We start from the raw sequence: 141,271 nt of genomic DNA, 5'->3' as shown, positions 1-141,271 counted from the left end.
CTCGATCAATAATATTATTAATCATTTATTTCACATCAATCAAATTCGTAATTATTTATCTCACATCAATCAAATCAATAATATAAAAATACGATATTACCCTTAATAAATAATATTATTAATATTCTATTAATATTTTCAACAAGGACAAAATGGTAATATCATATTATCTCAAATTTAATCAAACAAATCAATCAAATCAAACTCTATATTAATTATCATTTTCTATTTATTTTATTATTACAAAGTATTACTTATCCATGTACTATATATTTCATACCATGAATCAAACGGTACCAAAACAAATTATCCTTGAAATCAAATATCCATCATAGGAACTCACAGACTTTGATAAAAAAAAATTTATTCTAATTGAATTACACTACATATAAAAGATCATTAATACAATTATTTTCTGTATTAAAATGTAATATTTATATATATCACACCACACGTAAAAAAATTAGACAAAAATTTGTGTAACACGATCTTACGGATCGTATTTTGTGAGCCAAATCTCTTATTTGGGTCATCCACTGAAAAATTATTACTTTTTATGCTAAATGCTACGTTTGGTTTGGAGTATAAAATAAACTAATGATTAGTACGTAAATGATAAAAGAAATGATTGTGATAGAAATGTAATATATAATGTAAAATTGTATTTTGTTTGGAATGATTTTTAAGTGTGGGATAATTTTGAATTTTTTGATGAAATGACAAAATTGCCCTTTTCTTTTTTTTCCTTCTTTACTCCGACGGCAGCGTCGGTGTGGTGGTCGGCGGAGGCGGTGGTCGGCCGGCCGGTAGGCGGCGGTCGACATGCGACGACGGCAGTATTCCGACGATCTGCCGACAGTAGGCGGCGTCGGCCGACGGTTCGTCGGCGGTCGTCGTCCGGCGGCGGTGGTCGGCCGTCAGTAGGCGGCGGCCGACCGAAGGTGATCGACCGACGGCGGCGGTCGACCTGTGATGGCTGTGGTATTCCGGCGGTCGATCGACAGTAGGCGGCGGGGTCGACCGACGACGGCGGCGGTCGGTCGTGACGGTGAGTTTGGATATAAGAGAAGGGTAAAATTGAAAAAATAGGATGAATTAAGAGTGAGATAAATAATCCTAGGGGGTAAGGAGGTATTATTTTAACCTACCTAATATAACATAATCATTCATATGAGGGATTGAGTTGGTTAAATAAAAATCGTACCAAACGCTTGATTAGGTGGGTTTAAAAATTATAAACCCACCTAACCCCATGAACCAAACGCCCCCTAAGAGTATTATTTTTTATTGTGAATCGGTAGGATTGACCCGTCTCACAAATCTTGAGATCGTTTCATAAAAGACTTACTCAAAAAATTAATACTCACACATATATAATCATATATATAATACAATTATGGTAAGAGTGAAATGCAATTTAGTAGAGGAAAGATGATTAAATAAATAGAGTATTTTATATTTAGACAATATATTTAGAAGAAAATATTTTGTAATTTACTTAATTAATAGCATTAACACTATATAACATTATGATTAATAATAGAGATACATGGCCACATTTTAAAAATAATTAATTGATGGTAATCATTAAACGTACATTTTAAATTTAAAAAAAATAAAATTATATTATTAATATTAATAATAGTGATAATAATAACAATCTTATTACTTCAATTTGTCTCTCTATTTTGTCCATTTTCTTGTAATTTGTATCGTTTCATCCAACATTTTTTCCAGTATATATAATACCTAAAAACATATCTTGAAAAAAGAGAGAGATTATAGAAAATATATTTAAAATTTAGGCTTTGGACTTGGAGCCACAAAAGTACATTATTTCCTAGATTGTGAATTATACCCAAACTTTATTTCAATGAATTATTGAAAGCCAAGTAGCAAATTATCCGACCAAAACACTCAACCCAATCGGCAAATTTGTACGTAGTCCTCCCTCCACCATATGACCGAGTACTTTAAAGTTCATTGAATTTCTCAAGAATCATATCGAGCATTTACAAAGCTCTTTGAGCCCGATCGACTATCTTTTATCGTGTCTGATTAATAATTTTTACCATTTTTGGAGAGAATTTGACTTATTTTTGGAGAGATTTGATCACCGAGTTGAAGGTTGAGTTAGGCACATATTATGAAGTATATAAACAGATTAATTGTCCAATTTTATTAATTAATGATCTTGTTATGTAGCTTATGTAACCATAACAAACTTATGTCTTAGAGCAGATTCAAGTATAATGTACAATAAGAGAGTGTTTGGACGATCTTTTACGGAGTATTTCTTATATTGTAGATGGATGAAAGTGCTTTGATGTGTTTGAGAATGTATGTTTTGTTTCAATTTCTGCAATTTTTAACCAAAAGCTAGAAGCAAGATTGAAATGTTTTTTTTTTTTCCACTGCTGCTTTTTTGTTGAAGATTTAAAATTACAATTTGATATTTGTATCCTTGAAAAAGTTATCATATTCCATATTTGCTTTTAATTTTTATAAATATTTTTAGATTTTTTGTAAGATGCTAAATTTTGTTTATATATAAGTTTTTATGAGTTTCAAATAGAACTCATAAAATTTCAATCATATTTTATTTTACAAACATTTTAATATAGACTCAAAAAAATGCCTCATGGAAGACAAGGTTTCCATACTTGAATATTATTTCATCCGTGACACAATACATATGATATTCTCCTAGCTCCATCGAAACCGAAAAATTATATGATCACGGGATCGACAAATAGAGCAAAAACGTGTGACTTGAGTACTTGGTGTTTCTCGTGTATCACCAATTCATGGAGGTTAGTGACTATTTGTAGTGGCCCAGATAATGGATCTAGTTTCTCGCAATCGTAGAATGATAACGATGCTCTTTCAACATGAATGACAGACTCCTGAGACGACGACAACAAATCTCCAATTTCTTTAGGTTCTTTCGAGCACTCATGATTAAACGTCCTGAAAGGAGACCGAGTTCATCGGCATTGTCCGAAAATATTGAAGTACTATCCATCATGGATCCAAGGATACCGGATTCTTGTTGATTTTCAAATCTTTTAAGAGCTGGTAGAAAAGGCAGTATTATCGATTTGGTATAATGCGATCCATTCCTTCAAGTTAACCATTTCCAACTCTGTCAATGCAACAAATGGACTATTTCCATCGCCACACCATTCAGCAACCCGATCTTCTAATGGAATCCAATCTAACAAGTTCAAGAACCTTCATAGCAGGCAGTTTCTCAAATTTATTATGAAAAAAATATACTTTTTATGTTAAAAACAAAAACATCATTTTTTATTGTATATGCAGATAGTGTGTTTCATAGCAGGCAGTTTCCCAAGTTTATTATGAAAAAAATATACTTTTTATGTTAAAAACAAAAATATCATTTTTTATTGTATATACAGATAGGGTGTTCGTCATACGAATAAAAAAATATGAGAGATTGTCTGTCTCACGAATAAAGATATACGAGACCGTTTATTCTTCTGTTTTTATTAGTGTTAAAAATACTTGATATCATTATCTTTGTCTTCTTCTTTTTCTTTCTTATTTCTTAATAATAATAATGTAATTTTTATATTTTTATGAATTTTATTATTAACTCCGCCACCTAAGGTGAGGATTACCTTAATTTGCGCAATATAATTATAATTTTTCTACAATATTTTACGAGAAAAGCCCATGAGGGGGCCCTTTACGCTGGAAAGCCCCCACTTAACGCCTTTATCTTTCGACACGTGTCAATCCAAAAATATTCCAGTCTCTCTTTTTCTTCGGAGGTGTCACGCAGTCTCCAAAATAATAATAATAAATAAATAAACAAATAGCAGGAAACAGGATACAAATTATCACACCTCTAATCCGAGGCGGTATTGCTCACTTTCTAGTTTGATTGATTATTGTTGGGAATTTAGCAAATTTTCTCCTGTTCCTAGGGTATGTTTGAACTGCGGCGTATTTGATCTTGCGGTAAAGTGCAAGTTTCGCTGTTCATTTTCGCAGTTTTTTGTTTCTTCAATTACTAACAATTGTTTTTTTGTCCGAGTTCCGTTGTTTTGATGCTATCCTTGTGTTGATGATGTCAGGTATTTTGTGTTTTTTTTTGGTTTCCATTATGTGCTTGAACTGATCTCCGTGCCTGTCCGTCGTCCGCTGGCAAACTGCGTTGTGATTTCCTTTGCCTTGGTGGTTGTTTTGATTTACTTTGCTTCGGCTTGTGAGGTTCACAGCAGTTTAAAATTCTTGTAATTGGGATTTATAAGATTCTTTATTTACTGAAAGTTGAATTATCATAATTGGTGTGCTGGGCTAAAATTTGTGTGATACCATTTTTCTTGGGGGCCGTGCAATTATGTGATAGACTTAAGAATTATTTTTACTTGGCCGAAACCAGGATTTGTAGGATTTCTAAACTTGCTTGTTGTGAAGATAATTGCATTATCGAGAGTTAGTAAGTTTGCGACTTGTGTTTCAGCCTAATGTTTCTTTAGTAACTCTGAGCCATTTTCTGTGACCATCCTGTACTTTGGTTTTGTAAGGATCCACCCCAAAGGATAAAAGGAAAAAGAGAGAATAAAATATGTTAATCATATTCATGTTGCTCATCGGTTGTTCGATTTTTTACATTCCACTTTCGCTGTGCCATTATGGTTTTGGAATCTCTTACTCTGTCAGTACAGAGTGACGCTACTAGTGATAAAGTGGTTCAAACTTTGTTAAATCATGAATCGACTCTAATTGTTGGTGTCGTAATAAAGTCTCTCTAATTTATTTCTGAAAGAAAGTTCCTGTTATATTCTTTACTTGATAAATAACCATTTTTTAGGATGACTATGTCAACTATTGTACACTAATTCGTGGAGATACTGTCTTATGTTCTCCGTGATGTATGGAAGCCTGTGATAGTTATTGCTGTAACAAGGTTTTGTTCTAGAGAACTATGGTTCTTTCATTATCTCATTCTTGCTACATTGGGTATGAGTGGGATTCATACATTGGATTTTAAACTGTCATACTTACTTACACAGGTGAATGAAACAGTCAGATCCTGTTTCACATTTATTACTATTGATACTTGTGGCAAATAAATGTTAAGTGCTAAACATGGGCATAATTGTTGGTGATATATTTTAAAGACTTTTTTAATTTTTTATATTATGTGGCTTAGAGGCCGTGTGCGCTTATTCTTGATTATCTAACTCTGGTAGTTCTGATGGTAGACACTTTCCTATTTCAATTCTTACCACAAGTTTTTGTTTTGTTTTTTTTAAATTTCCTGTAGGATTGCATTTATGCATTTTCCTGGTAACACGTGCTCTAATTTAAAGGTGTTTGCACATTCGCGTCCTCAAAGTAAGGAATTTTGCTAGAGTTCGTCAAAGATCAAAGAGTGATCAACATCGAAACACTGTCTTTCTGTTCATCTCCAGAGAGGGTATCTTGGTAATTTCGTCAAGTGGCTGTATCAAAGAGTACAGGGGAATCTATTTGATGTCAATGTACGAGAAATAACATGTTGCAGTTTCCAGCAGGTGGTAGGCATATTGTTAACATTGAAATGTAGGACTACAGTGCTCGTTTACTTAACCTTGCATAAGATTCTAGCATTGCCATATAGATGAGTTTTTTATCATTTACTTGTGAATGGAATGTGGAAACAGTAGATTTAAAGAAATGGATGAATACAGGGATTCTGACACTCTTCTTCCGAGTTGGATTAGCAAAAACTCAGCTGAAATGCCAGAATCTCATCTATTTATTTTATCATGCTTCGTTGCCGGTTTGATCGGAATATTGACTATCTTTTTTGCGGCTTTTCAATGGAGAAGAAATATTAATATAAGTTGGATGAAGGCCATAGCAAGATCAAAGAAAAACCCAAAAGTCAAGAACAAAGTTCCACTGGCCTCGCATACGTGGAGTTCGGAATCTGTGGCTCGAGGAAAAAGTTTGAAACTGCTGCGTATGCTTCAAGTCTGTGCCACCATCTCAGGCTCTTAGCCCTATGGTGGATTCAGATAGCTCCATTCATTGTTGCAGCACATGTGGTGCAGCTGCTCATTTGAGCTGCATCTCAAATGTACTCAAGGACTGCAAATGTGTATCAATGCTTGGTTTTGACCATGTGATGCATCAGTGGGCAGTGCGATGGACCGAGGTGACAGATCAACCTGACGAGTCTTCCTTTTGTAGCTACTGTGAGGAGACATGCAGTGGTTCTTTTCTTGGGGGATCCCCAATCTGGTGTTGCATGTGGTGTCAACGTATATTGCATGTTGACTGCCATGGTAGTATGTTTAATGAAACCGGTGATTTTTGTGACCTTGGTCCTTTCAGAAGACTTATCCTATCACCTCTGTATGTTAAGCAATTGAATCACAGTACTCACGGATTTCTCAGTTCTATCACGCATGGAGCCAATGAAATCGCATCTTCTGTACGTGCTACCATCAGAAGTCAGAGCAAGAAGCATAAACATAGAAATGAGATCTCTCCTGCTGTAGGTGATAATAGTAATATGAATGAGCATTCATCCACAGAAAGCACTGCTGAGACCAGTCAAAAGGTTAATGGTTCTCACGGTCTTGAAGAAAACTGTAATGGCAGTACAAATGCAGAGGGAGCGGATCAGCAACAAAAAGAAGAAGCAAAAAGGGTGGATAAGACTCCCAGTTTTAAGAGAAGTTCATCAATTAATCAGAATGATGAACCTCCTCAGTTAGGGATGAGTCAGAGATATGAACTGATTGATTTACCTCCAGATGTCAGGCCCTTGCTAGTTTTTATAAATAAGAAGAGTGGAGCTCGACGAGGAGATGCTCTAAGGCAAAGGCTAAATATTATTTTAAATCCTGTGCAGGTAAGAAGTGCTATATTAAATGCTTCTGATAACTGCTGAGTGCTGACATAGTCTTGAGCCAGTAATATTAGTTGAGTCAGTATATTCCTGTGGATACGCTGTCTAAACGTAAATTTACATCTCTTTTTTTGCACCAAATGCATGTGAATGTGGATAACAACTGTAAAATATTATTTATCTCAATTAGTATCTATTTTACTCTTGACGATAACAAATATAAAACATGTATTAAATCTTATTTTATCTTTTATGATTGGTAACAAACATCAAATCCTTGTTTAGTGGAATGTAGGTTTATTTTGTGATGTGTCTTGCTTTGTAAAACACTAAAACCTTGACAACAGAATCAATCAGTTTTTAGAAATGAGGTATCTTAGCATCGCTTGTTCCACAGGTGATAAATGTGGGGTTATAGTTGTGCATTTGACTATAAATATTGTTAACCAGGGTGGTTTTTTTTCCTTTGGCCACTAATACAAGATTCATTGACTTTTCCTAAAACAGAATTACACAAAAGCAGAAACTTAATAAAGCTCATGTGTGTTTGTGTAATCTTTGAATAATTATGTTGCATATGTTTGGTTTGTGAGCCAGGAAAAAAATTATATGCATTATTCATGTGCATAGAGGTGTATGATCAACAGAAAATCTGGTATCGAATTAATGTGAATTGTATTTATCTCTACCTACTCTCCAGTTTAAACTGATCCGTCTTTTAAATGTGTTCAACTTAGGTTTTTGAATTAAGCTCAACACAGGGGCCAGAAGCTGGTTTTTATTTGTTTAGAAGGGTGCCCCATTTCCGTGTCCTTGTCTGTGGAGGAGATGGTACTGTTGGCTGGATTTTGAATGCCATAGACAAACAAAATTTTGTTTCTCCTCCATCAATAGCTATTCTTCCTGCTGGAACCGGAAATGATTTGGCTCGAGTGCTTTCCTGGGGTGCTGGCCTGGGTTCAGTTGAGAGGCAAGGAGGCCTGTTCACTCTTTTGCATGACATAGAACATGCTGCAGTTACCATTCTTGATCGATGGAGGGTATTGATCTCAAATCAGCAGGGAAAGGCACTCCAATCCCCAAAGTTTATGAATAACTATCTTGGTAGGTTCAGATATTAATTTTTTGCCACTTTTTGAACAGGGATATGTGTTCCTCCCTGACCCTCAAACATTTTTTGTGACATATTTAACATGTCTTTCATGTAGCATGTATGCTGTTTGTTTTGACTAGCTCTCTGCCTGTTTTCTAACTGCTGAGCAAGGCCGAGGCTTTGTTTTTAATGCCACCAATTCATTGACTATTCTTAAAATCTAAAATACTTTGTGGCTTCTTTCGTGTTTATGTTGTTTGCTTAGAATGAACAGTGTAGTACCTTAGAAAATTTCAGAATGGTACAAGTATGTAAAATGCACATGGGACAAGTATTGCTTCAGTACTTTTGGCAAGAACAAGCCACGTGCACAGACAAGATTATCATCTCCTCTGGTCCTGTTTATTGTACGGAAAAAAATATGTATACCTTTGATGAGGGATCTGGAAATTCATATATAGTATAAAGCTACTTCATTTTTATGATAAGACAAGGTCTCATCAGATAGTTCGATTGAAGTTAAAAGGTACTTGGTGAAACATGCTTTATTTTTTCAATTTTACATTTGTAGGCCTCGTTTTAAATCTGTTAATGTATCGGCGACATGTTCTTTTTGGCATCTGCATGCACTATGAGTGGGGTTCTGTTGGCAGATTTATCTTGATCGGTTTAATATTAACAATAATTCATTTAGTGGACATAGTACTAAGCTCAATAAATTATTTTAGATAATGATGAGCAGTATCATTTGATCATGGCAATTTTTGTTGTAGGTGTTGGATGCGATGCGAAAGTTGCTCTAGAAATCCACAATTTGAGGGAAGAGAACCCAGATAAATTCTATAATCAGGTAACTGAGGTGATCTCTGAAAGTGTTTCTGCATACCGGCACCATCTGAAAATTGGACATTTGTTTTTGCTGAAGTTTTTATGCATATGCTTATGTTGTGTGCAAAGTTTGCTTCTATCTTTTTTTAAAATTTTCTAGAACTGTTTTCTCGTTTTTCTATCTTATGAGGACTATTTATGGTCATGCATAAATGCAGCATCCTTGTATAACACCAAACAATCGGCTTCATTTTTATGTTGATGGGTCTTTTTATTGTTCTTGTTCTCGTGGTTGTTATGGGCTTTAACATTTTGAAAAGCAACAGTTGCTTTTTAGTTTTCAAGAAGGTATGAATAATATCCAGTTAAAGAATCATAGGAGTAGTCTATTCAGTTGCTAAAATGTAACCTGTGTGTCACGGCAATCGCATGACTATTATGCATCTCAACTGGTGCCCGTTGATGCCTCATGTAATTATTTTTGAGAGTTGATGTTAATTTAAATTATTTCTAATGATTCATTTACTCCATAGGGGAATGAAGTCGCCTTTTTGTTTGTTGTGCTGTGGTGCATAAAAATGACATTGTTTCAGTTTATGATCCTGTTCAACTATTTGAATCAAATAATGTAATTCAGAATTCCTGTAAAAGTCTCTTTTTCTTCTAAAAGTTGCTGTGTATGCGAATTTTCTCTCTCTTCTTGTATTTTAACTAAACATGGTCAGTTCATGCAGTGTGAAGTACTTTTATTTCCATGTCTTATGAAACATTTGAATGGTCCATTTTTAAAATATCCGGGAAAACTCCTATTATTATTTATTTTTTAATTTTTTTTCCTTGAACAAGAGAAAAATCTTTTGATCTCTGCAAAGAAGCCTGATAAATATTGATAAATCAATTATTGTTGCAGTTCATGAATAAAGTTCTTTATGCAAGAGAGGGTGCCAAGAGTATCATGGATAGGACATTTGCTGACTTCCCTTGGCAAATAAGGGTGGAGGTTGATGGTGTTGAGGTTGAGGTTCCTGAGGTAGGGGCAATCGACATATTTATAGCGAAGAGTTCTATTATCTCACTGAACCATTTTTCCCTTCAAAGTTCATTCTCGATTTTGTCATTTGTTGCCACTGCAAGGTCGTTTTTTTTTTGATGCAATTCTTGATCTTTGCCCTTTCTTACATACTGATACTATATGAGTGCGAAGAGCTCATTGAATGTGTGATATTCGTTTGATTCATTTTAGGATGCAGAGGGTGTCCTTGTGGCTAATATTGGAAGCTACATGGGTGGTGTTGACTTGTGGCAGAATGAAGAGGAGAGCTACGATAATTTTGATCCTCAGTCTATGCATGACAAAGTGCTTGAGGTTGTAAGCATTTCAGGCACATGGCATCTGGGAGCGTTGCAGGTATATTTGACTTTACCTCTATTAGTCCAGGCAATTATTATACTTGAGAAATTTTCTGTTCAAATGCAATGCTCAGTTTGGTCGGATGAATTTTAGAATCTGATCCCAAGAATGCCTAACATCGGTTGAAACCTTTAGCACACCCACCTTGTTCTAATTTATTAAAATCAGTGTTACAAAAGAGTACAAGGCAAATGATTCCTTTTTCGAGGGTTTTACTGAATGAGCTCTACATGAATCTGAATGTGACATGCACGCACTCGTGAATATTTTATCAGATTAATATGATTTTTATGTGTGTCGACAGGTTGGGCTGTCCAGAGCTCGCAGGCTTGCACAGGGGCAGTCAATTAAGATTCAGCTTTTTGCTGGTTTCCCCGTTCAAGTAGATGGAGAACCATGGTTCCAACAACCTTGTACACTAACTGTCACGCATCATGGACAGGTATCCTGATTTCTCCATCACCCCCTCTGGTTCTTCCCCTCGACACAAACAACTTTTACAGTAAGATGAATAGAGATTAAATGAATGAATCTTATTATTGCCCCAGATTGCAACCTGATAGAGATACCCTCCTGAATGCTGAAACCTTAGATATTGAATAATCACGAGGCAAGCCACTATTACACCCTCATTGACCTATAAAGTTGGGTCTTGCGTTTTTTATTTTCTCCCAGGCCTTCATGCTCAAGAGAGCTGCAGAGGAACCACTCGGTCATGCGGCTGCAATTATTGCTGATGTTCTTGAGAATGCTGAGACGAATCATGTTATTAACGCTTCACAGAAACGGGCACTTCTTCAAGAAATGGCACTGAGGCTGTCCTAAACGGGTTTTCGGCATTGATGTATTCTCGGTTTCTGTCAGTCAATTTTATTTCGTCGGGGAATGGTATCGGCTGTTTCATATGTAATATACACCACAAGGAAATGCTTCCTTTAGTGCGAGGTAATTTTGTTTTCAACATCATTTAGGATCCAATGTAAATATACATAACAATTGTGGTAACTGAGGATCTATTTTTTCTTTTAAAAACAAAAACAAAAACAAAAATTGAGAACCTTAATTGCATACGGGTGCGAACCTTATAGTTCGATGTCAAATTATTATTTTTAACTTTTACGTACGACTAATGTCTTTCTATATAATGAGGGAGTAACTTAGATAATTTTATTCGGATATATAAATGTGCATCTTCAAACCTAAAATTCACCTTAACTGTAAAAGCATGGTGAGTAGTGGTGGGCGTGGGTCAGGTTTTCGGGTTCGGGTACCTGACGACAAACCCGATTTTTATTAAAAATACCCAATACCCAAGAATAAATGCCCACCCCTAATGGTGAGAGGTAATGTGGATGTATCATCAAGAGTATAATAAGTTATCAGATGATTTCAGTTGTCTTTATTCATGAAATGAGTCAATTATGTCTATATTTACAATAAATAATGATATTTTTGATATAAATAATAATATTTTTTCATATTTGACTTAAATAAAATATACGTCTAATAAAATTGATCGTGAGATTGACTCATTAGAGTTTTTGTGTCAAGAGAATATCATAGAATCACGGAACGTAAGGACACGTCTGTCAGATTTTTTTTTCTCAAAATCATGTTTTTTACGTATACATGAACATGAAAAAATATATGCGGAAGCGGATCGAGTGTTACCTCCGGCCATTGAAAATTTTGATTTCTCTGATTTTCTTCTCGGTTGAAGCCTTCTAAGCACTGCACGATCTCTTTAGATGGTGTATATTTCTTATGAGGTGTGTGTGCTTAGGGACCTCAATCGTTGCTATTTATAAGCATCTCATACCATCAACGAGAAAATTTGGGAGCATGAATTTCAAAAGAAGATTCGTGTACGTAACTTAATTTTCTTGGCCGTCGCCAATTTCAATTTGTACACGCTATGTGTCACGTTTTTCTTACAACATCATCTAAAAGATTAATTTTCTCACTTGGGTACGCAAACCATCTAAAAGATTAATTTAAGAATTTCAGATAAAAATCACAACTCAATTAAAAACAAAAGAACAAAAATGGACGGTTTCTTTTTTGTTTTTCACAAATGTAAGATATCAACGAGTCAATATCATAGGCCGTCAATAATTATGGAAAAATAGAAAGCTAAGGACAAACGGACTTCTGTTAGGAGTACGACCACTTCAACTTGCAAGTTTCAATTTCCCCTTATTTTCCGTAGACAAATTAGTCTGCGAAGAATTGTTCTCAATATACGCGTTTTACCACTGAAATCATCTCAATAATAGATAAACCACTCCGAAACCACATTGCTCCATTACCTCGCTAGCTTCTAGACTTACGCCTTACACCAGAATTGGTCTGCTTTTTAGAAGAATACTGTCTCATTGCAGGTACTATTTTTAATTCAATTCTTCAATATTGGAACTGAATATATGTTTTTGTCTACTGGGCCAGCTCCAAGATTTTCCGGGTCACGTCTCTCCATGATTATGGTTCTTCTATCAGAACTGTATTCTAGTGTTCTAATCCTGTGATTTCCCTTTTTATGAAATGTAATTTAGCTATTCGTATTGAGCTATCTTGTCTGCGTTTGCGTTTGCGCGGTAAGGGGAAAGACTAAAGAGGGCCTCTAAGCGAAAGAAAAAAGAGAGATTCACTTGATATTTGTTTTAAGATTTTGTTTCTTCCAGGTATATATATGTTTATTGGTTTTTTTATTGAATAATATAAAATTTTATTATTTACCAAAGTATACTATTGCATATAAAATACAATTTTACAAATTTATTAAGAAAAAATGCTGTTGCTAACTCGAGGAAAATAACAGGGGGTCGGAGTTAGCTTAATCTTTTTTTCCAAAAAACAAGTAATTTCATCATATGAAAATAATTATGAACTTGATTCTATCTTAATCATGTGTTTAAATTCTTGGAAAACTTCGGTTTTGCATCTGCTATCAAATTTCTTGATGCTTTGATATTTTTTTGCAGGGTCACTTTAAAACTTGTTACAGATTCGTGTCCTGATCAGAATTCAAGGTTTTTCCAGTAAGACAAGAACAACCTACTTTGGCCTACATTCTACAGCTGACACAGAATGTTCGGTCTCAAGAAATCTCCATTGCATCGGTTGTCTAAGCACAAATCAGCGGAACCAGGATTTCCTATTAAATCCAGTTCTAATCCTTTTGATTCAGACAATCAGTTGAATGACAGGCAGTGTCTTAAAACCTCTGGACGGACTTCCTCAGAACCCTCTCTTGTTACGTCAAATATGAATTCAAACCCTTTTGATGACGATATTATTAAAGAATCCTCATTTTCACAAAACTTTCTTTCGGCCAGAAACAAGTATAAGAATGATTTTCGTGACTCTGGAGGATTAGAGAACCAGACCGTGCAGGAGTTGGAAAGTTATGCTGTATATAAGGCTGAAGATACGACAAAGACGGTCAACAATTGCCTCAAGATTGCGGAGGACATGAGAGAAGATGCTACTAAAACTCTGGTCATGCTACATCAGCAGGGAGAGCAGATTACAAGAACTCACCTGGCTGCAGCTGACATCGACCATGACCTAAGTAGGGTATGTCTTATCAACTTTTGTAACTGATCCTGGTAGTATAATGACATTTGATACTGCATGTTAGAAGAGAAGGCACAAGATTTGGGACATACAATGACGAGTAATGATTCACCTTATGTGCATCTTTAGGATTGTTTAACATTAAGTTGTTCCTAACAAAAGTAATAAGTATAGAGTTTCACCCACCCATGATTATGCTTTATTTGTTTGCCAGATCTTTTACTCGAGTAAAAATGCTGAAACTTTCTGGTTATAACAGGAACTCAGTTTGATTCTTTCGTCGTTAACAGATTTCCTAGGCACTAAAATCCAAGTTTGTCCTATTTTGTTTTTATCTTAATTACTTAGAGGTTATATCTGGTACGTAAATATCCGTTTACCTTTTTCAGTTATTATAGTAATTTCTTTTGAATTAGTTGAATTTTGGGTTTCTCTTCTTACCAATTTGAATACAGGAAATGGTCTTCTCATTAAGGAAAATTGTGTCGGGATTGCTTGAAATATAACTATTGTTTATTAATTGAAGCCCATTCCGTATGCTGAAGCAACGCTTAGAGGGGGCAGAGTTTGTGTTATTATTTTTAATTTTAGTAGTTGTCTTTCTTTAACGTACTGTCTAATTTCTTCCACCTTCTCTTCTGGCTTCCCTTTTGATTCAGAAGTTATGCCCTAGCTCCCTTGTCATTTGTCCTCTTAATGAAGCACAATGGTGCTTAGATTCAAAATCTTGTATTTCAAATATTTATTTACAAGCAGCATCAATGTTGTTCTCCAAAGGTTGGAGAACTGGGTAACGTATATTGGTTATAGTTCTATGGAATCAATTTAACTTGCATATTTTACCTTTAGTTAAATGAAACAGAAATACAATTTGGCATGCTTTGACAAAAGTGTAGCTGCAACAAGTTGGTCCATTGCCAGGCAAATGTGACCTTCATAGTGTTTTCTTCTTTCTAACTTGAGACAATAACTCAGCATCATCACTGTATGAGTCAACGCTTGTCCTCACTTCTATCATTTATTTGGCTTGCTTGTCTGTTCCTAACTGTGAAAAAAAAAGATATCGAAAGATTCTACATTATTGATGTTTTCGCCATATGTATAATAGAAGATTCAAGCTTTAACCTTTGTTGAGTCTACGAGGCTAAAATTGAACTCAAATCCATTAAGCTTTAACCTTTGTTGAGTCTACGAGGCTAAAGTTGAATTCAAATCCGTTAAATTTAACTGAAGGGAGATAATATATTTTCAACAACAATTGATGCTTTGTTCTGTTTATTAATGTTAGGGTGAGAAGCTTTTGGGGAGTCTTGGGGGGATGTTTCACAAGACATGGAAGCCTAAGAGGACTCGGCCAATAAGAGGACCTGCAATTATTACAGGTCCTTTAGTTATATTTTCTTTGGTGTAAAAAAATTTAATCTTAAGCACATCTTTTGGTATGCATGAGTTGCAGGCGAATAGAAGGGAATTTTAATCTTGCGTTTTGACCAGGCTCCTGGTTTAACACTTCTGGTTATAATGTAGATGATTCAGTACATAGAAAAGGTAACCACTTGGAGCAAAGGGAACGACTGGGGTTGACTTCTGCATCAAAGGAACGATCACATAGACGTACACCACCTCCCGAAACCATGAATGCCTTGCAGAAGATTGAGGTAAATTATGAACATTGCTATAGAATTTATTGACCGACTAATGTGGAAACCTAATTATCTTGTGACATGCTACTTTAAATGCTTGAGATCTGTATTGAGTTCTCTTCATGCTATTAAATGACAGAATCGCCTATAGCAAAGCAGTTGTGGTTTTAAAATTTTGATCTACATTATTAACACTCGTTTGAAACCTTCATATTGTTTTCCAATATCAGTAAAATCATATTAATGCATGTTTTTGTTTCAGGGATAACTAATTTTTAATCTCGTGTGTTCATTTCAGAAAGAAAAAGCAAAACAAAATGATGCTTTTGCTGATATAAGTAATGTCTTAGGGGAGCTAAAGGATATGGCTATTGACATGGGTTTGGAAATTGATAGGTTTGCAATCATGTCTATCCCTCGGAATATGCAACATGTTTCTTGCCATATCATTTGACCTTAAACTTTTGTGAATTCCTAATAACTGATAACTGTTTTTGACTATTCCTGCTCATTTGCGAACTCCAGGCAGATCAGTGCTGCGGTTGATCTTGAGGGTGAAGTGGATGTGCTCAATAGCCGAGTGAAAGATAGCAATCAGCGTGCCCTGTATTTGCTAGCAAGGTAGATGGCTCCGTTTGTTATTGGCTTCAAAATTTCATCCTCAGCTGCTATGGGATGCAGTATTGCTGCTGCACAATGCTTGCAAGAAGAGTTCACGTATTTTTTTAATCTTTGGCTGGTATGCAAAGAATGTGGAGAGGAAGTTCAATTTACTAATTTACTTTGTTTTTACTTAGTTGTTTGAGCTTAGGTTATTTTCTATATATATATATATATATATATATACTTACCCTTTTTACATCACAAATTTAGTTCCATGTCTAGTTTTAAGCTAGCTTAATTTTCTTGTCGTTGATGTAGATACAATAATCATACAATGGAACGATATTTTCCCATATAATTTCGAATTCTTTATTAAAACGATTATGCAAATAATATCCGTTTTATATATAATAAAATCTAGGGATTTCAACACTATACAAAGTTTTAAACCGATTGAAATCAATCCAACACACATTTCATGGCCTACTATGTCTAGTTTCATGATCCAACGGCAATTGATGCCATGTTCCTTAAAAATAAAACCACCTTGCCCATTATTTGGTACCAAAAAACAAAAGCATTTTCATGCAACTTACGCATCCTCAAATACGTTTATTACATTTTGTTACACAAAATGTATGCACAAACAGAAAGGTACACAAAAAGCAGCGAGCTAGTATCACGAACTAAACAGTAGCACAATGCAAAATTAAAGCAAACCGAGGCCTGTATGAAATACAGTGTCCTTAAAACAGATTCGTCCCCTCCGGTGTGTGCTGCGAGGATGAACGTGGACGTCTGTTTCCCAGGATACAACGGAAAACCACTAGTACCTTAGCACGAGATACCACAAAGACGAACTGAGATGTACCTGAACTTTATCAAGAGAGCAGAGCAACGACAGAGGAACAGCAGCCGGTGAAAGCAGCCGCCGCCGAGACAACAAGCAAGCAAAGCTTCGAGAAAAAAATATAAGAATGTAGGAGAGTGTGTCGGGTGTAGTGTATTTGGAGGACTATGTTGCCTCTATATATAGGCACACTCCTGCTCCATATGAACAGCCACTGTTGGTCATCCGAAAGGCCAAAGGTCAGCTGGTCATCCGAAAGGCCAACCCAGCTGGAGCACCAACAGTCACGCAGGCCATATGAAGAGTCGGGCATACGGAAGGTCATTCATAACTGAAATTTCGAAAAAAAATATAGCAAAAGCCAGGTGAACCTTGGTGGGAGATTTTGCCTTGATCGGTCCGACATTCGACGAACCCAGGTCGCGCTCGTACGCTTGCACACAAGTCAAGCCTTTTTCCACTGCAAATCGGGCCCATGATTTGCACCCCCCCTGCGCCTGTGCGTGCGAGAGAGAGCCTCTTGACCAATCTTTCTTACACCTCCACAAAGAGTAAAACAATATAAGCTCACCAATGCCATATTCTTTTTCCTATGTGGGACAATTCCCACTTACCATCCACTAACTTGTCCAATTTCTCATTCAAATGGACCAAGCCCAATACACATAAGTCCAACAATCCCCCACATGAATGGAAATTGAAAGATATTCAACGATTTTCATGATAAAGTTCAACAGTTGAATCTTGCATAGGATAGGTAGGTATTACCCTTTGAACCTTCCCTTGTGAAAGCATAATAATTCACTGGTTGACAGTAGACATGATGTCTTTGAACTGTACAACCGTTTGTGTGAGTTAATATATATTTCACACAAGACTCTTCCTAATACTATTCAGTTCTCATGATTGTGTTCGTTTTTGGCCATGAACACACTCCTAGTTCTGCAAGAGGGTCTAGAATTGAGCCATGCAATTCCTGCGAAGCGGCCCCACTTCTCTCTCACATAGGTGATTCTATATTGCTTCTTATCAGAATCATTAAAAGCCGTAAGCTTATCCTCAACATTCACTGTTTCATAATAGGAATGGATTAGGGATAACCCCCACAGTGATTCTCCAAATTAGTGCGATTAGGTTGTCCCATTGAACCTAGTTCTTGGGATCTCCAGTCAGCGTAGGTTTGGTTTTCCTTCACACCAATTTATTCTATAGGCTTGAGCCCCATTCCCCTTGACATTTTCGCAACTAACTCTCTGTTTAACTCTTTGGTTAGCGGATCCGCTATATTATCCTTTGACTTTACATAGTCAACAGAGATAACTCCGGTTGAGAGTAGTTGTCTAATGGTATTATGTCTACGACGTATATGCCTAGACTTACCATTATACATATTATTTTGTGCCCTGCCAATCGCAGATTGGCTGTCACAATGTATGCATATAGCCGGCACATGTTTTTCTCATCCTGGAACATCTTCTAAAAATTGACGCAGCCATTCAGCCTCTTCACCATACTTGTCAAGAGCTATTAACTCAGATTCCATAATGGATCTAGATATTACAGTTTGTTTAGAAGACTTTCACGCAATTGCTGCACCTCCTAAAGTGAATATAAATCCACTTGTAGATTTTGAATCTTTCATATCAGATATCCAATTCGCATCACTGTATCCTTCAATAACAGCAGGATATCTTGTATAGCGCAGCCCATGATCACGAGTGTACCTTAAGTATCTTAGCAATCTGATAATTGCTTTCCAGTGTTCAACTCCTGGATTACTCGTGAATCTACTCAATTTGCTTACTGCATAGGCTATGTCTGGTCTTGTATAACTCATTAAGTACATCAGACTTCCAATGACTCGAGAGTATTCTAATTGAGACATACTTTCACCTCGATTCTTTGATAGATGCTGACTGGTATCTATCGGGGTTCTAGCTAATGCAGAGTCATTGTTATTGAATTTCTCAAGTATTTTGCCAACATAATGTGACTGACTTAGGATTAGCCCTTATGATGTTCTATGGATTTTAATTCCAAGGATTACATCGGCTAAGCCTAAATCTTTCATGTCAAATCTTGAGTTCAATAACTTCTTGGTGGATTTGATCATCTTATCATTACTACCAATGATAAGTATGTCATCTACGTAAAGACATAAAATGACATATCCCATTTCAGTGTTCTTTATGTATACACATTTGTCACATTCACTGAATTTAAATCCACTTTCCATCATGGCCTTATCAAATTTTTCGTGCCATTGCTTTGGTGCTTGTTTTAAGCCATATAGAGACTTCACCAGTTTACATACCTTATTTTCTTGCCCAGTCGCAGAAAATCCCTCAGGTTGTTCCATGTAAATTTCCTCTTCTAAATCTCTATTTAGAAAAGCAGTCTTTACGTCCATTTGGTGTACTTCAAGATTCCGCAAGGCGGCAATCGCAAGTATCACACGAATAGAGGTTATTCTCGATACAGGAGAATATGTGTCAAAGTAATCAAGCACTTCACGTTGATGGTAACCTTTAATTACCAATCTGGCTTTATACTTATCTATGATTCCATCTGATTTCATTTTCCTTTTGAAAACCCATTTACAGCCTAGTGGTTTGCTTCCCGGAGGAAGATGTACTAATTCCCACGTATGGTTTTGTAAAATGGATTCTATTTCGGAATTGATAGTCCTCTTTCCATAGAGGTCCCTCAGATGAACTAATTGCTTCCTTGAAGCTTTGAGGTTCACTTTCCATCATGAAAGTGATGAAATCCGGACCAAAGGATTTCTCAGTCCTAGCTCTCTTGCTACGTCTAGGTTCAATGTCTTGATCAAGCTCTTGTTCTTCATCAATTGTTTCATATAATCTTTTGGATGAACTTGGTTCTTCCTTAGATTTGCATGGAAACATGTGTTCAAAGAACGAAGCATTTCTTGATTCCATTATCGTATTCTTGGGAATATCAGGTATTTGAGATTCGTGTACAAGAAAACGATAAGCGCTACTGTTTTGAGCATATCCAATGAAAATGCAATCAACAGTTTTTGGTCCTATCTTTACCTTCTTTGGAGTGGGTACTGCTATTTTGGCAAGACACCCCCACACTCGCAGATATTGGTAGGAAGGACTTCTACCTTTCCATAACTCATATGGACTTTTATCTAACTTCTTTCGGGGTACCTTATTTAAAAGGTAATTAGCTGTTAGAACAGCTTCCCCCCACAAGTTCTGTGGTAAACCAGAACTTAATAACAACGCATTCATCATTTCCTTCAATGTGCGATTCTTTCTCTCTGCAATGCCATTTTGCTGAGGAGAATAAGGTGCAGTTCTTTCGTGTTTGATACCATGTTGAGCACAAAACTCAGCAAACGGTGATTCATATTCACCTCCACGATCACTTCTTAACACCTTAATTTTCTTGCTAAGTTGATTCTCAACTTCACTCTTATGTTGGATAAATTTGTCAATAGCTTCATCCTTACTTTTGAGGAGATACACATAACAAAATTTTGTGCTATCGTCAACAAAAGTAATGAAGTATTTATTTCCACCACGAGTTTGTACATCTTTTAAATTCACATACATCACTGTGAATTATATCAAGTGGTTCATTATTTCGTTCAATAGTTCGAAAAGATGATCTTGTTAGTTTTGCCTCAACACAAGTTTCACATTTGTGTACTTTATCAATTTGGAATGCATGAATGCTTTTCATGTTAATTAGTCTACGAATTGTATCGTAATTAACGTGTCCAAGTCTACCATGCCATAAACAAGAAGACTCAAGCAAATAAGCAAAAGTATTAACTTTATTCATCACGGGCTTAATAGCCATTAAATTTAGTTTGAACAAACCATTACAAACATAACCTTTGCCAACAAACATTCCACTCTTAGACAAAACCACCTTATTTGACTCAAACACAATGCGGAAAACCATGCTTGTTAAGAAGCGACCCGGACACCAAGTTCTTGCGGATGTCAGGTACATACAACACATTGTTCAAAGTCAGTTCTTTTCCCGATGTCATCTTTAGGACAACTTTTCCTTGACCCTTGATTTCAGAAGTGGCGGAATTTCCCATGAACAGCTTTTCTCCATTCTCAGATTCTTCAAGAGTTGCAAACATCTCCTTATCCGAGCAAACATGGCGAGTGGCACCCGTGTCGATCCACCACTCCCTTGGATTCGAACCCACCAGATTAACCTCTGATATTACAGCACAGAGATTCATATTCGAAACCTCTTGAGATATGTTCTCTACCACATTCGCCTCTCGGTTTCTCTTCGGCTTCTTACAATCAGATGCCTTGTGACCCATGCCATCACAATTATAGCATTTTCCCGAGAACTTCTTCTTTGAAACGCCTCCTTTGGGTCCCATGTTCAACTTTCTGTTGGAGGAGGAGAATGGTCTCTTTTTCGAGCTTTGACCATGCTCGACAACATTTGCCTTAGCAACAACAGGAGAGAACAATCTTCTTTCCGAACTCTTGTTGTCTTCCTCAATACGAAGTCGAACAATGAGCTCTTCAACATTCATCTTCTTTCGTTTGTGCTTCAAATAATTCTTGAAATCCTTCCAAGCTGGTGGTAGTTTCTCAACAATAGCAGCCACTTGGAATGATTCGCTCAAAGTCATCCCATCACCGTGAATCTCGTGAAGAATCACTTGTAGTTCTTGAACTTGACTAATAACCGGCTTTGAATCCACCATTTTAAAGTCCAGAAAGCGACCGACAAGAAACTTCTTGGCCCCGGCATCCTCGGTTTTGTACTTTCTGTCAAGGGATTCCCACAGCTCTTTAGCCGTTTTCTTTTCGCAAAACACGTTGTAGAGCGAATCTGCCAATCCGTTTAGTACATAGTTTCGGCACAAGAAATCAGAATGATTCCATGTCTCAACCGCACTAACAGATTCAACATCTCCCTCACCCTCGTTGAGTTTAGGAGCATCCTCAGTGAGGAATCTGGCCAGGTTAAGCATCGTCAAGTAAAACAGCATCTTCTGTTGCCACCTTTTGAAGTCCACACCAGTAAACTTCTCGGGTTTTTCACCGTGACTCGCTGGAACAGAAACCGCAGCAGCACGTGGGGTACCATGAGGGACAACTTGAGGAGGGAAAACTTGAACAGTTTCCCTTTGCACGTTAGTTTCAGTAGCCATATCTGAAACAAAGGTCGTAATAAGTAATCTGTTTTAAGATTGTTACACAAAATATATGCACAAACAGAAAGGTACACAAAAAGCAGCGAGCTAGTATCACGAACTAAACAGTAGCACAATGCAAAATTAAAGCAAACCGAGGCATGTATGCTGCGAGTGTGTCGGGTGTAGTGTATTTGGAGGACTATGTTGCCTCTATATATAGGCACACTCCTGCTCCATATGAACAGCCACTGTTGGTCATCCAAAAGGCGCCAAAGGTTAGCTGGTCACCCGAAAGGCCAACCCAGCTGGAGCACCAACAGTCACGCAGGCCATATGAAGAGTCGGGCATACGGAAGGTCATTCATAACTGAAATTTCGAAAAAAAATATAGCAAAAGCCAGGTGAACCTTGGTGGGAGATTTTGCCTTGATCGGTCCGACATTCGACGCACCCAGGTCGCGCTCGTACGCTTGCACACAAGTCAAGCCTTTTTCCACTGCAAATTGGGCCCATGATTTGGGCCCCCCTGCGCCTGTGCGCGCGAGAGAGAGAATCTTGACCAACCTTTCATACACCTCCACAAAGAGTAAAACAACATAAGCTCACCAATGCCATATTCTTTTTCATATGTGGGACAATTCCCACTTACCATCCACTAACTTGTCCAATTTCTCATTCAAATGAACCAAGCCCAATACACATAAGTCCAACACATTTATATACATAACCCTCCGATACATTTTTTTACACAACAATATTATTTTATATGTGCTTCAACTGAATTGGATGAGTAGTAACCAATTCTATTACTTTAAAAATAAAATAGAGTTAGTTCCATTTGATGGTAAAAAGTAAAAACCAATTGTTCCATACCACATAAAAGCATCCTAAAGGGAGAGCCCTTATTAATGAAGAAAAGTACACGGTTCATGGGTCACTTGTTTGAGTTTTAAATACCCTTCAACCCCAACACATGACAACTTTCTTTCTTGTCTTCATGTTTCAACTTCACTTCACACTACAAACTACCCCATCTTTTCCATCACTAGTGGCATGAAGAGCTCACGGTCGACCGCCGTAACCAATAACTGGATTTCTGTCTGCACTATAATTGTCCTGATCATGGTGGCTACAAATTCAAGCGTATCCGCACAAGACGGAGATGCTTCAACGACTACTCATATACACAACTTTCCTGATTATCATCGGCTTCTATTCTCTCGGATCACCCGTCGCCTTTTCATCCAACGTTCAAGTCATCATCAACCGCCGCCGCCGCCGCCGCCGCCTAGTGGAGATGATGAGATTGATGCAAGATATGGTGTTGAGAAACGTTTCGTCCCAAGCGGGCCGAATCCGCTGCACAATTGAGTAGCACACAAGAATGTTCCACGGTGGCTATGAATCCTCCAACACTTCATGCAAATGAGTACACATTTTGTATGGTGAAGCTTAATTAGAAACTTGTTTCTCACTACCTAGTTCATTTTCATCATGTGTTATGAGCACTTGAATTAACTTGGTATGTAGAAAAAACAAAGTTAAGACAGCATTTCTCTGGTTCAAGCTGTTGTATCAGTATTTAATTCAATGCAGGCTCTTCTTGGGGCAGGAGCTCAAAGTATGGAGTTGCAGAAAAAGCCTGTAATTTATTTAGTTTACTTTTTGTCTGTAGATCTATGCATGTAAACTAACATGTTGAGCTTGCATGTTTTATTTATTTATATATAAATTAATTAGTTTAATATAAGTTATTGAACGGTAGAATGAAATGATGCAACATTACTTGGTAATATGTTTTCTGTTCCAGCACTTTCGTTGCCTGAAAAAATTAATACATTCGAGCTTTTAATACAAATGGGATTGGAAAGTATGAGTAATAAATTACTAGTACCTGTCACTGTATATTTGGACAGATGAGAGGTTTATGTAGTATTTGTAGCAACATTTCACTGACTACGTAATAATGAATCAATCAAAAAAAGAGTACATAATATTGCTGCAAATGTATTGGGATATGAGAAAATGCCAACACCACTGGCTTTGGCTTCTGTATGGTTAAAGTCAATACTTGTGTTTGCAGGATACATTAAGGCACATATATTCGTGTGCATCGTCAAATTCGTTGGCCCACCTTCGAATTCAACACTTCGCAGACTGGCAGCATGAACACTATCCAAGACCAAAATGTTGGATGGGATTTAGGTTGGGCCGTGCTTATTAAGAGGCGAATGAGTCCAATGACTCAGGTCCATCTCTTTTTTAGGACCCAAAAATTTTTAAAAAAATTATTATATATAATACTAGTTACTAGATAGCCCAAAACCAAGTATTTATTAAATGGAACTTACTTAGTATGTTCTCGATTTATTCCTCAATCTTTCCCAATATTCATCTGCAGACAAGTCCTAATCGACTCCAGTCGTTGCGTCGTCTCTAGGTTTGATTGAAAGACTCGTGAGGAGCTGTAAGTCTGTTTTCTCGTATTCGCTTTGTTCGGGCTTCTAATTTTTTATTGTAGTTTTTTACTTTCTTCGGGGCTTTATGTGGTATCTATAATCTACGCTTTTGACTGAAATTTTGGTGGATGCAATGCTTATCCGGCTTTCAATGTGTAGTGTATTTTCTGTTTTAATTCAAAGTATTTTTTCTCGAAATTTTGGTCACGAGTCTTTCTCGGACTCTGTTGTCTCTGTTTGCTCATGTTTTCTGTTTCGCCCCACGTATGACAAGTTCTCTTTCTCCTTACGAGCTATTTGTCTGCCTCTGTAATTACTTTCCTGGTAGTTTCCATCTGTATATGAAAAAGGTTAAACTGCTTCATATTTACCTTCTAACAAAGGATCCCTGATATTAATGGGGATGATCTATTTTCGGAGTTGACATTCTTGAGGTGCTCATTACCAAGAGAAGCAAAATCGGCCATTGATGTGAATTACTTGAAAAGAATGGAAGTGTGTTTCCCAAATGCTCATATTGCTTATAAAATCTTGTTGATTGTCCCGGTCACAGTAGCAAGTGCAGAGCGAAATTTCTCAAAGTTAAAGCTCATCAAAACTTTTCTCCGATCAACTATGTCACAAGAAAGATTGAATGGATTGACTATGTTATCGATTGACAAAAAAATTACTGAACGACTTGATTATACAGACTTGATTAGTATTTTTAGCTCTAAAACTGTTAGGCGGATTGTTTTTTAGTGATCATTTTGGACATGTTTGATATTTTTATTCATTTAGTTTTGTATATTGTCTTTGACGTATTGATTTAATTTAAAAAATTGCTATGAAACTAAAAAAAATATGAACACATATTATGATTCAGAGGTCTGTTTTTAAAAGTTAGACTCAGGCCCAAATATTGTTAGGATCGACCCTGGATTTAGGCGTATCCAAGAATTCAATCCGAGTACTAATATTATACATACGTACAATATAATTTCTTGAATTTTTAAAATATAAAATAAAATTGTCCTTTAGTAAGTGTGTGCATGTATCAGATTGGTTAATGCAGTTGCAACTGGTTTCAAATATCCATTTCAAATTAATGTGAAACATTGGTATAACAATCATCATCTTTCAAAATGATTGTGGCGCTATCATTGATCCTCCAAAATCGGGAATATAGAGGTAACTCCAATAAAATCAAGAGATGACTCCCACGTTTGTAGCTTTTTTATCCTTAATTCAAAAGAAGTCTCTATCAATAACCGTCTCTGATACTATTTTGTCATACTCTAAGCTTACGCCCTCCTTAGTATGGTTATACATAAGAGTACAAGTGAATCAAGTTACTTATGAGTAGCTCGAAAACAACTCGGTCAAAACTGGACTCGAGCTTGATTTGATGAGCTCGAGACCAGTTCGAATAGCTCTTCTTTTTTCTGTTTTTGCAAGGTAATCAGTGTTAAATATGAAAAGTCGGACTGTTGACAAAAAGCAGGAGCCAAATTGCGCTAACCAACTTGGTTCTCAGCAAACCGTGAACGGAAATTTCATGCTAGTCCTTGCGGTGCCTACATTCTTAAACGGATGACAGTACAAAAATTCTGCAAAACCAGCCCAACGTGGAATAAACATCCATAAAATCATTATTCTGTTAAATTTCAAATCTTGCAAGTACCCTCCTAAACAGAACATAAATTGAGTATTAAAACATATCATGTCTAATACACACAGAGAATTGAATTAAACCAAGAGGGGTCGAGACAGAATTCGATCTTCACTTGGCAAAGACAACTACCTTTCTTCTTGTTCTTAATGTCTTTCTTCCACCAGGTCCTGCAATTGAATGCCAATTTGAATTAGAAAATACGAGGTCAAAGTTACAAAAGGAACGGAACTCACAATTGTTCTATTATTTTTTAAACATACTTGCATGCAACCTTTTGCTCATTGTCGATGATGACAAAAAAAAAAAAAACCTTTTGCTCATCAAATTTTATTCTGTGTTCAGACTTCAGCATCAAAGCATCATGTAAATTAACTAGTAATTTTGCAAAACTTTCTTGCGCAAGATGCCATTACACAGACTCCAAGCTTTAATGCAGATTTTTGGACATCAGATTTTATACCATGTTCAGCATCTCACAGGTTAGGTAAAAATTTAGCAAAACTTTATTGCACATGATGCCATTGTCGTAACACAGACTTCGTGCTTGAGTGCAGATGGATGTTGGTATTTATGTTCGTGTGATAAGCAGATCTACATATTCATATCCATATAATCAAATCAATTCAATTAAAGAATGTATGGAGCAAGTTAATTGAGGATCGACCATCGTAAAAGAAAATCTTGTTATTACATCCAATCCTATTACACTAAGCAACACAGCAAGCCGATTTTATTGGGTATTTATCAAGATATTGACAGGCTAAATGAAAGTTGACTTCCTCGCAAAACATTTCTCCGAGATATTGTTAAAAGCCCTCCCCTGTCTGAATATGCCTTTCATAAGGTTGCATACGTGTTAGACTTGGATATTAACTGCCAAAACAACCAAATAGATTGGCCCAACCCATTTCATGTTCTCAAGGTAGCAACTCAACCACTATTTTTGCAACCATTCCATCAACAAACTTTACCCTATCAACTCATGGAGTTTGCAAGATTACAACCCTATTAACTACCCGTATAAGGATACGACATATAACATTTACATAGCAAAAGGAAAGTATGTGAAGGACATATCGACAACTAAACTTCCTTCAAAGTTACCTACAACCATATTACCATAAAAACCACCAGTACTCAAGCTCCAGTTAACATCATTATTTCCAAAAGCAGACATTAATAATTTTACCACTGAAAGCTAGGTAATATGATTTCGACGCCTCCTGATTAAGTAAGGGAACAAAATCCCCTCAGCTGAAGAACAACTCTCAAGTTGATCCAGAGCAGCTACAAGACTCGACTAAATTACCATATTGCACATGTAGTTAGTACACTGCAGTTTAGCAGCATTCTTGAATTCGCATTTGGGTAGCATAGTTAAATTGTTTATCTTCTTTTCATATTCTAGTTGCAACAAAGCAAATTTAAGCATCAGAGGGATCTCACAAGTTCAGACAAAGTTCCAATAGATTATTCGTGTAAAGGATTAATCAGCTATTGAATTCACAGTGGAAAGCCTCACGACGAAGAAAAAAAAAATCAATCTCCTAAACTGCAAACGATAATCTCTTCTCCAAGAACATTCAACACCTAATCTAATGCTGCAAAATCTTTCTATTGTAACAGAAATAAAACGCAAATCCATGAAAAATGACCTAATTAGATTAACAAATTCAATATCCAAGACCAAACAAACTTGCAACACCAGCAACTATTTTAAAAAAAAATCAAAACTCCATAACATTCAACCAGGCAAAAGTCTGTTCATATTGAAATCTTTAAAACACTAAAAAGTATAAAAACCAACCTCATTGGCCGAAAGCCCATTACACAAACTATTCACGAGTGTTTGGTTTCCATTACGCTCTTGACGGTAGGCGCATAGAGAGAATAAACAAGGGCCTGCCTTTTTGCGATGGCGAGCTGCGACTTTCCATCGGCGAAGGCGGCCCCGGCGGCGGAGTGATCATTAAGACGGTGGTTGTGGCGAAAGGCGTCGATGGTGCGACGTTTCGCGTACTCCCTAATGTTGTAATCCGTGAATCCATGCGCCGTGCGAAGGAGCGAGCGGAAGAGTGAGAGAACTTCGGCGCGCGTTGGCGCTGACCCCATCTCTTTCTTTTTTTCCTCCCCGCTTTCGTGGGTTGCAGAGGCTGGAGAATTGCGTATAAGTTCGGTTATTCTGGCTAGGAATATATTTTAAAGAAAATTTCAATGAATCTCGATTTATCACCCCATAATTTTAAAACAAAAATTTATATAAAATAATCTCACCACTCATATTTTATGAGATGAATTTCTTATTTGAGTCATCTATGAAAAAATATTATTTTTTATTGTGAATATCAGTAAAAATATTTGTAAGACCGTCTCAAAAAAGACCTAATCTAAATTTATTAATGATACATGTACTTTTATAAAAAAATAAAAAATTAATCCATATTTTTTTAATGTTTAATTTTACAAAAATTATTTTGAGATTCGGAACATTATGTGTGAAACGCAATAACTTGTGATAAAAAAATATCGCGTTTACATTAATATGAGCTTCATGTTTGCTGCTTTTAGACAAAATGGTGGTAATGGGGAGATACTAGTGCTAGGTTTTATATGCCACAAGTCTATCCAGTCCAAACTCCAAAACCCTTCTTCGGAAAATTAAGTGCAAGTATATAGAATTTGAGTTCCATGTTTTCCAATAATAATAAATGAGAACAATACTAGTGCTAGGTTTTATATGCCACAAGTTTATACAATCCAAACTCCAAAACTTTTTTCCGGGTAAATTAGTGTGAGAACATAGAATTTGAGTTCCATGTTTTCCAATAATAATAAATGAGAACAAAATATTGGCCAACTTGGAAAAGAATTTAGAGTTCGTGTGGTGTGTGAATGTCTTCAATGAGGGCGAACTACTAAGTATGCTGAAGTTTCTTCAATGAGAAAGAACCGGTATTCTGTAGTTCCCCCCAGTAAAGAGGACGAGCTTATGAACTTCAAATAAATTTTTTGTCCAAGCACAGTTCCAAGAAAAGCTTGTTCCTGAGATGAAACAGGTACTCTTCGCTTTGCTAGTCGAGAGCCACCAAGTAAAAATCATCTAGTTCTTAATGTAGCATGACCAGTTTCTCCCAAATGTTGATGTAATTTATTCCTGTTAAAGATAAGTCAGCATTTCAAATGGGAACAACCGTGAGACTGGCTCATGTTGTAGAGGAGAAAATGAATGGAAAATTACCTTGTCTCGAATTCCTCTCCACACTTTTCACATGCAGTGCCTGAAGCTTTAGTTGCGGCCTATGGAAAATAGAAATTAATTGCTGCTAGGCACAGAACTAGTTGAGACTGGAAAAGTATTGCATGAAAGTCTCTATATGGAATCTTCGAAAACATAATTACATTTCATTTAATAGAAAACCATACTTCCTTGCTCCAAAAAAAACCACGCTGTCAGTAGAAAGAATACACAATTTCGTTTATCCACTCAGTAAATTAAGAAAATACTGTGATATAGCATAAGGCTTGATGAGACCATCTGGTTAGAAGTAAGGGATCTTAGTCCAGTTTATAACCCTTGTTTCCAAAGTAAATAGCCATTCTACAATAACAGCTTTAGCTTTACTACTGAGAAAACCCATAATCAACATATTGTGGAGGCAGCAAAGAAGGTTTTTGGAAGGTATTAGTACCTTTTGTTTCCTTCCGCGGGAGGCAACCTTCAACTTTGATACATTCTCTTTCTTTATTGTAGATTTCTTGTTCGCAGCTTGCTGTTGATGCTTTTGACCCCTTTCCCTCGTGTCATCTCCACCACTCATGGTCTCAGATTCCGGTAAAGTGTTCGATACTGACTCCCCAACTAGGGAAGTATCATCAGGCCCATCCTGTTCCTGGACCTGGAAATTTTTCTCTGACGCAACAGCTGTGCTAGTTTCTACTTCATCTCGACTTCTATCCTTCCGTCTCCTCCTGCCTCCCCCGCTCCTCCGAGAACCTTTCGTATCATTATATTCCATGAACTCCAATACATCACTGTGAACCTCTGGTACAATTCTACTAACTGAACACTTCAGCTTATTGGAAACCCTGTTTCTAGTCTTACATCCAGACACCATGGTTTGAAGGAAACTTGCTTCATTGTCATCTGACTCCATCTGAGCACTTCCTCCTTTCTGCCCCCTGCCATTGTCCATATCATTGAATGATTCTGCCTCACTAAGTTCAGCATTGTCATTACATGTCTCCTCTTCTGGAATACCAACATTAACCTTAAACTGCTCTTCTAAATCATTTAGCCCTTCATCTGCTGACAAATAGCCAGTACCATCTGCATCAACATCCCCATTTTCCTCCTCAGCTTTTCCATTCCCTCGTGCTGCTTTATATTCTCTATCTTCCGCACTAAATGCTTCTCTCAATTCAGCTAGCTTCTCCTTGTGCTTCTTAGACTGCTCATGGTTTTTCCACTGCTTATCAGTCTTGAATTTCTTTCCACAAGCTACACAATACAACTCGTTGCTCTTCTCATCCACATCATCAGCCTCTTCGTCATCCAACTCCTCGATCTTTGCCCACTCAGGCTCATTATAATTCCTTGCTCTTTCGGCTTTTTGTCTATCTAATTCTTTCTTCCTTTGTTTCTCCTCTTCTCTCTTCCTCTCCATCTCCTCATTCCTCTTCACCTGCATATCAATCACTCTTTTATCCCTCTTCTTCACAAACTCTGCCAATCCCCTAACCGTCTCATTAAACTCCCGCCGTGCCTTTTTCCTCAACTTTTTATTCTCCTCCTCCATTAGCCTCCTCGACTTCCTGTTTGGACCCGCCATCACATCATACTGATCCACCCAACAGAAATCCATCGATGTAACAAATCCTAGCCAATAATTATAAAAGGCTGTTACCTGCGTATGAAAGGTAAAACTTTAATAGTGAATCTTACAAAAGATATTAAATAGACATGACATATAATGAAAATATGGGAGTACGAATATTTAGCTGCAAAATGTAGAATCCATGATCAAGAAAAATTGAATACATACTCCCTCAAAATAGAAACAGAACTTGATTGCTAGAAGTACATTGTCATGTAATTAGACAGCATCCAAAAAAAATCCAATTAATTTTTCCAGTTAAATTTGTAACTTACTGAAAATCAACAAAGTTTATGAGAATAAAATATTTTAACTTCACAATTTTCATCCCATCCAATTACAAACATGAACATAAGGATATTGAATTGCCATATAAATAACATCGTAAAAAAGATGGAAATTTTCTGCAGACCAAGGATAGTAAAAACTAAAAATTGGCATCTTTAACAATTTTTCACCACACCTGCAGACCTGCTATAGTCTACCATATAATCTCTAGGCATTTATCAATTGTCATGTTACATAAACTGCCTTTGCCAAAATCAGGTTCGAGAAATAGCAGACCACTTTCCTCGACATTGTGACCTCTAAAACCCAACCCAAGAGTCTTCTAATTAAAATTATACGAATTAGTAAGTCTTTAAAGCGATTGAAATGAAAACATACAAGACAAGAGTTTATAGGGCCATTAAAATGATATATTTGTAATATAGATATAGCAGCACACATGTTTTTCCAAGTCATCCAAAAAAATTTATTGCCACAAATCTTTGGAATCATCGAGTAACTCAAAGATTCAATAGAACACGAACTTCCATTTAATTCGACATGATACTTAATCCAGAAATTCCATGGTCATGTCTAAAAAAAAACTTGCGGCAACAGGTATCAATTTAAAAAAGAAGCAGGGCAGAAAAAAATCATGCCTGTGCATAAGGACTCTCCAAATTGCCCAAAACAGGAGCTTCCTTGGGAAAATCCAAGCCCAATTTCTTCGCAAAACCCAATTCACTCCCATATATTCTCTCGAACAAATCTCCATACACCTTATAAAAACCCTTCCCCGAATGCGTGTAGCCAGAATATACCGAATTCGAGAAGAAAGGAAACAAGTCGGGGACTAAATTGGACGCCCCGTTGGACGAGGAACTGGTGGAGAAGAGGATTTGTGTACGGTGGGAATCGTACCAAACGCGCTCCCGAGCGTCGGAGAGGACCTCGTAGGCATTGACAAGTTCCTGGAAGGCGGCGGTGGCGTCGGCTTCGGAGACGCCACTCTGGACCAGCTTATCTGGGTGACGCTGGAGAGCGAGTCGCTTATAAGCCGACCGAATTTCGTCGGCAGTGCAGTCGCGGCTCAATCCAAGGACTTCGTACAGGCATCGTTTTTCCGTCGATGCCATGTCTGTAAACGTCTAGGGCTCTTATTTCTGATCCAAAAAGCCTACCGCAAGATTTTTGAGGAATACTGACAGTTTTACGCTTGTAGGTAACTTTGTTCGACCGAAATAATCCTTTAAGCCAAGGTCCAATGAAGTTATGAATTTAAATAAATAAAGAAAAATCACAGGTACCATTAGGGTGATCACGATACGATTTTACGATTTTTTAAAAAAAATTCAAATTTAATTATCACCATTAGGGTGATCACGATACGATTTTACGGTTTTTTAAAAAAAATTCAAATTTAATTATCATATGCAGTTAGTTAGTATTTTGAAAAATTAATTATGATTTAACATTAAAAATTTGTCTTACGATTTTGAATGATTTCAAACGATTGCGATCGATTTACTGCTTTTTAATTCAAAAATTAGCATTTATTTTAATTTATTTGAAAACAACAATAATATAATGTTTTCAAATATAAAATATAGTTCAAATTATATAAAGATCAAAATAGATAAAACAATAATCAAGATTCAAAACTAAGTTAACAATTTAACAACACAACACATTAACAACAAAAATAACATTTACACTATTTGATCTTTTTTTTAGTTTCAAATTTCAAACAAAATATTGTAGCAAAAAAAATAAATATTTTAATAAAAGACTAATATGAAGAATAGTTAAGAAAAAATAAGTTTTATTTTTAAGAATAATAATTTTGAAGAGATTTGTGATATAATGAATGATGACTTCTTTTATTTAAATATGTTGTTTATATATTATTATAATTTTATACCCAATATTATGGCAAGCGGTCTAGGCGATACGGTTTGATGCGGTTCTTGGCAAAAAAAATATGCGGTTCGATTTATGATTAATATTTTTAATCGCGATTTTTATAAAATATTATGAAAAACGGTGTAATGCAATTCGGTCCGGACGGTTAATAAAAAAATTTTGAGCAACCTTGTTAAGCATTCGATTTGACGCAAAGATAAGATAATGGGCACTTCGAAATTATTTTATTTTTTTAATTTAATGTTTTTTACAACACCTTTTTTTAAGATGTCAGGTCAAACAGAATATCATGATATAATCTTCTTCTTTTTATACTTTTAAAAGAAATTAATTTTAAAAAAATTAAAATGATTAATAGTTTTTCAGTTACAGCTTTTGTTTACAAAGTAAAAATTTTGAGGAAAAAAAATAAAAAAAAAAACTAATTCAAACATTTTTACTTAATTAATACTTTCTTTGCAAGTGCCAGGTGAAGAAGAGCAAAGATTGAAACCTAAAAGAAAGACACACATCTCCATTATCATATCAATGGCTGCTCCTTGTTTACAACTTACAAGTACTTCTACTTGTAGTACGACATTAGTTTCTTCTTCAAATCACAGATAAATTTATCAAAATTTTTGTTCGAAGATCCATTGATTTCAACGGCATTATGCAACTTTTCCTTCACGCTAGTAATCTCGTTCCTCAAGTCCTCTGCAACGCTTCCATTGATGAAGCTACCTATCTTTTCTGCAACTGCTTCCCTATGAACTGAGATTAATCCATCACAAAGATTAGTCCCGATTTTCCAGTCATCAACTACTAGTTTCCTGTTAGTTGGTTGATCGAATGTTATGGGATAGCAAATCATGGGAACCCCACACCAAATGCTCTCGAGTATCGAATTCCAACCACAATGCGTAAAAAACCCACCAACCGCAGGATGCGAAAGCACCAAGATTTGGTCACACCATGGAATAATCAACCCTTTGTCTTTGCTGAAGGCGTCCTCGAATCCATGGGGTAAGATTTTATGATCGTCTCGAAAAACCCATATGAAATTCACTTCACTGAGGATGATTCCATATGCTATTTCTTCGATAACGTGCTTACTGATTTGGACAAGGCTGCCGAAGGAGACGTAAACGACTGAGCCTGGACGCTTCGTTTCGAGCCACTGGTTGCAGTCTGCTTCGGCCCATAAACTCTTGGGCACGGTCGTGATGATTGGAGTGGCATTTTTTATGAAACTGATCGGTCCAACTGCATAATTTGGCTGGTTTTGGTGATTCAGAGAAGACAGCGTATCAGATTCTAGCTCTTGCACTGTGTTGTGTAAGACAAAATCTGCCTTCTTCACTTCCTTAAATGCTGACACCATTCCTTGGTGGACCAACGTCGTCGATTCAGATTCCTTTAAGTACGGCATTAAGTCCTTTGTACTTATAGAATCAACTCCGGGCACGTAGCTTATCAGCTCCTCCGCATCATCTGCCAGCAGAAAACGCGAAAAACAGTAAACCGGTCGCAATTTATATGTGAAAAAAAAAAGTTTCGAACCCCAAATCACCAAACATTAGTTCAGGTAGATCACCTTTTGCTGGATAGTGACCATTTTCTTGAAGAAGATCTAGGTGATACCCTAAAGAGAAAACGAGGGCCGGCTCTGTCCAGAACGAAACGTTTACGATGTTATACTTGCTGGCGATTTTCGCAGTCCAAGAAAACGTTGTATCAGTTACCAAGAAATGGACCGAGTGTGGATCAGACATTATCATCTTCCCCACAAACTCATCCGCGATACACGGGAAATTGTAAAACATGGACTCCCAGAACTCCTCTAGGTGGAGCGTTCGATCGAATTCGAGGGGAAATCCATCACTGATTGTCGTGTAACATATATCGAGACCGGCTTCTCGTGCTTTTGAGAAGAAATTGAGCTGATCTTTGTAGACTTTTGATAATGTGTGGTGAATATACTCGGTGTGGACAAAAGTTATAGCAAAGCCAGCTGAAGCAATCTTGAGGGCAAGATTCACAAATGGTGTAATGTGGCCTTGATAAGGGACTGAAATCATGATAGCATGACGCTTGGAGTGCATATTTGAAGCCATTTTTTGTGCCAGTTAATGAGATATATACATATATATACACATATATACAGTCATGGAGATGGATGTATTATCTAATTTTTTGTTAACCAGTTTCAAAGTTTTATGGGCCATAATTAGATCACTTTCACATAGTTTATTGGAGATCTTTTTAAGCATCTAAAACGTTGTGGTACTTCAAATAAAGTGAGATCGAGTTGATAAAACGAAAGCGTCCACTTTGCAGAAAAAGAGCAGAACTTTATGTAAAGAAGAGATTTTGATCGGGAGGGTGTCGGGCATCTTTGATACGCTGACTGACAGATCCCACTACTCTACATTTTTTTTAAAAAAAATGTGTGAAACTTTTAAAAAAATTTAAATTTTACTACTCAAATATTTTCATGTAGTCAAATAGATTAAGAATATTTAGGTAACGAAGAATAATTTATTCGGGTTGCAAATTTGTCGTTCGTATGAATCTTTATAAAAATTTAATGAATCGTCGTCTGCATCACAGATAAAATGTAAAGTTTAGTATATTACTTGACGAAAACTTCATGCTCAAATAAAAAAGAAATAAAGCGAGAGAGCTTAATTGTACAAAATGGGAACTTGCCTTGCGATTTAGATGAAGTGTCCTACTGGCCTCTTTATTGGCTTTTAAAGAGCTCGTGAGCTTGAATTTAGGTGGACCTCTTAATAAAGGATACAATTAATAACAAATTAAACACTAGACCTATTGAATAATCACCTAAACTTTTCGGAAAACGGGTCAAATATTTATTATATTAATATTTTATTTAACTCTAAAATTATTATTTTTTAAAATAAATATGAACAGTGTTGACCTGACTCAAAAATAAAATACATGATATCGTCTCACAAAAAAAACTAATCTTAAATAATTATATTTGATTAAAAGTTGTTACCCATCAAATTTTATATCAATCTCAATTATTGGTTTATAATTTAGTCCTTCACACACAGTTTCAAGTCATGCTCCCCAATAATTTTGTATAATATTATATTATTTTTAGGAAAATAATATAAACAACATACAAGTTTTAAAATAAATAAAATATTACATTTAAATTTTAATTTTTTTTATAATTATTCACTTTAATTATTGTTTTAATTTTTCATATTTAATTTAGAGAGCAAAAATATTTATACTTCTAATTTTTTCAAAATTTTTACAGTCTATAAATTTTTAAATATATCAAATTCTTACAAAATAATGTTATTGATCAAAATATAGAATTTTTTATTCTATTCTTGAGCTATTAATTTTTTTTTTGGGAAGTGTGGTATTTCAGAATAATATATTAGATATGAATAAAAAGATGAAAATCAACCAATTCTAATAATTCATAAAATAAACATTGTGTATTTTTTCAGAATTAAAAAAATAGGAAAATTACAAAATAAAACTCTCCTGCTCCGTCGTCGTCTTGTGAGCTTGGGCCCCTTGGATTTGCCCTCGTCTTCGTATCACATGACATGCCTCGCCAGAACCTACCAAGAATGTTGATCCTTTACGTAATTAATTTTAGGCATTCTTTGGGCCAATCCTTTTCATTTTGCTCGTTTTCAGGCATCAATCGCTGCTCCACACTTGCCTATTATGCTATCGCTTATTTGGTTTGGTGAGTTAGGCGGGAAAATGCGCGCGCCCGTTCCTTGATGGGTTTTGCAGTTCACATGTGGCTTAAGTTAGATTGATTAAAGATCGTGAAAAACAAAGAAAAAAGCTCAAGCCTTTCTGGGAAAACGTTGTTTTCGTTTTTGATGAGTTTCGCAGTCTATGGATGTCTGGCATATGGCTTCCAATTGCATTTTCTTCATGCATTCATCACGAATATGATAATCGGCTCTAATTGATTGACGAGAGGTTAACGGCGGATATGCTGGTGTGGTAATATTATTCTTTCTTGATTTTGATGACGGAATTTGGATACCTTTTGTACGAATCTAAATTGTGCTCATATCTTTAAGTTGAATCCTGAGCTTTTCTATTGATTTGGATTTGTAGCGGGAAGCGGCTATGCTGATCGTTTTTATGTGATTTTACCTGAAGAATTGGAGATAAATTTTGATGATTCTTGATTTTAATACATACATTTCTTTCGAACCTCGACAAAAGCATTTACGGGCATTGGTTGACTGGTTTGGTGACTTGATCTTTGATTTGTTGGCATTACACTTTTGGGTGATGCTAAACTGTGAAAGAACTTGTTTTCTAGAACTGGATTGAAACTAAGAGGAAAAAACAAGTGAACATGGATGTTTGGTTTGTTGCTGCCGCCGCTGGTGCCGGTTATTTAGCTCAGCATCTGAAGAATATTAATAGCGGTAAACACAAAATTTTGTCTTCTAAACATCTTAATGTTGTCAAACAAGAGGTACCGACAGTTATACCAAAGATTCAGGATAATAAGTGTCAATGGTACAGACTGTTATCAAGTGAAAATTTTGGTGAATGCGATTGTACAGAAAAAGGATCGTCTTGTCAAGACGCTTGTGGTGCAGAAGTGGTTTCAACTGATGAATTTCAAGGTGAAACTCTGGCAGAGGATACAAGATCTTTGGCTTTAGTTTTAAGCAACATCGAAGGGAATTCTGAAAGCAGTGTACTTGTTGACGACATTACCGATGATTCATTGCCTCAACCTTCTACAAGAGAAATGGGGTTTTCTTATGATTTTAGAAGAAATAGAAGTAGCATTAGAAGTAGACAAATCAACAGGCAATTCATAAAACCCAGTACATCTCTTGAAAGTTGTCTTATGGCTCAGTTATTTCGGGAACGTGCTGATATTGAAGAAAATGTGAGTTCTGTCAATCTATCACAGAAACCAACGATGTGGCCATTTCAGGTGACTGATGAAAACTCATTAATCTGCAGAGAACCCCGTGCATCTTGCAATGCAGCTTGGAGATATAAGTTGCTCAAGGAAACACATTCAGAAGAGAATAATGATGTGCTAGGTATTCCAAGATTGCCGAATCCTGTACCCATGAAGTTACAAGAGAGCACTAAAGCAAGAACTGGAAAGAAACACACTCTAAGGGGGAACAACTCTAGCACAATGATCAATGGAAATCACAGGATTTCACAATGTGGTAATATCTTATTCACATTATTCATTTTGCCTCTAGGCATATGAGCTATCTATGCCATTCAAGATTTTAATATTTAAAGTTTTAAATGCTTTCTTATTTACTTAATGCTTGTAATGTCTCGCAATGAGAGGATGTAATGACCCATCATTTTTCATGGTTGCATTTTTTTCTTTTGCAGTCCCTCTTTCAAATCCATTTTAAATCTATGTTTTCATATGGAGAGTAAAAAAAAATACTGCTGCATGTTGTGTACTGTGTAAAACTAGGTAATGTGCCATTCACTGTCAGGTGAATGTCATGGATTTTTCATCAGCGGAAACAAAAGCTTTAATATATACCTTCATGTTCTCCGTAAATTAAAAATATTTTATTTCAAGAGAAGACATAAGTTATCAATCAAACATGAACTTGTGCAGAAAGTACCTTTACAAGATTTCATTAGAAATGATCACATTATCAATTTTTTTTCTTCTCATAATCTGTTGTTATAAATTCTTTTGTCGTTGAATGTAGTATAAATAGGATAGTCTCAAAATAAGAATTCAGATATGATGTTGATAGTTTATATTTGATTTTATCAGGATCATCTGACGGGGCCCTATTTTTCTATCTTGGGTTGACAATGGGAATGGTCTCCTCTTTTTTGGAAAATAAAAGGGAAATGGAAAAATTGAATAAGCTGTTGAAGCATAAGGAGAACCTGGTTCAAGATTTGCAAGAGGAACTTAAGATGAAGGATTCAATGATTGTGAAAGAGCTAGTCGTGGAGGATTATGAATCTCAAGACAATTCCTGTGATCAAATGGCCGAGGAGGAATCGTTGAGTAAAATCGAAGCAGAGCTTGAAGCTGAACTGGAGAGGCTGGAATCGAACATGAACTCAACTAGATTTGAAGTGAAACTGTCCAATGTAACGGAGGTAAGGTTGTATGTCCATGCTTGCATCTTTCTTTTTTAGATGTCAATATTTGTTAGATGTGGGATTCTCGGATAATTACATTCCATTATCATTACAATATGAAAACATTAAGCTAAAAAATTATCATAAATTGGTCTTGTTCAAGTACCTCGTTGGGTATTCACCTTTCATGTTTTATGTATTGCTGTATGCTGCTGTAGATTTTCGATAGACAGTTAATAGAGATTCCAATATTTTCAGAAGGTTCATTTTTCAATGAGAAGATGCATATTATCATCATCTATTTTAAACTTTATGCTTCAGGAGGATAGGGAGGTCAAATTCTTCAGTTGAATTGCATGGCATCATAACATATTCAATCATTATATTTGTCCTTGAAGAGTTTGTTGTTTATGTGTAGTAGTGAAAAATTAAAATAAGCCTTTTTTGAGACTGTTGACTTCATTTGTTTTGGAGTTGCATTGAACTTACAGTGCAATGATCTTTATTCCTTCCCAATGTTGAATTTTGTGATGTTAAAAATGAAATATCAACCCAAGTATTATGGTGAGTTCCTGTATCAATAGATATTTTGTGTACTTCGAAATTCAAAATCATTATTTATCCAGGGACAGAGGAACCCACCTATATGTTAGTACTACCGCTGGCTATGTTTGTGTCAGGGGATAGTTTGCCTTGCGCTATGCGACTATTCATGTGACACGGTGATCAAAACATGTAATCTGGATAATCGCCACCAAGAGTTGTAGTTGTTAATTAAAAGCCTGACACTTGATCCTTTTAACTTAACACATTATTCATTTCTTTGTTGTACTTGAACTTCCCAGAAGATGGCCATGGTAGAACCCAACTTGCTGGTTCCCATGTATGACATTTGTTGCCTCCACCGAATCAATTGACAGCAAACATGGCATATAAAATCAGCATTTCAAGTATATTTCTTTGGTGTTTAGATCGTATGTCTTTGACATGCACTAGTTGGCTACGTTGCAGCTTGATCCAGATTTTGTATCAGATGTTGCCCAGTGGGAGTTGAAAGCTGACTTGTTTGATGCAAAGAAAGCCACTCGACCATATACAAATAGGGAGGGAATCTCCCCTCCCTCGGCCCAGTATCCAATCTCCCCCAGAGAACTAAGCTTGAGGCTACATGAAGTCATCCAATCAAGACTAGAAGAACGTGTGGTTGAACTCGAGGCAGCACTCACAAACAGCCAGACGAAGAGTATAACCGGGACTTCTCCCGGTCATGATGTCCCTGCTCGTGAGGATGAGCGAAAATCTGTTGTGTTAAATTTGTCGGGGGAAACTTTTGCTGCACACACCAAAGCATATGAGGAGTTGATGAAGGTATCTGAGTCCGATGAAGAAGATTTTCCTTTTCCGTGTGAGAAGAGAAACGGCCATCAAGATATATGGAAGAAAGATGTGGATATGGTTCAAGATAGCACCTCGAACATCGACTTGGAATGTTCTAATGGATACATGGAAACAAGATTAAATCTTGGAATTGTGAAAAATCTTGATGTTATGAATGATGTATGTGATAGTAGAGATGAGAGTGAAGACGGTGAGGAGGAGATGGAGAGGTTGTTGATAAGACAAATTGTAGAGAAAGCAAGGCAGGGCTCTCCTGTAGTTTTGAAAGCTCAGGCATTATTGTCAACTGACCAAAATAAATTTTGATGTACCAATCAGAGGGAAAATTATTAGAAAAAATGATTTTTGCAGTAATTAAATAAGTAGATCTTTTAATTTCATATTACTATACAACCAACTTTAATATTTTTTCGATTGTGACAAATGATTTATTGCATTAATATTTTTACATATAATCTTACTTCAGTTTCTGAAATTATAATTATGTAATAAAATAAAATATACCAAAATAGCAGATAAAATTATTTTAATCTTATTATTATTATTATTTTCCAGATAGTTTCTTTTATTTATTTTATTTTATTCTTGAAAATTGACATTTCCAAATTTATGTTAAATTTGGAACTATAAAGGAGCATAACACTTACTCGCTAGTATAATTTAAATATATTTTATTTTATTTTAATTTTGTACTATATTTATATTTTATATTTTCATATGTATGATGAGACAGTATATTTGGATCAGTTCTTTTAATAAGCCCGAGGATTTAAAAGGCCCAGTTTCTTTAAACGGCTTTTAAAGCCCAAAACACAAGGCTTTCCGTTGCTATAAATTGGGCATCTTCTAGTTTAGCTAGGGTTTACTAAGTCCGTCGGCCGATAATCAAATTTATGTTCTTTGCCTTTAGCCATGGTAATCTATCTTCCTTTAGCTTAAATTCTTATCGAAATACATCTATGATATGGTGTTTATTCTTGAAATTCATGTATTTTCCGACGAGTGCGGTTCAGTTTACTGTTTTGGTGAATTTATATTAGTTCGCGGACTGATAGATTACACCATAAAAGATCACATTTTTTTTATTTTTAGCTAGCTTTCTCTTCACTGGAATTCATGCTCCCCATATTTATTCAGCTACGAGATCTTTTTATTATCACGTGGCATATTGTTGTTGAGGTAATTGGATTTTCCTTTTAAGGTATTTTTTCGTGTGATAAGAGCTGATATTGAGTTAGTTTTCCTTAGTTTGTCCAAATTTGATTAAAATATTAACTGGCTTTTGGTTGAAGAAATTTGTTATTTTCACGATTTAACCTCGAGTACGGGATTTTTGCACAATGGGTTAGAAACATCAATTGGACTGATTTTCTCAGGCTTTTGATTGTTGTTGGCAATGGTTTTCAATTCAATAGCATCTTTATTTTTTTTATATTTTACTTGATTTAAGGCTATCTTCCTTGGCATGCTTGATATCATTAATTGACTCGGATTGAAGTTATTTACTGATTATCTGTACCCAAATTGCACTTATTATGTATTTGATTGTCTGTCCTTGTATCACTCGTATTTGTATTTCCAGCTTTTTCTCTTCATGGATACGCTTTTGCTTTTTTGTAGTTAGGGAGTTTCGAAGTCATAACTGTCGCTTGTGTAGTTTTTTTCACGTTTCAAAGTGATTGCTGTACATAGTTCAGTAAATCCATGCATAGTTTATTATGTTTTTTTATTATCGTGGAGTTGAGTCTGATTTTGAATTTTCAGGTGAACGTACCCAAGACAAAGAAGACTTTCTGCAAATCAAAGGAGTGCAAAAAGCACACCTTGCATAAGGTTACCCAGTACAAGAAGGGAAAAGATAGCTTAGCTGTTCAGGGGAAGCGCCGTTATGATCGAAAGCAGTCAGGTTATGGTGGCCAGACCAAGCCTGTCTTCCACAAGAAGGTATCGATGTTTAATTGTACTTAAACTAGTGGAAAATATGCTGTGCTGCTAGATGATCTAGTCAATATGTAACATCCTTACGATCAAATTCTTGTATTCTGGGTGAATGTAGCTCTAGTTTTCTTTCTTGATCAGGCAAAAACAACCAAGAAGATTGTGTTGAGGTTGCAATGTCAAGGTTGCAAACATGTTTCTCAGCACCCTATCAAAGTTAGTTTTTTGTTGCTACATTTTTCGTTTCTTTGCTTGCATCCAGCCTTTTTAATTTTTTAGTACAATTTGGAGGTGGGTTTTGACTAGCCATATGGAATAAATTCATGCCACTACACCACACCACCACATGAAATGTTGCCAACTTTTTTATTCCGTGGAAACCTTATTTTTTGTTCAACATTTTCAGAGGTGCAAGCACTTTGAGATTGGTGGAGACAAGAAAGGGAAAGGAACTTCCCTTTTCTAACTACACACACAGCCAGCAAATTGTGGTGCTTTCGTTTTGGCTCTGTTTAGTAAACGTTCATTGGACTTTTGTTGTTTGCTCCGTTTTAGACTTTTAGATGGAGAGGACCCCATTATAAATCACTCGAGACATTTATGTGTTTTGTCATTTATATTTTTGTTTTCGAGGCCATCCAAAGTATTCTCTGTTCCTTTTGCTGTTTCCTTTCCTCATGCCGATTATTATGGAAATAATATTTTCGAATTTAGTAAATAGTTCAAGAATTTAAGCGCAAATAATCCTATTGTCATATTATACAATAACTAATGACACAATATTCTAAATTCTAAGATTTTAAAATATCTTCTCGTAATTCAAAAATTAAAGCACGAACAACTTCTGCCGTTGCATTATATAAATAATAAAGAACATTTAAAAAAAATCACTAAACAGACATCATGTTCCAATAATAATTTTTCAAAAATAAATAAATTTCAAAAAATCCTATAAAAAAGACTTTGTTACGAAAAATATCCTTCCATCAACGTTTTGCTAAATGTGGCAATAATTTTTTGAAATTGGAAAAACCTTTTATATCTAACATAAAGCAATAATCAGCATTCACTCTACATTCTCGCGAGGTAGTGTGTATATATATATATATGGGACGAATTTTGTAGCTTTCACTCTTTCCAGATCCTCTGTTTTGTCCAAACGAATTTACTCAAATCTTTATGCATTTCATTCCAATTACATAGAGTTCAGTTTGGGTTGGCAGTTATGTGCTTCAGTCATTGTGAGACCTTTTTCTCGCTTTCATCTTTGCAATTCAAATTGCTCCGATTTTCTGTTTCTAATTGAATCAGCATTCACCTTTCAAGCGAAACGTAATTAGTTTATGTTTGAATTTATGGTGTGAAAATTTAAATAGTAAAAAGAGACCACCATACCCGACCAAGATAACCAGATATCCAGTTGTGTCAAAATTTGAAAGCTAAATTCGATATTCAGTTGTATAACTTGTATCAAAGAAGGGTTTCAGATGATCAATATCACATAATCTTTCAAATAGACTAAAAGCTGTAAAATTTTCAAGTTCACATAAATCCACTAGTCCAAAAAGAAAGGTAGAAACGTCAATCGAAGGAAAGCTCAAAGGCGACTAATTCAATGAATGAAAAATGAGGTGCCAACTTAAAAGCGTCCGAAACGTCCCCTCCTATTACGAGCCCATGCTATGGCCGCGACCGTAGCCCCACCTAAATGGGCAGATCCAGAGATTTGGCGATCCCCCTGAAAATGTTGGAGATGGCATGAACTACTCATTTCTAACAAGTAATATTAAAATAACTCAAATGACGAGTGAGATTTTGCGACTGAAATAAAAAGAACATATAGCTAGGTTAACTAGTTGAAGGAGAGTTGGAATAATCTAGAACTTTCAAACTGTGGTCATCAGTAGTTATGAGCTTTATTGAAAGAACATAGAATGCATAGTCGAAACACCATCAAGCATTTCCATAAAAGATTCGATGGAACATACCTCTAATATTCTCAACATATCGTTGCCGATGAGGAAGATTCCCTATAAAGAGTGAAGGGAATCAAACAATTTGCTTTATACGGCTATTACTATTACTTGTGCAGAAAATAGACATGCGAAACTTACAAGTAAAACAGCTGGAACAGGTATTATGAAATCAATATATAATGTCTTTGTCGGATAGAGAAAAATATCAAGCAGCATTATCGCGTTTACTGCACCACTAGCGCCCTAAAAGCATTGGCAGAACCATCAGAACACACACACACAAAAGAGAATATATGACGCTGTCAAGTCGTGAAAAACTAGCTGAAAATAGAAAAAAAGTTGGAAGTTCAAGAATTTCTAAGGGAAAGAATAAAAAAATAGCTCCTTTCTGGTGGATGTCATCCTTGAATTATAATACGAATACCGAATAAAAGTCTCTCCTTCAACTATAAATAGCCGATGGTAATGCATTTGGCATATGAAATGAATACTGTAATGGGAAGGTTCATAGATGGCCCCTCAAACTTCTTTCTGGAGCTCTTCCAAGCTTTAAATGGGAAGGTTCATAAATCTCCCAACCCATGTCATCATAAACGGTGCTGCATTTGATGAACTTTTAGGAGGCAACACATGCCCTCCTTGAATGGGTAAAGTGCTATATTGACAAGTCTTTGGGGGGGATAACTTCACTAAGCAATGTGTTTTTGGAAAAGGATCTTTGCCCATGAGGGAAATATCACATACTTGAATGAGATTTGCTATTTTCCTTTGGTTAATAATCAAAAGAACCAAATCTAGTTAAAAACAATAGTTAAAAGGCAGGGCCAAGCTGAAGTTAGCAAGCTAGAATTTCATTGATAAGTGCTCTGTGTTCACCTGAGATCGTTCTTCACTGACAACATATATGGTCAACGTTACTACATAATTAGATACATTTTAAACTAAAAGGGGGTAGGAAAAAACCAAGAAATTTGACTTGGTGATGCTTACCATTCCTGGAACTTTTGAAGGGTCTATACCTGGCATTTGGCTTCTCTGCACAAATACCATGTTCTTAGCATGATTCAACAGTTGATACAGTGTATTCCACAATAATCAACGAAATGCCAAAAAGCTAGTAAAGAATGGACATACGTTGGTTTTATGATCACATTGGGCAGATATTTAGAAAGTAAGAAGAAAAGTTACAACTACACAAACAAAATGTGTAACACAACCATGGCATTGCAGTTTAAAATAGAAAGGACATGAGGAAAATACAAGCAAAGCATTAGACTGCCATTATTCGTTCCGATAACGAGACAAGAGAAAGAAACGGAAGAAACAACCTTTGACATTAATCTGCAGTTACGAAAGGATTGAATTTTAAAAATGCAGCTTTGAGGGATTCTTCATTTTCCAAGTGGGTCAGAATATTTCACCTGGTATAACGGAGCTACAAAGGCATGATATACCAAATAAAAGACAGAGCCAGCAAGTGCTCCAGAGAGATACAACTTCATCAAATATTCAGGTCCAAAAGTTCTTCCAATCTGGGCAAAATGGAAAAATTACAACAGTTCTTTACACAATCACATATTAACAGGTGCTAATATAATAAACCTGACTATGTAATCATGCATATATAAATAAATGGATCCTAACTACTTCTTTATCGAAATGTTCCGCCAAATTCTGTATGCCAAATGTACAGACATCAGAGGGATATATAAGTAAAGAGTTGAAAGAAACGTAAAGAGACCAGATGATCTTACACTCAATCCAAAGAAGTAGAGGCCAACCATATTAGAAATGAGATGCCACATGTCGCTATGACTGAATGCTGAGGTTACCAATGTGTGCAATCGGCCACTTGCAAAATTATCAACTGATATCTGAACAAAAAAACAAGGAAGGTACTAATATATTTGTCTCAAGTGCTACATGACTTTCTGTAAAATTCATGTTTATAAAGGCTCACCATGAAATTCTTCAACATAAATTGAGGGCTTGCAATTCTCCATAACATAAAAACAGCGACGTTTGTTATGATCAAGCCTATCACAACTCCATCAGTTGTGAGCCTTCTAAAAACTGATTTCCTAAAAAAATGAATAGTAGCACAATTTTCTTACATTAATATTTCTCTCACTTTAAAAGCGTGATTTCTCCATTAATGAAGTGAGCTCAGATGTTTTTCATAGCGAAACTTCATGGATTACCATGAATAATTCACTTCAAAGCTTAAAAAATAAAGTAATGAAAAAAAGTTTTTGGGAGAAGATGCTCCAGGGATTTGTTTAAAAGAAAACCTTTGGTTGAATACTAAAAAGAAAGAGGAAGAAACGGCATAGATTTTTGGTCAGAAAGCAAAAATGGTGTTTTGGTAACTCTGCAATCTTCTTTCGATCAGACAGATTTGTGCTTCAGGACATCATTAGATACACATGCCTACTCTCAAATCCAATATTAACATTCGATGTCATGCGAGGTGAATCAGATCAACTATAAATCGAATCAAGCCCCGGAATTCTGTCTTTTACGTTGATATCTCAAATTTACTAGAACCTAAGGTTCAATAATCAGATATACCACATCCATATACTCATTCACAGAAAACAAATTATTATTTTCAAAATCCAAGACATTCATGTATCCAAAAATTCGGAATATTTATTATGTGATCATGGGATGAACATGGGACAGCGAATGGAGTATGCTATTCTACAACAAGTTTTGGGTAAACCACGTCAATAACCATTGAAGAGAAGTTCTCCATGTCCCCACTGGGAATATAATATTTTATAAAAATGGCCTCACAAAGGCAACTGTAGAAGATCCCATCCATAGAATTAAAGATCACATAGGTTGGTAATGAACCGATTTCAAAAATTAGCAGTGGAAGAAGGGAGTCTATGTTAACCCATTCACTAATAGCATTCAATAAATAGACCACATTCTGTGAAATATTCTTTTCGAGTCAAATAAATTTGTGGATTCCTTGAAACGAATCTGTTCAATCCAACTCACAATAAAAAAAACGATCTAATTTTGCTAGGAAGGAAGGTGGAAAGAAGATTTAGAGCTTATGATTAGTTTTACAAAGGTAATCACTCAGTTGCTAACTTCTTGGGAGTTGGGCTTGTCAACACCACAAATTAGTGAACCACCAACAAAAATCACGAATTCATTTCTTTTCTTCAAATATTGACCATGAACAATATGTATATACCACCACATATTCATTTTCCATTTATGCTCACATTATTGGGAACTCTGGAAACATGTTAAGACATCGAGACGGGAAACAGCATCTCAGCACATTTGCTTTTGTAATAATCGATCAAAAAGATAAAGAAAGGAAAGAATATATGCCAAGTTGAAGTAAAGATAGTGCAAGGAATATTACCAGCCGCGGTACTGGGAATCAAAGGAATGAAAATATCTTCTCGGTTGAATCCAAACCGTACCATTTACAAGACCTTTGCTTTGCCCCTTCAAAATGGTGCTTGAGAAAATCCTCCTAGAAAGAACTGAGCTTGATAAAAACCCATTTCGAATCCCCCCAGTTACTCCATGGAGATCGGGTAATTTCCATGAATGAGACCGAGAAAATGACTGCTGGTACAATGATGGGTAAGTGTTGCTTTTCAATGTGTATGAAATGAAGGGATTTTGGGAAATTGAGTCGCTGCTGGCATTTCTGGAGATTTTAGAAAGAAGCTTGTGACAGAGTTGGCTCTGCATTTTTCGCTTAGTTGATTGAGACTATATGACTTTCAAATTTCTTGATCATATATATTGTACACCGGGATGCGTTTCTTGTTGGGTAGGGAAAATGACACTCGTCTTCACTTTAAGCTGCTTCTTTTCTCTTTTTTCGTTTTTCGTTTTTCGTTTTTCTGATTTGTTTGTAGAATTTTAGCTGCAGCCTTCGGGAGATCGGATGTAACCCGGCGGCTGCAGCCTGCAAGAGATGCAAAACGCTTTCCCAATCTTGTCTTCCCCCTTTCAATTGGCATTTTCTCTTCAATGTATATATGCTATGATAATCTGATTTAATAATAATAATTAATAAATATTTTTAAAAAAATCGATTTTGTTAGTTAATTTCGATTTTTAAATAAATTCTAAGCAAAATAGAACTTTGCGACTGTAAAATAGAAATATTACAGCATTTGAATCACCTCAATTATTAGAAAATCAGTTTTTTTTTTATTTACTTAAAAAATATAAATTGATATCAACATATAATCTATTAGTTAATGATAATTAAAAGTCAACAAAGTTGAATTCTTAAATATAATTGCCCATATCATTAAATTTGTAGACGATGTTATTGATCTTTATCCGTGAGACGTGTCAACTATTTTCATATTTATAATAATAAGTAATTTTTTTTTTGACATAAAAATTAATATTTTTTCGTGAGTGACTCAAATAGAAGATATTTTTACAAAATTGACTCATGATAACGTCTCACAAAATTTTTTGTTTTAAATTTGTTATTCTATTTTTCTTTATGATACAAATATAAAATACATTTAAACTTGATTATGAACATGTGCTAAAAAAGTCATAATAAATATATAAACTTGAAATTTTTAGACTGGAGTTTGAGTTATCTCAGTTTATTTGAAATATTATTTTTGTATGAAAATGAGTTACTAGGATTTTTTCAATTAGATAAATAATTAAAAAATATTTATACTTACGATTTTTTTGTATAAATAATCATTTTAATTATTTTGTTGAAATTTTCGGGCTTAGAGACTAGATAGAAAACCTAGTCACAGTGCCCCGATTTATTAAATCTTTTCTTTACTTAGAAATAGCTATGTTGAAATAAAAAAAAAAAAAACTAGAATATAAATATAAAACATTAAAACTCGAAATAATATATATATATATGTATGTATATAAAATATTAGCCAAAATTTTAATAACGCGTGAAATCTATTAGCCAAAATTCTGTAATTCTAAATTCGCATATTATCTTCTTCTTCTTTTTATTATTATTACTTTTCAAACAAAATATTATTTATTGGCTTCTTGTTATCGTAATTTCGTCTACAAAATCACTTTCTTTTCCAAAGTGTTAGCATGAGATTTAGTATCATCAATCTCACTCTCCTCTCTCCCGTATACACTTTTCGGTTTCAAAATTCAATCTTGAAAACTCTCAGCATACCAGTGAAGCGCGAAACTGAGAGAAAATGGAGTCGAACTCTGGGACTGAGAGTAGTTTGAACGGAAGAAACACCGATGACCCTCCAATACGACGGCGCGTGGGGATTCTCTACGATGATAGAATGTGCAAACACGACAACCCAGATGATGATTACCATCCGGAAAACCCGAATCGCATTCGTGTCATTTGGGACAAGCTCAAATCCTCTGGAATTTGTCAAAGGTGATTTTTGTAACCCGTTTGTTTTAGATTTTTTTTTTTTTTTTGCATGTTTCTGGGTGATCAAGTTTGGCATATGAAACTGTGAGATGGTTTGTACGAATTTGAGACCTATGTTTGGATTTTTTTATTTTTTTTTGGGTGGTTGACGGCTGATTCGAAATGGGATTGAAAGAGTGATTTATGACATTTTCTGGAAATTGATTCTTGAGTATTTCTCCAAAGGAGAGTGTTTTTTGTGCTGTGAATTAGATGCTTCTTTGTGATGCAACAGATATTCTGTTGTTTGAAACATAATGTTCATTGCTGTTTTTTTTTTCTTTCGATCTTTGTTTCTGCTTAGTGAATATGTGTCTGCTAAAATCAAATTAGTTCGTGTCATATGTTTTTCTCCTCATTTAGCCTTTCTCGTTCTTCTAAATTCTCACCCCACCCACTCCCTTTTCACCTTTTCTGTAGGCAGTCTGAAATTCAAAAAATTGAAAGCAAAATGAGCCAAAAAGAAGAATGCTTTAACTTTATTATTATTTTGCTGCTCTAAATTTGGTCATCTACTTTATTAAAGATGTAAAATTGCTATCTTTTGGAAGAATTTGTTTATTGATTTTTAGTGAAGCTATGTTTGGCCTCGACATTGAAGTCAATATTTCTGTTTTCAATAAAGAACGGTTGTATCAATGCTTGCTGCTTCCAGATGTGTAGTTTTGGAAGCAAAGGAAGTTGACGATAACTCTTTAGCTTTGGTTCACGCCAAAAGTCACATTGAGTTCATCAAAAATGTTAGTTCTAAATACTCAGGCTCAAGGAGAAAAAGAATGGCTGCAAAATTTAACTCCATTTATTTCAATGATGGATCATCGGAGGCTGCTTGCCTTGCTGCCGGTTCTGTTATAGAGGTATGCATCTTGGGATTGATCTTAGAAGAAATAATCCAAGATTCTTTTATTGTGTAGCTCATACATTGTTCAAATGTGGCAAGAGAATGTAACTAACATATGTGAGAAAGGACAAATCAGTTATCAGTAGATTTGGACCTTCGATTATGTTACAATCTATGATGTTTGAAATTTTATAATGCATCAAATCCGGGTTTTGCACTCAAGTTCCTGTAAACTATCTGAAGCTGAATCTTTTAACTTCTTTATCAACTTGGGTTCAGTTGTTTGATTTTTTCTTTCCTTTTTTTTCTCCCTGTAATGCCGTTCCGCTGTTTCTAGGAAGCTAACTTTGGGATTAGATGCAAGTTTTGTCTTTGTAAATATGAAGTGAGTTTGGGTGGACATCTTGTCCTCTAAATTTCCAAATTTACACCTTTATTTTCATTAATGAATATCATTTGTCATAAAAAAATATATAAATACCTAAGTGGGTTATGCAATTTCATTATATATAGATACTTGTCAGTTATTGCTTTGTCGAGATGTGCATCTCTGGTTACATGAAAACTTTCTGTACCTTTTATGCTCCGTAGGTCGCAGAGAAAGTTGCTAGAGGGGAATTGGATTCTGGATTTGCTATTGTTAGGCCTCCTGGACATCATGCAGAAAAAACTGAACCAATGGGATTTTGTCTTTACAACAATGTCGCTGTTGCTACAAGTTATCTGTTGAATGACAAAGTGAGACCTGGTTTAGATTTTAATGGTTTATTCTTTATTTGTGGACTTTTTGAGAACTTAATGCTTCCTATACTTTTTATCAGTTAGATTCAACTCATTTGAGTCATTCATTAAATACTGTAGCCGGAGTTCGGTATCAGCAAAATTTTGATTGTTGATTGGGACGTACACCATGGAAATGGAACTCAAAAGATGTTCTACAATGATCCTCGAGTGCTTTTCTTCTCTGTACATAGGTTTGTATGCTAAAATTTTCAAAATCAATTTCTGTAATTGTTATCAAAAGCATAGATGTGGAAATGACATACCATATACTGCGCTGATACTTACTATTTCATTATCATCTAATTAGTTATATTTCACAAAAAATTACAGTTATTGACTTGTCCTATCAAGAGCCCTAATCTAAATTGTTGATCTTCACTCTTGGCAATACATTGATATGCATTTTCTTATTCGACCAATATAATCGGCCAATCAGAGATGGATATTTATTATTGCTTAATGTTGTTTCTCGTAATGGTGATATTATTTGAATTTCTGTCTCAATTAGGCATGAGTTCGGAAGTTTCTATCCAGCAAATGATGATGGGTCGTATATCATGATTGGAGAAGGACCAGGTTCTGGATACAACATTAATGTTCCATGGGAGAATGGGGGGTGTGGAGATGCCGACTATCTTGCTGTTTGGGATCATATATTGATTCCTGTTGCCAAGGAGTTCAATCCCGAAATGATAATTATCTCAGCTGGTTTTGATGCAGGTTAACTGAAAAATTGACTCATTCATTTGATGATCTCTTGTAACACTTCTTACTCCTCTTTTCCGCGCTGCTTTCATGTTTTGAAACATTATGCTGAATAAATTGATATTATCAGATTTATCAGCTTGAATGTATATTTGATTTTACAACATAAACGAAGTATACAATGTTCTTGGAATTTTGCATTTGAATTTGAACAAAAGGGGCTTGGGATGTGATTATTGTTACTTTTTACTTTTTATAAGTCAAAATTCTTTTTATTTTAGATAATTGAAGTTCATATTTCTCGCTAACTTAGTAAAAGTGTACGGCACAAATGTGACATTCAAACTTACGCATGGATAAAGGTACTTTTTAAACTCTGTGGTGGGATGTGGGAAAATTAGTCTTCAGTAGTTTTTCACCGTGAGGTATGACAATTTAACATTATCTCTATTGCACATAGAAAACTTCAAGGACCAAAAATTTTCTCTCCCTTTATGGTTTTTAAGTGAATATGGTGACTCATACTGATGTATTTGAAATATGAAGCTACACTTGGTCTAAGCTCGAGTTCTGTTAAGCTCTGGTTAAATGTGTATATGGATAGATTACATTGGTTCTTGCTCGCATTCCTTTATTCATGCAGCTCATGCCACCTGACCAGAGTTGGATTCTTTTCTTGCTCACTTTTTACATCAGAGTTCCTTGATATGATGTGGGATCTTTTATAAATATTGGCAGTTTCATGATTTTGTGCTTGTAATGGTGATTGTACAGCCATAGGTGATCCTCTTGGGGGCTGCCGAGTTAGTCCGTATGGATACTCGATCATGCTTGACAAGGTTAGCACTTGAAGAGTTGTCATCTGAATTAATCAATAAATAGTTCTTTCACACTCTTTCTGTTTAGTCTACTTTCTGAATATTACCACCACTGGATATGAGGTCCGTTGTTTTCTTTTTCTCAGTTTCCCCTGAATGTCGTTTCATATAATTGTAACCTAATATTAAAATGATTAGTTATTTACTTTAAAAGGATTTTTTAGTATTTTTTGAGATGCCTTCTGTAGTTGATGGAGTTTGCGGGAGGGAAAATAGTCATGGCACTTGAAGGAGGATATAATCTGAATTCATTGGCAAATTCAGCCCAAGCTTGTGTCGAAGTATTGCTACAACACAAGCCTATAACTGGGTCCGTGGAGGCTTATCCACTTGAGTCTACTTGGCGTGTGATACAGGCAGTAAGTGTTTGTTGAGATTTTTTTCAAAAAGTAGTTATTGGTTATGAATGTTTTATTTTTAAAACTTTTGATGCTATATCATTATTGTTTTTTTTTTCTTTTTAAGCCCAGGCTTCATGATTTTTTAAAGGTGAAGCTCAACAAATTTCATTTTATCTCAGGTACGCCAGGAATTAAGTGAATATTGGCCTATCCTTGCTGCAAATTTGACTGATACGGTGATAAGCAGGAGAACATCTTTTATTGAGGTAAGACTTTCTTTACCTTCAATGTTGATGATTTCTTTTAAACATTTTGCTGTTGCAGCATCTTAGTCAACTGATGCATTAAGCAAAAATTTCTCTATGTGTTAGCCTATATTAACTTGTTTAATTTTTCTCCCTTTTTTGTCATTATCATTGACATTCTTCAATCATGAACCATAAACTTTTACTTTGATCCTCCACTATCATCATTATAGAGTCGTCTTCTAATGTACTAAATTTTGCAGATCTCAAGCTCTGATTCTGACGTTGAGCATGAGAAGAGTCCGCGCACTGCTACGGCAGAACTTAATTTTGTGAAGGATGTTGTACAACCTTTTTTGAACCTTAAAGTAAATGAAGATGGTCAAGGTAGTAATATGTAAATATCTTTTCCATGTCAAAAAGGTTGCTTATGTAGATGAAATTTACTGTATGTAGATGAAGAAGCTGTTACTATGCCTTCTTGGAGATCAGAACTTTCGAAAATAAATGTTTGGTATGCTGCGTACGGATCAAACATGAATGTGTCAAGGTTTCGCTGCTATATCGAGGGTGGACAGGTAGAGTGCCGCTCCACTTGTTTTGAGCAGTCCCTTTCTTTAGAACTAAAAATGTTTTGCTTGTGTTAGACTCATCATTGTATCTTTAATGGAGCTTCTCATAGGTTGACTTCGTTTTTCATAGTTTGTTTCACATTTTGTGCTTAATTTCCAGACAGAAGGAATGCGAAAACAGTGTGTCGGTGCAATTGACAAAAGCCCGTTCAAAGAGATTATGTGGAAAACTTTCCCTCATCGATTATTCTTTGGCCATGATTATACTGCTACATGGGGTCCCGGAGGTGTTGCTTTTCTTCATCCGAGAAGTAATTTTCAGGAGAAAACTTACACATGTCTGTACAAAATAACGTATGTATTTCCACTTACATGTTAAACCATCTTATATTGATATCGTCAAACCTTCCAAGAGATTTTTACAACTTGCTAGTCCTTATCACTTACAATCTTCAACTGCAATCTGCAAACGCATGTGATAGAGTGCATTTAAGTACTTGATGCTGCAGCTTAATGATGTTTTGCATTCCAGCTTTAAGAGACTGAAATTAAATTCTAATGAGCAAATCATTCGCGGTTTTTGGCTTTTTTGCAGGCTTGAACAGTTTAATGATGTGTTATACCAGGAAAATATTTCCAGCTACGACATGGGTCGGCCCTTATTTGATTTTACTGCTTTGCAAACTATAGAAAACGAGAAGTGCATTTCGGTGGAGTTTGTTAAGGTATGTGGTTTAGTGCCTGTAGGTTACCTAGGTAACTAGGTCAAAATTTATACATACATTCATTACAAACTATTTTCTTAGACTTTTATATGCATGCCGTCCACTAACATATTTGCTTACACCATCAATCTTTCATTCTCTTCGACTCAGAGAGGCTGGTACCATAATGTCCTCTACTTGGGAAAGGAGAACGACGTTCCAATTCTGACAATGACGTTAGTATTTGTACCTTTAATATCTTTTCTGAATCTTTATATTTTATATGTTATCACTAACTTGAACTATTGCAGTTCATTTCTTACATCTATCATATGGTTCTGAATTCAGGTGCACGCTTTCAGATGTTGATAATTTCATATCCGGTGTGTTTCCCATCAATCCACCCAGCAAAGAGTACACAACTACGTGGGTAAAAGGAATGGTAGAAGGAAATCAACTCACAGAAGAGGAAGCCCTGGCATACATAAAGGAAGCATCCACCAGAGCATTGTGATTTCATTTAGTGCCTTACCGGTTAAATTTTTATTCTTGCCTATTTTGTTAGTTTTTGTCAATATTTGAAGTGCCATCATATATAGGATGGACATTGATTTTGGCCAAAATGCATTTTTTCCCTGAATTAGGCCATTTTCTGTCACTGCTGCTTTGACAGTAACATTTTGGATTGTGTAACTTATCCTGTATATTGATGTTGGATTTGAAGTTATGGTAGCATGGCGTATTGGAATGGAAGGTTTCTGTCTCAAAATGAATGCTGTGCCCAATTAAATTTACATTTACTGCTCTACGTTTTACTACTTACAAAGCATTTGTGAATGGATTTCCTTGCTTCTTTATCCCTTTGATCCAAATACAGCATTGGACTCTATTATGGAAAGTGCGGCTAAAAATTCATTCCTAAATAACATGAAACATAAAAGAACTATTACAATCAATAAAGAAACCAGAGACTGATTGATGGTTGCGACTGTTCCTCCTCTTTCGTAAAATTTGCTAGTTGAGATCTAAATGGATATTTTCTTCAAGAACTTGATAATGTATATTTAATTACATAAAGAATCTGGCAAATAATCCCTATACAGTGTCTTTATATATGTGTGGTGAAAAAAAATGAATTGCACATCTGCTATCCTAAACTTACATCTGGCAACTGTCTACAAGAAATCTTGAATAACATAGCTGAGACTTCCTTCATACTAGGCCTTGAATGAGGACTCTCGGCAGTGCACCGTAGCCCAATTTTGAGCAATTCACTCATCTCTTCTACTCCTTCTTCAAGCCCTGATATCAACTTAAATACGTTTTTTTCTTCTCCCACAACCCTGTTAGCCCATTCAATCAAACTCTCTTCGCCACCATCAATGGCCTGTCTTCCAGTTGCTAGCTCCATTACCAGAACTCCATAGCTATAAACGTCACCTTTTGTCGTTGCTTGCCATGTCTGCCCATATTCAGGTGCAACATATCCTACAGTTCCTGCCACCATTGTGCTCACATGAGTACCTCCAGCATCCACCACTCGTGCTAGCCCAAAATCCGTGACACAAGCCTTTCCTTTCTTATCAAGAAGCACATTACTAGCTTTAACATCTCTATGAAGTACGCTAGGGTAACACTCGTGGTGTAGAAAGACTAATGCTCGTGCTACATCAAGTGCTACATCGATACGACACTTCCAGTTGAGACTTACGCGATCTGCTATGAGATTTTCGAGACTTCCCCCTTCCATGTACTCGTAGACAAGTAATTTCTCCATCCCATTTAGGCACCAACCGTATAGTGTGACAAGATTTGGATGTGGCCACCCGAATCCGTTTCCACTCAACAGCTCCATTTCAGCTCTAAATTCTTTTTCACCTCCCAGACCATCAGTTCTTAGTTTCTTTATTGCTACTTCCCTGCCATCAGGTAATTTTCCTCGATAAACGACTCCAGATCCCCCTCTACCAATGATTCTGTCATTTGAAAAGCTTTGAGTAGCCTTCACGATGTCATAATGTGTGAATGCCCTTTTATCCAGCTGGATAACTTTTACCATGTTTGATTGTGAAGATGAACTTGAGCTCGCGAATTCAGTTTGATCATTTGAATCACGAGACAGATATTTTGATTTGTTAATTGAGCTTCTCACAAGGCTGCAAACCATAAGTGATGCACAAACTAAAAAAGTAAGAGTAAGAGCAAAAGCCGTCAAAAATGAACTTTGACCTCTATTCTTCTCATCTCTTACCTTCGCGCTTTCTAATGTTTGATTAGTGGCATTTTCAATGAATGACGGGAGACGTAAAAGAGGATCACCACGAAACGACCATTTATCAAAAGTTGCAAGTTGACCTGTATATGGTATGAAACCAGCTATATGTGGATTGTAGGATAAGTTAAACCGGTTCAAATCACTCAAATTGCTGAAGCTAGCAGGAAATTCACCCGAGAAATTGTTATACGAAAAATCCAGGTCCTGTAAACACTTGATGTTGCCAATCTGCCAGGGAATTTCTCCAGAGAAGGCATTTCTTGAAACATTGAGGACTACTAGAGGCAAGTGTTCAATCTCCGAAGGAAGTTTTCCACTGAATTGATTGAATCCAAAATTCAGCACACTGAAATTGATCATATTTCCAATCTCAGCTGGGATTTCACCAGATAACTGATTGCCACTGAGCTGGATATAACCCGATATCTGAATAGCCCGAATCTTGGAACCTGGCAAGCAGATTGAAAATAGGCCATACCCTTTTAACAGCTTATCCCAAAGGTCTCTACAACTTTTTCTTGTAAGAAGTTTGTATACGAAGCTAAAAGGAGGATAATCTGCGGGAATCCACCTCTTCATAGCGATGCATTCACCCGAGCCAGCAGCGATCTGATCATCATTTTGCCTATTGAACAGAAAAGTAGGTGTCACATTCATGCCAATTCTTGTCAACTGAGGTGGGATCCGGCCTGAAAGTTGGTTATCTGCAAGATTTAGCCATAACAAGCTGCCACAGTTACCTATTTCTTGCGGGATTTCGCCGGTTAAAGAATTGTTGGCAAGCATCAGCCACAGAAGGGAGTTTAAATTTCCTAAACTCGGAGGGATTGAGCCATTTAACTTGTTGTAGGAAAGATCAAGAGCTTGAAGTCCTGTAAGATTTCCATACTCGAATGGTATATTTCCAGTGAACTGATTATGTGCAAGAATCAAGAACTTTAAACTTGCCATTTGAGAAATTCCAACTGGCAATGACCCTGAGAAATTGTTGAAACTCAAGTCCAATCTAGCAATTTGGGACAGATTAAGAATCCCAGAAGAGTATATTCCTCCGGTGTATGAATTATAATGCAACAGGAGAAATTTCACTTGAGTCAATTTCCCAAATATCTTTTGTATATCTCGTCCAAATCTGTTTCTGCCTAAATCAAGAAACTCCAAGTTTCTTAGGTCGATTAAAGTTTCCGGTATATCTCTTGAAAAGTCGTTATTACCCAAGTAAAGTGCTTTCAGATTGTGCAATGACCCTATTTCTTTCGGAATTTGCCCATTAAACTTGTTCCCCCATAAAGTTAACACCTCCAAATTCTTGCAGTTTGAAATTTCTGCAGGAAATTCTCCATAAAACCCATTTTCAGAGAAATCCAAGACTCGAAGGCTGCAATTCTTGGTGAAAAAGAAAGCGGGAATTCGGCCTGAAAATCTGTTTTTTGCCAGTGAAAACTCTTCAATACGATCAAATCCAGGCGGTATATCTCCCTCCAAATTATTTATACTCAAGTCAAGAAACTTCAAATTCTGACACTTTACAAATATTGCCTTCACGTCGCCTGTGATATTATTACTAGAAACATTTGCAACTATCAAATTTTCGCAATTTCTTGGTACAGTTACCATAATATCAACCTCAATTCTATTAATGGACAGATCAAGAACCTCCAAATTACTAAGTCCGGTCAAGTTTAGCTCCCCACCAATGATGTTATGTGACAAATTCAAAAACCTGAGATTCTCACACTGGCCTAAATCTTCGGGTATGGCCCCGCCTATTGTGTTTCCTGATAAATCGAGATACATTAGTTTGGTTAAAGCAGAGAAGTTATTAAAGACTTCTCCATTAATACGGCTTTGGAAAAGGTCGATGCCAACCACACGATTCATGGTTTCATTGCAAGAAATTCCTGGCCAAATGCAAGGTGATGAATCTTTTGGATTCCATTTCCTGTATTTCCCTTGATTTGCAATGACTGGATTTTCTTGCTCCAGAAATGATCTGAGCTGTAACAGAACTTGCTTATCTGTCTCTAGTGAATCTCCAAGAACGAGTTTTCCTGTGATTTTCAGACAGAACAAAAAAGTTTTAGCCCAAATGATATCCTTGGAAAACCCACAAAAATTAAAAGAAGGAAAAAATAGTTTTCATGCAGAATCAGCACTGGAAATTACAAAAACTCATCGCCAAATGTTGCCGAACGCGTAAGTACCATATAAATGCAACTTTTAACACCTTCAATTGCTCATCCTAAATTCTCTGCGAAAATTATCTACGGTTGAATCCCAGAAAGAAGTTTAATATTCAAAAAAAGTGACAAGTACCTCCAATGAGAATCAACAAACACAGAGAAGCCAAATGAAACAGAAAATGAACGTTTTCTTCTTCCGACATCATAAATTAAACTCGGTCTGGTTCTTTCTCCAACTGGGATTCTTCAGCAACGTTACTGGGATTTCATGCACGAGGCAATATAATTAACCAAGAAAAAACTTAAAATTATGAAAAACAAGGGGTTTCAGGCCAGTCGAATCTATGTATGATATCGTGTGGAAAAGTAACGTAGACCAGTTGCATGCACACGAGTTATTTTGTTTTCTTGGCAGCACTTTTTGATTGGAATCAAAGTCTACGAAAAAATATAATTGAATGGAGTCGCAAGTTTAGACAAATATGGACTGATGTGTTGTACAATGTTGATTATCCTTATTTTTGTGCTAGACGACAAATAGTGCTTTTGATTTCGCAGCCTCGGGGAAATACCAAAACATGGCGGCCGCCCAGGTAGACCAGGTTTCCGTGTTCTTCTAGGCTAACTTTGAAATAAAACATTTCCTAGAAAAAGGGAAACAATTAAGAAATTCGGAGAAATTTTGTGTACTTTTTTTTTTTTTTTGTCATACTTTTTTTTTTTTTTGTCATACAAATATGTGGTGGGATCATTTTAATTTTTTATATATATTCATATAACTATCGATTTTGGTCCCATAAATATCATCCAACAGTTGATTTTGGTGCTGGTAGTCTAATTACTATTATACTTTTCTCGATTTAATACACCTTGATATAACTCTACAATCATGAATATCCGTCTTTGTAGTATGAAACAACGCTCTAAAAAAACTCACATCCGTATTTGAAGTCGTGCACTTGATTAATGGAAAACCTATTTCAAAATTATTTAATTTTTTAAAAGAGTTTTCTTTTTAATATTTCGGAAATATTTGGTCACTTTTTTTAAGATTTCAAAACATTACTGAGACTTTGAGAAAAAATATATATAAATTTTTTTCAAGTGGATTTTATAAAACACCATTTTGGTGCAACTTTTTCCCACCCAATGAAGGCTGCCATATTTTGCCAAAATAACGCAGCCCCTCCTCAGCGCCAATTTGACGCGGAGGTTTGCGTTTTTTTTTTATATTTGTATTAAAAATTATAAATACTATTTAAATAATAGCATGATATTTATTTTATTATTTTATTAATTAAATATTTAATCATATAAATTTAAAAATAATAATTAGTGTTTTTTAAAATATTTATTTATTTATGTTAATTATTATTAATTAAGGAATAATTTAATTTAATGATTTATAATTAATAATTTTAATATATAATTTATATTAATATTATATATAATTTAAATTATATTATATAATTAAATTATAAACTTAAATATTATTATTTAAATTTATTAATAATAAAACCTTAGTCATAATTAAAAATATATTAAATGAAATATAATAATTAATATATGTAAAATAAAATAAATATTTCGAGAATATTCTTTTTGTTGTAAAATTTGTAGTAAATGAGTTGGAGATGAATGTTATATTTGGTGCATAAATCGCACTATTTTAGCTTAAAAATTGTACTAAAATAAATTTTGTGGTTGGAGATGGTCTCGATACGTTTGTTTAGAACAATAGCATGCAAGTTGGGCTTTGTCAATATGAGCTTGGAGACCAAGAGTTTCTTAAAATATCTATTGGGTTGAAATATATGTCAAATTTAATTAATGCTGGAATTGGAATTTGTACTCAAATTTGAGCGTGTGTTAAGTACTATATAAATTATGTTTTTTGATTTTTTTATTTAAAAACTTTAACTAAATTAAATATTCAAAATTAGTGGGTGAATTACTCTATCTCAATAAAATTATAATGTGTGTGGTCGAATGGCATTAACACAATGACAAAAACTTGTGTGAGACGATCTCATGGGTCGTATTTTGTGAGACAGATCTCTTATTTGGGTCATCCATGAAAAAAAAATTACTTCTTATGTTAGAGTATTACTTTTTATTTTGAATATTGATAGGGTTGATCCGTCTCACAGATAAAGACTCGTGAGATCGTCTCACAAGATACCTAATCTAACACAAGGGAAAACTAGCATGGTCATATATTTACTTTTCGTCATTTTTAATTGTGCAATTAATGAGAAGACTACATCATGTTAAATTACATAAATGAAGGACTAAATCAAGAAAATTAAAAAAAAAAAAAACTAGGGTCTGAATCGAAAAAATGTGATAATATCGGGATTAAATATGGAATTACCCTTATATATCACAATAATCTTTGACATAAATAAAATATTTTTTTGGGTACAAACAGTAATAATAAATTTATTTTTCTGACCAAAAAATTATAGCAACTTTTTAAATTTTGCATAATATGAGTAAAAATCATTAAAAACATGTGTAAACAAGAGTATAGCAAATTCATGGACCAAAATTAAATGCAAAAGTCATTAAATTCCACAAAAATAATAAATACAAATGAAAATAATTTAATTTTTTAACTTAATTAATGGACTAAAGACATAATGATAAAGACGGACCACATTGCATGAAATCTAACTTGCACATTAAAAACGAGACTGACTAAAACTCTTGTGACAACACATTTGATGTAACATAACAAAATAAAATATTAGATCAATTCTATTAATGAAGATATCGTCAAACATGAGTTTCTATTGGGTGCAATAATTGTCTCTGCTTGGTATAGCAATCGAATCGTGGTGCTTGTGCTGCTGTGCTGTTTAAAAGATTTGAGTTGCACTATTACTACTAGCTATAACTTTTGGTAAAGCGGCAAGCGCTCGGTCCTACAATTGGTATCAGAGACAAGGTCACGGGTTCGATTCTCATTGATTGCAAGGAGTGCAATTATTGGGAGGGAGATTGTTGGGTGCAATAATTGTCCCTGCTTGGTAAAGCAATCGAATCGTGGTTCTTGTGCTGTTGTGCGGTTTAAAAGATTTGAGTTGCACCATTACTACTAGCTATAACTTTTGGTAAAACGGCAAGTGCTCGGTCCTACAGTTTCTATGTTGTTTTTATAATTTTGATGTTTGAATTTGAGCTTATGTCGTGAATTATGGACCTCATGTTTAAATTCGATACTATCTTCAGTTTTTATTCTTATTTTTATTTTTTAATTATTAATAAATAAAAAAATAGCTTAATTGAAACTCGTAATTGATTTAAATAAACAGCATGAAAATATATTTAGAAACTATTAACATTAATACGACTTTTGGAATACGAAATTATAGTTTAAGAAAAAACTTTAAATTTTTTTTTAAAAAAAGCTTATCTCCAATAATTAATATATCAATATCCTCACACTATTCGGTTGCAACTTGCACACACGTAATGAATGCAATGGATGTGGAGTGAGTAGACCACACTCCAAATGGTGATGAATAGGGATGTAAATGAACCAAATCGTTTGTGAGCTATTCGAAACTCGATTCGATAAAAGCTAGTTTGAGCTCGTTTAACTGAGGCTCGTTAAGATAAACAAACCAAATTCAAGCTTTACAGTATTCGGCTCGTTAGCTCGTGAACATGTTCGTTGGTAAGTTCATGAGTAATATTTTAGATGAAAAAATAATATTTTTGATATTTGATTTATTGATTTTGCATATTATTTATGAAATATATAGAAAAATCTATTAAATTTATTTATTATAATAAATTTACAAATTTTAATAAGAATAATATATTTTTTTAAAAAATATAATTTACTTTTTAATTAATTTAATGAAAATTTAAATGTAAAATTCATATTTATTAAGCTTGTTTAAGCTCGATAAAGGCTTGAATAAGCTCGTGAGCCATGCATATATTCGTTAAATAAAGCTCGAGTTCGGCTCGATTATAAACGAACCAAGCTCAAACATTCAAGATGTTAGAGTAGATGCCCGTCGAGCCAAGTGTTGGTCGAGTGTTCACAATGAAACTCTATGTATAAACGATCTTTATTTTAATAATATTTGAAATTATTATTTTGGCACTTCTTTATCTGTATACCCATGCTAGTTGCATATATAAAGTCCTTGAATATATAAATAGTAGAAAGAATATGAGATGCTCATATGATGAGTATCATGAAACACATATTTGGAATACTGTATATTCTAAACAGTTCTTAGTCGATTCAGCCGCCGCTAAGAAGGATATAGGCCGCTCGAGTTAGAGACTAGTATTTGCGATGTGAGTACCATGTTTCATTGGTAGGGGACATTGTGATGTCCGAGCATGCAGATAGATGCTCCTGGTAGAATGCACTGAACAACCCTCCATAAAGGACTTTCCAAGTGGTTCTCACTTATCGAGTGGAAACGTCCTAGTTTATGGTTGTACACCATCAGTCCTTATGATCCGGGACAACATTGAGACTCTATGTGCTAGAATTACACTTTGACTTGTTTACCGACTCTCATGGGGTCATCAGGTGGCAAGGTTGGGTGTTCTGTCGAAACATATAGGAGTCGATGCATTGTAGTCGGGGATTCACCGCTTACCTTCGGGTATGGATATCCTATGTGTTCTCATGTGTACGTAGGTTGAAATCTCTGATCAGAGTATGGTGGTAATTATGAAAGGGGTTTCATAGATTACACCATCGATGCAACTACGACATGACACATAGTATCGATTCATTGACAACTCTCGATAAACCAATGGTTGTCGAATCGGTCGGGATATATGAGTTGAAGGGACCGTACTGTACGCTAACCATAATTGAATGGTTCTTGCAGGCACTATCATTTGATACCTAGGGAATCATGTAAGCGATGCTGCTAGGCGTTTAACATGATTCGTTGGGTACTATCAGACTTGAGTTCTGACGTTCTTATTATCAAAGAGTTGATAATTAAGAATGGAGCAACTGGGTATGCTCATATAAGGACATGTTTAGTCCGAATCACATGGAGATGTGAACCTACGGGTAGTTGTATCAATGAACCATTGAGGGCCACATAAGTACTAGCTTTCTAGATCCCGTTGAGAAGTAAAATTGTTCAATGTGTTGAACGGCTTGTAAATGAGTTTATAAGCATAAATAAAATAGAAGTATGACTTCTATGAGAGAAATGTGACTTTTAATTTGTGGAAGTGTTCCTAGATTAAAAGTTGGCCAAATAAATAATGTATTTGAAAATTGTGATTTTCATAAACATTATTATGGACTAAATTAAATTAATTCAAGTGTTGAATTAATTAAACATTAGTGGACCTAGTAGAGTCCAAATAATTAAATTAATTCAAGTGTTGGATTAGTTAAACAATATTGGGCCTTGTAGAGCCCAATTAGAAATAATTATTCAACTAGTGATTTGAGTGAATTCAAGTAATGTTTATTAGTCTCAAATATGTTTGAGATAATTAAAATAAGTCCATGGATTTTTAATTGTTAAAAATCAAATAAGACTTGCATGCATGGGAGGTGAAAAGTTGGGAGACAAATTTTGCAACATCCAAGGCATGACATGCCTTTGGAATTCACACCTTTTTCCCACAACCAAGACTAGTCTTCTCTCCTCCTATTTTTGAAGGGGCATGGCCGAAACTTGCATAGAGGATTCTCCAAGTTTTTCTCTCATTTTTCTTCTTCAATAGTTGAGGAAAGAAAACACTTCTCAAAGAAAAATGCTCTAATTTTTCTAGTGCAAAATTAGAGTGGTTCTAGCTTGTTGGTGGTGAGCTTAATATTTGAGCAAGGTGGGCTCAAAGAGAAGCTTGAAGATTGTCTTGCCATTCAAGAGCTAAGGTGTTTACACCTTAGTTGGAGCCATCATCAATCTTTTAAGATTGATAGGTACATTTCTATAAACACCCTATGTATGACATTTTTGGTGTTTTGTATTTGCTACACATCTAGTATGAGGTGTTCGAATTTTTCATCTTGAAAAACAAATTTTGAAACTTCCGTTGCGCATTCGGGCACCTAAAATCGATCCATTTCACAAGAGTTCGGCTCGGCTCGACTCGATTACATCCCTAGTGATGAAACATGAAAATTGATCTTCCATTAACTATATTTTTATCTCGGGGCTTTAAATCACTATTTTTCAAGAAAATTCGACATTTTTTTTTTACATATGACAATATAATCATCCAAAATTGGGTGCAAATTGTCGGCAAAGTCATCCAGTCAAATAAGTTGACGCATATTTAAAACGATTGTTAGAATGGGGGAAAAGAATTTTGAAACGGAAGGATGCGTTCAGACGAAGAATTGCATCTATAAATATATGCATTTATTCATAATTCAAGTATCTCTTTTTCGAGTTTAATCTTATAAGCATTAGAGTGCTTAGTTCTATAATATTTGTGAGATGTTTTGTTCTCCTGTATTAAAAGAGTGTGTTCTATTTGAAAATACAGTGAGTGAGTTGTACATCATAAAATATTATAGTGTAAATCTTTTCATCTTGTCCGTGATTTTTACCATAATAATTTTTAGATGTTTTCCACGTAAATCTCAGTGTCTAATTTATTCTTTATTTTCATATTTATTATCTCAAATTACCGTACGTGAGACCAACACAAAACAAGAAACAAATAGATATTGATTAATTATTTAAGCTATATTGATATCATATTCTCAAAATATTTTTTTAACGTCGACTCTAATTATTTTTCCACTATTCTTCGACTGATCAATTTATGTCAAGATTAATTTAATCGATCGTTAACATAAATTTGAAACAGTTTCAAATGTCAAACTGACCCTAACATTATGCATATAAGATTATCTATATTAAATTTGCTAAGTCTGTGGTCATTACGTATCTTCAATGTCAAATAGAATTGAGACAAAGACATGATTAATGTAATTATTACATGCAACTTTCGAATGATAACCAAGTACGTGCACTTTTAGAAAGTGGATAACAATATAAAGCAAGAGGTCACTCCCTCTTGGTTAGTTCGATCTTGGGTGTGGGGCAGTGTCCACACCCCATATGAATGGTGAGATTCCACCTCATGGGAAAAAAAAATTTAAAAAAAAAAAATTGGGTCAGAAAAAATTCCGGTCTTTGGATGGAATAATCCCTCTATCTTCTCCGTTCGAGTTCGTAAGATTTGTTCAATATGATTTATTTAATTAATTTATTACGTTGATTTCGTAAATGTAACCCAAAATACACCCAAAAAAACAAAAAAAAAGAGGACTGCAAATTCTAATTTTTTTTGTTTTTATAAAAAAGATCCCCACCAACGTCCAATCGCACTTTTAAACAGCACAAAACAAACCAAAAAAGAAGCAAAAAAAAATAATAACAAAGAAGAAATAGACAAAATCTGGGTCACACTTACAACTTCTCCGGATCGGGTCTGTCTCTCCGTCGACCCTATGCGACCCCGGTTTCTCTTCTGTCTTCTTCTGTAACTGCTTGCAGCTAACGACCACATACATGGCTGCTGAATTTCGTTTCTTCTTGTCCTAATACGATTATCCTCAATCTCAATCCAAAGTAGCAATCATCTCCTTTAATTTCGCCTCGATTGCCCAAAAAAAGAGTTACCTTTTAACTACTGCCATTGCCACTTCTTTCTGTTTCTTGGTTCTTTGGTTTTCTGTTGATTCTGCCAGAATGTGCTAGATTTATTGTTCAATTTTTGTGATGTGAAAAACCCCTGATGGATTTGAGGATTTTTGCTTGGCATTTGGTTGTATCACTGTTTATTTATTGAATTCACAATCGCATTGTGGCAGTAATCGTTGAATTGTGGAGATATTTAGTTAAGAAGGTCAGATTTAAGGAGAAAGTTTGGAGATTGGATTGGAAATCAGGGTTTTGGACCCGATTAGGGGGTAAACAGCGCCATTAGATGGCGCTGTTTAGACGATTATTCTATAAGAAGCCCCCTGATCGGCTTCTCGAGATCTCCGAGAGGGTCTACGGTATGTTTGACTTACTTATCCTACTCATTTACGGCTTCAGTATGTTTAGCATTGTCAAATATATGGAATTAGTAAGGCCATAGAGTTGATGAGCTCGTTGGAGCTTCTTGATTGATTATTGCCATGTTTTGGGTTATTTTTTTACTCTCAACTGCGATACATTTGCCCACCCTTGCTCGCCTTCTTGCTGGTCTTTGACTAGGTTAGCTACGTGATAACATTGTCCGTGTTTGATGCCACTAAATTGGAAACTTCTGTAGTTTTCTTGGATGGCATTTGAAAATGCCAAAGTAGTTGCTTGATATGCATGCAGTGGTGGAGGAAGAGTGGGGGAAAGCACTATGGTTGCCACCGCTCTATTTTTTTTTTGTCAACCATATATTTTTCACCCCCTCTTATCTTAAAATTTTATACTTCAAATTTCGCGTCCCTTCTGTTTATGTTCTGGTTCAGCTGCTGAGTACTAAACTGCTGCATAATGTTGATTTGGCAATTTTATCTTAAATTCAAGTTCATCGCTGATGTATAGTGCAAAATCTCCAAAGGTAGTACGATTCCTTGTTGTGCAACAGGTCTTTGTGTTAATTTAGTGTCTTGAAAGCGTCAAAGCGGTTGATAAAATCTCTTGCCGTGCTTAATAATGAGGAATGCTTGTTAAGTCATGGCGCTTAATCGTCTTCACTAAAAATATCATTATGTTAAAGAATCAGTCGGATTCGTTGAGTGTGACAGATTCTACCGGGTGGATCTTATGTTAAATTGCTACATCTATTCAATTCTCTGATCCCTCCTAATATTTTCTGAAGTTAATTGATTTATGTTGGAACAATGTGATGTTTGAGTTTCATTGAACTTATTGTGTATTGCAGAGGAATTAATTTTAGTGAGCTACCAAGGGTTTTGGATTATTCAATATGTTGATACAATCTTTATTTGTTTCATAATGCAGTGTTTGATTGTTGCTTCTCCACTGATGTTCTGGATGAAGATGAGTACAGAGCATATATGAACGGGATTGTATCCCAGCTACAGGACAACTACCCTGATGCTGCTTTCATGGTTTTCAATTTCAAAGAGGGAGAACGGAGGAGCCAAATATCTGATGTATTATCTCAGTACGATATGACTGTCATGGATTATCCTCGGCAGTACGAGGGTTGTCCACTTTTACCACTAGAGATGATCCACCATTTCTTGCGGTCAAGTGAGAGTTGGTTATCACTTGAAGGCCAACAAAATGTGCTTTTGATGCACTGTGAATGGGGAGGGTGGCCTGTCCTTGCATTTATGCTTGCTGGCCTGCTTCTGTATAGAAAACAGTACATGGGTGAACAGAAGACACTTGAAATGGTATATAAGCAAGCGCCTAGGGAACTTCTTCATCTTATGTCCTCTTCAAATTCACAGCCATCTCAACTCAGATTTCTACAGTACATTTCCAGAAGAAATTTAGATTGGCCTCCTCCAGATACTCCTTTGGCTTTGGATTGTATAATACTTAGAGTCCTTCCTCTGTATAATGGTGGGAAAGGATGTCGACCAGTAGTCCGTATTTATGGTCAGGATCCTTCTTCGAAAACATCCAGTAGAAGTTCAAAACTTTTGTTTTCAACTTCCAAAAGGAAAAAGCATATTCGTCTCTATCGAATGGTATATAATGAATAAAATTTACATTGATTACAGTGATTTTATTGGATCTTTTCAGCACTTCTTATTACTGAATGCAGGAAGAATGCGAACTGGTGAAAATGGATATTCATTGCCGTGTTCAAGGAGACGTTGTTGTTGAGTGCATCCATTTGGGCAATGATCAAGTAACGGAGGAAATGATTTTTAGAGTTATGTTTCACACAGCATTCATAAGGTCAAATGTTTTGATGCTGACTCGTGATGAAATCGATGTTCTTTGGGATTCCAGGGATCAATTTTCTAAGGATTTTAGAGTCGAGGTAAGGTTTTGTGTTATAATGCATTGTTTCTTAAATCCTGGAGTTTAAGAACTGAATGCATTTTTCTCTCTGCCAGGTACTCTTTTCAGATGCAGATTCTGTTCCACCTATTGTTGCCGCAGAGTCTGCAAGTGAAGATGGAAATGAAACAGAAAGTGCTTCGCCAGATGAATTTTTTGAGGCAGAAGAGATCTTCAGTAATGTAGTCGATGGGCATGATGTGAAGGGCGAGTCTAATAATCAGACAGTTCAGCCTAGTGCTCAGAATGGTAGGAGTCATCATGAGGTTGCTGCTCGCAAGGATAATTTGGACCATCATGCATTTCAAGACTGTGCTTCCAATGAAGGTAGTTATAGACCAGACCACAAGTTTGATTCTAGTGTTAAATCTTCAAAAGGAAACACTTTGCACGACTGCCATGCTCAATCAAAGTCTAGGACTGTTATAGCTGATAATGTTTTCCTATCAACGAAGAGCATGGAAAAGCAAGGTTCACTACAGAAGTTTGCTTCTGATAGCATTAAGGATATGTCTGATAAGGGGCTCTCAGCCATACCCAAGAAGCAGCCATGTTCCTCATTAAAACCTTCTGCAGATTCAGTTGGTACCAGTAAAAAGTCTAAGCAGCAAGAGTCACAGGGCTCTATGACAAGACAGGCCAAGCCAACTGCAGTATCCAGGTGGATACCTTCGAATAAGGGTTCTTACACTAATTCAATGCATGTATATTATCCGTATTTAAGGCACAACAGTGTGCCACCTGATTTAGCTGCTGGCAAGGATTCCCCTCCTTGTGGAAAAGCTAAGCTACAGGCTGTGACCGCATCTTCTGAAACTTCGGTAACCGGTGATAGAACTGAATCAGGCCGGGGAAGGTACCGTAGTCCAACCTCATCAGATTTGTCACCATCTCGAAAAGCTTCTTTCCGAACTTTGCCTTCATCACCCCTGGTGAAACACGAGGCACTAGAACTTAGTCTAGCTTTTCAACCACCTTCATCTCTTATTCCCCCACCTCCTCCCTCTTCTTCTTGTTTGGTTTATAAATCTTCTTTGCCTCCTATGACAATTGCACAAGAAGTAGAAAACCCATCCTCATCAACTCTAGTCCTGCCATCCAATCATGTATCTTTTACTCCATCTCCTCACCCTTCTCTATTTTCATTTAAAAGCACCATAAGTTTTTCTTCTTCGGAATCTCCTTCATCGCCCTCACTTCCGCACCCACTTCCACCTTCAACAATTTCCACTACTACAAGCTTAAGAAAAACTATCAACTGCAATCTTTCCCTGCCTCCTCCTCCACCACCATCACCACCCTACAATTCCACCATACAGAATGTTCCTCGGCCGCCACCGCCACCGCCACTTACTCGCGGACCACCTAAACAAATCTCTCACAGTACGGGAATACCTTACTCTGTTCCCCCTCCCCATTTACTTTCTATGCAGGGTAATCCTCCTCCAGCTCCACCACCCCCCAGCCAAGGCTCTCCATTTTCTTCACGTGTCACTCCATCCACACCACCTATATCCATCTTGCCTTGTGCTCCACCACCACCACCACCACCACCTGCTCCTCCTGGCGGTTCACTGCGTCAACCATCTAGTGCACTACCTCCTTTGCTGCCTCCAACGCATGGAATGCCACCTCCACCGCCACCTCCTATACGTGGAGCTCCATTTCCGCCTACTCCTCCCGTACCTGGAGCTCCGCCACCGCCTCCTCCTTTGCATGGTTCCCCGTCACCGCCTCCCCCTACACCTCCTATGACTGGTGGAGCTCCACCATCTCCGCCCGTTCCAGGAGCACCAGCGGCACCACCTCTTCCTGGATGTCATGTTCCTGGGCCACCAATACCTCCAGGGCCTCCTAGATATCCAGGCAGTGCACCTCCTCCACCTCCACTATTTAGTGCCAAAGGACCTGCAACAGATGGAAGTGGAATATCCGCGGGGAGAGAACGTCCTCTCGGATTGTCAACTGTCACAACACCTCGAAGATCCACCTTAAAGCCACTTCATTGGAGTAAGGTAACGAGGGTGCTACAAGGAAGCTTATGGGAAGAATTCCAGCGGCATGGGGAGCCTCAAGTGTATTCCTCTTTCTCTACTGATACACTTTTGTGGGTTAGAATTGCCAAAGTGCATGTATTTCTTCATCATTTGCTTTGTTCCGTTCTTATAGTTTCCAGTATCTATTTTGCATTTTTGCGCCCCCACCCCCACCCCAAATGGCAAGGAGTTAAGCTCATGTAAAATCAGCATTACTCAGACATAAACACAAGTCTATTTACCGGGTTTTGAGTCTTTAATTTTTTTTTTAACCTTCATTGCTTATTCTGTGTTTTACATTCTTTATTCTCTTAAATTACTAATGCATTGCTTTCTATTCCTAGTACATCAGAATTCGATGTGTCTGAACTTGAGACTCTTTTCTCCACCACTGTCCCAAAGTCAGATAATGCAGGAGGCCAATCTGGAGGACGTCGAAAATCTGTTGGATCTAAGCTTGACAAAGTCCATCTGGTAAAGTTGTTTGAATATATTATCTCTTTTGCTGAATTTGTTTGAGGGTGATTCATTGAATAAATTTAATTCTTTGGATCTCAAGAATAGGCCAAAATGCATTTTTTCTAAATTCCTGAAATCATCTGGTAGATGATAAGTAAAATGGCATTAATAAATCGAGGTCATCTTAAAATGTTAATTTCTTTCAAGTTTGGCATCATGGACTTGGGAAACCAAATACTTGTTGTGATCTAATAACCATGAGTGTTTATGAATGTCAGGAATTCAGAATCTGCCATTGAGGGTACCTCTCGAGGAGACCTTTTATTGACAGATGATACATTTCCATAATTTTTTTCTTTCTAAGCTAGAACCATTTGAGTGAATGTGCCATTTTTAGTATCATCTGCAGGCCCAACTTTGATCGGAAATGGGCTATCCTCTAGCGACCAAAGAAATCGAACAACTTCTACTGCATTCTAGTAGCAAATATAGAAATTGAATTTGAGCGTTAAGCTCTAGAATATTCAAATCACCTTATAGATCACAACAATAGTTGTTTGAGTAACGAGCATCATTTTTTTTAAAAAGCAAGAACCTTTTTAACTTTAATGGACTTACAATTGTTGAAGAATGCATCATACAGCACAAAATATGAAAGTCATAGATGTTTCTGTCACGATGACACCGCTTTGGCGCTTATCCTTGTACTTTGTCTGATATTGTTCGATGACACCGCATAGTATTACAACTTCAGAATGACGACTATGTGTGCTTTCAAAGAATGGTAGGGTTGTATATTTTTTATGCTAATTTATATGTTTAGAGGGTTTTCTTTTTATGTGAATCTGTACAGAGTTCATTTTTTCCCCTTTTTTGGGCTGTCTCTCTATTAGCTGGGGTGGTCCACGTGTTATGCAGGGGACTCAATTTGTGCTTTTATGAAGTTTTCCCGTCTTTAGTTAATTCTAAATAATCTCCTTGGTAGATTGACCTAAGGAGGGCAAACAACACTGAAATTATGCTCACGAAGGTGAAAATGCCACTTCCTGACATGATGGTAAGTGTAAGTTGGTGCATCTCTGCTATGTTTTACTCTCCTGATCTGAAATGGAGATTTTAAATCCTTCAATGGTGTAACGTATGCTTGACCTAGCTTATCTTACAATTTTTTCTGTTTGCCTTTTGTTCCTACTGATTTTAAGAGATCTCCATTTAAACATTTATTAATGCCAACATTATTGTGTTGTTTCCACTATTAAATTTTCTACTTTAGTCACCTCATCGTGGCAATTTTGATTCACAATAGTCTATTGAATTTTGTTGTTTCCAATTTTAAGAGATCTCCATTTGAAACAATTATTAATCCTAACAAATGGCTACAGATGCTGCATGACAAATTATATAGTGTTTTATTAAGTAATTGTTTTTATCGCTATGGAGTAAAGTACTTAAATTATGTTATAGTGTATAAATTCATAGAATTTGATCATGAATGGAATATATTGAATCAAATGTAAGTTCAAATCATCTAACACTTAATTTATGTTTTAGAGAATGATAAATTAAGAGAAAAAAACAATCACAAATCACTCCAATTCGAGTAAAACATGATTTTGATGTTTGTTGGGCTGGTTTTCGGCTGGATTATAAAACCTTAAAAGTTGAGTTGGTCTAAAAATTAGTAAAACCCGTCCAACCTTCACTACTTAGTACTCCGACACCTAATCAAGACAAGTTGCAGTTTTTCGGCTCTTTTAGTAATTTCCTTAGAGTTTGTAAGCACAAAATTTCATGACCATGTCTTTTGACACAGACAAAAGAATAAAAGCTGATTGAAAATTAGTGAAATGAAAACTATGATGGAATTGAAAATTGAAAGAACTCCTGCCAGTAAGACCTCTGCTGCTTCTGCAACTGTGAAAACGTTTTCCACCTTCTTTTCCTGTAAAAGAGAGGTTGGTCTTTTTTACAGGCTGCAGCTCTTGCGATGGATGAATCAATTTTAGATGCCGATCAAGTGGAAAATCTCATAAAGTTCTGTCCAACAAAGGAAGAGATGGAGCTTCTCAAGGTAAAGCTTTCTTTGCTCATGCATTAAGCAATTCATGTCCTCTTTACTTGCCATTAATTTGGTTTTATAATTTTTAGGGATATACAGGTGACATGGAGAACTTGGGGAAGTGTGAACAGGTCAGTGAACTGGATCCAAAAGAACAACCTTTACCAATAATATGTATGTTCTTGCAATGTTAATATAGGTTTCCTCATTACACACTTAAAAGTTTAATATTGATTAAATATTTGCATTTCTGATATAGGTGTCATCTAATCTCCTTGTTTATTACTGGAACTATAAACGTTACCTCTTTTAATAAGAGACATTTTTGTTTGGCAGATGCGGCGCTTGTAAATTTTGTTTATGTTTCTTGTTTCCATTTCCTATTTTCTAAAGAAATGAGTTATTTTCTTGAGTTGTGAATTCTAAAGTTCGTGCATAGTTGGATGTTCTTAATTCCTTTTCCATGTTTTAGTTTTTCTTGGAGCTGATGAAGGTACCACGAGTTGAATCTAAATTAAGGGTCTTTCTATTCAAGATTCAATTTAATTCTCAGGTGAGATTGATATATAATTTTTTTTTAAAAAATAATTACTAATCTGACTCAAGTTGCCTAAGTTGACTGCTTGTCTCAGGTTTCAGATTTCAAAAAAAGTTTGAACATTGTAAACTCTGCTTGTGAAGAGGTTTGTTAGAAATTATAATGGTCTTCCTTTGGCATTTATTATCTGCTGAACTAATCTTACTTTCTTCTCATACTTTAGGTTCGGATGTCTATTAAACTGAAAGAAATTCTTAAGAAAATTTTATATCTCGGAAATACACTGAATCAAGGAACTGCCAGAGGTAAGGATCTATTTATCCTAAGGTGTGAAATAATAATTTAACAACATCATTAGTGGACGGTTTAATTTGCCCATTACTTGTATTCAATTCATCACTCTTATTGTCATTCAGATGGTCAATTTCTTTGTTAGAAATAAGGATATATCCGTGGAGTGCATGTTGACAAATGAACAACCAGAGTACCTTTATCCTCATGCACCCTCTCTTCATGTATGCCCTAGTGCGCTAGAAAGTACTCTTTTACTTTTCTTACAACCATGAATAGACCTTCACAAGTACGAATGCATACATATTATATGATACATCACGTATCCTGCACTTGCATCTTTTGGGTTCATCTTTACCAATCGTATTGTCGTCTAACATGCCCTGCCTCTCCCATTGCAAAGCCCTCTGTAATGTTGACATCTTCTTGTTCACCTTTTAGTATAGTTCTTTTGGGTGCAATTTCTTATTAAATATAAAGATGGAGTTTGACTTTGTTTGCAGCTGAAAGCAGTGGCAAGTGTAACACTGTTTCTAATAAAAAATTTCCTCATCCAGGATCTGCTATAGGATTCAAATTGGACAGCCTTTTGAAACTCGCTGACACACGTGCAACAAACAACAAGATGACACTCATGCATTATCTTTGTAAGGTACCGGATCACAATATTTTTGTCCTTTTTGTTTTAACTTTCGGCAACTGATCTTCCAAATAGATTTTATTTCATTCAGATTTTTATAGCAGACTGTTATTTTTCTTGGAACTGCGAACAGAGTTCGAAACAATAATGAAATGTTAAATTTTTGGCTTATACTGAATGAATCAACATACTTTCCTCAAAAAAGTTAATATGATTTTTGGTATTGGATGCTTTGAAATCCAGCATGTCAGTATCGTTATTGTTGCCAGATCTCAGATAAGTGTCGTCAGTTAAATGGTCGGGGTGATAGAAAAAGATGATGATACCTGATGACATAGTATCTATATCTTTATTCACGGAGTGGCATATCATAGTTCCTTGAGCAAGTGAAGGATAATACTTTTCGTCTATCTACTGTTACGTTTATTTCATCAGGAGTTAATAATCTTGTATGAATACCTCTATACATAACTAAGGCAGGTTCATGGTGAATATCCGGCCACTGTGACCTGGAAATCCCCGTATAAGGATATGAATTTGGAGAACCCTCACATGCATGATTTAATTTTTCTTCTCCAAAATTTTAACTTTTGCTTTTGCAATTATCTCTTTGTACCCTCTCTGTACAGGTGGTATTTTTGACGATCTCGAGTTTTTCCAACACCGATATGCATATAGTATCGTGTCGTACTTGAAAGCACCCATTATTAGGAAGCTAATCATTGTTATTCATTTTGTTGTTGTTTTGTGCTGCGATAGATCTTATATTTGTACCTTATCCTAAAGGATCGGCTTTAAGTTTTTTCCTTTTTCTTTGGTTATAGATGAGCTAATGGGACATATTCAGGATGAAGTACATTGATGTATGTTGTTTGCAGATGATATTGTCCAGATAGACGAAACTAAAGAAGGTGTAAATAAAAAATTAGATAGATGACGTGAAGCTCTTGAGAGTAAATATTTTAGAATTAGTCACTAAAAAACGGAATATTTGGCTTGTAAATTTGGTCATGAATCTAGACGAATGGGTAGCCTGATTAAGATTGAAGGTCGAAAAGTCTCAGGAGAAGTCTCAGAGTGCGAAACTTTTCGATATTTAGGATCTGTTATCCAAAATAGTTACATTATAAAGGATATAGACCATTGAATTAAAGCAGAGTGGATGAAATGGAGCATGACATCAGTAGTCTTATGCAATAGAAGGATGCATGCGATATTGAAAGAAAAATGTTATAAACCTATTGTTCGACTAGCTATGCTTTATGGCTCGAAGTGTTGGGCCACTACAAGGCTACATATGCATAAGATTGCGGTAGCAGAGATGCATGTGTTAAGATGAATGTGTGGCAAAATGCACAAAGATAAAATTAGGAATGAAATGATTATAAGCTATTTAGGTGTAACCTCGTTGGAGGATAAGATTAGGGAAAGACGTCTAACATGGTTTGGTCATGTGAAGAGGAGACTAAACACGGTCTCAATCCGACATATATTAGATGGCAGGTTAATGGAAGGAATTGAAGGAAGGGTAGACTTGTTGAAAACTTGGATAAAAATGTTAAAAATGATATCTTTGATATTGGTTTAAGATATGATATGTAGGAAAATCGCTTAGTTTGGAGAACTATATCGATGTATTCGACTATGTATCTAGCGAGAACGTGTTATGTTGATGATCCTAAAGCAGAGGACAAATCATTACATGCATTATCCTTTTATTTGTTTCACCTCATATTGTGTGCACACGCAATATGAAGACACATATTTTTCTACCTGGATCATTTTCATCTCCGTCAGCATTTATTTTTGTAAAAACTGAACGCACGCATATGAAGACACATATTTTTCTACCTGGATCATTTTCATCTCCGTCAGCATTTATTTTTGTAAAAACAATGTTCACATGAAAGGCAATCATGGCAATGCATAGATGTTTGAAAAAAAAAAGAGGAATTCACTTAAAATTTTATCAGCTTTGGTTCTTAACTTTAACGGACTTAATCTTTAGGATACCACATTTTCTATTTGTTGTGAACTGCATCTATGACTGTTAACTATAAAATGTGGCTATATAGCACTTCAGTGCTTGTGAGAACTCTTTTCTTATTTACCTACCTGAGATGGACGAGATAAGAGGCAATGCACCAGTCCTCACGTTAAATGCTTGGATGATGCTTAGAAGAGGAATTCTATAGTTACTCTGCTGGTATGTGGTTGATTCCGTCTTGCTTTTGTTTCTCAGGTGCTTGCCTCTAAGTCTCCTTCTCTTTTAGACTTCCATGAAGATCTTGTCAGCATGGAAGCTGCCTCAAAGGTTTGTATTTTTAGGGCGAATTACTAAAATCTCCCAACCTGGAGATTTTTTATATCTAAATCTCATTCAATTGATCACATCATAAATCACCATGGCCAGAATTCGGTAAGTTTTTCTAAATTTCTTGAATTTCTTTGAGTAAAATTACTTAATTAGCTTCCCAAAAAAATGAAATCTTAATTATTATTTTTTTTGTACAAGAAAATTGCATTTAATAAATGAAAGATTTTTTCTTTTGGAAACATGGACTTACTAAAAATGTTTATATGCAGTATTTTCTTTTTCAAAATAAGTCCATCCTTAAAATAAATTAGATATCATAATTTTGAACTGAATATTACATTTTTAGATATTGGATTTTTATATGAAAAGAAACTAGTTGGGCGATCTTTTGGGGATGAAAATTTTTCATCAGTTTTTTGGAAATAAGTTAAATTATAAATTTTTCCTTTTGTTTCAATTCTTTGGCTTTTTTGGCAGATTCAATTGAAATCTTTGGCAGAAGAAATGCAAGCAATTATCAAGGGTTTAGAAAAGGTGAAGCAAGAATTGCTTGCTTCAGAGAATGATGGTCATGTATCTGAAAATTTTTACAAGGTAAGTATGGTATTGCACTTGTCATTTCATAAGTGCTGGTGCATCGCAGTATGCTAGTGTACGGGAACATGAGATGCATATGTATGATCCATTGCATTTTATTTTCAGATAAATAGCTTTTTTTTTCAGTCACATAATCCTTCAAAACGTTATGGGTGTGGTGGAAGTTATCAAAAAAAACAAAATGAGTCTAACAAAAAAAAATTGATTGAAAGTGAGGTAATATTGTAATTATAGAAGGAGAGAGAGAGATTAAAAAAATGTAATTTTTGTCAGGCCAAAAGTCGTTATAACTTATAATGTTAGCCTCACTTATTTAATAGCAATGTATGAAGAGCATCAGGCGCATGCATCAATAGCATTGATACTAATCGAAAAGTTGCATTCTGAAATCAAACTTAGAGTGAATTCAGGAGTTCCTCTTGAATTTTTTCACATCATTTTCAATTAAAAATATTGCTGAGAGTCTAACATAACATATTGTTTCATTTTGAGTGTTCCGGGAAAGAGTTTTGGGAACTATTTTTGGTGAAAATTTTGGGAAAATACAATATATGTTTCATTTTGTTTCTACGTATAGAAATTGGGTAGAAATAATTGGATAATTTTTTGTCTTAATATGTTAATTCGTATTAGAAATGGTTGGATAAATTATTTTATCATCTTTGACATTCAGTTGATATCTTATGAAGTTCCTTGTATGCAGACATTGAAGGATTTTGTCTATATAGCGGAGATAGAAGTATCCTCAGTAACAAACCTGTATTCTGTTGCGGTAAACTTCCTGCATTAAAATGAATCTATATGAGAAAAATCATGATAGCATCAGATTGTTCCTGGTAATGAAATCGTTCATCACTCTTTTTGGGCAGGGAAGAAATGCCGATGCACTGGCTTTGTATTTTGGCGAAGATCCTGCCCGTTGTCCATTTGAGCAAGGTGATATTACTGCATATTTTATTTTGGCTTGTTTGCAGATTGCTAAGTCAGTGTTTGACCATATATGCAGTTCCAGCGACTCTATTAAATTTTGTGAGGTTGTTTCGAAAAGCTCACGAAGAAAACTGTAAACAGGATGAACTGGAAAAGAAAAAAGCCCAAAAGGAGGCTGAAATGGAGAACCCAAAGGGAATAAATTTGACACCAAAAGGCACGAAGCACTAAAACTTGCTTTAATATTTTTGAAGTGTTTCCCCCTCAACCATCAGCACTGAGTACATGTTGGGTACAGTCTTTTGACCCACAGATACTGCTGCATGGATCGGCCATGTGCCTTAAATGCCAAATACTGTGGCATGGATCGCCTATGAGCCTTCACTTCCAAATTATTTCGTTTCATGGGACCCAGAAAAATGGAGTGAGAGGGTGCTCTCAAGGCATGGCAGACTGAAATTCTGTATCGGTGACTTTAAAGTATCTCACGCAGTACAGCTATGTAAGTTGGCACAGGATTTGGTAATCTTCTCAATCTTAAATCTCTGATAAGTAACTACTGTTCCTGGGGCTGGGATCTTTTAAAAAATGAGTCATCAGTGGTATGTATGGTCCCATACAATCTGTATTGAGAGAAACTATTAATATGGGCTTCCTTGAAAGCAGAGTCGTTATCTCCATGTATATCCCCCATTAGTCTGATCTGTTTGTGAGGATTGGACTGGAGTTGAAGAGTAGATTCCAAAAATGTACCAACATACGTGTACAATTGTAACCAATCTTGTTGAATCATAGAAGTTATGTTACTGTACTTAGTGGTCAAGATAAGATTGTTGTAAACCTGTAAATAAGTTAAGATTAGATATAGGATAGAAAATAGGCTCTGTATAGTTGAGATTGGGCTATCTCTATATTTGGAATATGGGGCTCCGGTTTTGTAATGGCATGAATTCTCATTTATTCATCATTTAGTTGAAGTGGTAAACATCTTTCATTTGAGAACGAGAAATTAGTTCGATCACACGAAAAAAAGAAGAGAACTCCCGAGGTTGTAATTAACAAAAAAATTGCTGCACCTCATTTGTTAAGCGAGCTGGTCATGATCAACATAAATATATAAATATTGAAATTAACTTACACAGGTCCACCCAATAAGCATTTCTTCTGTTCACTATTTTATTAAATTATTTATTTCCAAATAAAATCGTCGTCTTTCTACAGATTACGAGGGATAATACACACAAATATATTTCTCATTTCGAAATAAGGACCAATTTGATTTAGAGTTTCAATGATTACCACAACCACGAAGGATGATAACTAGATAAATATGTTTCTCGACAAATCCCAAATTAAAAACAACTAAACTTTTGAAAATCACCAAACAAGCTTAAAATGATACTATCACAAACTTGATGATGCTCAAGAAACGGCTCAATACATTTCAAACGCTTAGAAACTCCTGATAAACTAAAAATTTCTTTATATTGTCACTACAAATCTCAATTCTATCAGGGAAAAACTAGAAACATATTTCAAAGCTAGAATTTTCCATCCTAATAACAAAATTAAATCCCAAATCCTACTATAGGATGCAATGAAGCATGTGAAAGCTTATAAACCGTCAAAAAAATGACAGAAAAGGCATTAAATCATTATATAAAAGTTCACATAAGAGTATTTGTTAAGATTTACTGATTGGTTAAAAAGGGTTGAATAAACAATCAAACTAATTTGTACAAAATTTGGTTGGGATAACAACTTTGAATTTAGTAATTCTCGTCAGGTCAATGGCAATTGGCAAATCGGATAAATTTTGTGCGGAATGAAACTAAACAGACAGATTGAACACTAAAAAATGATTAAGTAAGAAAAACAGTTGAGTTATCAAGAGTAGGCTGAATGAAATGTAAATAACACAAAAATGTTTATGGATGTTCGAAGATTTGAGTAACTCATACGTCATCCTTTCTTCTTTGTGGAAAGAATGTTCACTAGAAGACTTTGGATATTACAACTTTTGTAACAATCCGATTCAGTAAAACTTTATCACTACCTAACTGAAACTCCTAGTTTAGCTTAATTACTTAAACAACACTGAGCAGTACTCTAACAATCAGCTTATAAATATCTCAAAATGAAAAATATTAAGCACAAAATCGATCTTCAATTATCTAATATAATGCGTAAAATTGCTAAAGAAATCTTGAGAGCAGTTAGCTATTGAAAACTTGAATATTTGAATTTATGTGAAAAATATTAAGCACAAAATCGATCTTCAATTATCTAATATAATGCTTAAGATTGCTAAAGAAGTCTTGAGAGCAGTTGAGCTATTAAAAACTTGAATATTTGAATTTATGTAATGATTCTTGATTGCCGAACTTATTCACAAGTTCCTCTGTTTATAGAATTTGATCCAACGACAATAAAATCAAATATTATATATGTTTTAAATATGATAACCGTTGATCCCGTCTTTTTCACACCATTGTCCCTTCTGACAATTCGTAAACAATGAGTAGTGCTTGCGAATTTTTAACCATTCAGATATTGCTGACACGAGAGACTTTATTCAATAGTTAAATCACCAAAACTTTAATTAATCAACACTATTTACTGTTCACTATATACTGAATCTGGTTTCATCTGTTATTTACAATGAGAATTGTGAGATAAATGATCGTATGTATGTAATTCTACTTATTCTTCAAATTTTGGAATGGGAAGATCCACTTGTATAATATATGAAAAAAAATATGACTAGCCTGAAAATGAACAAAGGCGTGTTGATGAATTGTCAAAGAACGACAAATAACACATGAATTCATTAGATGTCTTCTACTGCAACCGACATCCTTGCTCTTCTGCCTTCATAAACAGAAGTCCTCGCCTAATTCTCTGCACCAAGATTCGAAAAATTAGGAAAGCTGCCCAGCACATGCTCCAACAAATATACACACATATTACTTTTTGCATGGCTTAGTTCCAAAGAAAGAGATGGTGGCTGGTGCACTTTCCAGTGCCTCACCATGGTACAAATGAACAGAATCAAACCAAATACTAATATTTTCATCTTCAAACTCAAACTTGATTTTTTTTGTACCAGCTTCAAAATATTTTAACCTAAAAAAGCAATTATGTCAAGATTAAATGAATCATTGAATCCCAACCCAACTGTTATGATTAAAACTTAATTACCAAGCTTTTTTCAACAAATGCTTGGATTATAATTCGAGCTCTGGAGCTCATTTAATCTTCTGTAGACCAAAATAATACAAACTCGAAATTAGGCGTGAAACACTTTTAAACATGTTTGAGCAAACATGCTTGAGCCTAGCATGAGCATTACACTTTAGGATACATATAAAAAAAATATTCGAGTACACACTCAAAAAGTTTGAAAGCTGACTCGAGTCATTTGCAATTATTTTGCACATTTGAGATGCAAATCTCTTGTAATGTTTGATCACGAATGTGAGGGAACAACAGTACTGCAAATTTCCTAGCTATTTTACTTTAAAACCACCCAGTTATGACAAGATGTCCACACAGTACAAATTGTGGAAGATAAGTCATCAACAATTTCCAGATCCACTTGCAGGCAACCTGCCACAAGCAAAAGAGGATGCTACTATCAAAGATACCGAAAACACTAAGGAGCATTACCTCCTTTGTATCTTTCATACGAAGGAGCTCCAATCTTTCTGAAGGTCTCCGGTTTGTTAAAGTCGCCAGCTACATTCATGGAATGCATCAGCAACAAGCTACAAATGTCAAATCATGATGAAAAAGAAAACACACTAATACGTATCAATACCCAAAAACTAAAGCGCTCAGGATCATGTGTTGAGGGCATTAATCCTTCAGCTTTAAAAAGCTCTGCAAGCCTTATTCTATCTGTATGTAAGTAAACACTTCATTAAGAAATCTGCAAGAATTGGGAAAAGTATCCTTTTAGAAATGAGAGAGCAATGGCTGATAATGACCTCCCTGAGCCGCATCTTGTGCATCCTTCATCCACTGGCGTGCAAACACTGCTGCATTTTGTGTCAGCTCCAAATACTGTAAGAATTGAAAATGAGTCAAACAAACCAAAACAATATCCAAGGTAAGGCTTTTTAAGGGTACTTCATATATGATATGCAAGCAAAGCTTTAATCATAATTTCTAAACACAAGATACAATGATATCGAAAAAGAGTAAGATCGTTGGATCAGAAGAACAATGAGACATTGGATAGTCAATTAATAATTTATGGGATACTGATGCCATTTTTCCCTCGTACTCTCTGCGCTTTTCTGAATAACTTATACATGGAAAGAAACTCCAATATTTAGTGATACTAAGAATGATCACGTGCGATGCACGTAGGTGACTAATAATAAAAAATAAAGATTTAGATAATTTTTAAAATCATTTGAATAACATCTTGTTTATAAGTATTTATTAATCTAAATATATCAAAACGCAATAAATAAAAATACATGATGATGATAAATCGAAAATATTCATTTATTTATATAACATTTTTCAATTCGTGTGATTATAACATAATGATAGCTCTATCAAATTATTAAAGATATATTTCATCTAAATATTATTTACAATGGAAAACAATAAAAATAAAATTAATAGAATAATAAATATTACTAAAATCAAAATCACAATATTTTTAAATGAAGTGCATATAGAGATTGTCAAATAAAATTCTCTTAATTAACTAAATTATCATAATGATGTTAAAATAAAACCCCTAAACTTGTTATTAAGTTAAATATCAATTTTGTTTTTGCTAACTTTTAACTCCTTGTGAATTTTGTTTAACTTCCTCCTTTTTTAAAATATATATTATACATAGTTAATTTATATCATAATAGATCATTTGAAAATTAATATTGATGATTGATAATTTCATGTTAAATAAAAATTTAAAATAATATAAATCAAATAAATATGTGTAGTAAAACACATATACGTAACATTCAGTTTAAAAATATCACATATAAAAAATTTAATTTCTAACAAATGATAATAAATTAGCACTATAATTCATATTTATTATAAAGATTATCTTAATTAAAAAATTATAAGGATTATCTCATAAATTTAATACAAAAATATAAAGTAATTTTTCATTCTTTTTAATTTCTTTTTCTATGAATAAAGTTGAAATAACTCAAAATAATCAAATTATATTGCAAATAAAATATTAGAAAATTTTGCAAAAGAGCATATAGAATCTGCATGCTCTCAATATCCATTTTAATTGGAAAAAAACCATAAGAAAAATGACATTTTCTCGCATAGTTTTTATAACACTTGTGGAAAAGTGTAAGCTTGAGATATATATTGAGACATTAATTAATATCACAATTTATTAAATTAAAAATATAAAAAAGTATCATACTAATGTATTTGTAATATTTTTCGTCAATTCAACTAAAATAATGAGATAAAGTTATTTTCATTTTCCATCTCAACTCTTAAATCAGAAAATTAGAAATTCACCAAAATAAATAAATGAAACATTAATTAAGTAATGGTGTGTAAAAATGTAACTAAGAAAATTCACAAATCAAACTCATATATTTATAGATATATAGATCTGCTAACTTTTAACCCCTTGCGGATTTTGTTTAACTTTCTCTGGTTTTTTTAGAATACATATTATAGATAGTTAATTTTATATCAGAATGGATCATTTGTAAATTAATATTGATGATTAATATTTCATGGTAAATACATTTTTTAAATAATATCAATCAAATAAATATGTGTAGTAAAACACATATATAAATAAAATAATAGGTAATACAAAGTTAAAAAATATCATATTTAAAAAATTAATTTCTAATGAATGAAAATAAATTATCGCTATAATTCATATTTATTAAAAAAATTATCTTTGTTAAAAAATTATAAGGATTTCTAATAAATTTAATATAAAAGTAGAAATGGTAACTAAGTAAATTCACAATTCAAACTCACATATGTATAGATAGTATAGATAAATAAATAAATAAATAAAACATTAATGAAGTAATGGTGAGTGAAAGGATAACTAAGTAAAACATAATGGTGAGTGAAAGGGTAACCAAGTAAATTCACAATTCAAACTCACATATTTATAGATAGCATAGATTAATCTAGTACAGCAAGACATTCACCGAACTCCCCGACTTCAGAACTTCATGGTATTTTTCACTACGGAAAAGCCAGAAAGACATGTTCACTGAACATCATAATGTCTTATTTAAAATGTAGCACTTACAGAATCTCTCTCCGCTGTCCCCTCCGGCGGCATAGTATCCTGCACCCATTCAACCTCAGAAACACGGTACCTTCATGTACAAAGACAAATTGAGGTAACAAATCAGCGTCATTGCTCCTGAGCATATCCGCAATTCAGGCACCAGACAGAAAACAAAAGCTTACCCATCTTGATCCCAACATCTTACAATCCGGCATCTCCTACGACTTTCGACCTGCACCCAATAGTTACTTAGACTAAAAGGAAAAAAGAGATGAGGCAATGATTTTTCCCACATACTTTATCCTTGAACCCAACACATATTCAAGGAACATTTACTGTTTTTCCTAGATCAACATAAATATCAACAGAAACAAATTAAATCTTCACGGGGCCAGAGATCTTTCTAATGCAAAACTAAATTTCAAAGTAGCTTATGGGATTGGCTTAAAAATTAAATTCAGGGATTTTAATCTTCACATTGGCTTACAAGTCAAAGCTCCAGTCGACGATGGCTAAATAATATGGTGGAAAATCAATAATGGTCCATGTTCTGATTGAACTAAAACACCTTAGTTACAAGTGTTCAAAGACTCGTATTGTTTGAAGATTGACAAAGTCCATAATAAAACAACAATCAAATCCAAATGATGACAAAGTAGAGCCCCAAGCACGCGAAACGAAAAGTAGCTAAGCTCAAAATTACGATAAGATTTATTATTAATTCGCTTCGTAAGTTGAAACCATAGTAAACAAGCAACACAACAAATTTATACGCTTAAAAAGAAAATAATTTACCTCTAAAAAGAAACGCCCGTCTGGGAGTGGCTCACAGCTGCATTAAGAAGGAAACATGATCATCATCTATGTGCCTGAAGTCAGTAAAACCAATCCATAAAGTATATATTGTGTTCCATAAAGCACCCATCAAAGTAGCAGCATTCAACATACACCAATCACTTACTCTGTAATCTCCACCTCACACGCATAATCAGCTATCAAACCTGTAGTTGAGTCTGTAATGACCTACATAAACAAACGATTTGCCACAAATAGGAGCAAGGAAATTACAACCAAGAATCACTCCGTCAAATAGAACAATAGACGATTTTACTGTAATTAATTACCATTCCCATCCTGCGACTTCCTTCCATTATCCTCCTCACCTTTTTCAAAGCAATTAGGTTCAAAGTTCAAATCAGCCCGTCATGGTAAACAACATAAAAATAATGACTAAACCGAGTCCATAATACAATAAGTAGATCAAATGTCTAACCTAAAAAGATCCAACCAGGAACTTATCAGCAAATTTTTTTATGGGATCTTAGATCACACTCACTCTGTGAACAGGGGACAAATGTGATTATATTGCCCTTTATGTCCAATACCTTTAGTAGCCAGAGAGAGGGATGTTCACAGGGTAGAGTGGTTATGAGGTCAAACAAATATTCTCTCTAAAATTGACAGAATCAAAATCTTTCGGATTCAGCAGTAGAAAATTAAAGTTCTAATCCAGGTAGTGGCATGCCAACAAAAGCTAAATAAATATATTCAAGTTCCAACTTCCATTTTGCAGTCAAGTTCCATCACATGTCAACTCATTTGTCTATTAGCATTTGATGATTGCATAAGTTATGCCCATAGGAATTGTCACGAAAGAAAAAGATAATAATAAAGCACACACATAAACGTACCATTGACCGCAAAGGTCATCTAGCACTTCAAATATGAGGTATTTTCTTATCTTTTTGAGAATTTTTTCCAGTGAGAAACTTTGAAACAGTTGTGCCTCATCCATTGCTGCCTTGTGTACAAAATAATAATAATAGAGCTATTTCTATACGAAACAGTTACGACTGCCATATTTTGTTTACTATTTTTGTACCAATTATTTAGATATGATTATCATCTACCTTCTACATTGATTAATAAAATACACAAGTAAATTAATCATGTCAGTAAAATTTAGGTCTCAGAGTGGCTTGCATTGGGGGACTATGAGCATGTGACATACAAAATTCAATGAGCACATTACAATTAAAAAGAAGAAATATTATATAATGTCTGTAGCACCACAATTTTGATAAGGTCAAGCTTATGAAAAATTTGTACATGTAAAATCTCCAAGACTTGAACTCACGCTCTAGATTTTCCACTATCTTCAACCTGTTTAAGGAATCAATTTACCACAGAAAATAAACTACCCTGATCAACTTACCATAAGTCTGTAACGAGGTTCAAATATGTTAAGTTGAAACTTTTGGCACGGTAGGATAACGTCCATGACAAAAAGAGGCAGTAAATCAACACCAGGGTTTGTCAGACTGTCATGTTCCAACTTCCTTTCAGCATATTCTTCGGGAAAGTTCTTTTGAATGACGCTGTTCAATGTGACACTGAAAAATAGCCAGTTAACTGATGAATTATTTTTTCCATGTGCATTGAAATCTATTATTTGCTACAGTGATAATCTCAGTATAAGATTAACATTTTCCATGACTCATCTTCGCAAGAAACATCTAAAAGCATATAAAACGGCTGTAAACAAGGAAGGCCACCTACAAACCTTAACATGTAAATGGAAATCACCAAATGAAAGTCTAGCTCATGAAACTTATCAATTTTTTTAATAAAAATACAGCGAGAAAATTCTTGGTTGTTTTGAGAAGAGAAATGTATCACTAACAGTAATCATATGAAGAGTATGTCTATTTGCCAGAGTGGATAAAATTGTCACCATGCAAAGATATGAGAATAAACCTGACTGCACATGTTCTGGGACTTATAAACAAAACTGTGCGGCAGAGTGGGCATCGGTTGCCTGAAATTTTTAACCAAAGATCGAGTAAAATGGGGATTATTGACAAATAAATTTAAATTAGAGAGCAGAAAACAAGGAAGACATAATCAGTAAATCTACCTCTGTCCATGGATTGAAACAGGCAAGAACGACAAAAAGAGTGTCCACACGGAGTTGTAACAGGTTCATACAGTAACTTCAAGCAAACAGTGCAGTCATAATCGTCAGTACGCTGTGGTTTTACATGGCTTCTCCTCAATAATGTATTGGCTGTTGATCTCTCCAAATTCAGAAGAGGATTGCTACATGATGAAATATTTGATTCATTGCAATTTTTTTTGTTTGGAACCAAATATTCAAAATGTTCAACCAGAAATTTAATTCTGATTCAATTTTTAAGAAAAATAGTACCTATGAGGATCAATTTGAAGGCCAGAATATATAACATCCTGAGCTAGCTCATACCTTTCCAACTGGCCGCAACATCACATATACAAAGATGGAATACCACGAAAAGAAGTTAACTACAATCAAATAAAGATAGACATGATGCAATGTAGAAAATTAATAAACGAGACCGGTTGAGTATAATTCATAAAGAAATGACTAAAGAAATCCTCCAGGAATATTATGTTCAGTCATTTCAATCCAACATAGTGCACAAAGTGGCACGCTCACCAGGATGAGTGCATTTGCCTTGAGAATGTAGGATGTCACTAAATTAAGTTGCAGACTCATCATCTTATCAGCATCCTTGAGGGCAAGCTGAAACCAAGCACATGATAATTTGAGATCCAAAATTTAGAAAACATTCAGGCAGGACATGTGGGAATAAGATTAAATTATGGGAATACCCCAGCATGAGTTGTTGGGTCCAACCCACTTAATGGTCTATATTCAGAAGCAGATGGAGGCCTGTGTTTAAGGAAATAACAAATCCTGTAAGGAACCAAAGGTTAGAAAACCATGCGGCAGGAAACAATCCTTATTAACTAGCAGTGAAGTTCAGTTAACAGGAATAACAATGTTTAGGTGATATTTACCGAAGATATGCAGCACATCGGTTCCCAAGAATAACCGGATCATCAGGTTTAATGTTGTTAGCTCTCGAGTAAAACTCAATAGCCTGATAAAAACACAATCAATTAGCAAACACTGAAAAAAATGTGCAGTGCAAGGATTTTTCTCATTTAAAAGAATGTCAAACCAAATGCTCGCCAGGAATCTCATTTTGAAGTCTGACGAAGTTAGCAGTATTTAACAAGGTATACAAGTACTTCTATAAGCATATATCACACGCATCAACCCGGATTTGTTTTTCTTTCATTCAAAATATAAAACATAGTAAATCCGAGCATTATTGGTTATGCATTGTCATGAATAGTTCAACGTTGCCGTGTTATATCAATTGCATTGGCATTTGGGATTGTAAGCTAATCATCAGCTCTGTCGTGGCTCACCAAATGCACTACAAGCATGAACACCACAGGCATATACATCTAATGACGTATTATAACAAATACAATTCGACAAAATGAATTAAATGCAAGCTCCACGGGCATACATATCAAATAAATTTATACTTTTGATAAACTATTTGCACATAGCTCGTCTCGTACAGCTTCACTAGAAAAGCCAAAAAGGACTCAAGAATGATGATTCAAATTTGAATAATAAACTATGAGACATGCACATTGCACACTACCATCAAATAAATAGCTAGTTTCATTTGTTATTCAGTCACAAGAGGATGCAATATCAATGCTGGTTAGCACAAACACGCCCATGAATATAATCAATATACACTCCCATAACAGAAATAGCCATCCATAAGGTTGAAATGTGTTTCGCAGCCGTATTTTTCCAGGAAAAAAGTAATTTTGACTTCCTCCAAATTCAGTGAAGTTGGGAACACATCTTAACCATAGCTGACAAAATATGGAAACAAAAACTAGTACTACTCCCTGAAATAGATATTTAGATTTGAACAAAAACATACGACACCAGCCTAACAAACCACCGTTCACTCTAACACAAATACTAATTGATTTCAGTGACGTCACACCACCTCTATCTTGGATGAACACATGTACTCCACACCGACCTCTCCAAAAATGGGAAAAAACCGAAGGGCCCAGAGAAACTAACCTGATCCAATATATTCTCTCGAAAAGCCTTGTTCCCAGCGTGCATGAGATCATTGAGATGACTGTACCTCTCCCATGACATTGATGGTCCTTCTCCTTCATTCACCTGCACAAACACCTGACCCCACCATAAATTACTGTAAAGTCAATACATTCACACAAGCAAAAGGATATAACACTCACCCATGGAAAATCCCGGACATCATCTATCCCTTCCAAACTGAAACCGGAAGCAGAAGATGAGCCGCCACCGCCACCGCCTCCACTGCTCGACATTCCAACAAAAAAAACGACACGAAAGGGGCCCAAAAAAAAAAAAGAAATAATAGGAAAAGAAATTTCAGGCAATATAATGAAGTAAGAGTGCGGTTGGACTATCCATTCATCGAGGCTGAAAGTGGATAGCTACAATAATAATAAAAAATGAGCCTTTGGGACGAATGGGAAGAGAAGAAACGGCGTCGTTAAGCCATGGGCGAGAGGTAGCAGCATCGTGTTTGTTCCTGCATCCTTCGTCACATACTTGGACTCTATTCGGCTACGTGTTCCTCTCTCCTCTCCACCCCCTCCTTACTTCTTCCACTTTCTCTCTCCACATGTATAAATACATACATTATGCATACACACACACATACATATATATATGTATGTATGTATGTACGTATATACGTACGTATGTTATGATATTTCTTTTTTTGGCATTTTCGAAGAGCTTTCGTTCTCAACGAACAAAAGGCCACATTTTTTATTCTATTGAACCCAGAGACCACATTTTCTCGAAAAACTTGCCGATGATTTACTCTTTTTCAATAAGAATAAATATTATTAAATTCAAAAACTGCTGATTTATTTAAGTATTACTAGCTTGAGTTTAGTTTTGTGGGATAAATTTATTGTTTTTTTTTTTTGGCGAAAACTTGTGCAAGACTGTCTTACGGGTCATATTTTGTGAGACGAATCTCTTATTCAGATGATCCATGAAAAAATATTACTTTTTTATGAAACTTTTTATTGTGAATATCGGTAGGGTTGACACATCTCACAGATGATTCGTGAGACCGCCTCACAAAAGACTTACTTTTTTCCTGTTCTTTTAATCGTTTTTAGTATTTTATTCAAGTGGTTTGAATTATGTAAATTGAACAAAACCAATAAAATTTTAATGTTTTGTGTTATTTTATAAATAATATTTGTCTAAATTTTTTGTTTTCATTCGTAATATTGTTATTGATGAGAGTTGGGATATATAAATCAAGTGTGCGTGAGCTAGTTTACGATTGTTTGCATAACAACCAACAAGCCGACCAAATTAGTCGATGAAATCCTCGTCCGTCACCACTAAGGAACACACAACACAAACAACCACCTCCTTAACAAAACATCTTCTTGCTAATCGATACTATTAGACAAGTAGTTTTATTTCTTATTCGTGTTAGAATTTAAATGTGGCGGCACATATTCCACGATGTAGTATGATTATGGTTGATTCGTGAGATAAAATGACGAAAAATATAAAGATGATAAATCGATATATATATAAATAACACATTGAATTTTATAGAACTTAAGTAGCCAAATTATTCGTCTGTCCTCTACGGGGTTCATCAATTATATTATATTTATATAGTATAAAATATATGATCAATGGAAGATGTTTAGTTTAATTTAGTGCCTCAGGCATCTTTCCCGTATATTATTTCTATGCCAAAATTGTGGAATATAATAGCCGCATTAGAAAATGTCAAATGTTCCCTTTAAGATTATTAATTTTTAATAGCCAATTTGAAATATTAAAATTCGTTTTATTCACAAAAATCGAAAATGTCAGATGTTCCTTTTAAGATTATTTTTTTGACATGGAATTGAAATTTTTAAAAAATTATATATACATATACGTATATATGTATATGAGAATTATTAGCCGGTTCAATATGTAGCTGCCGATTGAAATGTTTGTAATAATAAGTAGTTGGATTCCATGAAAGAACAATTGCCGATTGAATAGATATTGCACATTAAAATTTAAGGCAATATTCTTCAAGGGACTTGATATTTTATTTAGTCGGCAAAAAATTGATGCAGAATTCGAAAAATTAATTTAATGATATGCTGGCTAGCTCGTGGAAAATAAGATAATCTGCTTGAGTCATTAATTAAATAAATCCCCCGAATGCAGCCAAATTTTAACAACGAAAAATAGATAAGATACGTGTAATCAGGCCACAATTCAATGTCAATTCAAGATTTTTTTAAAAAAAAAATGGAAAATGCATCAAGATTTATACGACAGCCACCGAACCCGATTTTTATATCCCACGGCTTGAGTGTTTGATTTTTCTATCCTACTTGAGTGTTTCTCCTCCAATGAAATTTCAACCCTCTGATCATCATCATATAATGTCAATTTATATTACATAATCCAACGACTAACTCCACCAAACAAAGAGCATTGTTATCAAGAGTGAATGATAGTAATAAAATTAGAGCAATAGCATCCATCTGCATAACCAAACTTTTCCTCATTAGATGTAATCTATTAGTGGCAGCAGTCTGGTCATAATTTCAGTCTACAGAGCACTTCAACAAAGATTCTCACTCAAAGATGTCCCCCTCGTTTTATTACTCTTACCAAAATATGACAACACTTTCAGTTTTACCTTCAGATTCTCTTAGACAAGTACCTGAAAGAATGTATCACATGAGTAAAATTTAGGGAGAGATTCCATCTTATGATAGCATCAAGTCAATCCCATTTGAAAATACTGAAGCATTTATCATGACATCCAACAGAAGAACATTATCGACATCGGATACATGGAGTAGCATATTATCGGCCTGTGTTACTAAGAAATTTGATAGGCAAGAAGTCCTTGTGTGGACCAGTTATCTATCATGACAGTACGAAGATAACATAAAATATAAAATCTTCATGACTTGAAGTTTATTAGGGGAATACTGAAGTAACATCAACGGGTGAAAGCCCCACACTGGCAGTTTGATCTTCCTCACCAGACTCTTCCTCTTCTTCTTGATCATCTTCTGTTGAAGGAGGTTGCCCATTAAGATCCACGTTAACTCCGTTCACTTTTCTCACAAACTGGCCCCTTACACGAGGTCTTCGTTCTGCAAGTTTTTTTCGATTGACATACCTGATCTTCTTGTCAAAACATCTCTCCTTGCGTTTCTGCCTGAATTTCATCAATGCTGCCCGCCTACGATCAACTTTATGCAAGTTTCCTTCATTGGAGACATTATTTTCATGTGCTGGCCATCGTGGCGTGGGAATTTGACCAGGTTGTAAGCACATAAATGGATAATAAGGATAAGATGACATCCCTGAGATGAGAGGAGCGCATTGAGGAATATGATTGTAGTGGGACAGTATGGCTGAATTAGCATGGTTAGGAACATCTGCTAGATTTTTGAGACAACTAGATGCTGGTGGCATCGTAGCTTGATTCATCGCTCCGGAAATGTAGAAAGGATAGGCAGCAGTATGTTCTTGACAACCAGGGACATCATTGGAATTGTCATTCTCCGAATGTATGTCTGCCTGAGCAAACTCTTCCCGTGAGTTCGATAGGGAAGCATCAAGTGACATAACAGGATCTCCATCTCCTCGTGAACAGTTCTCCAGGGTATTTCTGTCATCGTGTCCTTGGATGTCATTAATAACTTCATCGCCCAATATCGTAAGATTCTGTACAATCTTCACATGCTCAGAAGAAATCTCATTGGCTGAAGAAGACACCTGGATGTTTCCATTGGGCGTGCTTGATCTGACATAGGTGAAAAAGGCTGAAGACTCACCCATCTTAAATCAATTTTCTTTGGAAATAACGCTTCTTGTCCTGGAAAAAAATTCAAAAGCATACTCAAGTGTGCGCCATGTGGGAGAAAATAAAATTGAATAAACTTGTTTCCAAGATTTGCTATTGAATTTTTATAATGTCAGCATGAATATCTAATTTCATTGTTTGCGCGTGTTCAGCAAAAAAATTCCACACATTTCTTCATAGGCGTCTGTAGATGTTAATATAAATAGAATATTGTTAACTAAGTTCTGATGCATGGTTTCAGATTCTGCTTTCAGTGCCACCAGAAACCTAATGCAAATTGTTAAGCACGTTTGACACTTTTAACATGCTATTGCAAACGGTGTTAACTTTAAAATTGTCAGCATTTGTATAAATCAGGTAAATCATCCACCTCTTCTTCTGTCACATATTCCTGGGACATCTGGCTGACACTCCACAGGAGCCATGGTTACAGTTTCCGTAGGAGCAATACCAGTGTTGATATTGGTCTGAATATACAGATGAGGCACAACAAATGACAATGAAACAAAGGTTAGTTAAAGATCACCAAATCAGTAGGGAAGGAACTCTCAATTATTCCTGGACATTGTCAACAACAAATAAATGCCACGGACATTTTGTGCTGATGAAATTTGTCTGCCTAAGACCAGTTGAGTTCTAACTTCCAAAAGAAACAGAGTATTTGGCTACATGCTGATATATAGCACTTGAGAGTAGAAATAGTTTCTTGCCTGAGAAGTTAAGCTGGCATAATTTCTCAGGCATTAGAGTTTCAGTTTCCTCTAATATTGGAAAATATATGACACAACATCATTGACTTCTTTCTAACAAAAATCCATCTAACTCTCCAGGAACAAAAAAGAAAGAAATACTAGTATGCAACACTCCTGACTCCTAATTTTATTTTTCGAATTTTCCCATGGCTGCATTTTTATCTCAATATTGATCAATGTTTTCCTTACTGATGCAGTTACTACTACTAATTTCTTTGCATGTCTATGAGTTTGATGTATTATAACATAGTCCTCCTGAAGATACCAACCTTGCCTTCCTGATGGGTTGAAACATGAGTTTCTGGGTTGGTAGTACTCTTTTGAGTCTTGTCATCAGTGTCATCCGAAAATAAAGTAGTACTGTTGGTATTACCATCACTTGGATCTGATGCAACTAGATCCGGATCAAAATTTAAGATATTTTTCTCTGCTAGTCCAAGCTGTTGATGCCAAAACAAGAAGACAAAAAATTAGTTACATGAAGCTTAAGTAGAAATTTATAATACTCATTCGAGATTAAAAATAGAACTCCACTACATAAATTATGCACTATAGATAGAATCTATAAAATGGACCTTGTGAAAGGTTTGCTTGTCTCTGGAAAAGAAAATAATACAGCTTCGCGTACTTGAAAGAAGTGAGACACAAACACCATAGGCTTTCTATCACAAGATGTACACTTAAGTTATATGGTTCTTTGCATATGCACTTCGCACATATGGTACACACATTTTAATCTCACAACTAATAAAATATCAAGAGCTATCCGCGCTACTCAAAGGAACACATCTCAACAATTAAACCAAAAAACTCATATTGCACTGAAACTAAGTGATGACATAAATATAAGGGACATGCCATTCGCCTTCTTCTCCACATATGAGTCCACAAATTCAACAGCTCGTAGATGCGCAATGGCCTCACAAGATAGTCAGCTGCTCCAAATTTTAGGCACTTGACAACAATGGGAACCTCGTCTTGAGTTGACATCACTAGAAAGCCCACAAAGAATGACAATCTTAAGAGAATATTCAAATTTTTAGACAAAAGGAACAAAGTAAACGATAATTATACTTACTGATAATAGGGATACGCCGTAACCCTCTGTCCCTCGTGATGTATTTTAACATTTTGAATCCTTTGGTCATAGGAAGGTCAACTTCAGAAAGAATGATATCTATATCAGTCCCCTCCGCATTCAATGCATCAATTACCTGTCTGGGCGACCTAACAGAAGTGACTGAAAAACAATTACCATAAAGTTTTAGACTTAAAAACACCTCAATATCAGAAATGACGCAGGAAGAAACAAGGAGTTAAAAAGCTTCCCAATAAATTTAAGAGTTGTAGAAGGAAGCAATCAATCATTTGATCTAGCATAGTTGTGTTTCATGCGGAAAGTAAGTACAAGTGCATTTAATAAGAAGAAGAAGAGTTAATGGAGATTCTAGATTCTATAACTATGACCTACTGCGCATGATAGTGGCACTAGATATAAAAGTAAAAATCCACTCAGAACCCATCAAGGCTTTCTTTTTCTTAGTTGTAGCAGCGGTAAATAATTGAAGACTTTCTTTAACTATAAGTACTTATGTCAGAAGCTATGTCAGAAGCTATGACTTCTTGGTTTTACGTTAAATGATGAGTGTAAAACCCCTGAATCTTTTCCCCATTTCAATTGTGATGTTGCATGAATAACTGAAAACTCCTTAGTAAAAAGCACTAAGCATTTAAAATACAAAGAAATATAGAAAAAAAAACTTGTAACTAAAAATGAAAACAATACCTTGATAAGAACAACTACACAAAAGAGCAAGAACCACCCCTGCACTTTTCTCATCATTGTCGCATAGCAAAATCCTCACTTTACTCCTATCAATAAACCCATCCCCGCTCTTCCCTGTGTCGCTATTCTCCATCGATTATCGAGTATGGTTATAAAAGAAAAATCCAGAATTCAATAACAGAAATATTCCATCACCAAGCCACCAAGAAGTTAAACAGGTTAAACGCCAAAAAGATCCCTCCTTTAACTTAGAATCGAGTTCCAATCACAAAAAAAATCCCATTACCCAGATCCTATGCTCACTTAGAAACCAACCCCTCGAGGATAAAAGCTCACCCTATCTGCGGACCCGAGAATGAAAAACCAAGAGGCTTTTTTTCCTAAAACAAACCCTCCCTTGAATCCGTCAATTCCACATGTGATAAGCTCGGTACACAGAAAATACTGTCCCCGAAATCCCACGTCACTGATCCAGCTCAAGCTCGTAAGCACCCATTCGGCTTGGTTTGCATACCACTATCTTCAATACATCCATCATCCAGAAACATCCGGATCAGTTTCAGCCAATTCTTTCTCCCCAGCGGACTGAGAGAGAAGGCTAGTGTGTGTGCGTGTGTGGGTGTTCTAAAGCTTGGGATAAATAACAGCGAAGACACGACGATACTTTAATGGCGCTTTTAAATAATAAACTGCAGTCGATCGAAGCCGTTGAGATCTGTAAATCAACAGTGACATTCGAATGACGTGGATGATAAAAAGGGACCAGAATTGACAAAAAGGTAGATGGAATACGTGGAAGAAGAGATGCAGAGGCGGCCACGCCAGCTGAAAGATCTTAAAAAAGGAAAAGCTTCGACACGATAGATTCATGGATTCTACATGTATTTTTTTATTATGTGCAAACGATTCTACATATACCGGGGGCCCCAATATTCGCCACTTCTGCTCCTGCTTACGTTCTTCGTTTCGTCTTTTTCATCTTCACGTAGAATTGGAAGCCGAGAAGTGGGTGATTTGCTCGAGAAAAACAAATATTTTTGAAAACTGAATCTTTGTTATACTAAAATCTTAATTAACCAAGGAGAAGCATTGTATGGAATTTTGAAAGGTAAAATAAGCAAAATTAATCATCTTTTGAAAGAATTTTAACGTGTAACATATAAGCCGTTGCAAAAAGCTGGGCGACGAGGTTGTAAATGTATAGTGCAGAACAATTTTCAATTTTGTGTCTCGTTGTTGAATAGCTGCAAGACTCTCAAACCCCTCCAACAATTACACGCCTTTGCCGTAAAGAGCGGCCTGGACTCCGATCCCTTTGCGACCGGAAAATTCAAACTCCACTGCTCAGTCAACCTTTCTGCAGCGTTGGACTATGCTCGCCGACCTGAAAATTCTGGTGATCACATATTATTGTCTAATATTTATGCAGTAGCAGGGCAGTGGACAATGGCTGAAGAAAACAAAAACAAAAACTCCTGGTTGGAGTATGATTGAAGTTGAGAAGGTCATGTATACTTTTGTTGCAGGTGCCAAGCAGGATGATGTAACAACGGTGACTTATAAGAAGCTAGAAGAGCTCATGTTAAGACTAAGAATAGGAGGAGAACATTCCTAATGTTAAAATTTTTACATGCTATTGAAGAGGAGGAAAAGGAAAATGCAGTTATTACTCACAGTGAGAAGTTGGCTATTGCTTTTGGGATGGCAAGATTGAGAGAGGGCGGTGTCTTGAGAATTGTGAACAACTTGAGAGTGTATGCAAAGATTGTCACACCGTGATGAGACTGATTTCTAAAGTATACAAAGTGGAGATTGCATTGAGAAATAGGAATCGGTATCACTCTTTAACGAATGGCGTTTGCTCGTGCAGATGTTATTGGTGAGCGTTTTGGTGTGATCCATGCCCTGTTGAAACTGTTATTGCTTTGTAAACTTATGGAAGGAAAAAGATGCTTAGAAACTGCAGTCCTCATATAACAGAGTGCGAAGATGTCCATATATCAGATTAATCTTGGAGTGACTAACAAAACTGAAATCCTATCCTCATAATATTTTAGACTTCTGGTTTGGGCTGTGCTATTGAGCTTATCACCTTATAAAACTGCTGATTTCTGTTTCCAAGACATGGGAGTGCTGCAGTTGAAGGGAGAATGTGTACCCCCATAGTGTATTATAATGACTAAACAGTGAAGCTAACACATCAGGTTAACCCGGCGTAACTCAGCTGAAGGTTAAACTAGCAAAAACCATGTGCAGATTAGACTAACGGAAGTTGCCTGGTGTTTTTGTCATCTGATGAACAGCTTCAAAAATAATGGGAAAGTCAATAGAGGAGACACTTCAGTTCCCTAAAGACAATGATGGAATCTAACCCTGACAACATAAAAACTTTAGATGAAGCAACCCTCAATAAATTTTTTATAGAACAAAATTATGAAAATCTGTGAAGGCAAACGAATCACACAGGACAAAACCTGTTGCCAGTTAACTCATCAAGGATTTGATTTTTTAAAAACAAGTCGAATGAAGCCTGTCCTTTTACAAGTTTAATATATGAACTAGCAACTCCAGACACCGGCTTTGTTTAAATCAACCCGTAGCAAAACCAAAGAATGACCACATCCATGATAATAACTAGTGGATCCAGTCTTACGTGTGAAGATGATGAGACTTATGTATATAAACCATCAAACATAGCTTTTGCCAAAGTCAAAGAGACGCTCAAGCTAGAGCTCCATATTATAAGACCAGATACAAGACTTGATTTGGACATCTGCCTCGTAAATTTTCAGTACTTTGTTGCATTACTTCCGTTGCAGTTTGTCCATCTTCGTTCTTTAAACATAGGGCAACACAACTTTGTTGAGAAGAACACTTCTCATGCTTGTCTGCTTATATAAGCAACAAGTCCCTGGTTATGTTATTTTATATAATTTCATTATTCAAAAGCAGATCCACCTTCGTCTGTTCACCTTTTAGCCTTCGTTACTACCACTCACGAGCTTCTTGACAAATGCCACCACATCTGTCATAGCCTGCAGAAAATAATTAACAGGCGATGATTGGTAGCAACTGAACATCAAGCTGCATGATCAGCCTATTAACAAACATAGATTTTCAGCTGGTTTTGAAGCATTTTCTCAGACTTGGCTTCTGCAGATAACTGAAATTAGGTTTTCTTGATATCTATCACTCAGTCAGACAGGATAGCGAGCTTTTCCCTGCAACTTTAGGAGATCTCTGTTTAAACATTAAGTTTCTCTGAGAAATAACATCAGCCCATCTTCCTGCTACAGCAAATATATTGGATGAAATTACACAATCTCCAGAATCATGTGAAGTGTTTGGTTCCGTCATGCTACTAACTAAGTTTAATCCGAGATTGATGTTGCCATAAACACTACATGCATTAATCAACATTCGCCAAACAACTGCATTTGGTTCCAAAGCTATTTCTCCAATAAATTTTCGAGCCTCGTCTATTCTTCCAGCTCTAGCAAGCATGTTTATCAAACAACCATAATGCTCAATCTGGGGTTCAATGCCGTAAACATGCTTCATAGTACCATATAAATTTCTCCCATCATGAACCAGACCAGCATGATCACATGCTGATAAAACTCCAATGAAGGTAACAAAATTAGGAGCAATTTTCCGATCACACATATGTTTAAAAGTATCAAGAGATTTTTCACTTTCACCATTTATAGCATAACCAGATATGAGAGACGTCCACGAGATAACATCTTTGTTGATCATATGGTCAAAAACTGCTTTAGCTTGTGTCATGCTCCCACATTTTGCATACATATCAATAAGCGCATTACCTAGACAGGTATTGTCTCTAAGGAGGTCTTTACTCAGCAGAAAAGAATGAATATAAATACCATGATTTAGGTTTCCCAAATCACGGCAGGCCATAATTAATCCTAGGACTGTTACTTCGTCGAGTTCTAGGTTTCTATGCTTGATATGATCAAATAGCTTTAAAGCCTCCATGGCTAGTCCATTTTCAACATATGCATGCATCATAGTGTTCCAAGATTCAATATTTTGCTTTGGTAAATCATCAAAAAGTTCCATCGCACACGCTAGTTTTCTGCATTTTGCATACATGTTGATAAGTGCTGTCCCTACTGAGATATCACACTCGATCCCAACTGCTTTTGCAAGAGCATGCATCATCCTCCCTGAATTAAGATCTTTTTGAGCTGCGCAGGAGGATATCAAGCAACTGAAAGATACCCTGTCAACTCCTATATTTGTATTTCTCAATTCTTTGAATAAGGTAAGCGCCTCCACGGAATGGCCATTATTAGCATACCCCCAAATCATGGTATTCCATGAAATCAAATCTTTTTGTGGCGAGTCTCTAAATACAGTAGCAGCATCAACGATACATCCAAATTTAGCATAAAAATCAATAAGCACGTTGCAGATTTCAACATTACAGTCAAATCCCATCTTGGAACAACAGCAATGTAGAGCCGTTCCATTTTTTCGTCCACCAAATTCAACACAACCGGCTATCAAAATCAAGAAACTAAGATAATTGGGTTTTACGTTAGAACCAAAACATCCCCTTAGAATTTTTACAAACAAGCTTAGACCCAAATCAAGATTTCCTCTTCTAACATGCCCAGATATCATACAATTAACGGCGACAACACTCTTCTCCACAACTGAATCAAATAAAACGGCAGCATAACTCAAAAAATTCACAGAACCTGAGTAAAAACATACAAGACTGTTCAATGTATTCACATTGTAGTCCAGTCCCAGCCTAATAATATGGCCATGTACCGATTTACCTTCAAGAAAGGCCTGAGCTTTGTTACAAGCTTTGATCAGTGAAGCGTAAATGAAAGGGTCAATGTAAATTGGGGTACTTTCAACAGTATTTTCCAGCATTTGCTGAAATAAAGAGAGTGCCTTTAGAGGATTGGTGGCTGATGCATCCCTGATCGTGAGGTTCCATTGGACAGCAGTGTTTTTGGGATCCTGATTATGAAGAATACGGCTGGTAGAGTAGAAAGGAGTTGAAGGGTAGTGAGAACGGAAATTCAGAAGTAATTGAGGAGAGGAGAAGAGATTTGGGGTGGTTTCTTTGAGAAGGGATTGAGAAAATCTTTGAAGTCGAATGGAGGAAGTCATGTGGAAAGCTCTTGGAGTAGAGCACATGTTCACATGAATATGAGTGGGGGTTTTTAATTAGATAAATAATATAAATAAATAAAAATCTAGAGTCTTATTTTCTAATTATTTAAAATCACCCATTTCATTAACAAATCGACTCGATTACATGTCTACAAATTTAAGATTAAAATTCAACTCGAAAATTACTATGTTATATTATATATATGTATAATACATCTTTTTCACTATAATTTAGTTTAATTCGTAGATAACAATCTATATTGTTTTTTGAATAATATATCCATTGAGATTCTAGCACAGAAGTGGGGTTTTCTCATCAAGAGTGGTTTTATTTCATGAATAGAGGTAGATTTAAAAAAATATCGATTACGTATAATCTAACTGATATTACAATGTAAGGGGGTGTTTGGTTGCCAGGATTAGGGGGTATTATTTTTTTTATCATGCCTAGTCAGCTGTTAGGTACGCGTGATTATTTAATCAAATCAATCCCTCCTATGAATGATTATGTTATATTAGGTAGGTTAAAATAATACCTCCTCACCCCCTAGGATTATTTATCCAACTCTTAATACCTCCTATTTTTCCAATTTTACCCCTCTATTATATTCAAACTCACCACCACTTCCCGCCACCGACCGCCGGCGCCGGTGCCGGCCGATTTTTCCGGTTGGCCGTTTCCGGCCGCCGCCCCGTCAGCCGTTTCTGGCCGACCATTTCCGGCCGGCCGGCCGCCGGCCCCCGTCGCCGGCCCCGTCAGCCGTTTCTGGCCGACCATTTCCGGCCGGCCGGCCGCCGGCCCCCGTCAGCCGTTTCCGGCCGGCCGACCGCCGGCCCTCGCCGCCGCCGCGAAGGGGAAGGGCAATTTTGTCTTTTCATCAAAAAATTCAAAATTATCCTACACTTAAAAATCTTACCAAACATAATATTATTTTACACCATATATTACAATCCTACCACAATCATTTTCTTCATCATTTACATACTAATCATTAGTTTATCTTATCCTTCCAACCAAACTTAACCTAAATAACTAAATAAATACAAGATTTGGGACATCACTCTGTTCAGTCTGGACAAAAGATCCTTAGCGCAGTGTCATAGTTTCAGTTGACATTTTCGTTCACAAATTCTAACCAACGAAGCAGAAATATACGACAGTCAAATCAAACTCGGATCTCGTGAAAACTGCCGACCTGTCGGGCTTTTTCAACCTTGTACAGATTATCATTTATTGTCAACTTTAAAATTTACTTATGATAATATATCTGTAAATATACTACAAATTGTATATCGGATCAAATTAGCAACTCCTGCCGACTATATATTCCAGATTCAGTATGCCTGATCATATATAATTTGGTCGAGATGTCAAATATACAACATGCAGCATTGTATCGTATAACTGATGAAACTGACATTAGCCAATTAATAATATTAGAATTATTATATATAAAATAGCAAATTAAAAATAAATATCATAAACTATAGAATCACAGGTCCACCTGTGATCATATCATGAAACATCTGCATTATCCTCAAAAATCCATTTCTTTTAGCCTTTGTTGTATTCGGGTTTGATTTATTATTCATTTTCCTTCCTTTATTGCTGGAGTAGGGTTCTTATAGTAATCGCATCAATGCTTGTGATGTCTACAGAAGCCATAAGCTTAGAAAGTTTTTCGCTTAAACAGTCCACCTCCTTCTCCAGTTTCTTGATGTAATTGCATGTTTTCTTCAGAACTTTTGAGGCTCGCACCTATTATACATATACATACATACATACATATGTATGTATGTATGTATGTATGTATGTATTAATAAATTTATCAAGAAACTTGGAGCAAATGAAAAGAAAAGATAGTACTTACCCTTGTTGTTTTGCATCTTGAGCTTGAATCAGGCAACAGTGCTTGTAATTTCAAGATGAGATCATTAGCCTCATCTGCTGTAAATCTTCTGTTTGGCATTCCAGCTTGTGTGATTATATAAACTCAAGATTCTTATTATTAATAATGTACTGTATAAAAAAAGACTCGAACCTTTTGGTTATTGCTCACTAGGCATGTTCCTTTGATCTGGTTCTTCTGAGACTGACAAATGAGACTCTTAAATAGGAAATCACTTGTAAAGGTTTGTTACAAAACGCCACAAATAGAAAATTAAGACCCCCAAACATTTTAGGCAAAACCTTGCATGAGATGTCTCACGGGTCGTATTTTGTGGAACAGATATCTTATTTGAGTCATCCATGAAAAAGTATTAATTTTTATGCTAAGAGTGTTATTTTTTATTGTGAATATCGATATGGTTGACCCGTGTCACCAATAAATATTCGTGAGACCGTCTCACAGGACACCTACTCAACATTTTAAGTACTGTTTTTCCGACACCTTTAAAATTACTACAAATCTATGATTATCAGACATATAGTTAATGATTAATATATCGAAAAGACTATTTAAAGTCGATGTTTTTCATGTTTTTTTAAGGAAAGTATAAAAAAACGTTTTTCTTTATTTTATTTAAAAAAAACAAAAACAAAAACAGAGGAGTGAATTTGGATCGATTGAAAAATAGCCAACGGTACTCGGATCCGAATTAATTACTGTAGGGACAAATTATGGGCCATATATTTATCTCAGCAAGTTGTACAATTGGCCCACAATTTTTTGCTCTTTTTCCAAAGTAGCCATCAGACAGAATAAGCCCAACTTATATTAAATTTTTTAGGGTTTCTCTTCAACTATTAATTAATTAAATTTTCAAGAATAATAATATTTATGTTCTCCATATTATTTTATAGTGTGCAAATTCCTTGTTATGAAATAACCCTTTTTACCTACAAAGACTTTAATTTTTCTTTTATTATGGAACTTTTCGAACAAATTAAATGTCTAAAATCCGATATTTTTAAATCTTTTAACATCTCACGGGTGTGTATATTATAAAATATTTGTTCAATTATTGAGCGAGTTTATTTAGTAGAATTGAGGAGTTTGGAATTGGCATCTTCCTTACCAGATTATTCTGAACACGTTAACTGTTAAGGTTTCAGATTTTCAATTATATGATTTTATCCTTTTGGTTTCAAAAAATTAATTTTCAATTTGAAATTGATCCATTTCAGGTAACATGTTTTTTTATCATTTATTTGTCGGTTATTTTAGTCGCTGATGACTGATAACATATTTGATACTAAAATCTCAAGTTTGAAATAATATTTTCGATTCGAAAAACTTATCGCAACAAATCGCTCCATCAACTAAAATAAAAATTGGTTTTAGAATCCCATCTAATATATATATATATATATATATATATATATATATATAATGTGAAGAATGTTTAAATGTTAACCAAAGAGCGTGGCAAAGATGCCGACACGAACTCTGTTATAAAAATAATTTGAATATAAATGTTGACATTTGCCTAATCCGTAAGAGAGTAAAATCAATCGAATCGCTTGAAAAGCAATGAGTGATTTTGTTTTTATTTTTTTTTTATTTTTTTTATTTAGCATAATGAATGATTTGATGCTTCAATTTTGTTCACTTGTCTTTTCCATGCTGGAATTGAGAGGTGGGGTAAAATAAGTGCATTTTTTGTTTTTTATTTTTTTTTGGCAATTGATTATGGAAAAAAAAAATTAGGCTTGATAATTAAGAATTGATTTTTATACAAACTAAAATTCGTTGTCTCAAAGTATTCGAAATTGATCCTTTCAACTTCCCAGACCCGTGACTGAAATTTACATAGTAATATTGGAAATTATAGATTATGTTAGGAGTAAAATTAAGATAGAAAATTTAATATTAAAAGTAAAAGTTTCATTTGTATGAACTTGAAATTATGGAAAAAAAAACAACAACTACCGTCAATTCTTTTACTAATATAAACGTTTTGACAAAAATTCTCGTGAGACGATCTCACGGGTTGTATTTTGTGAGATGGATCTCTTATTTGGGTCATTCATGAAAAAGTATTACTTTTTATGCTAAGAGTATTACTTGTTATTGTGAATATCGGTAAAGTTGACCCGTCTCACATATAAAGATTCGTGAAATCGTCTGACAAGAGATCTAATCAAAAACTTTGGATCAAATGAATATTTTTCCATGTGATTTTAAAAGACCATTTAATTGCAATAATGTTGACATGATTGATGCAGATACGAACAAATGTTGTTTTTTAGGAAACTTGTTCCTATGCGTTATATATTGTTCTCGTCAAAATTAATGAATTTATTTCAGCCCTTTGCCCGACAGAAAAAAAAAAATTTAAAAAAACTATTCAAATAAAGTAATTATCGTTCAATATATATATTAGAAACCCCAATTCCAATTTCTAAAAAAATGAAATCCCAATTTCCAATAACTTGGTTTCCGCTAGCAATTTAACTTAAGGCAAAAGTAGGTTAGAAAACATTAAAAAAATTCGATATAACGAAATGCTGAATTTTTTTATATATTTTAAAAATTATAAAATAATGTCAATTTCAGTATTTGTTTGACATCAAAACAATTTCAGTATTTCGATATAAATAACATAATTTTTTTTCTAGTTTCAGTATAGATAATATTATACCGATATCATACCAAAATTCCGGTATACCGGTTTTTGTTATAAGAACGATATGGAATTTATATTATACCGTATATTGGCATACCGAAATTTCTATACGATATCGATATTCATTCTTCAGTACGATATATGATATTATTTGAAAAACTTTATATACCGTACCTAATCAAACCTAGGTAAAAGCCAGATCATCGAATAAATTATCACAACAAAGGATTGCATATGTAATACGGTGAAATATGTTTTGGAAAAATAACTTGCATGTCTTAAAAATGAAAATAAAAACAATTGCTTATAGTAGTCGATCTCTTCCTCGATTCATTTTCAGTCGTTAGCAAAGAGAGTGATAAAAATTTGAACAAAAATTGATTGTGCGACTCTATAGTTGTACGTCTTATATTAGGAGTCAACTTTGCTTTGTTTGCTACATTTTTTTTTTTGGTATTTTCGGTAAGTATTGAATAAACTCTCGAATAATATAACAGTCAGTAAACTACGTTAGTCAAGTATAATCATATTAGGCAAGTTATGTTCAACAAACTCGCTCGATAAAATGTCCAAAGAAATCGAACTCATAATCATTAACCAAACAGTTTACCTACTCCACCAACTTAGACATTCTATTCAATTCAAGTAGTTTACTCTATTCTTGATCAAAAGCATTGTATTTGTTGAAACTTTGGAGAGGGATTTTGCAAGCTCAAACCCCATGCATGCACAATTCTCTGTTCTTACTGAATGAAATCAAATGAACAGCATTAAAAAAATCGAACCTTTATAATGTAATATAGATTAAAAAGTAATCAACTGTCAAATACCAGTCATAACTAAGATTATATGTCGTGAAATTTTGTCCTTGATTAGACAATGATTATACTAATTAACATAATACAACGAGATTCAAATAATTGGGGATGATTGGCTTATTCACCAACCAAGCGACCACTTCCACAAATTTCGGACAAGTGTTGATACAACTCATAAGCAAGAGTTGATAAATAATCGAGGGTCGATATTTATATATATTAAAATTTATGTTTGAAAATGTTCCAAAAAAAATTACTTTTAAAAGTTTGATTATTTTTCCCCTCTTTTATAAATGCATTTTTTGTTTGAGAGTTGAAGAATCTTTGAAGCACATTTAATTTGGCTGATATTTATATTCAAAACACACTTGATTTTAGTCATATTTCATCGAAGTAATAACTCAGTACCAATATTATTAACATTGCGTCTTATAAGCATTCCGACTAGATAAAAGTTTTTTTTTAAGAAAAAAAAAAACCGACTTTTAGGACAAGAACAAGAAGAATTGCACAGACAATCAATACAAACAATAAAATATGAGCCAAGAAAAACTTTAATCAAGATCTTTTTATGTTCATTCTTTACTCTAAACACTGGTTCAATTCCTAGCTTCATTTACTTGAATGAAGAACATAATCACTTCAGCCATTTTATTTACGCCAAAAACACGAAGAGGACACGCCATGGTAAGAAGGAAGCATATCGGAGCTCCTCACATTGCCTTGGGTATGAGCCATATATATATAATCCATAATATGTAAAACATAAAGTCAGGATATTGTAAAACATAAAGTCAGGATAATCAAATCCCGAAAAGCAGTACTAAATGAGCCATATATAATCCATTAAATGCAAGATTACGAAAATTTTCGTGGAACAAATGCAGCCACTCTACAAAATCAGAGGTTGAGTCTTGTTAATGTTCTAAGACGAACATTCAATTTTCAATTGCAAATCAGAAGCAAATATCAATGGTGAACGCCCATTTTCGTTTGTTCCTTGCTAGTTTCTTTTTTGGCCTTGTTATGTTCTCTTCTGCCACACACAACTCTGCAGGTCAAGAAATTCATCAGGTTTGTACATAATAAGTGAATATATATAACAAGTTCTTGTCTCAAATTAGACGTTCATTCAAATACTTCATTATCATAACATGATCGGAGAAGGCATGCACCGTTTGATATGAAAGATAATGTATTAATTGATTACATAAATGGTTGTAGACTTGTAGTTATAAATCATTATGCTATTCATATATCATATATCGTTTGTCGTCCTACCAAACAATTAATAGTAGTTCTCTAATGTATTGAAGAACACGATATGGTGTGTGGTAAGAGGATCCGCTCCTGCAGACAAGTTGCAAAGCTTTCTAGGCTATGCATGCACCCAAGTTGACTGTGGAGATATTAGGCCGGGCGGTCGATGTTTCGAGCCAAACACATTGCAGAATCATGCATCTTACGCCCTTAATTTGATATACAGGGCTACAGGTTATTGCAATCTTGAAATTGGCTACACAGCTGTTACTGACCCTTGTAAGATCTCTTTACTCCTCTTCATGTCTTTCAAAAAAAAAAAAAAAAACACACACACACACACACACACATATATATATATATATATGATCTGACCTTATTTATGGTTTTGACGTTGCAGCATTCGGCACTTGTCGATATACATGATCGCACATCGGAGAAGAACAGAATTATTGAGTTGTAGCTAGCTAAGTAAAAGAAATAATGATATATATGAAACTCGGTTCGATTAAATAAATACATCTCATTTCTTTACTTAGAATATTAATCTAGTACATTGGTACAAAATTAAATTAAATTAATATAAAATTCGTTGAAAGAATTGTGAATTAACAGCATATATTAAGGTTAATAAAGATAAACTATGCAAAGTTTCAACGTCAAATACAAATGCCAATTCGAAAATAAATCAAGAGCGATAAAAAAACAAAAAAAACAAAAACAAAAACAAAATTTCCCTTGCTTTTTTATGCTTGCCTCTTGTAATAAAATTCAGTAACTAGAGTTTGTTTCTTTAATTTCATCTAGACGATAAATGCATTTGATATTCTTGATTGGAGTAACGTATCATAATCAATTGATTAATTTTAATTTGAATAAACTCTCGATTATTGTAAAAGTTGTAATTTCAAATAAAAAATTATGGTAATTTTCTATCGAGTCCTTTCAGTAGCAAAGACGACTAAGGTATACAGAAATGTGACCATATTGTACAATCAACTCACAGGACATTGTTACGAGAGAACATTGAATGCTTGAGCCCCTCTTGCAACCTTAATAAAAACATCTTCTAACGTCGTATCCGCTAGACCCCATGCATAAACTGGAAATCTGCTCTTAGCATCCTCAACTGCTTCAAAAACATCGGCTATTCTGATCTCGTCTTTTGGCAACTCAAACTTTTGTGTTCCGGAAATATGGTATACCCTGCTAGCATTTGGAGAAAGTTCTCGTACCAAATTTCCACTTCTTCGTCAGTGATTCGAGGATGTTGTCATTGTAAGTACATATGATCCTCCATATCTGGCCTTGAGCTGTCATTTGAAGATAGATTAAGTAAAAAAAATGTTAGGCTGCATTGCATTCTTAACTGATCCTCTTGCAGGAAATCTGGTACATCATGATACACATACGATATACATGTTGTTTTAAACAACACCAAGGCATACAACTGAGACTTCAATTCAATGATTCGGTGTGTGGATTTACTACATACAACTAATTTACATAGGACAACATCGTTGAACAATAGCTAATGCATCTCAGAGGATGCAGAATAAAAAAGATACAAATCATATTACCTCTTTAGGGTTTCCAACACACTGCAAGTCACCATCCACAAAAATACCAAGGCGATCACATAAATTCTCTGCCTCTTCCATTGAATGAGCTGAAAATATTTGTAAAAGCATTTCTGAGAGTCCACATAATTTATATTTAAATGTTGACAAATCTTCCTGTACAGAATCCATGTCTAAAAATGAGCATGCATGCACTTACTGGTCAGAATTATCGCTCTGTTTTGTTTTGCACGCATCACAACATTCCACAGCATGTTTCGGGAAGCAGGATCAAGTCCAGTACTTGGTTCATCCATATACACGACCTTTTAAGAACCATTTCATGAAAATAAGATACCAAAGAGTAAAAAAGGTTCTTAAAATCTAGTAGCCTATCAAATGAACAGAAGCTATGATAAGGATCTAGACGTACTTTGGGATCTCCAATAAGTGAAATGGCAACACTAAGCCTCCTCTTCATACCACCACTATATTTCCCAGCTTGTTTGTCTGCCACCCCGCCATAAAATAAGTTGACACTCTTCAAAGATTCTTCCACAGCCTGCATCAGATTATCAATACGGTCATGTCATAAATTCATCATATTATGAACAATCAAGGATGAACAGGGGGACTAATCAAGACAATTTTCAATGCGTTATATCTAGAAAAACTAAATTTTCACTCCATTTGACACGATTCTAGAATATGTTATTTGATTTATAAAATTTCAGAATATATTTTCTGATTTCTAACTTAAGTAATTATATTTGACGATGGAATGCATCCAGGAAAGTGATATAAACCTACTTGAGTCAGTGCAGAACCTTTGAGATTTTTAAGCCTTCCATAGAACAGTAGATGCTCCCTTCCTGTTAGCGTTCCCCAGAGTAAGCTGCAAATAGTTACAAACAAACACGCATGTACAGATGAGAGGATTAACGAATTGACGAACTAAATGAAAAAATGTAATAATTTAAATTTTGATCATCGTGTATTGTATCTTACTCATGCTGTGGACATACACCCATGCTGGTATATATTTTATCCATATCATCCCTGATATCTAAGCCCTGAACATAGGCAGTGCCAGAACTTGGCTTTATGAGCCCAATCATCTGTCCAAAGAATCATATCAGTAAGAAAGTGATCTCCTATAGCTGCATCTTCTCATATATTTCTATCATATTTACATAATTCAACAAAATACACCCACAAGGACACAACTAAAAAATATTCCCCAATGACAGAATGGAACTAATGTTTCATGGTTTCAATAAATAATAATAAATAACAATCTAAACTTACCATATTAATGAATGAAGTTTTCCCTGCACCATTCGGACCGAGCATGCCAAAGCATTCCCCTTGGGGCAAAGCAAGGGAAAGACCTCTCACAGCAAATTTCTCAGGGTTTCCATCCCTTCCCGGATATACCTTTTTGAGGTCGTTGCAAATTATGGCATGACTATCACTTAATTCAAGTAGCAGCTGTTCCACTTTCTCTCTCTAAACAAATTGCACAAAGCAACGATAAAATAAAATGAGTGAAAAAAGGTTAATAAAAAATAAATTACATTGGATTAATATGTCCATAGTGTAAAGTCATGGTGTTAGGCAGAACATGCTACATCTGTCCTTAACTGTACCTTCTAATCACTATTATTTTCATGGAGATAAATAAGCTTCCATATGGAAAAGGCCAGCCAAATCTTATGTAATAATTCTAATATATCTTTTTATAGTATTTAGCACGGTGTGTGCAAGAGACGTTTCAAATTTTTACATTTGCCATACATCTGACTTAATATAACAAGAGATGTGATAGGAAATGGTAAAAAATATCTGAACTGAAAAGGGCAGCACATCTATATGGAAGAGACCAAGATTGATTTAAATCATCAATTGCTAGTTCAATCGCAATTTTGAACTAATTTAGAAATCAACCTACCTCTTGAACAACGTCTGGCTTCTCCATCTGAACAAAAACTTTAGACCCCTGCCTTCGGAGACTAGGTTTACGGAAGGAAGATGATAGCTTCTTTTGATGGTTACGCAAGAAAAATAGAGGACTTCTTCCAGATGACACAACTTGATCTGCATAATAAGCGACGCCTAGAACAACCAACCATTCCACTAAGATGATAATCATGGCGTCTTGCATTCCATTGTTTTTATCGTTTAAATCTTTCCATCTCATTCCATCAGTTCCCATGTAATTTCCGAGGAAGGAATATTGTGAAAACTCATACAACCCTCGGTAAAGGGCAAATCCTGGATACAGTTCCAATGCAATAATCCCAGCTTCTGCATTATTTCAAGGTTTATCTTGTGATTGTAAAAACAGCATTGGAAACAATAATATTAGACTTAGCCTAAAGATGCTGAAAAAATCAAAACTTTCAAAAAATGTGTCCACAGGCATTCAATTTGGATGTCTAATTTAGCATTAAAGCTAAATTCCAAACGAATAGATACAACATATGACTTGGTTTGTGAAAAGTTATGATTTAAAAAATTGGAAACTCCAATCAATTAATTATGAGTACTTAAAAAACGAAATAACGTGCTAACCGAATCAACTGAAAGGAAATAGTTTATGTTGGTTCTAGCTCACATCTGAAACAAGCTCACAGTATTGCTCATACTATTCACAAAACTCTAGTTCCAAAACAAAAGAAAATATATTGAACTAGGTAATACACTTACATTATAAAATTTCACTTACTTGGAAATGATGTGTCTTGTAGAAAAAACTGGAAAAGAAAGCCACCCAATAGTCCACTTCCAAAAACTAACATATACCCCACCACTGCAAGAATTATTAAGTATAAGACGGAAATAATTCCTATAACTTCAGATAATATATTTGACATGATCGCCAAAAAAGTTGCAGCTGTTATGATTCACACCTGTAGCAGTCTTCACATTGGAGAACAAATCGGCCAAGAGAAATGCCAGGGAGATTTGCAAGTTTACATAAATGAAATAGAATACAAACTGGATGCTATAATCGTTTAAGGTGAAGAACTTCAACCCTGAAAATTCCAGTGTTTAGGTCAACTTGTACCGGATTTGGCATGAAATTTTATACAAAAATGTGGAGCAATTTAGAAATTATGTAGTTGTGTTATTACCTATAGCCGAACCAAAAATCACAAAGCATATCATGTAGATTGATGATATTACAAGAAAATAAGCATAAGATATCAACCAATAAGGCCCATCTCCAAGCCCATGCATTTTCATCATGATTCTTAGCTTGTATTGTTTCTCATAAACCAAAGCTATCAGTACAACCTGCTCAGCAAGAAAAATAAATTTGAACTTTTAAACATCTCTCAAATTGTTAGTCAATTTAAGTACTTACAGATAGCATGATGAATAAAGCTGTAGCATCAACCTTAATATTTGTAATTTCGAGCAATGACATTCTTCTTCCTCTAAGTACTAAGGTGCCTTTTTTTTCGATTTACAACAGCAAACTAAGCAAAAATTTGAAAACTATAGCAATTTTTTCTTGGGTCAAGTGCAAAAGAAAAATACCAGAATAAAAATAGCAACTCTAGATGCTTTGTTAGATGCAATTGATTTGGAAATGTGGATTTATGGCCATTTTCCTTCCTTCTGTTAATTTTTAGTTAGGGTACTACATATGAAAAACTCTTCCATGTCCCAATTAAAAGGTGCATCTATCTCATTGCAAGGGGAAATATCAGCACAAACTTACAGGGAACAGCTGCATAATAACAAATGTAAAGAATAGTGGACCGAGGAGAGAGGAGAAATCCAGCCTAAGTTCGGTTTCAGGCTTTGGCATTTCTTTCACAAACTCAAAAAGCATTCTTGTTGCAGGTCCAAGCAGATGTTGGAGATACGCATTTGATACCTGCACGAGCGTGCACCGAATATTAGAATATTTTTATGTCATCTTTCATGCATATTATAAATTAACATGTTAATTGAAAAATAATTATCAGTACTTAAAACATAAACAATATCATGCAAATCATTACAATGAACCAAGAAGGGAAGCTTGACAAGTTTTAAAATGCTGTCACTTCTTGCATATGGCTAAATATTTGAAAGGAAGAGAAATGGCATACCTGACAAATATAGTGAACAATGTTATAGTAAGAACTCAAAATATTAGAATAAACATATTCATTTTGTGTAGGTCATGGAATTTTCAATCCCCATAAACTATTGAAGTCCAAACCATTTCATATAAGAAAAAGTTCTAGTCTTTGAACCATAGAGTAGGTAAATAAAGAGCATCGTATTTGGATTCAGATACCAAGTTGACTGAGCGAGGCACCCGCGTCAATCCAAGAGGCTGATTGCCTGAGTCGTTCTTATAGGTAGAGTTGTACCATATGCTCACATTGAACTGATTTGCATTTGAATTCAAAAAATCATAGGCTGTGAAACAAAAATGATTAAATAAAATGATGATCCAGGCAATGGAGTAAAGTATAGATAAAGGGTACAATTCTTAGTCCGGCACCTGCTACAATCTCGTTGATCTTTCTTTCTGGATTCCCTTTACGATATCCCTTGTATAGCTCATCATTAATCTCTGAAGTACTATTACGCCACAAATTTGAGCCTTGAATGCAGCTTACATCTAGATTTTAGACAAATAAATATAATAAAAAGCAATGAAAGTGGTTGCCCGATTATTTGCTGATGGAAATAAAACTCGTCCATGCATGCCACCTTTTTGCAGTTCTACAGGACCTATTTGGAGAGGGAAAGAAAATGTAGAGTTCGAAGCACATTGAGGCTGCACGTAGTATACTGGAAGATCTGAAAAGAAAGCTGGCTCGAGATAATTGATAAATTGAGTCTTTGATTCCGAACCCTGTAACATAAAAAATAAAATGCTAACATTGAAACAATGTGTTGTGTAACAACGAGCAGCTTAACCTACAAAGCACATGCCATCATCACAAGGAATGAAGAAAAAGATAATAGAACTGAGAAAATGACAAAAAGGAGATGGAAATACAACTAACCAAAGCTTCGCCGGCTATACTGTAAAGAATATCAGAGGCGTTTATATTAAATGACTGTTCAAACATATTGCCAGCCACACCTGTCAAGTCACAGAAAAAGCATAAAACGTCTTATCAAGGTCATCCACAGATGTATGAGTAACTTCTCTACCAATATAGAGTGACCACCTCATTTAAAAGTTTAACTTGTTAGAGATATGAAACACTCGATATTTGCTGGTTTTAGCATGCCTCCTAAAGTTCAAGAAAGTACCAGAACTATCATTCAACCAAAGCCTAGCATGTGAAATTCGTAGTCATTAATGGTGGAGAAGAGACCTGAGCAAATTACTTCATCCATGTACCAGCTCTAATACTAAATTGAATAAATATCATTCAAAAGTTAAAGCAATTAGCTTCATGAGACATTTAATATTTACTGTCTTTAACATCCATTGACAGATATAAAGTAAGACGAACAGAGACATACTCCGTCCAAGTGTCTGATTACTCCCTGTCATAAGTATAATAACAGGACAGGAGCCTGTTCTCCTGCATGATTCATCAGGCAAATCCGAATACGGGATATAATTAGTTTTCACTGCACGATACTGTTGTGCCGGCAACTGTAATAGAGGAGGCCATTCTGGTGGATGAGGAATGGGGCAGGTGGCCACTTGATCCAAGGTCGAGTATTCAATACCACAAACCCTCGTACATTGGCCATCACCATTAGTATCAACACAAGTGCATCCACACTTGTTTGAGGGCTTATTTAATTCGTTGTTCACCAAAATTTGGATGAGGACAAGCAATAAACAAAGAAACAATGGGATTGCAACAAGTTGAAGATTAGCCTTGCTGTTTCGTTTCTGAAAATTATAAAATGAAAAAAATGAAGAAAGGTAAATCAGTTCAAGGACTACAAACAAATTTTACTATTTCAATCCACAACCGAAACTTTAGTTCGAAACTATCATCAATTCCCTCGGGAATGGGGTTCCAATTATTTTTAACCTGACATTCAAATAATTGCATTACATGAATTAAAGTTGTATAAAATTTTAGAAGAAACAACTAATGATGTTACAGAAGTATCAGATATGCTTAATGAATCCCCAAATAGTATACGTAAAGCACAAAGCTGCAGTAAAGCTTTTTTTTTTATGGATCAAAACCAACTTTATTGGTAGCTAGCATTTATTGAGCGACCAAATATTGACCACAATAGTATTAATCTAAATTTTCGACCAGGCAAGCACACGTAAAACTAAGTCACAAATGAATGCATGCCACAAAACAGTAATCAATATCAACTTTTAATACGGTGGATAATTTAGATGATTCGATTTCATCCCTTTGTTTTAGGACAATTTCCGCAACTTCAAAAAAGCAAGGGAGAAAGAGAGAAAGAAAGCAAAGAATAACATAAAATTGAGTTAACATAAACTCTATAAATGCAGTATCAAGCGAGATAAACAAGAACTACCCTCTACCATAAATTACAATTCAAGATAAACTAACGATAAACTGAGAGATTAGCTAAACGTAACTCTAGCAAAGCCTCTGGAAACTTAACCCATTGAACAATCAAGAAACATAAAATTTAATCCAATAACTATCGAGAAGTAGAACCAAAAATGTGATTAATGAAACACTTCAAATGGGCAGACACCTGAAAAGTCAAATTCTTCCTGAGCAAAGCATTGGCCTGTGTCCGAAAACTCGCCGGCCCATCTGATGAATCTTCCATTATTCACCAAAATGTGAGCTTTTTGCTGAAAATTTCTTGATTCTCAAATGCACGTTGAAATGGTTTGATGTGTTTGATCGATGCAATTGGAATTGGCACTCAGTTTTCCAGTTATATATACCTGTATGAAATTTCTCAAAAAAAAATAAATAAATAAATAACGAGAGGATTGGATTGACGAAACTGCCCTTTGGCCGAAGTATTTTCCTGGAAGTCCGTGATCGAATGACTGAAATGTCCCTCACGCGTTTCACGTCGTTTTCTCGTTTATATTTTACTCATAAACCTAACGTGTTTTCTTGTTCCGATTGTTTTACTGGTTACTTTATGTTATGTGGTAAATATTTTTTTTATTTCAATATAATTAGATAACATCACTCTCTATATTTTTATAAAAATTAACAAATATATTAATCATTCAAAAATTAACATTTGACTATATTATATGGATGAAAAATAAAAAATAGATGTGAGTTGATTTGATTAAAAATTTGAATAGGAAGTGAGGGAGTGTTTAATTAAATTTTTAACGTATTTTTCTTTTTAAACATTATGGAATTTTTTTTAAAAAAAAAAACTTTCACCAACACACCAAAATTCTCTTACTTTAGAAAATTTATTTTTAATTAGTAGTATAAATATCTAGAGTAGGTCTCTTGTGAGACGATCTCACGAATCTTTATCTGTAAGACGGGTCAACCCTACCGATATTCACAATAAAAAGTAAAATTCTTAGCATAAAAAGTAATATTGTTTTCATAGATGACCTAGATAAGAGATCTGTCTCATAAAATACGACTCGTGAAACCGTCTCACACAAGTTTTTGTCAGATATCTATTATTGTTGATTAAGGAATAACGAGAAAATAAAATGAGTCGTGGAATAAATTAAATGTAGAGGTGGAATAATATAAATATTCCTTAAAGTTGATGGAGTTGCAAACAGAACAATCATTCCTTAATATCAAAAAAGGAATTAATCTTCGTATTAAATTAAGAATATGTAGTAACGAGAATTCTCTTTGTTTTTATGGATGAACCAAACATAAAAATTATAATAATATTGAAAATTATCATTTTATTCTATTAGATTTATCAAATAGAAACAAAATTTTTACATTTTTTATTTGTTTTTAATAAAATATATTCGCTGCGAAACACCTATTTAATACAAAACATTGATGTTGCATCATTGATTCCGTCATATGGATTAAATATTAACGTGTTATTTATCTTATGTTTTAAAATTCTCATTTTTATAATATAATACAGATCGTGAATATTTAAAAAAAAAAAAATCATTCACACAAAAAAATTATATGCAGTGGAAAATTTAATGATCTGACTAAGTCAATAAGCTACGATTATCATTGTCTTGTTGTTTTTGTCAACGGTTTATGCCATGTAGTTTCTTATTATCAGTAAAAAAAATTATTCTGTATATTTAATTAAGTAAAATAAAATATCATAAAATAACGACGAAGAAGAACTGAAATAACGTGTAATTAATTATTAAACTATATATGCCCACATAAAAATTAGTTTGTTCATCGAGGCGTTAGATAGCCTTGGACTGTCTAGTTGCTCTTTAGGATTTTGATCATCTGCTGTGATTGAAAACACAGTAATTGATGTTGTACACTTTTTACACGAGATTATCAGTTGATCGTTTCGTTTTCTCCGAATTTGTTTTAATTTTATCTGACATTGTGTGAGGTCCATTAGACGATCAACCGATCATCTCGTGTAGAAAAATACACATCACCAGATATTGTATTTTCAACCATATTAGATCATCATCTTGTGTAAAAAAAAATGCACAGCACCAGATATTGTATTTTCAATCACATTAGATTATCCAAATTGCTCTTCCTGAACCATACGAAGAAGATTACATAGAAAGTTCTCGATGTCACAAGGTGGAACGAGAATTGGTTTTTTATTTGGCAAAATCTTGTGTGAGAAAGTCTCACGGATCGTATTTTGTTATACAGACATCTTATTTGGGTCATCCATGAAAAAATATTACTTTTTATGCTAAGAGTATTACTTTTTATTGTGAATATCAGTATGGTTGACTCGTTTTACAAATAAAGATTCGTGAGACCGTCTCACAAGAGATCTATTAAATGGTTACAACTATATCATTTATCGTATAAAATCTTTATATTATTCAGTTAAAAGAACTAACACATCAAATGAAATTAATAAATCAATTTATTTATTTAGTTGATTCTTAAAAATAAATACAAGTACTGGTTTAATAATTAGATTATACTAAAAAAAACATATTATTACAATAAATTTATTTTTTTGAAATAATTTGTCATGTAGCTCATTAAGAACCATTTTCGACAAATTAAAAGTTTATCGAAATATTTATTTTTTAAAAAATGAAAAATACTTCTGTGAATGGAAATTCAGATAGGTATACTGATTTCGTGGACGTCGATAAATACTTGGGCCAAAATAAATGTCGGAGAATCCTTTTTCTCTCATATTTCCTGGAAATATTTTTACTCTTTTGGAGACATAAAAAAGCAGTATTACATTTTTTTTATTATTTTTTCAAAAAATACGTTTTCAAAATAAAATAAATAGTTTAGATTAAGTTTTTTTTTTTTAACTATTAATAAATAATTTATTCTTCAAAGAAAATCACCTAAAAGTAAAAAAAAAATGTATTATTCGCGGAAAACTATCTCTATATGTCTAAATGCCTGGACTATATGAAAAGTAAATATTTTGTTATAAATCTAGTCAAACATTTTATTCAATTTAGTCATATTAAACCTGTTCAAATGCTTGCTTTTAATTTTTAAATAATCGAAAAATATCTAAATGTAAATCAAATATTTTAAAACGGTTGATGTGATGTATCGTGTGTTTGTACGGTTTTTTAATAATTAATTTGATTTATATTTAAATATAAAGATATTATAATTATATAAATTAATGAAAAATCATATTACAATTTGAAATAATAAAATGAACAAGCAAAAAAAATAGACTATGACACCAAATTTATCTTTATTATCTTTTTTTTTTTTGAAAATCAGATTCTTAATAAAACAATAGATAATATACATACAAATTTATATATATATATGTGTGTGTGCGCGTGTATGTGTGTGTGTGTGTGTGTGTATTCGGTTTGATTTTGTGGCCTAAAACTACCCACTTGTTTTATTTTCAACCAAGAAGTTAAGTTGACATTTTATTTTTATTGAATATTTTACATTATTTTTATTTTCGAGGAAAAATAATAATTGCTTTTTAATACGTCCAAGCATGTCACACGGTACGGCTCCTCCTCCATTGAAGTAAATTGACTAAACTGCCCTTATCCTTGAAATCCAAGTAAATGCAATTTGAAGATTAATTAATTGAATGGCGCAAGATCGATTTGATTAAAAAATAATTAGTTGTTTTCAATATATAATTTATTTTTAAAAATTATATATTTTTTATGAATCAGATTGTGTAAAAAATTAATTAAGCATTTTAACTTTCTAGATTTATATAATTATGCTAAGATTCTCATGATATGATATGATAAAAACTTGTGTGAGACGGTCTCAAGGATCGTATTTTGTGAGAAAGATCTATTATTTGGGTCATTCATAAAAAAATATTATTTTTTATCTTAAGATTATTACTTTTTATTGTGAATATTGATAGGGTTGACCCGTTTCACAGATAAAGATTCGTGAGACCGTCTCACAAGAGAACTACTCGTATGATATTATTGTTTAAAAGAGCTTATTTATAATAAAACTCTTGTTTCAATACTTACATAATTTCTTTTTGGAATAAACTCTATGAGAAAATGAGTTTATATAAAGAGAATTTAGTTGCTGTAAAAAAAACTTTTGCACGACGAGAAATATAATAAAAAAAATGATTAAATCTCAGAGCGTCGCAAGTTTGAAGATCTTCGTTGCTCCTATAACGTGCTGTTGTGATTGTTGAAGTCATCTGAAGCCAAAACTTGTGAAAATGTTGATTGAATATCGTGTTTTTTTGCTCCAGTTTTCGACGCACTGTTTGCGTTTCTTGAATGCGCTTTTTTAATTTGACGCTTTTTAAATTTGATTATTTGTTTTGGGATATAATTTGATTCATTAACGTGTTAAGGAATATATTTTTATAGAATCACTAGTGTTGGTTTTTGTAAACTCGAGTTATTTTTATAGCGATTATTTTGCCACGAGGCAACGAGGTATCGAACAAATATTTATACTTGTGCATAATTATCTATGAGTTATTTTTAAAAAATTTATTTATTTGTGTGATACACTATTCTATTGCATGTTGTCACTGCGTATTATAACAATGAAAAAAACTTGTGTGAGACGGTCTCACGGGTCGTATTTTCTGAGACAAATATCTTATTTGGGTCATTCATGAATATTAAGTTTCATGCTGAGAGTATTATTTTTTATTGTGAATATCGATAGGGTTGACCCGTCGCACAGATAAAATATTCGTGAGACCGTCTCACAAGAAACCTAGTCTACAACATTTGGGACAATACTGAAATCTGATACACACAAATTTTTACAGTTTATGTTAAACACAAATCCCGACGAATTCTTTTATCGTTTCTCGTGTCATCTTCCCGATCTCAACTTTCCGTACAAATATTTAATTAACTCCATAATATATTTTGCAATCGTTTGATAAAAGATTTATAATATATCAGACAAAAACTTGTGTGAGACGGTCTCACGGGTCGTATTTTGTGAGACATATATCTTATTTGGGTCATCCATGAAAAAGTATTACTTTTATGCTAAAAGTATTACTTTTTATTGTGAATATCGATAGGGTTGACCCATCTCACGGTTAAAGATTCGTGAGACCGTCTCACAAGAGACCTACTCAATATATAAATGATCAGTTGTATGTATGATATATGAATGACAAAAATGATTAGTTCTCTCGTGAGACGATTTCGTGAATCTTTATCAGTGAGACATATCAATCATGTTCATATTTATAATAAAAAATAATATTTTTTTATAAATGACTCAAATAGAATATGTATATCACAAAATTGTCTTGTGAGATCGGATCTCACATGAGTTTTTGTGATAATTTATAACTTTAATTAAAATTTGAACCAATTTTTAAATAAATTAAGTATGTGTCATAAGTTGCATGAAACAATGTCTTTATATATTAATTTAAACTAATCGCAATTTTGCAACCCTTAATTCGAGTTTTGTTTTGTATAATTGTACACATGGAATGTCACTCAAACGCTGGTTCAATATAACTTTGATATTAAATTAAACAATCTAATTTCTGAATTTTGGGCAGTTTCAATAATTTTTAAAGCCAGATTCAAAAATAACAACGCTTCGATTAAAGTTTTTATGATGTGAGTGTGATATGATGATATCAAGTTTTTGGCATAAACAAAGAATTGATAATTGGAAATTAGTCATGGACAACGTTAATCAATTCCAAGCCACAATATCAAACAAAATCATAACCGATGAACTAATACAACGTTAATATAATTGTTGGTTCTAATGAAAAAAAATACTCAATGCATCTACAGTTAAAGATAAAGTATATCAGTATTTTTCAGACAACAATACGAAATCTCAAAAAGGTCAAATACGATCGTCAAAATAAGTTGATACAAAAATGAGACGGTTCCCAAACATCAAAGAAGGTAATCGAGGACCCAAATAAGTTCAATCGACATTATAAAAATGCACAAATTATCTCAAATAAGCATGAACGATCAACTTCTCAAGCAGATAAACATTTATATATATATTCTAACACTTATTTTCCATATCAATTAAGGACTAAAGAGCACCTTCAGTATCAGTGAACAACTTCATTTCTATATCATATAACCAAGAATGAAGAGTTGCTTAAGTTATAGTTGATATAGAGGTTGTCATCAGACTAATCAATTGTAGGTCAATTGGATTTCGTCATCTCGATTAATTGAGTGTGCTATGAGGTTCAGTTGAGAATGAGAGATATCCGTCAATATGAAATCATTCCAACAACGAAATAAGTAAATACATAGAATGATGTAATCATCGAATGTTTAGAAAAAAACACGTAATTCATTTATCTACATATTTTGTTATCAATTTGATCAAAATTTTCGAAACATGATCTCGAGTTATTTTCGCATTTTATAATTTGTCCCAGTTTTTTTCTTTGAAAAACGCGCTATGATAACAAACATAAATAAAAATATATTTTAAAAGTTAATTTATAAATATTATTGGTGCGTGGAATGAGCACGACATACGAATCTGGATTGATTGTCTTCTTCCCTCTTGAAACCCTAATTGACTCTTGAAAAGTGCAGTGATCCAGCATATTAGCTGCTCAATTATGGAGCATTCACGGCGTTCTAGACCGCAGATGGGATATAATCTCTGCCCCATTTGCTCAAATTCCCACTTCCCGTTTTGCCCTCCCCCGCCACAATATTTCAGACCGCCACCACCGCCTTCACAGCACCCAGAGCAATTCTTCCACCGTCACCTATCCCCTATGCGTCCGCCTCCTCCGTCATATGATCCCTTCGTTGACCACCAAGGCCCTCACGCTGTGAATCCTTACGCACCACCGCCGCAGATTCTCCCACGGCCATGGAGCAATAACTCTAATGTTGGTGAGGGTTTTTATGGAAATTTGAAACCCATGCTAGATTATGACGATGCACAGGCGATTGGTGCCAAGAGAATGAGAGTCGACTATTCAGGCCACAGTTCTGGTCCCGGTCACTATGTGAACGGCTTTTTTATGAACTCGCCTGGGGAAGACGAGAGGAGATTGAAATTGATACGCGATCATGGTGCTGTGAATTACGATTTAAATAGCAGCAATGATTCGGGAAATAAAGTTTCAGCTTACACTTTCGAGAAGATGAGCAATTTTAACCATCTTTTCCAGGGTACCGAGAGAGGTCACTTTAAAGAAAGTAATATTTACCAAAAACGATTGCAGTATGATCGAAGTGAGAATAATTTTATGCAGAATCAAGTGTGTGAGAATAATAGTGACAGGGCTGATGGTTATAAAAATCTTGATCAGGCCCGTGGAGTTCTTCAAACACACATACATAATACTTTACCGACTCCACAAGAGAGAATTAATTTTCCAACCAAAAGCCAGCCAGAGTTTAGCAAATGCATCTCACAGTCGTTGAAGCCATCACCGGGTCATAATGGGCAGCCTAAGTACTATAGTTTATCTGGTCCAAATGAGAACATGGGTCAGTTGAAGCTATCACCGGGGAATAATGGGCAGCCTCCACTTCCAATGTCACCGCCACCGCCACTCCGAGTAGAACTTCCTGGGTTGAAATTGTTGAAGCCAGGTGTCACATCATCTGCATCCGGTGGTAGCTCCCTGATTCCAGTTCCAGCTGAGTCTGCATCCTCTTTGCGGGCACCTTATCCGGTAGTTTCTGTAGGTATCTCATCTGAAGCTAATGAATATTCAAGAAAAGCTAATCCAAATTCAGGTGGTTATTACACTGAGGTATGCTGCTAGCTAAAGTTCTGATCTGCTGTCCCTTATGGATGATAAAAGGCGAATGTGTATCAGTAATATATAGGTTATATTAGAAATGATACCGACAAACCCAAGATTGTGCAGGAGGAATGCTTAGATGATAAAAAATGAACTCGACTAAAAAAGGCAAAATATTTTTGTACCAATTCTAAGTGCACTAGTATTAGAAAAGAGCGGTTTAATTGTTTGATTGCAAGAAACTTACATTGCTAAAAAATAGTCCAAACGTAATTGGAATGGATACATTCAAAATTTTGGCTAGATCTACCAAACAGGTTTGACTGCAAGTTCTTCCTTCATTACTTGAATACAGCTTTCAGAATATAACCTAAGATTACAATCATTTGTTAAGTTTGGAAACACCCCCCCCCCCGCTACTTTCATTTTTCCTGGTTTGCCTGTATACGTACAGAAAGAACAAATGAATTCATCCCTTTAGTAGAACGTGCATGGATTCAAATATATTTGTTAACTAACAGTAATAACAGTGGAATTTTTTTGAGACCAATTTCTTTTTTGTATAAGTTTTTGTGTACGGCTTTTATCATTTATTAGATCATCAATTAATAAGGAATACTTTAGAATCATGTTAACAATATTGTCTATATGGAAGTAAGTGTGGATAAGAAGTGGCGAGAAGATTTTTGCATTAAGAAAGATCTTCCCTTTGTAGAATTTGGATAATGGATACATAATGGTAGCACTTGCTATTTGTGGACATGTTTTTATCTTTATGCTTATGAAAAAGAAAAACAGAACTAAGGCAATAGAGGGACCTGTGGAAGTAAGTCCCGAGATGAGGCGGTCAACAAATAGTTACATCGTGTGTTTGGGTCATATTGTACGCGTGAGTATAAATAACAATTACGCGGAGGAGAAAACCATATGGGACTATCTAGCCTTTTCTACACCCTAACTTTATCACTGTGAGGACTGACTAAGTGCTGACAATACCTTTAGAACTATTATAAATAAAGATGTATTTATATGTAAGACTACAATTTTCTTTCTAAAAATCTTATCTATCCGATTGATTGTTTGGTTTTTTCTATTGTTTTTATTATTGTATATCTTCCATTGCATAATTTTTGCAAGACAAATTATATATGACATAGTTGCATCATTTTTCAGATAGAATTTGAGATAGCTTGACCCATGAACACATGATTTGATCAAGTTTACAGTTGGATGGAATGTTGAGGTTGTGAATTACTTGGTCTTATGTATTGAACAAACTAAACAAAGCATATCCTAAAGGCTTTATCTGGGATTCAGATGGAACCTGAGAAATATGAGTTTCTTTAGTTTATAGGTTCAAATACATGGCCATGGACTGCTTCTTTAGCGGTGTCCTGGAAGTAATTAAAGAAAGTTCATAGGTTTATGAGTGCTATATATCTTATTTTTGCTAGTTTGATTATTCATTACAGTTGGAAAGTTATTTGTAGATCTTAATGTATATTTTATAATTACGCTATTCAGGAAATTCAAGCCTTTCGGATGGCACCATCCAAGATGTATATGATAGAAAGTGAAGATATTCCATCACATCATCTCTTCTCAGAGAAGCCCAAATCTTTGGATGCCTCGCACATTTTAAAGAAGCCACATCGCAGTAGCCGTCCAGATCACATCGTCATAATTCTGCGAGGGCTTCCAGGTTTTATTCATATGTTTATTCTCCTTTTCTAGCAAATATATTTACCATATAAATTAACCTTTGATTATTTTAAATTTATACTGAACTCTATATTTTCTTTTTTTTATTCATGTTGTTTGCCACTGAAAAGGTCTCTAAATTAACTGCCGCGTGTGTGTGGTTGGTGGGTTGTCCATGAACTGGAGTTTAGCTTGTAATCTGAACATGTGAATGAGATTTCTGATGATTCTAATGGCTTTGCATACACGATGTTTTGTTATCTGCTAAGAGTATTTGCAAATATATTATGCTCAGGCAGTGGCAAGAGCTATCTGGCAAAGATGTTACGCGATCTCGAGATTGAAAATGGTGGCAGTGCTCCACGGATTCACTCCATGGATGATTATTTCATGATTGAAGTTGAAAAGGTGTTTTCATGTCTTAACGTGTAACTAGGACAAGTATGCGTCAATGATATGTAAATGAATTTGTCTGTGTATAGGTTGAAGAGAGCGAGGGTTCAAAATCTAATTTTTCAGTTCGGGGGAAAAAATCAGCTAAGAAGGTCATGGAATACTGTTACGAACCCGAGATGGAAGAGGTGACAAAATCAATTCAAGAATTTAGTTACACATACGACTTTATGATATTCATTTTATTGATGGTGCACATAACCTTAATTGCATGCAACCGTAACTTTTGTCTTTGAGATTAAGGACAGTTGTGATATATGACTACTACTACTACAAGGTAATGTGTTGGAAGTAAAATGGATCTTATGGTATTGTTAATCAAATTCTGGTAAGCCATATCTATATGATGTAAAAAATTAGAAATAGGTAATTTAGTAGCCAAAAGGGGCCAGGATTTCTCGTGAAGTTGATTCTGCTGTGATAACTCGAAGTGGTTGCTGTTGTACTGTGACCTTACTCGGGAAGAGCATGTTTTCTGAAAATAAGTGAATGCTGAAGGAATTATTTAGACATCCTTTGGTTGGTGTAAAATTGAAATTTTCCCATCGGGTCTAATTTGAATTGGAACTTGGATTAATCCTAGTTGTTTTGTATTTGAGTGAGATGAATGTGATTAGCACAATTCTCTTAAGTAGTTGCAAAAGATAGAAAGCTTCTAGCAAGGAAGTGTACACCGAGAATAAGCATTTGATTTTATGTTATTCATCTTGTAGCCTATATTATTTAATGAAACACCCTAAGTTCAAAGGGTTGTGCTGTGAGCACACAGTTTTATAAGTTGTAGGCATGCAATTAATTAGAAATGCTCCTTTAGCCTGTTAAATTAATTTTCAATCTCGTGAACTCGAGAAATTTTTGTGAAATATTTACTATGAATATGGATTTAGTACCTTGATATCCTCTCCTTAACTGTTATCATTGCATTTATTATTCTTGCTATAACATTGTGTCTGTCAATCAGGCTTATCGGTCAAGCATGCTGAAGGCATTTAAAAAGACCCTTGATGAAGGGGTTTTCTCCTTTGTAATTGGTATGACTTTGCTATGCAGAGCACAAGTTATTTTCAAAACACGATTTTCCTTGTTTTCTTGCTTTTAATGTCCATTTTTTGATAACATTTACATCACAAGCACTGGTGGGTTATGTTTCTTTGATGCAATGATGTGCAATTTATTTTAAACTTTACTTTCATTTCGGTTTTCACCTTGTCTGAGTAGCAAAAGTAATGTTGGTGTTTCTTATGCTGCTGGTTGTAGCTTTGAAATTTTGGTGATGTCAGTTTGCATCCCACAATTCTGTCGACTCATTCATGATGTGTATCTTGAAAAATTTCAATTTGGACTTGTTAAGTATTTTCTTTCACCATAGGATAGTTATAAACAGAAATAGTTGAAAGGCATAGTCTTCTTATAGCTTAAATGGTCCTGCAGTGCCTTTGCGCTGCTTCAGTTTGACTAACTACAGATGCAGTTTATTTGGCAATTGATCCATTTCTTGCTGCTATTTGTGCTTCATCTTAGTGGATGACCGCAATCTGCGGGTAGCTGATTTTGCTCAATTTTGGGCAACTGGAAAGGTATCATCATTCTCTGAACTTTGGTCTCTCAATGTGTGCTGCTCTCTTTTCTGGGAAAACTTAGAGGTCCATTGTCTCTTGGTCTTATTTTGTGGATTTTATGTAGCAAGTTAAGTTTGTTATGGTTTAACGGGTGTCTCGACGTCATACTTACAAAGCTACTAAAAAAATATTGAATGAATAGTGTGAGAAGAGATTTTTCTCCAATCTTACGGCTGTCCATGTATGGTTATTAGTCTTTTTGACTTGTTTCTGCCTCTTTGCTTGTATTGTAGATGACTTGCCATCTATGAGATCCCTTGATCTGTGTAGAATGCGAAGTTGAACTAAATAACACCGTTAAAATAATGATAATTATTTTTCTTGAAATTCTTTATAACTTCTATAGCGATTCTTAAATGTTGTGCTTTTCCAGTTTTTGAACTTACGATTATGAAAATTTGGAACAACTATGGAATTCAAATTTTTGTGGTACTCCCATGCTTGTTACAAGAACTTTGAATAACCCTTTCCTACCTGCTTCTCAGTTCACCGTGATTTTCATTACATTATTTCAATGACAGATTTATAAATATTTTGTAATTCTGATTACGGTAGTCTGTGAACTTCTGTGAACAAACCCTCATATTCAAAGAGAAACCTTGCATACATTCCATGTATTAACTGTGTCATTATCTGAATATTCCCGAATAACGGGTTTTTAAGTTTTCTGTTCTGTGGTTCATGTCTTCAATGCATTTAAAGGTGATCCTTTCCATTTTTTTCCGTCTAATGTCTTGGATTATTTCTTGGACACTCCCTTGTTTCCATTAATTTAAACCTGTTATATCCGACCGTTGGCATTTGATTGGATGGAACATGCCCCATTTTTAAATTTACAGAATAAAATGACATATGTTTGGGGAAGTATTGGTTTAATCCTTGGATTCGACTAAAAGTAATTATGTTGCTTATAATTATGAAATCAATAGCCATTAGCCATCACCTTATCTTATTTAAGGAGAACCAGCTCACCTTATCTTATTTAAACAAAACCAGCTTGCAAAGTGAACTAATCAGATTGAGATGATGTATTACCATCATATTTTATTGATATATTTTGTCTGAATAGTGTTGGCAGATCCATTGTGTGGTTTCTGGTGATTGTATAAAGGCTTTTTCATATGTATATTCAATGTCATGGCTTTCAGAATTTGAGACCTTCAATCAAGTTTAGTGTATAGTTACAACTTACAAGCTAAATCTTATGCAGTTGAGAATTTTATTATGATTTGTTACAGCCAGGCAATTTATGAAAGATAATCAAAAGATGGCCTATATTTCAACTTCATTGTTCCAGGGTTGTTTCATCATCTTATGTTTGACCTAGTGCTGATATCGTTAGGATGACTTAAAAGTATATATGGGACATAAAAGTACCTATACTCCTTTAGAACAGTAGTTGTTCCACCTTTTTGATAATTTATCATCCTCTAGAGAAACTCAGCAAAGTCATCTGCATGTAAGCAGAAAGCAGCAGAAACTTACTTCCGTCTTACATGAACATTTTTCTCACACCATATCATTGATAATATCGATGATACATTCCTTTTTTCATTTACATTTAATTTTATTGGATGAATTTGCAAAAACAAAGTGTCATTAAATGCACATAATATATTTCAAATTTTTGCAATTCCTTTCCCTGACCAAGTTTACACCTGTAGGCATAGGGAAGAATTCATGCAAGATGATTGTTCTTGGTAAATTTGATGGGGGTGAAATATTTGTTTTGTGAATGTTCGACGCATACTGCATTGTCATCAGATTCATCATACAATTGTTTTAGTTTTATTTTATGGAAAGAACACTGTTTTAATCATACTCTGTTAATTTATTTTGTAGATAAACTATGGGCGTATAATTTCTTTTTACAGTTTGTTCCTATGAACATATTCCTGGCTTTTCCATTGTTTGCGAAACAACCCATTTGACTGGTCTCCAGTCTTGCTATTTTCAGTAGTACAGACAATTTCAAAGTTTTAGTAACTGTCAAGTTCGGGTTTAGTGGTGGGTTAAAAAATTGTTAACCGCTTCACCTACATCCCCACCACTCCATATGGTAGTGTTTCTTTGTAAAATTTATTATAACTTTTTTATCAACACTAAACAGCCTCGTAATTTTCACCAAACTTTAAGGTCATGCCAAATCTACGATCTCGGATATGTTTCTTATAGCTAGGATCCATTGTTGTTTTATTACATATGATGGCTCTCTCCACTGTCCTTTTTTCTTGTTTTGTTATTGATTTAAAAGGACAAAAGGTTCAGAGACATCTGGGTTACATGATTTAAATTTGAATGAATTCAATGTGAGCTGTGTGAGGGTTTTATATATATCGGTATGACTTGGCATTAACACAAGGAATACATGATATAATTTCGAAAAAACCAACTCTATTTACTAGTCAACTCGAATTTGCAGTTTAAAAAGTAACATGGGGAGTGATGTTTATTCCTTTGGCAATTTGGTTTGAGTTACCGAACTGAATTAATTGATGTATTACTTTAATATCTTGATCGTCCTACAGCAATATATGGAAATGGAAACATATCTAAAGGTTTTATGCACATTTTCTGGATACAATTTGATTATCACATGTAAAACCTTTCTGAAAGATGATTGTTGCATTTTCTTTTCGGACATTCTGGTTGGCTCTACTTGAAATATTGTGCCTTTCTCCTGTTGCTAGTTGTGCTTTTCTATTCATCCCGTGTATCTGTGTTATATTTTTGTACTTTTGCGATCATTTGTGGGACATGATATTTTACAATCATTTCCTGCTTAAAATGTTTAAATTCTTAATTGCAGAGATCTGGTTACGAGGTTTACTTACTAGAAGCCGCATACAAAGATCCGGCGGTCAGTTTCTTGATTGGATTTTGTTACTTTCTCATGTAGCTCTTCATGGTTATTTATTCGAGTTATTTGTTTGTTATATAGTGCGTTAGATCCACTGGTAAGGTAAAATGATGGGATAAATATGCTTTGTGAAATCAGAGAGAGAGGGTTTACCTAATATTACATGAAATTACTCTGGGCTAGCTTACTATATACATTGTGTTGTAAGAAGAAGTGCTGTGCATCAGATTAGAAATGTAGTTTTGTTCTGTTGAGTGTCTGTTCTTTTAGTTGTGGGTTGACTTTACCAAACCACTCCCCGTTCTTTTCCCTTGTTTGTAATTGCCATGGAAGTTGGAACCTTCCATCAGGTGGAAGTCGAAAATTTATTGTACTGCTAGTGTTCTTTAATGGAAATTCTATTTCAATGTGGGTCTCAGGGCTGTGCTGCAAGAAATGTTCATGGTTTCACTCAAAATGACATACAAAATATGGCTAAGCAATGGGAGGAGGCACCGTCCTTATACCTGAAGCTAGACGTCATGGTATTAAATATTAATACTTTAGTTTTCCCCTTTTGCACCAAGAGTTCGCTTCACAATAATTTGTCTAGACTGAAGATATTTGCATTTCTGTGAATTTTAACCTTGACGTTCACTATTTGATTATATTTCAGTCTTTAATCCATGGAGATGATTTGGAGGAAAACGGGATTCAAGAGGTAATTTCACTGCGCACATTGCTGTTGGGTTCCTTTTTTCATCTTTTATAGCGTTAAAAGTTCAACCAATGATGTTGGTTTATTCTTCGTTAAGCCAAGATCTTTGCTATTCTATCATTCTGGGAAATAATGTTTATGGAAATCACCTAAATTTCCTTAGGTTGACATGGATACAGAAGATGGAGATCATATCGGGGGCCTCCCTGGTTCAGAAGATGCAAGTGCTGAAAACACAGAACTTTCTAAAGGTAATCTAGCTGCCAATGGTATTACTTGAGTTCACTTATTTTCTTGGTTTTCAATTATAGGTCTATATCTAGTCCCTTGGTATCGAGTATCAACATGCATGAAAGACAATGGCTGAAAAATATCTGGACTGCGATTTATGATGCAATTGCTCAATCTAAAGATCTGTATTCTCAGATAGCAGTTTTATCATAGAGTTATATTATCCATGCAATCCATCACTGTCTTTATCGCTGTAACAATTACATCACTTTATTCTCTCAAACTACCATCGTAACAAGCAGATTGTACTTCTAGCTGATAGTATCCTAGAGGTTATTTCACATCTTGATGGCGTCAAATGGATGGGAAAGTAAAAAATAAAAACAATAGTGGAGTTTGGTTTGATTTTAGATAGTAAGTCTCTTTGGTCACCTGTAGATGTTAGACTTATCGTATTGTTAGTTCATAATTTAATGGGAAGTTATTGAGCAAAAAACATGTACACCTTGTTCAACTAACCTATTATTTCTTGTTAACTGGGTGACAACTCATTTGTGTTTGAATCCTTAGTAGCATTTGTCCTGATCATAGACAGGATGACAGTGAATCATTTACAATTATTTTAGAAGGATGTCTTGTTTGCTAAAGATACATTTTATCATCAATCTACATCCTTTCTTATCAAAAAAATAAGGATTTTGGGCTGGTGACGGTTATTGAGATTTTTTTGTGTGCTAGTTTGAAAGAATCCATGTTTTGTATAATTTAGTATGTTATTTTTTAAAAAAATTAGGAACATCAAAAGACGAGCAGAAGTTGGATGCTGTCGAACGATATCAGATAGAGGTTGTGACAGAATTGGGAAAGAGCAAATGGTCAAATGATTTGGACGAGGATGATGTGCAAAAAGCTGAAGTAACCAGGGTAAATTTGAGTGCTCTCTCTGGTTTAACTAAATCATACAGCAACCGAGGTAAATCTGTATGTTGGGCTGATCAGGTAAACAACTGCTGTCTTTTTCATTAGTTAGATAAGTCATCTGGAGTGCGTTTCAAATTAAACTTTAAACTTTGGTGTTAAGCAACACTTGAAGATGTTTCAGGGTTTTGTAAGACTTTTAAGGTGGATGCACATGAGCTCCAAAATAAATTTTGAGGGCTTCTATACTCAATTAATAAAACTAGGAGTTTTTTATAAGGTGTAACAAACTTAATACTAGTTCGGAATCTTGAACTTCCATTGTTTGTCTTCGATAAGTTAGATGATCAGCTTTATTGTGAACATTTTTATGTTCTGATATTTTTGGATTATGGTCTCTTCAGGTTGGCAGTATTGGTTTTTCAATAGGTGCTGCAAAAACAGCAAATGTATCCTTAGTAATCGGTCCTGGTTCTGGTTACAACTTGGTGTGATTCCTGCTCATCTTGTTTATTGTATAGCTTTCCATTCTACCTGATTGTTTTGTAAAATACATATTTGAGGTCGATAAATGTGTACTAACATTTAGCCCCACTTGAACTCGACTGAGTTGCACCATGGCCTTGCTGATATTGCCGCAAGGTCTAAGTAAAAGTATGCTCCTCTGAAGGCTTTAACTGATCTGTTTTGACTCGTGGTTGCAGAAGTCAAATCCGCTGCCAGAGGAAGATAAGCTCGCTCAAAGAACTGTTGGATCAAAGAGACCAAAAATATTCCAAGACCAATTACGCGCTGAGCGCGAGGCTTTCAGAGCTGTTTTTGATAAAAGGCGACAAAAAATTCAAGGGGTTGACTTGGATGAGGAATATTAGGCATAATTTTTATGCGGTTTTGCTTTGTTGTAACTTGTAAATTCTGAGCATACATGTGCCAATCTGAAATTCTTTTAGGCTGGGTATTTTACTCTCTTTTGATGGCGTGGTACATTTAAAGCCAAAGATAATCCACATCTAGTTCTGCTAAAGGTTCTTATAGGTTTATGGATTGTTTGCTCTATTTTTTTTTTGTTTATCAAGATCCAACATTTGGTATTGTAGACATGTACGGTGTATAAATGTAGAGAAGAATCTTATGACATTGAATGTTTTTTGTGATTCTGTTTTAAACTCGAGGTTGAATTGTGTGGATGTTATATGCTCTTTCCTATGGAATACAAAGATGTCAGGAGTTCCTTCGCGGTGTACCCGTTTGTTTCTGCGATGAACGTTCGCATATGAAAAAAGAATGCAAAATGGCAACTTTTGAACATCGTTAGCGAGAAGGCTACATAAATTGCCTACTCAACCAAATTTTAGGTCCATTAGGGTTCAATCAACAATGGATGCTTGCCTTAGGTCCATAGTCTATGTATGGTTATTGAAGCATTACAAAATGGCAATTTTTGAACGTCGTTAGCGAGAAGGTTGCATAAATGAAACTACACACGGTGAAAGACATAAAAGTTTAAATTAAAATATTACCCGAGTCATTTCAGCATGCTTCGTGGTATTTTCTAATTATTGACCGCACATCGGCAATGACTTTTCAAATGTGGAAGCTCTAATTTATAGCACACCCAACCTGTCTTGTAAATAATGTCTGCTAACATTTAACTTTTTTTTTATATATATATTTTTTTCATTAAGAAAAATCAATTAATTTATTCAGAAAAGTAAAGATTTAGTCGAATGAGTGTGATACACTTGATATGGTTCAATCCCCTTTATAATTAGTCAAATTGACTCCAATAATATAATGGGAAAATGTATTAATTTGATGGTGTGCCATATAATGTGAAATCATTAATTTAATTGGATTTGAATTTTTTTTTTTTTTAAAAAAATTAATATATGTATTCTTACATGAAACATATTTTAGTTATGGTGTCACTATTGTGAATTGATAAACTAATTGAGTAATAATGGGTAGATTTGATTTTGTTGTCTTAAGTAAATGTCTTTGCTTTACGTAAATGTTACATCATGTATACAGTACTTTATACTGTCTACCATATGTTTTAAAGCTAAAATAAATAAATAAAATGGGATAATTGTACATATCAACATAGTATAATTCAAGATCTAGGTATTTTTTTGGGGGGAAAAATCAAAATAAAATAAAATTTATATATATTTTATTTTAGAAAAATGAAACGAAAATATTGACCCGTACCCGGTGGCCGTGATTTTGGGAAAAAAATTCAATCTCATCACTTGTCCTCGACAAACACAACTGCAAATGGAATAATACGCACATTTTTCCGTATTGATATATTAAATATACATGTAAAAACACATTATTTTTTTTTAATGAAAATCAAATTATATATATAGTATTAAAATATAGAGCTTTGATATACCAATATAACATTGTTGCATTTAAAAAAATCGGAATATAATTTAATTCACTTAATAATAAAATAAAAATGGTCAAAAATCAACTTTTGGATCGACGAATCTGTTGAAACTTAAGTGAAAAAATGACCTCAATTTGGTTGACCAAAAAAAGAAAAAAGAAAAATAAAAAGAAACAATAGAGCTATTTTAACAAAAAAGTAGTTCTTTTGATTTTATTTTTTTCAAAAATCAAATTTGTATAGATCAACTTTTATCTATTTCTTCCCCTCCAAATACGCATGTTTTGACTTACCTGAGTGGGAGGAAGTCCTGATACGATGTTGTCTTTTGTTGACTCTTTTTATGAATTGTTTTATTCGGTACAGTACCAAATTGAATAATATTAGTTACGTATGTCCTAATTGGTGTGTTCAGTTCATTTTTGACTCAAACTTGAGCTAAGAAAAAGATACAAGGTTTTTATTTGGAACTTTTACAAAACATAAAAAGATTTATTAAAGATATACCAAAAAAATTAAACAACATAGGATTTTACCGAGGTCCACCTCAGAAACATAAATTCATAAAAAATCACCCATAAACGCCTTAAACGCCATCTCTCGGCTAAATAATAATATTATTATTATTATTACAAAAATGAAAATAAAATTAACAAAAACGTAGCACAAACGGCATAATATATAATCAAGTACGTAGACCATTAGTCTAAAGAAAGACCCCTCATGCATGTTTAAGCTCTTTTATTGCTTTTGGTCCTACCAACCAAGTTATTCCAACAAAAAATTGACTGCTATCATTCTTTCTCTTTTTTTCTTTTTTTAGAAATAGATCGTGTGAAATTGACGACTTATTAAGTCCATCGAGAAATAACTTTTTTTTAAAAAAATAAAAATATATAAACAACAAATCAATTGAGTTTGTATATATCGACTATTATAGGTCGACTTTTTGAATAAATACTTCATCAAGCGTTGAGTCTTTTCACAGTTTTAATTTTCGATTATTTTGATCTAGTTATTGACATAACATTGGATAAACCAGTAATTTCAATATCATGTCAATATTTTTTAGTGTCACATCAGCACTCCGATAAAACAAGAGTGAAAGCGAAAAAAATAATTTAAAGTTAGTGCAATTAAGTTTAAATCAAACTTTGAAAACTTAGTATATCGAAACTCAAAATACGAAAACTGGATGGACAAAAAACGTTATTTTCCATTAAAATATTGTCGAGTAACATATTCAACGGAAGCAGTAAAATTTAAATTTTGATACACACACAGTTAATTCAAAGAGTAATCAAAACGATATGATTGGGAATGACTGAAACAATTTGGTCAAAGTAAAAATAAAAATGATGCAAGTAATTTCCTCCTAGGCGGCATATGGTGAGTCCGAGAAAAAATATGAATATTAAACAAAAGACAGTCAAAAAATCTTTATTTTCTAAACCATTAAATTGGACTTCGAGCTTGTTGTGCTACTATATATATATATATATCTCCTACGTACAAATATCTCAAGACAACAGAAAAAACACAAGGTACGTAAAACAGAACAAGATCACACAATCTTGCACATAATATAGCAAAAATGGCAGCAATACCTAACTGGTACCATTGCATTGCCCGTTCTTCCATCATCAAATCCAAGAAACGGACCTACTTTTCGTCCCCGGTAGCACATGCCAAACATTCGGTTCATTTCGCGAATAATGTAAGAATGCAAACTTGGCTGAAGAAATTAAATATTTCTTGTTTTCTAGATATTATATATATATGTGTGTGTGCGCGCACACGCGCTAATATTTTCTTTGAATGTTCATAGAAATATAAGGAGGTATCTTCGCTATCCATGAATGGTTGCCAAAGTGAAGATCCTAGAGCACCAGTTGGTACCATTGAGACCAAAACATTTCCAATAGCACCAACACCAGCTTCGGCTGCTGATCGTCTCAACTCAGCCATTTACGACTTGAAGTCGAACCCATCACAACTTGAATCAGGGATTATTCGTCTCGAGGTATATTCCGTGCATGTTTTATCATACAAAAATCAGAAATATATATTTTTCTTTGTTATGTTTCCACGATTGGATTCATGTAAAGTATTTTTATCCGTTCAAAGAAACTTTTGATCAGAATTTAAATTTATCACGTGCCTTTGGCTTGGAATATAAATCGAACAATCTCGGCACGTTCAAGTTTTGATTAATCTACTGGCAATATCGTATTCAAAATGTTTCCAGTTCAAAACAAACATATTTTGTGAATTAATATGAGCAATTCAATAAGTACACACAAGCAGACGCATCACTCATGCATATAGATTTTTTAATGAATCTGCGAATTCTTTAATCTATGTATTTGAATATAAAATTTAATATATATATGTTTCTCTATCTATGATTCTATTCTCTGCCCGTGTTTGATATATAAAAATCATACTGTGTTTCATACGAAATGAAGAAGAATAAAAGAGAGTGATTCAGAATCAAAACTTTCTATGCTTTTATTATTTTTGGAGAGAATAAAACAAAAACAAGATATCATGCGCAAAATATAATTTGTTAAATCAATACTCATACACATGCAACATACTATATTAGTACTGTTATTCTTGAAACTGAGTTCAATGTATATAATTTCTCTGAATGTAATTATAAATGTTCGATATGATTTTTGTAAAAGGTGCCGATTGACGAGCACATCGAGGCACTGGATTGGCTTCGTTCTCAGAGCATGGATCCCGTGCTCCCTCGCAGCTATTATTCTGGCCGCGAATCGTCCGTCGTTCCGGCCGGTCTTCATAATAACGATGAAGAAAAGTTAGTTAGTGTTGCTGGATTCGGTTCAGCTGTTTCATTTCGCCATCTCGATGCATTCTCTTTGAATGATTGGCATTCCATCAAAAGGTATGTTCGAATCCATCACATTTTCGAGATGCTAAATATTCCAACAAAATAATTAACATATATGGTTTTGATCAGGTTCTTATCTAAAAGCTCTCCACTGATCCGTGCTTATGGTGGAATGCGTTTTGATGCAAGAGCTAACATATCTCCCGAATGGCAAGACTTTGCTTCTTTCTATTTCATGGTCCCTCAGATTGAATTTGATGAGTTTGAGGGAAAATCGATGATCGCTGCAACCGTTGCATGGGACAACCGCCTTTCCACCACATACGAACAAGCAGTTGCTGCACTCGAGGCCACCATGTGGCAGCTTTCAAGTGCCATCAAATTCAACAATAATTCTTCTGAACAACCTATTTTGCTCGATCAAACTCACGTTCCCAACCAAATATCTTGGGAATTAGCTGTCAACAAAGCCTTGGACTCCATTAAAAGCAAAGATTCCGCTCTAACCAAGGTTCTAATCTAGCAAGATCCTCCTAGTCAGTTTGTGGTCCGTGACATAAATTCACGAATGGTTACTAATTGAGAACTTTATATACATGTATGTGTGTATACATGCAGGTTGTACTTGCACGTAGCAGCCGAGTACATACAAATGCAGAAGTCGACCCCTTAATGTGGTTGGAAGCCTTACAGGCTGAAGGAGTTAATTCCTACCAATTTTGTCTCCAACCTCCAGAAGCACCTGCTTTCATCGGTAACACTGTGAGTATAAATTTTCAGGTCTTATTATTATTTGGCACCTTGAATTTGTTGTCTTGCAATATTTTGATATCCTTTTGTATATATTGCGGATTAGCCCGAACGACTATTTTACCGAGAACAGCTGAGTGTCACCAGCGATGCATTGGCCGCTACACGAGCTAGAGGGACGTCAGAGGCTCTAGATATAGAGATAGGACGCGATTTACTTTCAAGGTACGTAATTAACTAGTTATCTAATTATTAAAACGTTATCGTATCACTTCAATTCTTAATGTTCTGAACAGCATCATTCTGTTTGGTGATTCATTTGCAGTCCTAAAGATCACCATGAATTTGCAGTAGTACGAGAAAGTATCAGAAGAAAACTCGAAGTAAGTTTAGCTTATATTAATCCATCATTTATTTACTGATTAAAGCAATATTTGGATTCATTTTTAGAGTTGGTAAATTATTGTTTGATTTCTAACATGATAATTCTTGAACGTCTTTAGGCTATATGTTCGAGCACAATTGTCGAACCAAACAAAGCTCTAAGGAAACTCCCACGAGTTCAACATCTTTACGCTAAACTCACTGGCACACTCGAATAAAGAAGATGATGAGGTATATATATACATAGGTTCCTGCTTACTGTATTTAACTTTGTTCCTTGGAATCATATATATATATATATATATATATATATATATATATAGCGGAGATTAAATATCTAAATTTTTTCCAGTTCAAGATCTTGTCATCTCTTCATCCAACTCCAGCTGTTTGTGGGCAGCCTATGGAAGACGCCCGAGTATTTATAATCGAAACCGGTAAGCACACACTACTCAGCTGGCCTTATAAGGCATAATTCGAATTTCTTACCATCATTTTAGCTCTGCGAATTGATATAGATGACACTGATGCATTTGATATTAATCAATGATGCAGAATCATTCGACCGAGGATACTATGCTGGCCCTGTGGGGTGGTTTGGTGGTGCAGAGAGTGAGTTTGCTGTTGGAATCAGATCAGCCTTGGTTGGCAAGGTAATATATATTAGCATTACCTTAGCACATATGAATTAAATTAATAAAAAAACGTCGCGACTTTATCGATGAAACTAAATAAATTTGCATTGAAATATGCTAGGACATTGGTGCTATATTGTATGCGGGAACTGGGATAGTAGAAGGGAGCAAACCAGACATGGAATGGAAAGAATTAGAGCTGAAAACCTCACAGTTCACGAAATTGATGAAACCCGAAGAAGCTCGAATGGCCGTAAGCGTAAAACACTGAAGGATCGAATATTGAGAGAGCTTACTCCGGACATATATGGATGATTAAGATCAAAAGATATCTCAGTACCAAGAAATGAGCCATTTAATAGAGATAATATCAGCAATCCATTATTTTCCAGTTGGTATCCGAGGCATCGTCCTCTCCCCCATTTTTTAATTTCTTGTAAAGATGAATAAATTTTTTTGTTATTATATTACTTACATGTTCCTGTATTACTTCATTTAAGCAATGGAAGAATTCTTGGTTTTTTTTCTTCTTTCTTGGATGGTGTCCTCGATCTGTTTTGTGGTTCAATTGCAAAGAAATACCCGCCAACCCAGTGATAATATATGATCGATCTAAGTCAAAATTCCACTAAGAAAGACGTGGAATATTTAAAACTTTTCGTTTCGTGCATTGAATGTTTTCAATAAATCGAGTGAATGTGGAGACTGGAGATAGTAATTCAATGCCTCGGGAATATTCAAAACCTAACTAATTTAATCCATATATATTTTTTATAAATGTTAAAACTTTGTTATCGAAAAATTCAAAAGTAAATTCTTCAAAATAAGCCAGCATTTCGTTTATAATCTAAATAACAAATAATAACAAGTTTCACTTAAAAAGAGAGAGATTTAGGAGCGATTTTTATGACTAAAGTGGTTTTCTATGACAATTCCAATAAATTCAAGAAATGTGTTTGAGCACAGATCAATTTTCAAACTATCAATTTTCCGAATTCCAAATCCCACATTTTTCGTAGTGTTTTCTTTGACAAAATGGAACTTCTAAAAATCAATTTCATGCACATATCAGTGCAACTATAATTAACATTTAAAACTTTCCATACATTCCAATGTCCTGAA

The 141,271-nt window shown here is 34.7% G+C and overlaps 14 protein-coding genes, 5 long non-coding RNA genes and 2 pseudogenes across 26 annotated transcripts; 10 read left to right on the top strand and 11 right to left on the bottom strand.

Moving 5' to 3' along the window:
• Positions 1–3,830: 3,830 nt before the first annotated feature.
• Positions 3,831–11,111, top strand: LOC142542354 (diacylglycerol kinase 1-like). The gene is given in 10 exon segments (XM_075648952.1): positions 3,831–3,987; positions 5,300–5,552; positions 5,682–5,970; positions 5,972–6,877; positions 7,612–7,978; positions 8,741–8,817; positions 9,706–9,825; positions 10,039–10,203; positions 10,511–10,648; positions 10,882–11,111. Coding segments are annotated over 8 exon segments (2,202 nt in total). The 5' UTR covers positions 3,831–3,987; positions 5,300–5,552; positions 5,682–5,691; the 3' UTR covers positions 11,032–11,111.
• Positions 11,112–12,351: 1,240 nt separating this feature from the next.
• LOC142542353 (SNAP25 homologous protein SNAP33-like) lies at positions 12,352–16,217 on the top strand. Of its 3 annotated transcripts, none has more exons than XM_075648949.1 (6): positions 12,352–12,587; positions 13,188–13,782; positions 15,071–15,164; positions 15,310–15,440; positions 15,724–15,821; positions 15,951–16,217. In XM_075648949.1, the coding sequence occupies exons 2-6, from the start codon at positions 13,294–13,296 to the stop codon at positions 16,048–16,050; spliced, it is 912 nt and encodes a 303-aa protein (XP_075505064.1). In that variant the 5' UTR covers positions 12,352–12,587; positions 13,188–13,293; the 3' UTR covers positions 16,051–16,217. The 3 variants fall into 3 exon arrangements, with proteins under 3 accessions (XP_075505064.1, XP_075505065.1, XP_075505066.1); XM_075648950.1 differs by having other exon boundaries at positions 12,362–12,587; positions 13,211–13,782; XM_075648951.1 differs by lacking the exon at positions 12,352–12,587 and adding an exon at positions 12,627–12,887 and having other exon boundaries at positions 13,211–13,782.
• A 6,591-nt stretch (positions 16,218–22,808) lies between these two features.
• On the top strand, positions 22,809–25,551 carry LOC142541406 (uncharacterized). The gene is made up of 3 exons (XR_012819333.1): positions 22,809–23,473; positions 24,117–24,238; positions 25,419–25,551. It is a non-coding gene; the product is annotated as an uncharacterized LOC142541406 (long non-coding RNA).
• Positions 25,552–26,079: 528 nt separating this feature from the next.
• Positions 26,080–27,946, bottom strand: LOC142542352 (uncharacterized). The gene is made up of 2 exons (XR_012819506.1): positions 26,457–27,946; positions 26,080–26,417 (listed from the first exon to the last, which is right to left on the bottom strand). It is a non-coding gene; the product is annotated as an uncharacterized LOC142542352 (long non-coding RNA).
• An 862-nt stretch (positions 27,947–28,808) lies between these two features.
• LOC142542351 (DNAJ protein JJJ1 homolog) lies at positions 28,809–32,543 on the bottom strand. Its single transcript, XM_075648947.1, has 4 exons — positions 31,947–32,543; positions 29,836–31,050; positions 29,385–29,443; positions 28,809–29,300 (listed from the first exon to the last, which is right to left on the bottom strand). The coding sequence occupies exons 1-4, from the start codon at positions 32,421–32,423 to the stop codon at positions 29,243–29,245; spliced, it is 1,809 nt and encodes a 602-aa protein (XP_075505062.1). The 5' UTR covers positions 32,424–32,543; the 3' UTR covers positions 28,809–29,242.
• Positions 32,544–33,632: 1,089 nt separating this feature from the next.
• Positions 33,633–35,318, bottom strand: LOC142541405 (UDP-glycosyltransferase 86A1-like). The gene is made up of 2 exons (XM_075647939.1): positions 34,787–35,318; positions 33,633–34,683 (listed from the first exon to the last, which is right to left on the bottom strand). Exons 1-2 carry the CDS (start codon positions 35,304–35,306, stop codon positions 33,773–33,775), a joined length of 1,431 nt encoding a protein of 476 aa, XP_075504054.1. The 5' UTR covers positions 35,307–35,318; the 3' UTR covers positions 33,633–33,772.
• Positions 35,319–36,717: 1,399 nt separating this feature from the next.
• On the top strand, positions 36,718–41,074 carry LOC142542350 (uncharacterized). 2 transcript variants are annotated; one of them, XM_075648946.1, is made up of 4 exons: positions 36,718–37,637; positions 37,779–38,408; positions 38,990–39,327; positions 40,321–41,074. In XM_075648946.1, exons 1-4 carry the CDS (start codon positions 37,565–37,567, stop codon positions 41,011–41,013), a joined length of 1,734 nt encoding a protein of 577 aa, XP_075505061.1. In that variant the 5' UTR covers positions 36,718–37,564; the 3' UTR covers positions 41,014–41,074. The 2 variants fall into 2 exon arrangements, with proteins under 2 accessions (XP_075505061.1, XP_075505060.1); XM_075648945.1 differs by having other exon boundaries at positions 36,718–38,408; positions 40,321–41,073.
• A 432-nt stretch (positions 41,075–41,506) lies between these two features.
• LOC142542349 (large ribosomal subunit protein eL42) lies at positions 41,507–43,282 on the top strand. Its single transcript, XM_075648944.1, has 4 exons — positions 41,507–41,622; positions 42,472–42,651; positions 42,787–42,861; positions 43,052–43,282. Exons 1-4 carry the CDS (start codon positions 41,620–41,622, stop codon positions 43,109–43,111), a joined length of 318 nt encoding a protein of 105 aa, XP_075505059.1. The 5' UTR covers positions 41,507–41,619; the 3' UTR covers positions 43,112–43,282.
• Positions 43,283–44,133: 851 nt separating this feature from the next.
• Positions 44,134–48,637, bottom strand: LOC142542348 (RHOMBOID-like protein 12, mitochondrial). Its single transcript, XM_075648943.1, has 8 exons — positions 48,010–48,637; positions 46,582–46,702; positions 46,376–46,495; positions 46,043–46,153; positions 45,612–45,656; positions 44,760–44,864; positions 44,634–44,675; positions 44,134–44,383 (listed from the first exon to the last, which is right to left on the bottom strand). The coding sequence occupies exons 1-8, from the start codon at positions 48,345–48,347 to the stop codon at positions 44,285–44,287; spliced, it is 981 nt and encodes a 326-aa protein (XP_075505058.1). The 5' UTR covers positions 48,348–48,637; the 3' UTR covers positions 44,134–44,284.
• Positions 48,638–49,664: 1,027 nt separating this feature from the next.
• Positions 49,665–55,850, top strand: LOC142542345 (histone deacetylase 5-like). 3 transcript variants are annotated; one of them, XM_075648938.1, is made up of 14 exons: positions 49,665–50,013; positions 50,705–50,906; positions 51,482–51,628; positions 51,752–51,864; positions 52,182–52,393; positions 53,153–53,217; positions 53,445–53,615; positions 53,777–53,863; positions 54,106–54,229; positions 54,299–54,420; positions 54,575–54,768; positions 55,010–55,139; positions 55,290–55,354; positions 55,467–55,850. In XM_075648938.1, exons 1-14 carry the CDS (start codon positions 49,817–49,819, stop codon positions 55,630–55,632), a joined length of 1,995 nt encoding a protein of 664 aa, XP_075505053.1. In that variant the 5' UTR covers positions 49,665–49,816; the 3' UTR covers positions 55,633–55,850. The 3 variants fall into 3 exon arrangements, with proteins under 3 accessions (XP_075505053.1, XP_075505052.1, XP_075505054.1); XM_075648937.1 differs by having other exon boundaries at positions 50,675–50,906; XM_075648939.1 differs by having other exon boundaries at positions 49,680–50,013; positions 50,809–50,906.
• A 294-nt stretch (positions 55,851–56,144) lies between these two features.
• Positions 56,145–60,047, bottom strand: LOC142542344 (putative LRR receptor-like serine/threonine-protein kinase At1g74360). Its single transcript, XM_075648936.1, has 2 exons — positions 59,710–60,047; positions 56,145–59,444 (listed from the first exon to the last, which is right to left on the bottom strand). Exons 1-2 carry the CDS (start codon positions 59,780–59,782, stop codon positions 56,266–56,268), a joined length of 3,252 nt encoding a protein of 1,083 aa, XP_075505051.1. The 5' UTR covers positions 59,783–60,047; the 3' UTR covers positions 56,145–56,265.
• A 6,935-nt stretch (positions 60,048–66,982) lies between these two features.
• On the top strand, positions 66,983–80,396 carry LOC142542343 (formin-like protein 20). Its single transcript, XM_075648935.1, has 17 exons — positions 66,983–67,599; positions 68,549–69,249; positions 69,327–69,548; positions 69,625–71,645; positions 71,949–72,078; positions 73,049–73,120; positions 74,036–74,134; positions 74,212–74,253; positions 74,595–74,675; positions 74,755–74,805; positions 74,884–74,965; positions 75,509–75,603; positions 77,834–77,905; positions 78,386–78,502; positions 79,209–79,277; positions 79,375–79,441; positions 79,512–80,396. Exons 1-17 carry the CDS (start codon positions 67,527–67,529, stop codon positions 79,664–79,666), a joined length of 4,149 nt encoding a protein of 1,382 aa, XP_075505050.1. The 5' UTR covers positions 66,983–67,526; the 3' UTR covers positions 79,667–80,396.
• LOC142542347 (uncharacterized) lies at positions 77,299–77,827 on the bottom strand. The gene is made up of 2 exons (XR_012819505.1): positions 77,443–77,827; positions 77,299–77,364 (listed from the first exon to the last, which is right to left on the bottom strand). It is a non-coding gene; the product is annotated as an uncharacterized LOC142542347 (long non-coding RNA).
• A 1,835-nt stretch (positions 80,397–82,231) lies between the features above and the next one.
• LOC142542346 (uncharacterized) lies at positions 82,232–91,249 on the bottom strand. 2 transcript variants are annotated; one of them, XM_075648940.1, is made up of 18 exons: positions 90,819–91,249; positions 90,637–90,753; positions 89,532–89,614; positions 89,343–89,427; positions 89,167–89,253; positions 88,900–88,961; positions 88,609–88,790; positions 88,449–88,509; positions 87,907–88,084; positions 86,816–86,854; positions 86,653–86,714; positions 86,487–86,523; positions 85,874–85,923; positions 85,710–85,779; positions 83,425–83,500; positions 83,256–83,335; positions 83,105–83,173; positions 82,232–82,336 (listed from the first exon to the last, which is right to left on the bottom strand). In XM_075648940.1, exons 1-18 carry the CDS (start codon positions 90,909–90,911, stop codon positions 82,277–82,279), a joined length of 1,491 nt encoding a protein of 496 aa, XP_075505055.1. In that variant the 5' UTR covers positions 90,912–91,249; the 3' UTR covers positions 82,232–82,276. The 2 variants fall into 2 exon arrangements, with proteins under 2 accessions (XP_075505055.1, XP_075505057.1); XM_075648942.1 differs by having other exon boundaries at positions 90,637–90,741; positions 90,819–91,247.
• A 2,119-nt stretch (positions 91,250–93,368) lies between these two features.
• On the bottom strand, positions 93,369–97,917 carry LOC142542342 (two-component response regulator-like APRR1; annotated as a pseudogene).
• Positions 97,918–98,198: 281 nt separating this feature from the next.
• Positions 98,199–102,190, bottom strand: LOC142542340 (putative pentatricopeptide repeat-containing protein At3g05240). Of its 2 annotated transcripts, XM_075648933.1 has the most exons (3): positions 101,824–102,190; positions 99,666–101,694; positions 98,516–99,385 (listed from the first exon to the last, which is right to left on the bottom strand). In XM_075648933.1, exons 1-2 carry the CDS (start codon positions 102,164–102,166, stop codon positions 100,202–100,204), a joined length of 1,836 nt encoding a protein of 611 aa, XP_075505048.1. In that variant the 5' UTR covers positions 102,167–102,190; the 3' UTR covers positions 98,516–99,385; positions 99,666–100,201. The 2 variants fall into 2 exon arrangements, with proteins under 2 accessions (XP_075505047.1, XP_075505048.1); XM_075648932.1 differs by having other exon boundaries at positions 98,199–99,385; positions 99,666–102,190.
• A 1,689-nt stretch (positions 102,191–103,879) lies between these two features.
• LOC142541404 (uncharacterized) lies at positions 103,880–104,249 on the bottom strand. Its single transcript, XR_012819332.1, has 3 exons — positions 104,212–104,249; positions 104,041–104,128; positions 103,880–103,928 (listed from the first exon to the last, which is right to left on the bottom strand). It is a non-coding gene; the product is annotated as an uncharacterized LOC142541404 (long non-coding RNA).
• Positions 104,250–108,498: 4,249 nt separating this feature from the next.
• LOC142541403 (uncharacterized) lies at positions 108,499–109,336 on the top strand. The gene is made up of 3 exons (XR_012819331.1): positions 108,499–108,633; positions 108,876–109,098; positions 109,220–109,336. It is a non-coding gene; the product is annotated as an uncharacterized LOC142541403 (long non-coding RNA).
• A 347-nt stretch (positions 109,337–109,683) lies between these two features.
• On the bottom strand, positions 109,684–117,256 carry LOC142542339 (ABC transporter A family member 7). Its single transcript, XM_075648931.1, has 18 exons — positions 117,051–117,256; positions 115,866–116,247; positions 115,397–115,476; positions 115,098–115,242; positions 114,886–115,005; positions 114,676–114,800; positions 114,109–114,267; positions 113,516–113,678; positions 113,291–113,416; positions 113,107–113,190; positions 112,330–112,685; positions 111,687–111,887; positions 111,387–111,496; positions 111,189–111,273; positions 110,812–110,940; positions 110,599–110,704; positions 110,400–110,488; positions 109,684–110,132 (listed from the first exon to the last, which is right to left on the bottom strand). Exons 1-18 carry the CDS (start codon positions 117,126–117,128, stop codon positions 110,073–110,075), a joined length of 2,598 nt encoding a protein of 865 aa, XP_075505046.1. The 5' UTR covers positions 117,129–117,256; the 3' UTR covers positions 109,684–110,072.
• A 6,125-nt stretch (positions 117,257–123,381) lies between these two features.
• LOC142542338 (uncharacterized) lies at positions 123,382–134,104 on the top strand. The gene is made up of 13 exons (XM_075648930.1): positions 123,382–124,655; positions 126,171–126,348; positions 126,643–126,755; positions 126,830–126,928; positions 127,762–127,831; positions 128,322–128,377; positions 131,229–131,279; positions 131,699–131,803; positions 131,935–131,979; positions 132,140–132,227; positions 133,001–133,206; positions 133,530–133,613; positions 133,830–134,104. Exons 1-13 carry the CDS (start codon positions 123,501–123,503, stop codon positions 133,995–133,997), a joined length of 2,418 nt encoding a protein of 805 aa, XP_075505045.1. The 5' UTR covers positions 123,382–123,500; the 3' UTR covers positions 133,998–134,104.
• A 2,951-nt stretch (positions 134,105–137,055) lies between these two features.
• On the top strand, positions 137,056–140,675 carry LOC142542336 (isochorismate synthase, chloroplastic-like; annotated as a pseudogene).
• Positions 140,676–141,271: the final 596 nt, after the last annotated feature.

Source organism: Primulina tabacum, chromosome 4 (assembly GCF_025594145.1).
Source record: "Primulina tabacum isolate GXHZ01 chromosome 4, ASM2559414v2, whole genome shotgun sequence".
NCBI classification, from domain to species: domain Eukaryota; kingdom Viridiplantae; phylum Streptophyta; class Magnoliopsida; order Lamiales; family Gesneriaceae; genus Primulina; species Primulina tabacum.
This window is presented reverse-complemented; position numbering and strand designations above follow the sequence as displayed.

Coding starts and splice junctions, on each gene's coding strand:
- LOC142542353 (XM_075648949.1), top strand. CDS start 13,294: ATGTTCGGTCTCAAGAAATCTCCATTGCATCGGTTGTCTAAGCACAAA. Junction 15,165..15,309: donor AGGACCTGCAATTATTACAG/GTCCTTTAGTTA, acceptor GTTATAATGTAG/ATGATTCAGTACATAGAAAA. Junction 15,441..15,723: donor ATGCCTTGCAGAAGATTGAG/GTAAATTATGAA, acceptor TGTTCATTTCAG/AAAGAAAAAGCAAAACAAAA.
- LOC142542351 (XM_075648947.1), bottom strand. CDS start 32,423: ATGGCATCGACGGAAAAACGATGCCTGTACGAAGTCCTTGGATTGAGC. Junction 29,444..29,835: donor CCCGCGGAAGGAAACAAAAG/GTACTAATACCT, acceptor TATTTTCCATAG/GCCGCAACTAAAGCTTCAGG. Junction 29,301..29,384: donor GGAGAGGAATTCGAGACAAG/GTAATTTTCCAT, acceptor TATCTTTAACAG/GAATAAATTACATCAACATT.
- LOC142541405 (XM_075647939.1), bottom strand. CDS start 35,306: ATGGCTTCAAATATGCACTCCAAGCGTCATGCTATCATGATTTCAGTC. Junction 34,684..34,786: donor TGGTCACTATCCAGCAAAAG/GTGATCTACCTG, acceptor TTCTGCTGGCAG/ATGATGCGGAGGAGCTGATA.
- LOC142542350 (XM_075648945.1), top strand. CDS start 37,565: ATGGATGTTTGGTTTGTTGCTGCCGCCGCTGGTGCCGGTTATTTAGCT. Junction 38,409..38,989: donor TCACAGGATTTCACAATGTG/GTAATATCTTAT, acceptor TGATTTTATCAG/GATCATCTGACGGGGCCCTA. Junction 39,328..40,320: donor AACTGTCCAATGTAACGGAG/GTAAGGTTGTAT, acceptor GCTACGTTGCAG/CTTGATCCAGATTTTGTATC.
- LOC142542349 (XM_075648944.1), top strand. Junction 42,652..42,786: donor AGCCTGTCTTCCACAAGAAG/GTATCGATGTTT, acceptor TTTCTTGATCAG/GCAAAAACAACCAAGAAGAT. Junction 42,862..43,051: donor TTTCTCAGCACCCTATCAAA/GTTAGTTTTTTG, acceptor CAACATTTTCAG/AGGTGCAAGCACTTTGAGAT.
- LOC142542348 (XM_075648943.1), bottom strand. CDS start 48,347: ATGCAGAGCCAACTCTGTCACAAGCTTCTTTCTAAAATCTCCAGAAAT. Junction 46,154..46,375: donor TCTACTTCTTTGGATTGAGT/GTAAGATCATCT, acceptor CATTTTGCCCAG/ATTGGAAGAACTTTTGGACC. Junction 44,384..44,633: donor ATATGTTGAGAATATTAGAG/GTATGTTCCATC, acceptor CAACATTTTCAG/GGGGATCGCCAAATCTCTGG.
- LOC142542345 (XM_075648937.1), top strand. CDS start 49,817: ATGGAGTCGAACTCTGGGACTGAGAGTAGTTTGAACGGAAGAAACACC. Junction 50,907..51,481: donor CTGCCGGTTCTGTTATAGAG/GTATGCATCTTG, acceptor TATGCTCCGTAG/GTCGCAGAGAAAGTTGCTAG. Junction 54,421..54,574: donor GCTATATCGAGGGTGGACAG/GTAGAGTGCCGC, acceptor CTTAATTTCCAG/ACAGAAGGAATGCGAAAACA.
- LOC142542344 (XM_075648936.1), bottom strand. CDS start 59,782: ATGATGTCGGAAGAAGAAAACGTTCATTTTCTGTTTCATTTGGCTTCT. Junction 59,445..59,709: donor TTTGTTGATTCTCATTGGAG/GTACTTGTCACT, acceptor TGAAAATCACAG/GAAAACTCGTTCTTGGAGAT.
- LOC142542343 (XM_075648935.1), top strand. CDS start 67,527: ATGGCGCTGTTTAGACGATTATTCTATAAGAAGCCCCCTGATCGGCTT. Junction 72,079..73,048: donor AGCTTGACAAAGTCCATCTG/GTAAAGTTGTTT, acceptor TCTCCTTGGTAG/ATTGACCTAAGGAGGGCAAA. Junction 77,906..78,385: donor GCATGGAAGCTGCCTCAAAG/GTTTGTATTTTT, acceptor CTTTTTTGGCAG/ATTCAATTGAAATCTTTGGC.
- LOC142542346 (XM_075648940.1), bottom strand. CDS start 90,911: ATGTCGAGCAGTGGAGGCGGTGGCGGTGGCGGCTCATCTTCTGCTTCC. Junction 85,924..86,486: donor ACGGGCGTTTCTTTTTAGAG/GTAAATTATTTT, acceptor TATTGGGTGCAG/GTCGAAAGTCGTAGGAGATG. Junction 83,336..83,424: donor ACAAGATGCGGCTCAGGGAG/GTCATTATCAGC, acceptor ACTTACATACAG/ATAGAATAAGGCTTGCAGAG.
- LOC142542340 (XM_075648932.1), bottom strand. CDS start 102,166: ATGACTTCCTCCATTCGACTTCAAAGATTTTCTCAATCCCTTCTCAAA.
- LOC142542339 (XM_075648931.1), bottom strand. CDS start 117,128: ATGGAAGATTCATCAGATGGGCCGGCGAGTTTTCGGACACAGGCCAAT. Junction 115,243..115,396: donor GTATAGCCGGCGAAGCTTTG/GTTAGTTGTATT, acceptor TTTATGTTACAG/GGTTCGGAATCAAAGACTCA. Junction 111,274..111,386: donor GGTGTATGTCCACAGCATGA/GTAAGATACAAT, acceptor AACTATTTGCAG/CTTACTCTGGGGAACGCTAA.
- LOC142542338 (XM_075648930.1), top strand. CDS start 123,501: ATGGAGCATTCACGGCGTTCTAGACCGCAGATGGGATATAATCTCTGC. Junction 128,378..131,228: donor AATTTTGGGCAACTGGAAAG/GTATCATCATTC, acceptor TCTTAATTGCAG/AGATCTGGTTACGAGGTTTA. Junction 131,280..131,698: donor CCGCATACAAAGATCCGGCG/GTCAGTTTCTTG, acceptor TGTGGGTCTCAG/GGCTGTGCTGCAAGAAATGT.